At 41.7% G+C, this 126,094-nt stretch overlaps 1 protein-coding gene and 1 long non-coding RNA gene across 4 annotated transcripts; one reads left to right on the top strand and one right to left on the bottom strand.

The window, feature by feature from the left end:
- Nucleotides 1-2,147: 2,147 nt before the first annotated feature.
- LOC148684802 (uncharacterized) lies at nucleotides 2,148-24,952 on the bottom strand. 2 transcript variants are annotated; one of them, XR_015951425.1, is made up of 3 exons: nucleotides 24,863-24,952; nucleotides 3,431-3,561; nucleotides 2,148-2,804 (listed from the first exon to the last, which is right to left on the bottom strand). It is a non-coding gene; the product is annotated as an uncharacterized LOC148684802 (long non-coding RNA). The 2 variants fall into 2 exon arrangements; XR_015951424.1 differs by having other exon boundaries at nucleotides 24,805-24,913.
- MBP (myelin basic protein) lies at nucleotides 23,603-121,043 on the top strand. 2 transcript variants are annotated; one of them, XM_035124387.3, is made up of 9 exons: nucleotides 23,608-24,291; nucleotides 50,144-50,216; nucleotides 67,960-68,053; nucleotides 93,956-94,383; nucleotides 108,168-108,275; nucleotides 111,364-111,399; nucleotides 113,287-113,316; nucleotides 115,686-115,808; nucleotides 119,301-121,043. In XM_035124387.3, exons 2-9 carry the CDS (start codon nucleotides 50,169-50,171, stop codon nucleotides 119,355-119,357), a joined length of 924 nt encoding a protein of 307 aa, XP_034980278.1. In that variant the 5' UTR covers nucleotides 23,608-24,291; nucleotides 50,144-50,168; the 3' UTR covers nucleotides 119,358-121,043. The 2 variants fall into 2 exon arrangements, with proteins under 2 accessions (XP_034980279.1, XP_034980278.1); XM_035124388.3 differs by lacking the exon at nucleotides 113,287-113,316 and having other exon boundaries at nucleotides 23,603-24,291.
- The last annotated feature ends 5,051 nt before the right edge of the window (nucleotides 121,044-126,094 follow it).

Below are 126,094 nucleotides of genomic sequence, written 5' to 3' on the forward strand. Positions count from 1 at the left end.
TGCAGGAGAAGACCAATCCAGGAAGAAGTTAACCAGTCTATTAGGCTGGTAGAATCGTACAGTGCAACAACTGATTGGCCTGCAGGAAAAGACCAATCAGGCTCCAGGAGGGAAGCAGAATCAGCCAATCAGATGGGACTCACTGTGTAAATAATGTATATAAAAGCCTGAGGTTTGGGGGACATTCCATTCACTGTTTTACAAGCTGCAATAAAGAGCATGAAGTCACTACAGGACTCCGAGTATATTTCCGTTTCCCTCGGCGTATTGTCTCCCCAGTTGTGTGATATTGGGGGGGAAAGTGGTGTGACACAATTGCATTAGCATTTCTGCCTCCCCACTCTCCTTCATTGCGTGCCTCTTGTTAGAGCAGAGAGAGGAGCTGATGCAATGCTATCATGCCATATTCTTTTTAACTATACATTACTGGAGGAGAAATGAGCTTGCAATGCTCATGCATTTTTCAAGCATATGACCCCAGTGGGAACAGAGCTAATTGCAGAAGCTTTTTGTTCGCTCCTGGACAAGGCTAGCTCGTGGCAAAGGACAAGTTAATGTTCCCTCCCTGTTCCATGCGGAGAAGCCAACTAGAATGGCAGTTGAAGCTTACTTTGGCACTGGGATGGCATCTCCACTGCACCTGGGGCAGCAAGTCAGATTAGTGAGAAGAGGGCAAGTGACAATGTAGGGGAATGGCTAGGAAGCACAAGAGAATCAACCAAGGGTTGTTATTGCTGCACCCCACCCCAGCATCTCCTGCCTGTGATAATGAGTTGAAACTGCTTCTGTAGCTGGTGCTGTCAGATTTGATAGACAGAGCCTGTGCCTTCTAATCAAGGAGCTCTACAAATAACAGAGTATGAGCTCAGTTCCCATACTGGCAGTGGGGTATTTTTTCATTCTCCTTTGGCAAGTCTATTAGGTGGATAGAGTAGCTGCAGTCACAATATTTCTGAATTAAAATTGAAGGCAGCCCAGTCGTTTGGTAAACAGCTCTCTTTTTCTTCTGTGTTGAATTATTGCAACATTGATCTTTTAAATAATCATCACCAAACTAGATGTTACTGGAGCAGCTCCTGATTGTTGTTCCATCCATACTAATATAAACACACACACACTTCCTGCCTCTTTCAAAAACATTTTTGCAAACATTTCTGTTGAACAGTCATTTTGTCACCATTCATCGTGGGCGGGTGCTTTTCCTCTCTCAACAGTTTGACAGAAATGTTTGCACAACCCCAGATTGTTGCATGCACCCACCTCTTCTTTCTTCGCTTGAGAAAAAAGTGAGGACCCAAATGCTTTGCCTTTGCAAAGCAGAGGAGGCTAATAGGTAGCTGGAAGAGCTTGGGGCAGACCTGGCCTCCTTTCGCAAAGTTTCTCATTTTTAGGAATGGCAGTAGCTCAGCAGTAGAGCATCTGACTTGTATGCAAAAGGCCAAGGTTCAGTTGCCAGTGCCTCCAGGTAGAGCTGTGAAAAGCTCCTGGCTGAAACCTGGGGAGTCAGAATAGACAACATTGAACTAGGTGGAGCAATGGTCTGACTTGGTAAAAGGCACCTTCCTACATTCCACTTGCAAAGGGAAAAGATGACTAGCAGATGGAGAGCTATTGGCTGGGGAAGTGAGCAAATCCTACTTTGAGCCAGCTTAAATGGATCAGTGTCCAGCTCAAAAAGAGGTTCCACTTTTCCAAGTTGGGAGAGTTTGTATTTTTGACAACCCCGCCACTGGATTTCATTGACATCTCTTGTTCACGACCTTGGCCCAGTATACCTGAAGGTGTGTCTCCACCCTGATCATTCAGCCTGGACACTGAGGTCCGCCTCTGAGGGCCTTCTAGTGGTTCCCTCACTGCAAGAAGTGAAGTTACAGAGGGCCTTCTGGGTGGTGGTCCTGTGGTCCCTGTGGAATGTCCTCCTATCAGATGTCAAGGAAATAAACAACTATCTGACTTTTAGAAGACATCTGAAGGCAACCCTATATTGGGAAATTTTTAATGTCTAATGTTTTACAATTTTTAATGTGCTGTAAGCCACCCAGAGCCAGATGGGCAGGGAATAATAATAATGATAACAACAACAACATATTTCCTAAAATGTTTGGTACTTCTTGATTCTATCTTTAAAAACCTCAACAACCTCAAAGTGGGTTACAAAAAGAATAAAACAAATTATGAGAAACAAAAAACTGCATGTTACGGATGTTTTCATCGTTGCTGTTATTTTATTTTATTTTTATTTTTTATCATAATCTTTATTGGTTTTCACTTATAAACATACTTTAGTACAATTTCTCTTTATATTTTACATTTTACTTTGCTCCTAAGAGCTGACTTCCTTCCTCTTTCTTCTGTCTTCTTTATATCTTTTCCTTTTTCTGCACATTGTCTTCCTTCGTTCATTATTGTTTAACTCTTTTCATATGTTATTAATTTGACATCAAATATCTATAATATAACCATCTTTTGTACCATCGAATTTATGTTATCCGATATATATATGTTCTTTTGTCACTGTCAATTATGGTATGTAATAAACACTTTGTTGTTGTTCTTTATAACATTAACATTTTTAACTCTAGCTATGAGGTTTAATTCATACTGCTGATTTTATTACTTTCGACACAATTTATCTATATAGTCTGAAAACTTTTCCAATTCTTTTCAAAAAGTTTCATTGCCCTGCTGCCTGATTTTTACTGTTAACTTAGCTATTTCCATATATCCTATCATTTTGTGTCACCACTCCTCCACCGTTGGGATTTGCTTCTGTTTCCATGTCTGGGCTAACATAATTCTCGCACCTGTTGTGGCATAAAGAAATAATTTTTGGTCATTTTTCACAATGTCTCCTCCCACCAACCCCAACAACAATGACAACAACAACAACAACAACAACAATTTCATAAAATGTTTGGTACTTATTGATTCTATTTTTAAAAACCTCAACAGCCTCAAAGTGGGTTACAAAAATAATAAAACAAATTATGAGAAACAAAACTGCATGTTACGGATCTTTTCATCGTTGCTGTTTTTTATTTTAATGGCTGTATATTTATTGTGTGAACTGCTTTGAGACTGATAAGTTATAAATGAAAACTGTCATATACTTTGTAAATGAATGGATGTGTGTCTAATTTTTAAGTCAAAGTGGGACGTACAGGGGATGGGGCATAATTCCCCTGTCCCTTCTCAACATGCCTTCTGGGCTTTGTCCCTTCAGGCATTTTTCTCCCAATCTAGCTCTAATATTGGAAGTGAGAGGAAATTGGGGGGGGGTGAGGTGGAGGTAACTGCCTGAAACAAAGGATATGGGGCAACAAGGTGTGGATGAGGAGAGCTCATCTCTCCTTGCCCATCTCTCCCTCTCCCTCTCCCTCCCTCCCTCTCTCTCTCTCTCTCTCTCTTAAACTGGCAATCAAACCCTCACCTTCTTCCTTATGGGAATTTCCAGACTGCTGCTAGCTTTAGGTGAGGTTCATTTGCATAGCTGCAAATTTAGCTTGTGCAATTATAGTTGGTGGACAGGTCTTCTGGGGCAAACTTGCATCGCCAAAAGATCTGTGTGTGATAAGGAAAGTAATGGAGAAACTCAATGGAAAATGTGGAGTAACACTTGCTTTGCTGCAACATCATTTAAGGACTTGCCCACATTTTGCAGTTGAGATGAGGTCCCATTTTAGGCTTTTGCATAGACCATTAGAAAACAGCCTGTATGACTTGCCTTTGTCAAACGGCAGGCATCTTACACCACTCTGAAGTCTTTCATTCTCTGAGGCATTTTTTTAATTTATTATTTCCTGTCAATTGGAGGAGAGCACAGCTATCGATTTTGCTATTGTGGCTGTTTCAAAAGACAAAATATATAGAGGTAAATGGTTTAGCTTCTATTTAAATTCAGCGCTGGCTAGTTTTCTGAGAATCAGAATGACAGTACCTTCAAACGCTGTGCAAAGCTTCACGCATACCGGAAATTAATTTGCTATCAGATTAATGGCTTTGACCAAAAGGTTAAGCCTTCCTACAGCTTAGCAAAAGCAATTTTGAAGTGAGTTGTGGCAACTTCCAGATGAATTCCAGATGGACAAGACAACAAAACCTTAACAGTTTAGCAGTCAGCAACCCCTGTGCAAAGCCTGAATACAGAAGTAAGAGAAGAGGTGAGAATAAAGACGGGGCCCTATCGTGAGACAGAATGAGGTCACCACCTGGAATAGCTGATTTGGGGGTGTCATGAAAAGACAGCATATTTCTCCGCTAGTCAATTGTTGTCATTGTATTCTTGTCACCAGAGGGTGGAAGAGGCATATAATATATGGTACCCGGTACTGTAGTTGTAAAGCAGGGGTCGGCAAGGTTTACCTCGCCTGGGCCAGTTCACTCCCGTGGAGATCACTCCGTGGACTGGATCGCGTCTGCGCAGATGCGATTTTTGGCGTCTACGTAGACATTATTTTTGGCATCTGCGTGAAAGCAAGTCCCCACGCCTGGTTTAGCTAGTGCGCGGGGACTCACTGAGCAGGCGGCTTGGTTTGGGGGCAGTTCGGAGGCCATTTAAACAACCCCCATGGGCCGCAGGTTGCCGACCCCTGTTGTAAAGTAAGTGCAGTTACAGTTAATGTCACTAGTTGGTGCTAGTGATAACAGAGCCACATAAGGTGCACCAAACCAAGGCACTGGGTCTTTGATACTCAGAAATCTCCCGGTGTGCGCATCCTCCCCCTTACACAGCACTCACAACAGAGCATTACAAGGCATGTGTGGGGATTTTTTAATTTTTTATTTGCCTCATAGTCAGAATAATTTGGCTGGTCTTGGGTACTTTGTCCATTGATGGGGAAAGGCATCATTTGCTGCCTCGGGCAGCATAGATGAAGATATTGAGACAGCCTTCAGTTGTTTTATGTCAGGGGAAAACCTGCTCACATATTGGGGGAAATAGTATTGCATGAGCTGGCCAGCTTTCACGTGGCTTAACCCCTTCATCTGAGCCATTTCCCCCATGAAATTCGCCCCCACCTCACCCCCGCAAGCTGCTATTTTATCCTGCAACAGAAAGTTTAGGAGCTTCACAGTGCCACAGAGTCTCTCTCTCTCTCTCTCTCTCTCTCTCTCTCTCCAGTTTTTAAAGGTAAAGGTAAAGGGACCCCTGACCATTAGGTCCAGTCGTGACCGACTCTGGGGTTGCGCGCTCATCTTGCATTATTGGCCGAGGGAGCCGGCGTATAGCTTCCAGGTCATGTGGCCAGCATGACAAAGCCGCTTCTGGCAAACCAGAGCAGCACATGGAAATGCCGTTTACCTTCCTGCTGTAGCGGTTCCTATTTATCTACTTGCATTTTGACGTGCTTTTGAACTGCTAGGTTGGCAGGAGCTGGGACCAAGCAACGGGAGCTCACCCCGTCACAGGGATTCAAACCGCCGACCTTCTGATCAGCAAGCCCTAGGCTCAGTGGTTTAACCACAGCGCCACCTGGGTCCCTCCTCTCCAGTTTTTACAAACTTTAAAAATGCTGCTTCTCTCCCTCATCTAATTTATTTGTTAGGAACACTGCTGTGGATAGTAACCGACCTTGCAAAACAGTTACTTCAGGGAGTAATGAGGGGGGGGGGAATGCACAATGATTAATAAAAACAATTTTTAAAAGTTCACATTAGAACATCCTTATGATGCTCTTCAACTTTTTAAAATGAAATCTGCACTAACGGTTCCCTGTTCTATAATAATGCAGAGCTTCTTTAGTTGGAACGAATACATTATCCCACAGAGTCACCAGAGGGCATCAATTATTTGTGCAAACTGCATTATTGAGACAGAAGTGCTTGTTGTGCCTGTGTTTATATACTAAAACAATCTTCTACTGGATGAAGTTCCAGTAAGTCAGAAAGTAATCTGGAAGTGCACCCAGCATAATTATATTAATAATAATAGCAATTAATTAATAAATAAACAGATAATTGAGCGATAATTCCATAGGCTTCTGAAGAGCTATCTTCAAATACACATATACTTTCAAAAAAATACTTCACTGCATTGTTTTCTGATTCAGTTTGGTGCCATGCAGAAGTTCTGCACAACAGCTACCCTCACCCCCAACCACCATGGGAAATGACCTAGAATTGTGAAAGTTGTAGTCTGATGATATCTGGAGAACACTAGGGTGATCTAATGTCACCCACAGGTTATGAGTAAGAGCGACCCAGTGACATTTCTTGAAAACTCTTGATTTTACAGCTCTTCTACACCAATCTCCCTGCCCCTGGAAAACAACAACAACTAGGTTTCCTTTAAGAAATGGCATCAGGGTTTGATGAATGTACACCATTGTTAGTTTTCTAATTAAGAAACCAATCCATCCACCACCCCAGGAAGTTTCTAATAAACTGTGTTTCCCTATAACTCAGTTTGAAATCCATTACACAGAGACCTTCTTGCCTTATTAGATGCCTCTTGTTATCTTGTTTATTTTATATGGGGCTAATTTTATTCACTGTTTGCTTGGTCTGTTTGCTGCCAAAGAGGTAATGCAGACCGGGGTGAGGGTTGGGGGTTATGTGCTGGCGATATTTTGCTCTTGAATTATTGAAGTGTCCTTAAATAATTTAATAAACCTCAGCAGGTTATTATTCTGTTGATTGACAGGGCTCACTTTGCCTCTAAGGACCTCTGTAGCCCTGGAGGGCCAGGCGAACCACTCAAGACACGGCTAAAGAGATGAAGCATGCAGGAGGAGAAAGGGATGCATTGATATGGTGATCTCTGCTACAGAAATGCAGCCCGGTGTGACCTTTCTAGCTGCATGACCATTTACAGGGAAATAATAATATTACTTTGCCCATCTGGCCCCAGCCCAACCTCTGGGCAGCTTCCAGCACATATAAACACATAATAATTCTAATTGTCCCACAAGCTTACCCATAAGATCTAAGTGGTGTGATTTTGAGTGTGCTTTTGGAAGATGCAAAGTAGAGGATCGGCCCTGCTGACTTCTTCCAGTTCCAACCATGCTAAAAGTTTGGACATGCAAAAAAAAACAATGGTGGAAACAGAAGCCTTGTAAGAATGGGATGGAGAGTTGAGTATCTGGGACTGGCCTTCTTACGTACTGCAGGGAACAGGTCACTAGTCAGTCAAGGCCTAAGGAGATACTTCAAAGGGAAAGTAATAGGATGACGTGGACCTAAATATCAACATCATCAAATATCAATATGGTTAAATCCTGCTGCCTGTGCTAATTTTGGACTGAGCAGGATTTTACCCTCTGTTCACCAGCTGATAAGTGCAGGGGGACAGGATCCTGCTACTTTAGTGTTAACAGATGAGCAGTGTGCCTGTGTTAAATCCCTGTGGGGAACTGGCAGGCCCAGTCAACACAGAATTCAACCTTGCTTTCCACCCATCAGCTGACATCACCTGCCCATCTGAGTGATACCAGCTGATTGACAGGTGGGTGTGGTTTTGATAAAATGGCCCTATGGGCCAAAATGGACCCCATTGGCAGGCCAAAAGTGATTGAGGGGCAGAGGTTCCCCACCCCTGCTTTAAAACATAGACATTTTATTGATTGCACGTATTAATAATCACTCCATGTGCAAGGCACTCAAGGTTCCTATATTATACAGTGCTAATTTCTGCTTTCTGGCCAAATGAGGATTCACAAATAGGCAACATAAATTGTGAGATGGAATTTCAAACCAATAATCTACACTGCCCTCTGAGAACTTTTCTTAAAATTGCATCTTGATGCAAATACAACTGAAGAATATATACAAAAATTAATCATCCTCCAGCTTTGAGGCATAAAAAAAACACTATGTGCTAACTTTTGGATAGATAGCCTTATCATGCTGCCCTGTAAATTTATTACAGAATAAACTGAAAATGGTATATTCATGATTAACTACACATCACCTCTGTATAGGCTTTGCAAAACATACCCATACAGATGATAAAATGCTAGCAGTAAAACGTAGATAGCTTATCAAGGATCTAGAGGTTCTTTAGCTGAAGGCACTAGTAAAATATAAAATATGATCTGTTGTTCCCATCATCCTAAATAAAAACATATCTTTATTCATGCATTCATTCAGTTGCTATCTCACCTTTCATTGGCATAAAATATATCCAACCAATTAAAAGGAAACAGAAGTATTTCACAATGTAGAATAGAAACACAACTAAAATTCTTAAAAATAATCATGCAGTTCTACCATTGTTTTATCCATTTAATGTTGACCTCACAACACCAGAGCTCTCTCCCCACCTACCCAGCTGCATTCTCAAAGGCCTGTGCACAGATGTGAGGCTTTAGATGGCGTTGGAAAGTAAGCAATGTAAGTACTGTAAGCAAAGTAATCCAGGTATTCCTTGAAATGGGGAGCCTCCTTGGCACAGTTTTGGTCCAATCGTGTTCAACAACAGCAGCAGTAACAAGTAAATGCCTCTTCCCTGCATTGCGCAGGCTGCTCAGGTGTACAGCCTTCATGCTGGAACATCAGAAGTGGTGGTCTTAATGTAGTACCATGCCCGGCCTCTTGGTGGCACCAATGTAATACCACAGTATGAGAAACAAAATGTTCTCATATGACCAAAGCACTGTTTTATCAGAATTGAACACAGTAATATCCTCATACTTGTTATTCATATATGGGAGACCCAGTCTTTTACTATCTATTTACATTTTCTAGTCAGGCATTTGGCCCGATCATTTTCAGGGAGGCTGGCACAAAACACATTGAAGATAAAAGTTTCATGTGCATGAAATGCTATGTTTGTATGCATTGAAAACTTATGCGGAAGTTTGCGTTAGAAATGAGGTTTCTCTCTAGCTAATGTGGCAACATGACGCACCCAAAAAACCAAAGCAATGATTACTCTCATGCAAGGAGAACTCAGGGTCTAAGTTAGTCCTTGGAGACAGCAGCTGTAGAAGCTCAGCTCAGCGATCCTGAACAATCAAGATCAGGCATCCCCAAACTTTGGCCCTCCAGATGTTTTGGACTACAATTCCAATCCCCCTACCACTGGTCCTGCTAGCTAGGGATCATGGGAGTTGTAGGCCAAAACATCTGGAGGGCCGCAGTTTGGGGTTGCCTGATCAAGATGCTCACATAGGATCTCATTCCCTGGGAACAGAGATAGAGAAAATCATTCAGAAAATCTCAGAACAGTAGATGCAGAAATATACAGTACAATGCAGAAATATGCAGCTGTCCCATACAGGGATCAAACCTGCAAGCCTGGCATTGTCAGCACCACACTCTAACCAACTGAGCTATCCAGGGTTACTGAACTATACTAAGTACTAAAAGAAGATGGGACCACATTGCTTAATAAAGCTACATTTGTTGCTTGCCTTTTCTAAGAGCAATGTGTTACAATTAAGCATTGCAAAATACAAAGTAACTGTTTTAAGACTGTTTCCAGTAAAGCTTTGAAACACTTTCTTGCAGTGAAATGCATTCATTTCTACTCTGCGCAAGGTCCAGATCAGGGATTCTGCTTGTAGCGACTCTCCCTCCCTGCGAGAAGTGAGGTTACAGGGAATGAGGCAGAGGGCCTTATCAGTAGTGGCGCCTGCCCTGTGGAATGCCCTCCTATCAGATGTCAAAAAAATAAATAACTACCTGACTTTTAGAAGATATCTGAAGGCAACCCTGTCTAGGGAAGTTTTTAATGTTTGATGTTTCATTGTGTTTTTAATATTCTGTTGGGAGCCGCCCAAAGTGGCTGGGGAAACCCAGCCAGATGGATGGGGTATCAAATAAGAATAAGAATAATTACAGGTTGAGGGGAGGTGGGACATGCCTATTGAATGCAGAGGACACACACCAAGCCCCTTATACACATTTAGCTCTTCTGTGATCAGGCTGAATGCCTGAATTGTGAATCCTGTGTTCTGTGGCCTGTATTTCTGAAATCTTTAGCCTTCACTAAAAGTCAAGGAAAAAGCTGCCCTCTTTCCGGTACTTTCCAGCTACATGTTAGCAGTGATGCAACTGAAAAGAGTGGTGAGCTTTGTGTACAAATTTGTCCAGTTTGCAATCCTCGGCTGCTGTACGATGAATTGAGCCACTTTTGCCAGGATGCCCAGCGTTTAGCAGAGAAGACACCCAACCCCAGCTGATCTGCAGGCATCTATGTTGAAGATCTTTATCTGCTTACCCCTGACAAAACTCTCATTGATTCCTGTGGCGCTATGTGAAATATAAACTCAGCCGTTTTGTAGGTACATGCACAGAGGCTCTTTAAAGCTAATAGCTCTTTACTCTTGCTGTCACTTTTCTTGACTGCTGTGTTATTTACAAGCTCACACCACCCTTCTCTCTAAGAAGTTTCTTTGCTATGTAGATCAAACAAGATTGGGGCACTCACACTTTCAGGGGCTCAGAGGAATTTTGAAAATGTGTTTTCAACACCATGACAGAATATGCGCAGCCACAAAATGTGTTACTGCAACAAAACACTCATTTCCCTAAAGGCAAATGGATACCTTTACAAGTAAAAAAGTTACTTTAGAGACTGAGAACAAGGCTTCAATCCTAGGCACACAGAGCCTAGGGCCTGCCGATCAGAAGGTCGGCAGTTCAAATCCCCGCCACGGGGTGAGCTCCCGTTGTTCAGTCCCAGCTCCTGCCCACCTAGCAGTTTGAAAGCACATCAAAGTGCAAGTAGATAAATAGGTACCACTCTGGCGGGAAGGTAAATGGTGTTTCCATGCGCTGCTCTGGTTCGCCTTATGGAGCTCTCATTATGACCTACCAATCAGCAAAGCCTTATCGGATGTTACTGTTTTCTTTATTTCCATCCTTGTCAGAGGGCAACCATTTCAGAACTTCCAAAATGGATTTCCCTACACTGCAGAGAGAAGTGAGCAGGTGGGGGGCAGGGGGAAGGAAAACTCAGTGGAATTTACTTTTGAGTTTACTTCTGATTTACTTCATAGGCTTGCTCTGAATATCCTTTCCAACTCTTCCCCCAGCCCCATGCACACTTACAGACTTCATATTTTGAAGAGAAAAAAACCACCTTGACCACCCTGGTTTCCCATCCTCCTATCATTCCCTTCCTTCCCCCCACCCCCACCCCACCCCTGCCTGCTCACTTCTCTCTGCAGTGTAGGGAAATCCATTTTGGAAATTCTGAAATGGTTGCCCTCTGACAAGGATGGGAATAAAGAAAACAGAAACATCCGATAAGGCTTTGCTGATTGGTAGGTCACAATGAGAGCTCCATGAGCCCTGGGGACCCTCAGGTCTCATGGTGCCTGCAGGCTGACTGCCCTTTATTGTTTGTTGAAAGTTTTTCTTTGTGATTGTTCTCTCCTGACCAAACCTAAAACCCATCCTCTTGTTCTTGGGTCTCAGGGGAAGGGGAAGGATTGAATTTTCCACAGGAGCCAATATGATAAGTCAAAAGAGGCCATGTTCACACAACAACATTGTAAGCCAGAAGAGCATTCTCAGAATACAACAAAGCTTTTAAGTACCAAGCCCATTCTGCATCAAACCTCAGGGAATTTTCTTCGCACTGCAATTTAGAATGAACTTCTCTTTATGATGTGTCTCTTGACAGAAAAATAGCAATGAAGATTTAGGCTAATAAAGACATTTTTGTTTAAGAAGCCTCCCCCCCCCAAGTATAACCCAGGCATTTTATGGAATATTAACTGTACAGACAATTGGTCCATTTAGCTCAGTATTGTCTGCACTGACTGACAACAGTTCTCTGTGGGGGCCTCTCCCAGACATGTCTGGGGATTCTGGTATCTGACTACAGGCAAGGATTCTTCAGGAGCAAATATCTCCTTGGGATTAAAACTCCCCTCTCAGGGATACTGAGGTATTGATAGGAGTCGGCAGCAATTGTGATTTGTGTTATGTATTCAGAGTGTTATGTAATCAGTGGTCTGTTTTTGCCTGAGCTCGAGCCAGGACTAAGGATTCTGAGCTCCTGTGTTCTGATTCGATACATGATATCCAATCACAGAACATTTCAGTATTTGGGCCTCTGCATTGACCCTTAAACTCTGAGTCATGATTGGCAGCTTGGAAGTTTATACAGCCAATCACATTGGGAGTGGGAGTGGCCCAGGCCTTCAGAAACGTATATAAGCAGTTGCTTTGCCGCTGTTATTCAGTTATGTAGTTCAATAAATGTTCTTGCTGTTATCACTATGTCTTGGCTTGAGGGAACCCACCTACACTTCAGTTTGGTTCCAGCAGCTCCAACTCAAAACCCCAGTGCTGCGATCAAAGAGTTGCTGATATAATGTCTATGTATTAGCATGATCCCTTGCCTGCTATTGAATCACCTGCTCTGATCTTGTCTCTCACCTGTCCCTTTTTGGGATCTCTTCTAGCTTGGAGCCTGGCCTGGGACTGCTCTGACTTTCCCCTAAGCCTTTGCGGTGGACTCTTAACTACAGACTGGCCCATGTTCTGGTTGCTACTTCATTGATGTTGCTGCGGGCAAGTCTCCTGTTTACTGAAGAGCCCAGCGAAAACAGGACACTTAGCCATAGTACCCAAAACCTTCTGCATCCAAAGCAGATGTTCTACCACTGAGCTAAATTGCTTCCCCAAGGGCAAAGAGAGTTTGTTTCTTTGTGTTTTTTCTTGATGCCATGCTTCGGAAGCGTCTGTGTGATGGTTTATAGATCTGCAAAATAAACTAATGGGAGGTATGAGAATGGGGAGGGACCTGTCCATCTCTTCTGAGTAGAGGAAAGAAAGAGAAGGACACACACACACCCCCGCAAAAAGGACATATTTCTCAATGTTTTTTATATGAAAGGTGCATTTGATAACTCTTTTATGTGCTTAAAGTCTCCTGGGTGCCAAGCAATTGTAATTTCCTTTCGTGCAAAGCTGCTACCATCCTGTGATTTTATTTGAAAGGAGAGAAAAAAATGAAGAGCAGAAGAAGATGATCGGGAAGACTCCTATCAAGCCCAGAAGGCAGGAGCTGTCCAGTGATGGAGGCATATTATGGTGTATATTAGCTGTAACAGCTTTCTGTGTGGCTTCCACTGAGCCAGAGTTCTCTCTGGGCAATCAAGTTATGTCACCCTTCACCTTTCTTGTCCCTTCTGCAGTTGGCCAGAATGCAATACTGGCTATTGTATTTCCAATAAAAAATAATTCTAAAGAGAAATCATCTCAAAGGTTGAGGATATGGAACCTTCTTTAAAAGGGGAGGGGAAATCACAATGTGTGCAGTGATGAAGCAGGAAATTTTGTACCACATTAGCCTTTCTATGGTTTTTAATGCAAACATGTGATCAATGTAGAATATGAAATGCTAGAATGACATTATGGTTGCTCTGGGCTTCCATTTTAAAGTTCCACCCCTGCTGCATATACATTTTATAAAGAAAATTCAGTTTAAAAATCATTGCTTCCTGGTGGTTAGTTGTTTGTATGGAGTCTGGAGTGCAGTCTATTCACAGTGATTAAGATTTTTTTTCCTTTTTTTTACTATTGCTATTTAATTATTAAGACTCTGTAGATGTTCCTTGTAAAATTGACACCAAGATGGATGAATATAAACAAACCCAGCCACATTTTTATTTGGCATGGCTCCTTTGCCTTTAGCACTATGATTGAGACATGCAAAATTCAGCAGACAAAAGGCAGCACTGAATTTATTTTGTCTGTCACGCAGCAGCTGCATAAAATAAATTATTTTCCATCTAGAATATAAAAGTCACCTTTCAAGAGTTGTTGGAGGTGCATATAAAATGTTATATGTTTCACAATTTAAAGCTAACATACGTATTGTTTAATCTCTTCTGCAAAAAAACTAAAAATACTGCATACGGGGGGGATAAAATTAAAATAATAATGAAAACATTTGTGGTAGAGTTACAAAAAGAAAGGGATGCAAATAAACTGCTAGAGAGAGAACAAAAAAAAAGAAAGATAAGAGATCAAAGGGCTGGGGGTGAATTCATTGGCAGAAAATCTATTAAAAATTGAGCAGCAGCTTGAAGCAATAAAAACTCAGAAACCACAAGAAAAAGAAAGCAAAATCACAGGAGCAACATACTCTAATTAAAGAACTGAAAACTAAGAATGGAAAAATGGAGGCTGGTGTGGAGAAGAGCAGAGACACTCTACAGAAATTAGGAAATTGGTTGGAAAAAGCTGACCCATAATCACAGATTGTCTAGGTTCAAACATTTTAACTGTGATTAAGTAAAAATGGAAGCAAAAGATGCACTGGAGCAGCAGCCCAGGAACTCTTTTCATGAGATTCTAAACCATAGCTTGATGCCGCATCTCAAGACAGCCATGGAGGGGTTTATGCAGGGGAAGGCATGAAAGGGAGCACCAATATGCCAAGGAAAAAACTGCACTTCTAACAAACCATACATCAAAAAGGTATACAGTATATTTAAGGCACCACATCAGTCTGCCAAGCAAATTGTTGTGATATAAGTGTACTAGCCACTGAGTCAGAATGGCTATTTTTTGTTATTTTCATTTTCCAGCTTTGGGACATTCAGACTAACTTTAGCTATATATCGTATTTCGTTTTGAGCAACTGTGTTTTGAAGTGTCATACAATAATGGATGCACACAACAGCCCAATAATTCCAGATGATTTGTGCTGCTGGATGGCAAGCATTTTGTATAGATGTACTCTGACTGGCTGTCACTCACCTCCTTCCCTGTCTCTTCTACACATTCTTTACTGGCGCAGAAAGGCAGGTGTGCTCAAGTAGTTAAGAGTGTTATCAAATCAAATACCTTTATTGGCATCACCATACTGTATAAAACATTTCAGGTCACTGGGATAATTAAAAGGACAAGGGAGAAGCTGTTGAGGGTCATAAGGTCACACTGTGATTGTGTGTAGATTTTCACCCTTTCTGTTCCCCAAAAGGATGGTTCATTGGGAACCCTTTCGGGTAAAATTGTGGTTAAAAAGGAAGCTACTAAAGCAGTGATATCTTTGTCCCGATCTGCCAGGAGAAACCTCATTTGGCTTCTTTTCGGAGTTATACGCCAGAGGTCCAACATTTCGCTCAGCATCAGTTGGCGAGGTCTACTGTGCAGAGAGCAATCTAAGAGAATGTGGTCCATTGAATTAGGTACTCCTTGGTTGCAGGCACACAAACGGGCTTGATATGGAATATGTGAGAATCTACCTTTGGTCACTGCAGAGGGGAAGGCATTTAATCTTGTGAGCATAAAGGCTCTTCAATGGGAAGGGAGTAGTAGATCCTTTAGAAGATATTTCTCTCATCCCTCACAACAGAATGTTACTGTCTAGATATTATATCTGTCTCTCTTTCACCACTATTCACAGTGATGTTGCATAGGAATGCAACTTCCTCTACTTCCCTCACCACATGTAGAAGGGAATGTCTGAACCAGAGGACACCACATTTATGTGAATGCAGGTGATTTCTTTACCCTGGATAATGAATGGCATCAACTATCCTGACCTGAACCATTTGAAACCAGCTACAGAAAAATTCTGGCAACTTCACAAAACTACTAACTGAATAAACTTGTAGCACCACACAAAATCTGATTGGCTGGTATAGCTACATGGGTAGACCAAGTGATACTAAGCCAACCTAGAAAAGGAACTGATAGGAAAAACAAGATAAATTTAATGAAAAATTGGTTCTCAGGAGGGTGGAATTACATAGAAAAAGTTTAACAAGTTCAAGAGGATGACTTCAGAATTGAAAGAACCCCTTCTGAACCTTGGGTTAGATGAGTAACAATTTCCAGTGTGCGTTGTTGTTATAGTAGAGTTTGAGAGTAAATTATCAACCCACATATAATGACTTGAAGCTATTTTATTTTGCCTTTTGTTTTTCTTACACTGTTTTCTCATAGGATGAAAGCAAATCGCACACTGTCCATACCTAGCTTTTACTTAAATGACATCTTATTTTAAGGAACTTGATGAGCAGGTACTGACTTTCCATGGCTTCCTCAAGTGTTTTGGTGTCTGTCAGGGCTGAACCCTGTGATCAGTGGCAGTGCCATGAATCGTTGCAGATATTCATCCTGAAGGTCAAAGCAGGGTGTTAGCAGCCCGAGATAAGCAGTTGTGCTTTAGTCTCTGCCTCTGTTTTCTAGAACTGTATTTAGACTGTATTGTGCTTTAACAGGTAAGCACAAGCTCACACTCAGTGACCCGGATCTGCAATTTTAGTGGATCCGGGAGCATTTGTGCATTGCAAACATGAGCCCTGCAGAATGCAGGTTTGGAAAGAGGTAGACTGGGTGAGTCTGGCCAAAACACAACTAGGGCAATCAGCTTTGACAGTGCCAACCACTTAACACCACTTAACATGAGAGGAATCAGAATCCTAGGCCCCTTCCCATCTTGGGATTCCTGCTCTGCTTCTCTCTACCATGGCCACATAACCCGGAAAGCTGTCTGTGTACAAATGCCGGCTTCCTCGGCCTGAAAGTGAGGTGAGCACCGCAACCCCATAGTCATCTCTGACTGGACTTAACCATCCAGGGGTCCTTTACCTTACCTTCTATCTACCAGTACAAATCCATCTAACAATAACCTTTTCCAGCCCACGTTATCAGCTTCTCCTCAAGAATATCATGGGGTACCTTGTCAAAAGTCTTACCGACACCAAGATACACTATATCCACAGCATTCCCCTTACAGGAATGTACTTAAAGGAAAGCATAGTCAATGACAACTTTCGAGAATTGTGAGCACCCAGGGAGGCTGTAGAGTGCAGAGCACTGGAGAGATTTGAAGGATGAAAGGAAGGACATTCACAACCCTCTTCATTGAAAGTAAGGTAAGCACAACAAAAACCTGTGTGAATTTCACTGGCATTTCTCCTCTACTTTGCTAATTTTTGAATCCAATTTCTTGTTCTTGTTAGTTGATGGAGAATGGTTGGGGAGGAATTGCAGGAGAAATTTTCATCACAGCTATTCCACAGGGAGCAGTGATTGCCAGATCCACTTGAGTAATGCAATTGTCTGTTTCGAATAGCTCACATCACGTTCCACCCAAACATTATTTCTGAATTGTTATGTAAATGTAATAACATCAAGCAATTTATCTGTCATATCACAATCCTCACTGACCCAGTCCCTTTCCACTCCCTTCTTCCTGTTGAATGCTGGGAGAGATTGCTAAGGCCATATATTGTTCTGATGATAAATACTGTATGACATACCCCGATGCAGGAAATGAGTGGACTAATATTGAAATTAGAATGAAAAGGAGCAGGAGAGAGAAAAGGTGGTTGGGACTAATGATGGAGATTGCCAACAGGATCTCACAGCAATCAGGTTCCAGATTGTCAAAGGTACGGTATGTAAACAGTTCTCAGAACAAAGATAAACTACCGTATGTTAGGACTTCTCCACATATGGGAAACTGACAGTATCTGCCATCTTGTTGATATATAAAGTACAATTTACATATTGATTACCTCCCAGCTGCTTTCTCTCCCTGAACCAACAGCCCCACCTGGCAAACCAACATCTCTTTTTTCAATTCTAATGAAGGGTTGCTGTTTAGCTGAAGGAACTAAATTCTTGCTTATTTTTGGCTCCTTATCTCAATCTCTCCTTCTGTCTCAGGGCATCCTGGTGGCGGGGGGGGGGGTGTCCAGGAGCTAAGGAGAGGGGGGTGAGGACAAACCCAGCCTCAAAATGGACTACCTTCGACTCGCAACACCCGCAGGATCCACTTGTGGCAGAAGGGGACTTGTGGGGGGAGGGAGGGAAGGTGGACAGAATTTTTTTTATGTCTTGTCTTTTTGTGTTATCATATAAAACTAATAAAAATTATTTTTAAAAAATTATTGCTTATTTTTATTTAGTTGTTTATTCAAAAGAGAAGAACCATCTGTGTTAGATTTTACACAGGTTTTATTTGAAGCATGTATAACTTGGCTTTCGTATATAGTTCAAGGTGGCTTACAAGAATATTAGAAACAACCAGTCTTGTAAAGTACAACAAAGACGTAAGCCAATGGGTCTTACTCCTGCATAAACACATGTACGATTGCTCTGTTAAGCCCCTATGGGGCACCCATCAGCTGCACAGGTGTGACTTGGTGTAGGCAGTTTTCTATCACCCTATGTTCCCATCAGACCCAGCAGTATTGGCCAATGAGAGATATAGTTCAGCAGCATCTGGAGGCGCCAGGGTTCCCCACCCTGCTGTATACATTTTTTCCCCTTATAGGGGCAAGAATGAGGTTTTGGCTAGGGGAACATATCAGAGTATACAGAACATAGGGCTGATATCAGAGTATACAAGTATGAGCAGAACACAAGCTTGCAAAATGTTTGATCAGTGTAAAGAAAGGCCTGCCAGTTTAGTCGTAAAACTCCACATACATAAAGTCTCGGTGACTTGTAGTCATTTATCAGGGTAGGCAAACTGTTTGTTTACATGCTTTGGTATTTTGCTGTAAACAGCAGGACCATGAAATGTAGTTAAGCTAAGGAGGCTGCTTTTCTGGCTTTCTTTACGTGACCTTCAAATGACATTACAGTGGTACCTTAATTCTCAAACGCCAAAAACCCAGAAGTCAGTGTTCCAGTTTCCAAATGTTTTTCGGAAGCCGAACATCCGATGGGGCTGTTGGCTATTGTTTCTGGGGCACCTGCGTCTTGGTTTTCAAACATTTTGGAAGTCAAACAGACTTCTGGAACGGATAAAGTTTGTCGCTTTTGTTTTTGCTACTTATTTTGCATTTTTGTTTTTGAGGCTTTTTTGGTTAATTTGTTTTTGTGACTGTGTGGAACCCAGTTCAGCTACTGATTGATTGATTGATTGTGTGACTGCGGAAATGGATAAAAGTTCCCCATTCAAACAATGACTATCATGAGTGCAGGTAAGAAAAAAAATAATTTTAATTTTTATCATCTATATACTGTCTTATTTATTTTATAGTATAGTGCATTGATTATTGCTTTCATTTTATGGATCAACGGTCTCGTTAGATAGTAAAATTCATGTTACATTTCGATATTAGGGTTGTTTTTAAAAGTCTGGACAGATTAATTGTTTTGCCTTACTTTCTATGGGAAAGCGCATCTTGGTTCTGGAATGGACTTCTGGAACGGATTAAGTTTGAGAACCAAGGTACCACTGTAAATGAAAACATATGGAAAGCCCAGCTGAATCGCCCCAATGGTCCATCAAGTTCATCAGCCTGTTCTCACAGTCCCCAATCAGATGCCCAGTAGAAGCTTGCAAGCAGAAACTTTCTCAGGCTGAGAAAGTTCCCTCACCCGTGACTAATTGGTTTATAGCACAAAAATTAAGCTCTTTCCATTCAGAATCATTCATGCTCATCCTCAACATACCGCTTTCAATCTAGATTGATTCTGGATCCTGCCACCCACATGCATATCATGACTTGATATGCATTTGAAAACCCTCCCCTTGGTTAGGTTATCCACGCCTTTTTTTTCCTTTTTCTTTTTTTCCTTGCACATGATCCAGGTGAATGAAGGATATGATTGTGATTTTGGTATGCGCCCACCATGCATCATTGGGCAGGTGTGGATTCATGCGATTGCCTACATGTATTTTCAAGTGGGTGTAGTAATGCCGGATCAATCTGCAGTGAGCTTTTGTTTTTGGAATGAAATCATATTCTCAATAAGTGCTTTTCAGCGGTAATAAATCTAAATTGTGGGTGGACTATGTAGGGGGGAAACATGCACTCTCCATTGTTTCTAGAATAAAATTTGTGTACACAGCCTGTCAGATATCACCCTTGGTCTTTAAGGATTTCCCCCCTTTTTTTAACAGTAACACACACACACACACACACACACACACACACACACAAACCACATTTTTGCTGGCAGTGAGCGATGTAGTCAGGATCACAGGATCCAGGAATGAAGATTTCAATCTCAAAAACAGAGCTTACATCTCTATTTTAGATTTTCAATACTTGGTAGGAAAACAACAAAGAGCAAAAGGCTTTTTGAAATGTTTGGTGCTTTCATCTTCCAAATCTCAACACCTTCTTTCAAGAGTGGAAGCTTTGGGGACTTTTTTTTGCTCCTCTCCTTTTTTCTGGAAAACATCAATGGGAGCATAAAAAGAAGTCTGTGATCACAAAGAAATCACATCCCAATGTTTTCACCTCAGTTTACTTCCACATAATATGTTTGTGATCCAACTACAATTACTACAAGTCTCACAGGAAAAGGTGCAATACTTTTTTTTAACTCCAAGTTCTTGGTCTGAACAAATGCAATACTTCTGTCCATATATTTTGCCATTGCTGATGCAGTTACCATTCCTGGAAAACTCTTTAGCTGAGTTTGCTCCAATAAATTAACATTAGGGAGATTATATTGTTCAACCTGATCAAACATATCTGCTTTTAAGAAGGAGTTGGCACCCTGGAAATAAATTGAGCCAGCGGCATTCTGAAAAGAATTCACAACCCCATCAAAATCCTACAATTCCTTGGAGAAGCCATTCAGTTAACTGTTGCTGTGATATATTAATGGAAAGCTGAACTGAAAGGAGGGTGAAGAATTATGATACAGTACTTTTCTGAGTTTCCCCCCACAACAAACAAAACTTCTGTTTCTCTAGATTCTTTCTAAGCCCAGGAAATAAAATCCTTCTTTTTATTATAGTGTTGAAAGATCCTCCCCCAAATTTTAATTATCTTTCCCTAAAGGGATAAAAAAATCCAATATATATTAGGTACCTTAGGGTACCCCAGTTTGTAGTCATTTCTAAGACTGGGTATATTTGTAGGGATCATTTGTTTGAAGGCATTTCATTGTTTGAATGAAACTAAGGCTGCATTTGGGTGTTGCTCTCTCCATGAGCAGGTGCTCCTGTGCTTTCTTCCGGGTTTCACTCCTGCACTGACATGCACACCTGGCTCCAACTCCAGGTTGTATTTTTGCCCCGGCCTTGTGCTTCAAGCAGCCTTAAACCCTTTAATCAGATGCCCAGCATATTTGCTCATTAAAACATTTGTTCAGTGTGAGTTGTGGTGAGCCTGAAGCATTGGTCTAGGACGGTGAAGGAAGGGATTGCCACAAGGGTTAGCCAATGAGCATCCTGCACAGTTAGGCGTGGGAGGTGGGAGAGAGGTGGCTTCCTGATTATTACAATGACTCTTCAACTTCGCACAACTGGTCCATTGCTCAAGCCTAAGTCCTTGCATTGACTGGACAGTTACTTAGCATGCCATTGGATGCAAGCCAATATACAAAAATACAGCAGAGACTACTAGTCCTATCCACCAAATGCAAAAGCATGCATTTACAGCTAGCAGTAGCCCTCTCAATTTTGCTGCTGTTGATTGATTAAGGTGGAGAGGAAGCAAACAAGTTGTGCATCCCAAAGTCAAGCCGCGTCACTCAACCTAGAATCATATGAACTGGATGATCATAGAGTTGGTCCCTTCCAACTCAAGGATTTCTATGATCCTCACCTGCCTAGTAGGGGCATCATCCCAACCAATGACTCATTGCCAGTTCACCCATGAACTCCCTGGTTTAGTCAACCTCATCCACCCCACCACTGATTTTAGACAATCATTCATGGAAATACCATCCCTTGATCTAGCTAAAATAAGGAATAGAGCCTGATGCCATCACCATTCACCCTCTCAAAATAGGCAATATGCAGACATGAGTGGTTTATCTCCACTGTAGGTTTATTAACACCTTTACTGTGCAGTTTTGCTTTGTTTTGAAAGTGCAAAAGCAAAAGGAGAAGGGGAAATATTCCTGTGTGTTCAGTCCTTTGGATCAAGATACATACTAGTGAAGAACAGGGCACAGATGGCGTTTTTGAGTCATTAAAATAGCAACATGCAGTTTTGCAAGCAACAGGAAGGATGCAGAGGAAATGGCACTGGTGTGTGTGTGTGCCAGATGCATTGAGCACAGATAGCTTCTGAGCCTCCTCCTTTGAAGAATTGCTAAAACCAGCACAGCAGACATTCTGCAATATACAGTGTTTGAGTATTAGGAATAAATTCTGCATTCTGTATGTGTATGGATGAAATTGGGGTGTGTGTGTGGGAAGAGCACTGGAATAGGGAGCTTGGGGATATTGTAGAATCCATGGGTTGTGGTCAATAAAATTATACTCTTGAGAAGACCCAATAAAAGTAATAGATGTAAGTTAGTCATGTCCATCAATCTCAATAGGTCTACTTTGATTAGTTCGCTACAACCTAATGTGTCTTTTGGAGCAGGATTGGCCACACATTTGGTTGGAGTCTTTTAAGTCAGGGGTGTGGAACCTTTGGCCATCCAGACACTGGAGGACTACAACCTCCTCCACTCCTGCCTGCAGACTGGGGCTGATGTGAACTGGATTCCATCAACCTCTAGAGCAGTGTTTCCCAACCAGTGTGCCTCCAGATGTTTTGGGACTACAACTCCCATCATTGCTGACCACTGGTCTTGCTAGCTAGGGATGATGGGAGTTGTAGTCCCAAAACATCTGGAGGCACACTGGTTGGGAAACACTGCTCTAGAGGACCACAAATTGCCCACCCCTGATTTAGGTGGACTCAGACCAGGAAGAAAGCCCAAGGAGATCATGGATGGTTTGTCAGGGTCATTTCGAGTCATTCAAGGGAAGGCAAAACGGTTCAGCAGTAGTAGTTCTGACTCCAGTTCTGCTATACTTTCTGGATACAACAATTTCTGTTCCTCTGGTATCTTGCCAACCTTTTTTGCAGACCTTAACTGAACTGATTCACAAACTACAGGCTCAAACCCACTATCCTGAGATTAAGAGTCTCACACTCTACCCACTGAGCAGGTCTTAAGTGAGGCTAGGTGAGCAATCAAGCAAAAACAACTCTCTGTTTCTCAGTCCTTGCTACAGAGAGAAGAGACACCCACTGCCTCCTCTCGTTTCCCCCTCCATGTAGCACTATGGGAAGGGCTGGATTCCTTGGCTGAAATCTCAACCAAAATACAATCCAGGAGAAGCAGTTCAGCAGCAGAGATGTGCTTTGCATGTTAGTTTGATCCCCAGTGTCTCCAGGTAAGACTGGGAGAAAGCCTTGCCCAACATACTGGAGAGCAACTGTAGAGGGAGAGGGGCTGCTCCTTTCATGACCCACCCTTCTCGCCTTGCAGAGAGAGAGAGAGAGAGGGAGAGAGAGAGCTGCTCACAACATAGAATTGTCGAGTTGGAAGGGACCCCAAGGGTCCAACCCCATGCAATCCCCCATGGGTCCAATCCTCTATACCACGGTGCCCAGAAAGTAACTTGAAGTAGGACAAGGCACTCCCTTGCTTCGCCCAACTTTTAGGCTCCAAACCCGGAAGCGGCAGAACTCAGAGCAGGAGGCACCATGGGGTGGGGTTGCAGGGACTTCCTGGGGGGGGGGTCCCTCAACCCCCCCAATCCTTTCCAGCCCCTGCTGCAGCGCAGGGGGAGGATTCAGCTTTGTTCCTTCCGTTCACCCGCTGCTTTCCCTTCCAAATAAACGTGCCAGTGTAACGTGTAGCTCGACTCCAAAGGGGGCGGGCAGGGGGAGTGCCCAACCTTTCCTCTGCCCCCGGGAAGTCCCGATCCAGCGCAGAGGGTGCCTTCTCCTCCTCCCTCCCCCGCGCCCCTCCCCGCCGTGTTGACATTCGCGCGCCTCACTCCGTCCTTCCTGGTTCGGGAGGCAGGCGCAAGAGCCCCACCCCTCGGCGCTCGCCAGCTCCGCGCGCGTCCTTGCCTGGGCGAAGGTGCTTCTTGGACGGGAGTCTGCGGCGATCAAAGACCCCGGCGGCTGGCAGAAGGAGGAGGAGGAGGTGGAGTGGGAGGCTGACCCCGAACTCGTGGGAGGAGGAGAGAGAGAGAGAGAGAAGGCGGTTGGGCAACTACCCCAAGCTGGCGCACGCGGGCGCCCCTTTGGAACTGCCCACCTGAGCGCACAGGACAGAAGCGGCGATTTGATTCGCGCCAGGCCACGTTTGCTGCGGAGGGAGGAGGAGAGCGGCGCCTTCCAGCCTCGTCTCGCTTCGTGACAGCGCCGACCGAGCTCGGGAGGGAGCAGATCCGAGGGGGATCTCCCCCACCCAGCCACCCCCTCGCCGCCCGCCCTCCTCCTGTCGTGGCAGCTGACGAGCCGACTCGCCCTGACCTGCGGGGTCCCCCACGCCGCCTTCCCTCTTCCCCTCCGCCACTCCAAGTGGCCTTCCTCGCGTGGGTAGAGGAAGGGGGTCTCCTCCGTGTCTCCGCCCGCCCGATCCCCCTCTCCGGGGGGGTGGATGCTGCAGACCCCTGGGAGCCTGCGAGGCCAGAACGAGCGACAGAGGACACCTGGGGTGCGTTATTGGGGCGCGAGCTGCGCCTTCTTTTGTACTCTTTTATGCATTTGTTTGTGTCGCTGTGTGTGTGTGGGTTTGTGTGTGTGTGTGTGTGTGTGAGAGAGAGAGAGAGAGAGAGAGAGAGAGAGAGAGAGAAAAGGGTGGCGCGGCTGCTGCTTGACGATAGCCACAATCTGTCTCACGTCTGTCTGGCGGCGCTGCGCCCAAGACGCGGCGCGGATCAGCCCTATCGTGTAGTATTTGTTTGTGTGTCTCTGTGTTGTGTTCGCCGGGGGCTGTAGGGGAATTGCTGGCTGGATCCCAGGCAAGGGAGAAGGCGGACTTGTTGTCCCTATCGCTGTTCTGGCCTGAGGCTGATAAATAAATAAATAAATTCAGGTTACCACCAGCCTTAAGGGGCGCAAGCTGGTGACACACGCCCAGCCCTTCCCTAATCTTTCTCTCCACTAAGGTAGTCGACTAAAGCTTCCACAGCGGTAGCCGCCAGAGTCGGGGAGGGGGGGGACGTACCGTATTGTGCGCGCCCTTTGTGCCACATCTGGCGTTATGGCATGCATTTCCCGCTCACCTGAGAAGGAGGGACGAGGCCTCCCGCAACGGGCCTGGACTGTGGCTGATGAAATGGGAGAGTAAACCTGCATGTATTGCTCCACGCTGCCTTGCGATGTTGCATAAGTGGGCGGGTTGTAAATATTTTTATGAATAACAAAATTAATAAATAGTGTAACATGCCGGGGCATGAGCTGGAGAGGAAGTGTTGCAGGAAGGCAATAACCGGTTTGCAGCACAGAAGTGTAGTTTTTCTCAGTCTAGAATCCTCAACACGCTGCTTTCAATCTAGATCCCTTCTAGACTTGATACACGTTTGAAACTTATTACCAAACTTAAAACCATGGAGAGACCTGGTCTGAATACAGACATTGGATTCTTATCTCATTATATATGATAAAGCTATTTTTAGCCATCTCACACCTTGCTTTTTCCTGTAAGACCAATTGCAGTTGTTAACAGTCATCAACAGGTTGACCACACCTATCAGCCAATCACCCATTCCCACCACCCTTCTGAGTAATGCCCCTCTCCACCCTCTCACTATATATGTGGATCTGGTGACTTCTGTTTCAGCATATCTGAAGACGTGTGCATGCACATGAAAGCTCATACCAATGACAAACTTAGTTGGTCTCTAAGGTGCTACTGGAAGGATTTTTTTTTTTATTTTGTTTCGTACATAGAAAAAGGCAAGGACTCTGGCTCAATTGATCCTAGAACAAAATGTTGTGTGTACACAGCCTAATATTGCAGAGGGAATATATATGAATGGTTGCAAGAGAAAGTGGGGTGAGCTGGGAGGCCCTCATCTCTTGTTGTTGCTGGTTATGCTGCTTTGAGAGTTTTGTATACTTAAGTGAGATGAAAATTGTCTAGCCAGCCTATGTGGTACTCTTCCCGATACAATATAATAATTGTCGGAGAATAACAATTAGAAGAGATTGTGTTGCTTCAGGGACTACTCATAGGATAATGAACATGAAACTGTTGCCCTGAGGAGGTTCAGAGGAACTCGGAGTGTGCATACTCCTCAGTCAAGCTAAGTTGGTCCAATAGGAGAAGATAATCAACTGTGACATATAATCAAATGACAGAGGAGGGAGTTCACCTCTTTTGGCAGTGGACCTTCTGGTTTATAAACTTGTTTGGAGTCTGTCCTGGTCATTGACTGAATGCAGGGCCGGCTCTAGGTAGAGTCCCAGTGGCGCGGGGCACTAGGGCGCCGGGCCGGTAGGCAGGGCGCTGCGCGGCAAAGCCGTGCGGAAGCCATGCTGTGCCCTGCGAGGGCGCCGGAGCGATCTCCGTCCCTCAGTGCCAGGGCACGCGACCTGCTCGAGACTGCCCTGACTGAATGGGAGACCATCTGGGAATCCTGTTCTAGACTGCCTGGAATTCCAGGATGGAAGACGCCAAACAGAGGTCTGCTGGATCAGACTAGAGGCCTGCCTAAGCCAGCATTGTGTTTCCCACAGTCACCTGCACAGGTGCGAAGCCCACAAGCAGGAGATAAACAATAGGCATCTCCTGCTGCTGTTTCAGGACAATTTGTGGTATTCAGAGGTATGTTGCCTCAGATCCTTAAGGTACTATACAGTATATAGCCATCACGACTGGTAGCAACGGGTAGGCTAAGCCCTGCATGAATTTGTTAATCCCTTTTAAAAACAGCCCAAATTTGTGGCCTATACCACTTCTTGAGGTACCAAACTGCATAGTTCAATTATGTGCTGTGTAAGTCCTTTTTTCCTGGCCTGAATCTTTTATAGCAAAGTACTTTTATCTCTCTTGAATCTTCCACATCCAAGCTTCATTGGATGACATTGAGTTCAGGTTACTATGAGAGTTATTCCACTGCTGCTGATCATTTCTACAACTTTTCCAGATCTACAGTATCTTTACTGAGATGTGGTGACCAAAACTGTACAACATATTCAGAGTGGTAGTTTCATACTGATATGAAAGCTTTGTGATATTGGTAGTTTTATTTCTGATCACTTTTCTAATGATACCTAACATAGGTAGGTGAACATTATTTCACAGTTGCCACACACTAGATCAACGTTTTAATTGAGCTTTCTGCTGTGATCCTGATATCTTTTCCCTGGTTCAGACACAATCAGTGTGCATGTAAGGTTGGGACTGTAGACCCCCCCCCCCAAGTGAATTACTTTACACTTGCTTATATTAAACCACATTTGCCATTTTATTTCCCTTTCAACCAGTCTGGAGAGATTCCTTTGGAGATCCTCACAATCCGTTTTTTGTTTCTCCCCACCCTGAATAATTAGGTGGTATCAGCTTTGCTAGCTCACAATTCACTCATAACTCTGGGTTTCATAAATATTCCAGATCTTATCAATGTAGCAAATCAATGAACATCTGACTTCAAATCTGAACCCTTCCACCTCCAAAACACACACACACACACACACACACACACACACACACACACTTTTAAGATAGTTGCAGTTGGAGCTGTGAGGTGATGGCTATGAGCTGCCCCTGAAGGACTTGCCGTATCTTGGATACTTGGTGTTGAAATATCCTTGCAGGTTATTCATTTGAACTTTTCAGAATATTCTTATCTCACACTTGAACTTGGTAACAATGCTATGATTGTTGCATGTCCTTGTTGATCGTAGTTGTTAGAGAACACATCAGCCATGGAAGCTTATTTTTGACACCGTGCTCCATACAGACTAGCTCATGTCTATGCAAAACATTTCATAACTTATTTGCTTGGCCTTTCCCCCCTGACAATTGTGTGCTTGGAGGATATTCTCTAAAAGGTGCACAAACTGTCATTTTATACTAAACATAGTACTGCAATCTATCTGATATGGTAATTATAAGTTAAGTTGAAAAGAATGAGGCAATATTAAACAGTTGTTAGCCTATTCATAATTTGAATGACTTCTATATCATTTTTACCCCTCTTGCACATACATATACAGAGAGATCATGTTAGCAATTGAAAATGACTTTATTCCAAGGTTGGAAACAGCTCCACTTTAAAACAAGTGCATTTCAGTTGTTTAATAGTTTCTGGGGTGGAGGGGATTGCTTTTTATAAGCTGCTTCAAGCACAGGGAGTGACAGGATTTTGAGAGCATCTCATATTGGTCTGTTGTTGCAACCAGTGGCGAAGCTGCATGCCACGCTACCTGGGGTGGAGAGCAGCCGGGGGCATGACGCATGGCTTGGCGGCGTGGCACGCCACCCACGAGGGCTTGATGGGGGCGTGGTGCGCCGTCTGTGGGGGTGTGGTGCCTGGTGCCCATGCGGGATAAGCGGTGCATGTCCAGGGGGGCTGCCGCAATGGCACCCTACTGGAAAAGTGGTGCCGGGGGGCGATCCCCTCCTTCCACACTCCTGTTCCTCTGCCAGTGGTTGCAACAATGTAGTTTGAAAAGGTTTCAAAAACCAAAACACATATTTAAAAACATGAAAGTGCTCCAGTCACTTTGGTGTACACTAAAGGTATGTGTTGTTGTTGTTGTTGTTGTTGTTGTTGTTGTTTGTTGTTTTAAAAATACCTTATTTGCTACCTGGAAGACTTAACACAGTACCCTTATATTTCTGAAATTGAAATGCTGGTTCAAACTGCTGGTTGCTTGCTTGAAAATATTGCTTGCTATTTTACAAAAAAGATCCTTTAAAGCAGGCACCCCCAAACTGCGGCCCTCCAGATGTTTTGGCCTGCAACTCCCATGATCCCTAGCTAACAGGGCCAGTGGTCGGGGAAGATGGGAATTGTAGTCCAAAACATCTGGAGGGCCGAAGTTTGGGGATGCCTGCTTTAAAGCATCATTACCTCTGTATGATAGATTAAAGAAGACCTCACACACAATTAAAGGTCAGACCTCAGCATACGTTTGAAATTCATTATGGCCAGGCTGATGATTCCAGGTTATAAATAACTCTCGTTTCACCAAGGACACTATTCAGAAGAGAAAACTTGATTGCTTTTCAAAATCATAATGTAAGCAGACCCAAAGCTGTGACAGCCTTATCTAATTTGGTGCCACCCAGCTGTTTTAGATTACAGCTTCCATCATCTCTGACCATTGTCCTGGGAGGGCCAGTCTGGAAGTTGAGAAAGGCTGGGGGGGGGGGTTTGAATAATCACACAGCTGAATAATCTGTACAGAGAATGCTAACATTGAATAATTGTAACCTTGAAGGGTTGAGACATGCTTTGTATGTAGAAGTTCCCAACTTCAATCCCTAGCATCTCCAGGTAAGGGTGGAAAACATCTCTCTGCCTGAAACCTTGGACATTTGTTGCCAGTCCATTTAAACCATATGAAGGCAACCAGTGTTAGAAACTCGGATATATAAGCCAGGGGTCAGCAAACTTTTTCAGCAGGGGGTCGATCCACTGTCCCTCAGACCTTGTGGGGGGCCGGACTATATTTTGGAAAAAATATGAACGAATTCCTATGCCCCACAAATAACCCAGAGATGCATTTTAAATAAAAGGACACATTCTACTCATGTAAATAATAAATAAATAAATTTTTATTTATACCCTGCCCTCCCCAGTCAAAACTGGGCTCAGGGCGGCTAACACCAATAAAATTACAATAAAACATAAAAAGCAATTAATTAAAATACAGATTAAAATACAATATTAAAATTTAAAATGCAGCCTCATTTTAAGTAAAAACATGCTGATTCCCAGACCGTCCGTGGGCCAGACGGAAAAGATGATTGAGCTGCATCTGGCCCCCGGGTCTTAGTTTGGGGACCCCTGATATCAGCTAATCACCAAATGCCACCTTAAACCAAGGTTACAATCACCACAATGGAATGTCTAGAGCAGGCATCCCCAAACTGCGGCCCTCCAGATGTTTTGGCCTACAACTCCCATGATCCCTAGTTAAGAGGACCAGTGATCAGGGATGATGGGAATTGTAGTCCAAAACATCTGGAGGGCTGAAGTTTGGGGATGCCTTTTTTTTGCAATGGGTTTATTATTATTATTGATATTCATTTCATTTCCATGCCACTTTATATTTTAAAGAAAAAACCCTCAAAGTGGTTTGCAACACATTTAAACATAAAAAAAGAATACAAGATAAAACAAATGCAAGCTTAAAAGAAAATATTTCAGATCCTTCTCCAAGTGACATTTTGCTTTCCCCATATTTATTTACCTACTTAATTTATATAGCTGCTCCATAGCAGAAATACTCTAAGAAGCCAGTGTCGGACTAGGACCTGGGAGATCAGGGTTCAAATCCCCACTCAGTCATGAAACTCACTGGGTGGCCTTGGGCCAGTCACACCCTCTTAACCTACCTCACAGGGTTGTTGTAGGGATTAACTGAGGAGAAGGGTGAAAAAGGTGGGATATAAGTAAACTCTTTTGCTTACCTGCTTAAGAAAGGTGGAGAAGCCAGCCAGATGGAGATGTTGATCACCAACCTGGCATCCAGAGATCTCAAGGTCTTCACAATTGGACCAATGGCAGTGACAAGATGCGCCTGGCGCCTGGCTAATTTCCACCGCCAATTCCGCTGCCATCAGGGCTGCTGGATTTTGTGGTACAGTTGTGATGGGTGCCATCCTGCCCATGTAATCATGTTCCTCCTCCAGCACACCACACAGCTGCTTGGTGCACTAGGGGATTGTGGTTGTAAGGGGGAGAATAGCGCACAGGGAGGCATAACCTCCAGCTGCTGCATGTGGCCTTCGGGGACAAAAAGGTAACTTCTCCCTGAATTGTAGATATAATACTCAGCTACCTAGACCAACGGTCTCACTTTATATAATGCAGCTTCCTTCCTGGTTTAAACATGCAGCATTCTTTTGTGTGGTTTGTGGTGATGTGGCTTGACATTAGAAGCAGATTTCATGAGGATTCAATTTCAAGCACTCTCCATGCTATTTGGTGTTCATTTAAATCAGGTCTCAGGAATAACGTCTTCTAAAGTACTTCAGGCTGAAGTCTCTGGGGGCCCAGCTGCACACTTTGTTCCTGCTCTCAGCTAGAGTGCAGGGAACTTTTGCTGAAATTACAATTTTGGCTGAGGTGAAGCCCATATTCTCCCCTTTGCTTCACAATTTAAAATTCCAGATGGTATATCTAGCAGTGGAAGAGAAATCCTCAAGTGGCTACAGGGAATCAGCTAGAAGAATAGCGGGACCTGCATCCCCCCCTTACAAAGTCAGGGGAGTTCATAAGTGTGTATCATTGGCCCACTTGATACTGTATCTGGCAGGAAGCCTTGGAGAAGTGCTGTGACTCACAGAACATAATGGACTCATAAAGCATACTTGCCTCGACTGTAGGATGCCATACCCTACAACATTCCTCATGAAAATAGTGACATTCCATTCTAAAAGCATGTTGGCTGTCATTGCAGGGGTCACTTAGAAGGTGACTGCTCAAGTCCGAATAGAAAGCTAAAATGGCTTCAGGGTGGTGAATCATGATGATTGGCAGCAGTGCATGGTTTTGTTCCTGGAGTCATAGTTTCTATGTTCTCAGTTTTAAAAAGAACATTTCTGCTGGCTGTCTTTAAAAGCACTTGGGTGACACTTAGCTAAGTGGTGGAGACATCCCAGAAGTAAATGAGCAGCTATAAGCTGCTTAATCACTGCTTTCTATATTACTCTCCTTGAGGGCCCCCTTTCCTTGCACATTACCAATGTGATATGGCTGCCCCATTACACCCCAAATTATTCTAAGTGTTCCAGAAAAAATCGTCTGAAAACTAGGAGCTGTCTCGGCATTCTCAGAAACAGCCTCAACCAGGTCTAGAGAACATACGTTAAAAACACACACACAAAAGAAACCACCACCCCACAAAAAGCCAAACCCCATAGCGTGAACCCTGCCCGAGTATAATCCCTTATCTAAGATACTTCAAGCTATTATGGGACCAAGCAGCCCCATTCTCCCCATTTCCTATTGTTTTTCATCTGCCACTTCCAACATTCCATAGATCCTAGAAGTCACTTGTGTGCCTTTTTAACATTCTGTTTCCTTTTTAATTTACAAGCTAATATACTTTAGCTATACCTGGGGAATCTCACAGATCTGAAGAAACCACTACCTTGTTTTTGGAGGTTCCATTCCCTTCTAAACTGATATACAGCAGATCATCCAAATTCAACATGGTGATTAGACCATGAGCGGGCACGGTATTTTACAGAGTAGCACAACCCAAAGCCAAGCTTCTGACCCAAATAGCTTTCTGCCTAAACTTAGACCAGATGTGTGGGGTACGGGTGGAAACAGCACAGGTAGAGATGAAAAGGAGAATGGATGAGAGAAAGTTGGATAAGGAGGAATAATTGTGAGCAAATGCTGTTATACCAAGGTGTGCATGTATGAATGTGGATGCTTTGTTTTCGTTCAGAAGAAGGGGCATGTTTGGTCATCTCAAGGACAATAACAGGAGTTAAATTTTAGGCATATTTGCAAAAAGAAAGAGGTGGGTAGCATGATGTGAATGCTTGGCTAGAAAAGGCAACTTATTCATACTTTTACAGCTGTTGTTTTTCCTATGATGACTTAACTGTACTCATTGTGGCCCAGTTACCAGGAGTCAAGTCAGCTTCCCACATTTCTATCCCTTTGCTTTTTCTCTCAGGCTGGAGCTAACACCAAAATGTAGATGCAAGCAGTTGATCAGTGCCTTTCCGGGGGGGGGGGGGATGCTTTAGCAACACTGGCACATACAGCCGTACCTTGGATTCACACTTCTTCAGATACCGTACCTTGGTATCTGAAGAAGTGTGCATGCACACGAAAGCTCATACCAAAATAAAAACTTAGTTGGTCTTTAAGGTGCTACTGAAGGAATTTTTTTATTTTACTTCGATCCAGACCAACACGGCTACCTACCTGTAACCAGAACCTTGGATTCTGAATGCCTTGCGACTCGAACATTTTGGCTCCCAAACCCCACAAACCCGGAAGTGAGTGTTTCAGTTTGCAAACATTCTTTGGAACTCAAATGTCCAATGCAGCTTCTGCGGCTTCCGCTTGAGTGCAGGAAGCTCCTGCAGCCATTCGGAAGCCGTGTCTTGGTTGTCGAACATTTTCAAAAGTTGAACGGACTTCCGGAATGAATTCCATTCGACAGCCAATGTACGACTGTATTTGTTTAATAAAACGATAAGGTGACAAAAGGTAATTCCAGAGATGTGGGGACAAGATGTCCTTGAAAGGATTTAAGTGTCGGGGATAAGTGAAACCCCAAGAATTTGGGAGAGGGCTTCCGGGATATCACGTCACCTTGGTTCCTTGGTTCCATGATGTCACCTGGCTCATTTTTCAGTTACACTGTTCTGATAGTTTCATTTAAAGTTGCAGGGACCACATTTGTATCCCTCCCCTTGTTCTCAGTGCTGCTGAGAGTGACTGACAGCACTGCTACTTTGTCTGGTTTGGCAGCTTAAAGAGTGTCACCATTTGCTCTGTATGTGTGCATTCATATAATAACTGTATTTACAAAGGAAAGGCACTGAGATATACAAATGGTGTGTGTGTGTAGCACATGAACCTTTCAGGTTAAAAGATAAGGATGTGCCCCGCCCAAGTGTTTATGCTCCATGATTTGATCACTCCATTAATCATGTGGGCGCAGAACACTTGAATGCCTGAGTACAAGTACATGCATATGTCACAGCTTGCAATATAATTGCCTGGAGGTATGTTCCTGCATGCTTTATTCCTGTGATCACTTGTTGACTTGCATTGGTCCCCTGTCTTGCTTGGGATAGGGGGAAATAGTTCATTGTCCATACAGTCATAATTTTTTGAGAAACGTTTCAGACAAAGCCTGGCAAAATGTATTATTTCATATCCTGTGATACTATGGTGAACAGAGTGTGCTTTTAAGCATACCATTCCAGAACTATGCTGCCTTAATTTGTTTGCAGTCTTGTAATAAGCACAATATTATAGATTAAGGTTTATACAAAAATCAGTAAGGTTAAAGCTTTAGTAAAATGTGCGTGACTTTTGAGTTTGGGCACATCCTTTCTTTGTGCTTGTTTTTATTAACTTGTTTAGAATTGAGTAGGGGGAATGAATGAGGAAATGTATTGGTGCACTAAAATGGTATATTTGAGGTTTGAAGGAGTCCCAATGATGGCGATTATAAGGGTTTTCCAATTGTGCTCTCCATGCATACATTGGATTGCACACACTAATTAATCCAGAACAAGTTTGGGATGGGGGTGAGGGAAGATGGTATATGCCACTTAGCAGTATGTTAAATTCCACCCACTATTCCCCACAGAATATTTTCTTTCAGAGAAAATGTACTCCATAGTTTATTTTGCTTTGGTTTCTTTGATTTAGTATGCAAATGAATTTGTGAACTCTTAAGATGCAGGGTTTTGTCAAGTCTTGCACATGATATGGTGAAAGAGAATAAATTCTGCTATACAGGTGTTGGCTATTGAAGTGCTAATCTTCAAGTTCTTCTCAGTGGTAAGCTTCTTTCTTTGTGGGATAATATCCCGGGCCTTATTTCTTCAGAAGAAAACAATGCCTCAAGAGGAATTTAGAACCTGCTGGAGATGGTTAGTGAACGAGATGTTACATCTTAGTTCTTAATCTTTCTTTCTTTCTATACAAAGTAGTTGCTATTAGCTTGTCAAGAAGCCTGTTAATCCACCTTTGGGAATCCTGGCTAAGTGAATGGAGATAATGTCATGCTTTTATCCCATATTGATTTTTTGACATGAGAATGCAGCAAGGAAACTATCCTTGTGTCAGTCAGGACACGAGCCAACCTGTAACCTTGATTTCATGGTACAAAACACTTTTCTTGTGGAAGCAATAGTTTTTCAAACTCCTGGCTGAGTTAGAATTTTAGCATATGCCTTCTATTAATAGGACCTTTTTATTTATTAAATTTCTATACCACCCTTCAGCCAAAGATCACAGAGCAATTTATAATACAAAAACACAAAAATAACAGTTTTAAAAGGCTGTAGATGGGCAGCTATGCAAACAGAATGGCCCCTTGTGTAAAATACCAGGTCACATCACTTTGTAGGCAGTCTGTGGTGCACAGCGAGAAGGGAAAGGATTCAAGGGTTGGAAGGAGTAGCTAGAAAGATGCACCTGAAGATTCCAGGGTGGTTAGCAGTATAAAAATACTAAATATTTATAACTATAGTATAGAGATTTAACTTTACAGCATGCATACATCCACCCATCCTCTAAACCCCTTTCCAGGATACTTATGCTGAGCAGCCAAATTCCCTCCCTCCTCCATTTTGTCCCTCTCAACCAACACCTCAAGATTTCATACTGCCTGTGAGCGCATGGGTGCTTGTTTGAATTTTTAATCTTAAAAAGTTTACACCTGCTTTAACCTCTATTTTTGGATACCTAGGAAGACACCTGATTATGCAGAAAACACACCTTTCTTTTGTGTGGCCTTCTTTTGGTTCCTGACAGGTAGACACTCCAACATCCAGGTTTGCTGTGAGAGGGAATGATGTAGAAATGTCTTACTGTGAAGCTTTTCTAAGAGACACAGAGCGGCAGATTATTGCAACTTTTATTCATCCACCTAATGGTGAGATTCACGAGGAAGCATGGCAGGGGTGCTCTAAAGCTCACAGATCTTCCTCTGGGCAACATGTACATATCACACGTTTAAGCAGAAGTTGTGAAAGAAGACATGGAAGTCATTCACACCTTCCCCTTTCCGTTTATGATACTCCGTCTCTTGTGGATAATGCATTCTGAAGGAAAATCTGCACCATCTCAAATGCTCAAAGAGGGTTTCTTTCATCCTGTTGTGGAAAAGGTCTTTCGCTGATTATACTTCAAGTGACAACTTCAAGATTCAAGTGACAACATAATTGACCATTCCTAGCAATACGTTTCCATGACAAATCAGTCAGTAGCTTCAAGTGACAGCAAACAAAACAAGCGTATAGAACAAAGACAGATAAAAAAAGGAAGACAGGGCATCTCCCATCCTAGAAGAAGAAAACTACTCAGGCCAACTGCTTTAGAAGATGTATTGACTGTCAGGCCTCAAACAGCTTTCTAGTTCTAAAAGGGAGAAACAACTCTTGGGATAATATTGAGGTTCATAAAAGATTAATCTGTTACCTCTCTCTGCATGTGCTTCCAAAGAAATGCAGTTAAAAACAAATAAGGAGCCGAGAGTTCAAAGCTGTATTTCAGTATAATAATGCAAAAGTGTAATATTGTTGTTTAGTCGTATAGTCGTGTCCGACTCTTCGTGACCCCATGGACCAGAGCACGCCAGGCACTCCTGTCTTCCACTACCTCCCGCAGTTTGGTCAAACTCATGTTGGTAGCTTCGAGAACACTGTCCAACCATCTCGTCCTCTGTCGTCCCCTTCTCCTTTTGCCCTCAATCTTTCCCAACATCAGGGTCTTTTCCAGGGAATCTTCTCTTTTCATGAGGTGGCCAAAGTATTAGAGCCTCAGCTTCACGACCTGTCCTTCCAGTGAGCACTCAGGGCTGATTTCCTTCAGAATGGATAGGTTTGATCTTCTTGCAGTCCATGGGACTCTCAAGAGTCGCCTCCAGCACCATAATCCTCTAAACCTAATAGAGACGTAATATTACTTGTTGCAAATTGTCTTCAAGCCTTTTGTCACTTCATAGATTGCGGTAAATTATGATTATTGCAAATTTGCTCTAGAAGCACTCTATACGATGCCTAGCAACTTCCACTGTGTGCGTGTTTTATAACAAGGTAGAAAAGGATGTGATGCCCCAGTTTCTCAGTAAGTAGTCTGTTCTGCAGGCAGTATAAATTGTGACCAAGACTTAAAAAAAAAAAGCAGCTGAAATGCTGCTCTCTCCTGACATTCATTACAATTATTATTTGGGTCAGGTTCCCCCCTTCTTCGATCTCTTTGTTCTGCAGAGATGGGTTTCAGTGAAAAGGTCAGGCTATATTTAATAAAGATGACATGGAACAGTAGCAGGCGTAGTACAGATGTGAGGCTATTGGCAGAATGTACAATAGGCTCCAGTAGTTTTGCGATGTGTTTTGCTCAACATAAAGATTGCATCTACTAGCTCTGTCTTTCCACAGCACCCGGTTCTTTTTTCTCTTGTCATTTTACATTGATCCATTTTCTGAGATACCTTGTGCCGCACCATGCATGATATTTGCTAATGTTTCAGGGTAACATGGGTTTCTTTATTTCCACAATTCTGCCATGTTGGAGTTTCAAAGGATTTGCAATGTTCCCAAAAGGCCTGGTTTGTCTTGGGCAGGGGCTGGGGCAGCAGCGTAGCTAGCTGCTTGGGCAAGCGGGGCAGTGCAAATGCCCTGCACCCAGGGGTGAGGCAAGCCAGGGCAGAGCACACTGCGCGGAGCCTCCACGGAGTCCGCAAGCCCCACGTTGCCATTTCAGGCAGCGTGGAGCCTGCAGGTGCCCGAGCCACTGCATCACTTCAGTGATGAAACCCGGGTTGCCCTGCACCCACCATATCCCCCATCCTATGCCACCAGTCAAGGGGCCGCATTGCATTGAGAGCAACCTTTGGGGGGGCCATATGTCAGGGATGGGCAGTGCCAGAGGCAAAAGTACTGGGGCAGTGGTTGTGACTCTTACTTTTCTATAGTAGCTGTATTCCAGACATGCATAAGTCAAAGCACACAGACAAGCAAGGGGTGTTCTCCCAGTTCGAGGACAGATCCCAGACAAGCAAAGGCACTAGAAGGTGTAGAACAGGGCTTCCGTGCATGTTGGCAGTGTGATGTAAGATGCCCCAAATCAGGTGGAAGGCTGTGACCCCTCCCAACACCAGCATCAACTCTTGGAAAACTAGATAAATCATGATGTGGGGAGAAGTCACAATTTGGTTCTTCCAGGATGGTTCAGGTTTTTTAGGTTTCATAGCAACATGGGCAGGAGAAACTTTGCTGTGGCTCCATGGAGGATGAGACTTTCCATGGCTGCTTGTCGTGATATCTCTGCTTACCTTCACTGCTGTAGGCAATATGCCTCTGAACAGCTGTTACTGGGATTCACAAGTGGGGAGAATGGCACTGAACTTGCATAGACATCTGGTTGGGAACAGGATGCTTGACTAGTTGGGCCCTTGGCTTGACCCAGCAGGATTGTCTCATGTTCTTGCGATCTGGTAGGGTGCTTCTTATGTTCCCTAGCCTAAGGGAATGTCATTAGAAGCAAAAATTTCAGTGAGAATTCACTGTTTGTTTCTGTCCTTTGATGCGGAGTCCCATTTGGGTTGTTGGTGTTTGTTCTATAGTGTCTGACACAATACTTTCTAGGATGCATTTGACTTTTGCAAACGTATGTTCCTTTAGATCTCCTTTAGACCCTCCTTTTCTTGTCAGGCTGGCAGTTTTTACCATTTGGCAGCACAATCCTATACATGTATATCCATCCGATCGTAAATCCAGCTCAATAGGGCTTACGCCCAGGTGAGTGGGAACAGAGTTGCAGTATTCGTTTATATACTTGAGCTCAAAGCATGGGGCAAAGGCACATGGTGGCCTAAGCTGGCCTTTATGTGGTCAGTGTCTTGAGGGAAGATGTGGAAATTCCACATATGCTACCTTGTGCCCAAGGTAATGAAATAAATTCATGAGACTAATTTCAGTTTGTGATTGTGGTGTACTTGAGCTTCCTCCTCATAAGACTGAATTACAGTGTAGGTGTTTAATTTAGTCTTTCCATTATAGGCTGGGTTTTGAAATCCATAAATGTGGTGAATGCAGTTTATCATCCTATCAACACTGCGAAGAGAACATGATTTGAATAGTACATGAGGTTTTCTTTTCTCCAAGGTGTCACCAGTGCAAAGTTCCTCTCTGAGATAGGATAGAGTAGTTTGTAAATGTCTGTTGTGTTACTACATACTGTGTGTGTTCTCTCTCTCTCTCTCTCTCTCTCTCTCTCTCTCTCTCTCTCTCTCTCTCTCTGTGTGTGTGTGTGTGTGTGTGTGTGTGTGTGTTTTCAGAGATATATTTTTCAGTGATGAAGTTGGGAGTTATGTTCTTTGGCTTTGACACACACATACACAAGGATAGGGAACCTGCGGCCTTTCAGATATTGTTATATTCCTTCTGCCATCAGTTCCAACCAGCATTTCCAATAATCAGGGAAAATGGGACTTGTAGTCCAACAATATCTGAGGTGGCCAAAGTTTCCCCATCTCTGATTTATGAAATGTTAATCATGTGTGTAGATAAAGGCCATATCAAGGTACAAAGTCTAAGCAGCATTTATCTTTTAATTTGAAAACAGAGCAGAGCACGGGTGTATTTGATATACCTGCACCGTCTGAGAGGTGTTAATAAAGTGACTTGTTTAAATTCCAAGCTGATAATTATGTTCTGCCTACTTAAAATGCTTCCTAAAAGAATCAGACGAAAATAATGTATTCATTTCCTGCTCAAGATGAGTAGTGAATCCCAGCGGATCCAAAGGGGCTGTATGATATTAATTGCTAAAAATATCTAATTGTTTGGGATCTTCAAGTAGGTATGCACAAATTTGGAGCAGAAAAATTGTAAGGCTTGGTTCCTTAGTATCCTGACCCTGATCAGTGGCCTGAGCAGGCTACAGTTCTGTGCTCACTCACCTGAGTTCAAATCCCGCAGGCTTCAGAATGTAAGAGGAGCTTTGCTGGATCTGTCGAAAAGCCCATCTAGTCCAATATCCTTTCCTCACATAGCCAACCAGATGCCTATGGGATTTGCTTCTGTCCTGAGTAAACAAGCTGAGGATTGCCATGATGGTCAACAAAACTGAGAAAATGGTATAGTAAAGTCTCCGGCCTTGAATAATGCCTTCATCATTTAAAGTGATGGTGGTGTGTTGGGGGAACTTCATATCCCCCAAATGCTTGAGGCACACTCCTGGGATATGTTGAACATGGACTTCCTTCATGGAAGAAAGAACTGGCAACTCAGGCCCTCTGATAATCCATTTTACCAGTGCCTGACCCCCCCCCCACCTTAACCTAGAATAAAGGCACTCCCCCTGAAGAGACGGCAGAAAGTTGAAGAAACACTGGGCTTCAGGGCAAACCACCACACCTTTAAGAAATCACCTTCTTAAGAGGATAGCAATCTTCATAGTTTTTGTCCTGCTATGTCACACTCAGTATTGCCTCAAAAGTCACTGGAAGATGTTTGTTTCTTGGGAGCTGTCCACAGTTCTGCAGGCCCTTTGTGTTTTTATTCCCTGTCTTTGTCACCTTTCTTTCTTTCTTTCTTTCTTTCTTTCTTTCTTTCTTTCTTTCTTTCTTTCTTTCTTTCTTTCTTTCTGGAAAGCCGCTGCTAGCTTTTACTAAAGACTCTCTTGGGCTAGATAATTTTGTTCTTTTCAGGCCCCATCTGTATGATACATTTAAAGCAGTATCATACCGTTCCATACATTCATGGCTTCCTTCTCAGAACTACTATTCCCAGAGTTCACTGGGAAAAGGGATTGACTGTTAAAACACTCTGAGCAGTTTTGGGCAGGGAAATAGAGGTCTTCTAATAACTCTCATTACCATTAACAGCTCCCAGGATTCGTTGGGGGAAGCGACAACTGTTTAAAGTAGTATGATACTACTTTAAATGTATAGTGAAGATGGGGCCTGAGTTTCTGTGTGGCTTCAGCTGATTCTTGAAGGAATGGTCTATTTCCCCCATGGGAATTATCCAGCCCAAACTACATTCTACACCATTTTATCCCGGAACAGAGACATGTAGAAATATAAGCATCTCATGCTTCAAAATAAATCACGCCCCGGTCAAGTTATCTGCAAACAATGGGGTTTTATTTTTTTTATTTTTTGCCTGCAGCAAACTGGGCTTGGCTCACTTGCTTGAGCCAGCTGCAGCTTTTTGCTCAGTAAACTTGTTTTGCGGTGTACTTGTGGCACATTGTTGTGAGCTTTGTGTAGGTTGCTTGAGGAAGCGTGATAGGATTGCCTCTTGCTCACGTTCCTCTCTTACGATTCTATGGCTTAGATTTCAGTAAGGGAAAAAGAAGATATTTCTAGGAAAGAAGGAAGTACTTCTTCACGTAGTTCACAGGTCAACTATGGAAGCTGTTCCCACAAGAGCTAGTGGTGGCCAGTGACTTGGGTGGCTTTAAAAGAGGATTGGACTAATTCATGGAGAAGAGGGCTATCAAAGCTATCAAAGCCTACAAGCCACAATGGGTGCGTTCTAACTACACTGTTGGAGGCAATATGGCTCTGAATATCATGTCCTGCTTCCATGCTTCCCATAGGCACCCGGTTGACCACTGTGGAAACAGGATGCTGGACTAGATGAGACATTGGCTTGCTCCAGCAGGCCTTGTAATTGGTCAATTGATTGCAACGTGCTTACACCTCTTTTTTCAGGATCTTATGGACGTTCCTTTTGTCCTCTCGACAGCCCTGTGAGGTGGGTTATGCTGAGGGAAAAGTGACTGAGAAACCCGTTTTTAATTTTAAAAATTGTATTCACAAAACCGAGCCCAACTCACCCTGAAAAAATAAAAAATCCGCTTCTGAGGAGACGGCCCTTAATCCCACTCACTGTTCCTGAAATAGTCAGGACGAAAGCTGCCCCAGCCTTCGTAAATTACAGAAAGCGGCAAATGGACAGCAGGAGAGGCTGTGGCAGGAAATTGCAGGATCCAGATGGAGAACAATGTGGACTAGTTGTGCCAGCTGGCATGCACGGAGTGATCCTCAAGAGCCGTGGCTTAACGTCAGCCTTGACATGTTGTGCTTAAAGAAGCAAACCAGAATAAATAATCTTCACATGGATGCTTTTTGTATTCTAGTTACCAGATTGCATAAGGTCACACACTCTGCTGAGCACATGTTTTTGTGTCAACACATGCCGTTTGGGTCAGGTGCAAATCTGCTGTCCTCGGGTACAGCAGTATTAGGCATCTCAGAGGCATGTTCCTCAGAATCATGGGGATAATAATGACCTATTTTCTTCAGCTCGATTGCTTGCTTAATTTGTTTTACTCATTTGCAGACTCCCTGCTGCCGAGAATCAAATATTTATCATTTGGTGCCCAGGAGCTGTTTTTAAGAAAATAAGCTTGGGTATAGGCCAATGGACTGTTTTGAATTATTATTATTTTAAATGTCATTTTAATGTTACTTTTTCTCTCTGCTGTTGCCAGTTCAGAGTAATATCCTGGTCCAAAATGTTTATGACGCCCTATCTGCCTTTATTGTTTGAACATAAACCTTTGCAACTAGTACCACAATTTGCAATATTTCCCAGTGTAAATTAGTAAATTTGTTGGAATAAATATTTCCCTCCCCTCAAGTAAATTTGAAATTAAATAACAGAATTACAACAGTCATGCTGAGTTAGCATTTCAGCTCACTCAGAATCCCAGTAATCGTAACTATTCCCATGCATGCTTTCTTGAGAGTCAGGGCAAAACTTCACATTATTCTAAACGCAACCCCCAAAATAGTTCCCCTTCCATAATGGAAAACCCTGTTTCTTGATGCTACAGTACAGAACTATTCTGTGAAGGCAAACTGATTTTCAAAGGAAAAACTCAAATGTAAAATGAGCCCTAATGCATGTCTGAAGGAGCTGTCTAGACTCCAACCAACTATTTTTTAAAGCAAAAATATAAACTTGCAAAGAAGATTGTGCAAAAGAAACATTACAACGACATTTTCTGTCTACAGCTATCTCTGATACCTGGATCCCTGCTGTTCTTGTGAAACTATTTAATAGAGATAACGTCTTAAAATTATGTACTCTTTCCAAATTATGTGCCCTTTCTCACTTTTCTAAAAATAACTGTGTACAGAACAGTTTGCGGAGCAGTTTTGTTCAAAATGAGGATGTGGCAATAGTTTTGTGGAATATTTCCCATTCCTGTTTCAAAATCAGTGTTCATACAAATGTGCCACTGGAAGAAATGCATCCATTTTATTGTTCATAATATTCCCTGTCACTACAAACCTAACAATAAATCAAGATGACACACACACACACTGAAAGGAAAGGATCTGAAGGCTATTTAATTGATTTTGGTTGCCCAGTCTTATAGCTGCTTCCTGAATCAGGAGATTGATTGATGGTTTATAACAGCAGTAACAGCAGCTGCAAAAGTGATCTTGCACTGGCCAGTTCTAGATTAAAAAACAATCCAATCCCTTACTCTTTATGTGTCTTTGCATTGCAGTTCCTTGCAGGTGTAAAAGCTCTGCTGTTCTACATGGATCTTCTCTGCCAACCATATGTGCATAAACTGCTGTTTCACCATAAACTTTAATATACTTAACCCATCATCTGCATGCTTCTCAAAGCACATATGGAGCTGGGGCTATAATGGTTACTTAATAATTTGGAGACTGCATCCTTCCATCAGTTCAGATGCAACCTGTGTGCCAAGCCCCGACACCTGTTGCCACTGACTGTCCTTCAAAACAGAACTCTTTCCCCATTCTCACATGTCTTTTATCAGGGATGTTATAGCAGCAGATTTCCTGCAATGGATTGGGGTTCAGCTCGATAACTATTGAAGCCCCTTCCAGCTGTAGCCTTCTGTCTTTCAGCAGCATTTGAGGCCTCTTTATTTGGACAGGATCTCTAGAGCCACAACTAAATCCATTAAGTGTCAGCGGGCTTTATATATTAGACACCTATTTTATCTTTGTCATTTGATCATTACCAGACTTCAGTCCTTTTGACAGCACTGGCTAAAAATCCGCAGCTACACAACAACAACAAAATAAGTTTTCAGCTTTGCTTAATTAATACAGGAGTCTCTTCACACTTTTCCTCAGAGGCTTAATATATTCATAGATTAAATGCACATTTGAGAAAGATCTGCATTTTGTATTTCAGAGGCTTCCATCAAAACACATGATTTTAGCATCAGGCAGATGGAATGAAGTGGTTTGTCTGAATCACACTGTGAAAAAGGAAGTGCACCAAGGAGGTGTGACTTTGCATAGACACCAAGCAATTAAATGTTTTCATGCAATGCGGCAAACAGGAACTCGTGTGGTTAGTTCTACCGACACTTCTTCTTCTTCTTTTGTAAAAGCCAATTAAAAAATACCATTCCGTGTAATTATTATTCCATGGGAAATATCATACACTGCCATGTAATAGCAGTATGAGAAAACAACTTAAAAAAAACATTTTAATTGCCTACCAGCTCATAGATGAGTAACTAACAAAGATAGACTTGGCTAATTGATGAATGGACAGTGTTTATAACAAGTAATTAAAGACTGGATATTTTCCAAGAAAAAAATTCAATAATGAAAGCGCATCTTTGCATTCCCAAATATGGGGATGGTTCTAGGCCAGATATGGTTCTAGGCTGGAATTGCATTGTACCGTGCTAAGCCTATACTTGTCTGCTGAGACTTTTAGTTCCATTGAATCCAGTGAGACTTACTTCCAGCTAAGGGCGCGTAGAATTGCGGCCTCAGTCATAAAGAGCAAACTAAGCACTTAGGAAGAGCTCTTCTGTATCAAACACACACAGGGCTGTCTTAAGCATATGTGGCACTGGGGTGCAAAGATTCCCCCCCCCCCGTTGCCCTGTCCCAGGCGCACAGGAGGGCAGAGCCTGCCGGCCGCCTCAACATCTCGCTGGCTCGGTCGCCCCCAAACTCGCAGCGCAGAGCCACCCGCAGCAGAAGAGCCCTCCACAGTGCTCCGACCAATGGGCAGGCTCTTCCCCAGAGAGAGCCCTGAGAGCCCGGGTGCCCCACACCCCTAGCTCCTATGGGTAAGACGGCCCTGCACATACAAAAAACATTTGTTTATTTTTTACTGAATTTGTTTTATTGGATTTTATTGAATTAGTCATTTTATCATGCCTAGGGCAACCCAAAGCAACTTGCACCAAGCAGATTAAAAACAGCAATAACCTCACATAGAAACATTTAACCCAAGAGGAAATGCATTAAAAATGCCCCACCCACATATAATCTCTGAATCTGAATGTAACATATAGCCATCATTACTAGCAGCCATCAATGGTCTTATCATCCACATTTGTTTTTCTAACAACCATTTAAGATTAGGTGGCCGTGGCCACACCCTATGGCAGCAAATTCTGTTAACTACGCACTACACGAAGAAGGACTTCCTTTTGTACATCAAAAATCTCAATGAATTTCAAGTTTCATAGATCTTCTGAACAACAAAAATAATTGGATACAGTGAGAAAAGAATGCCCATTCAGTTCTTCAGATTAAACATTAGTATTGTGAAGGATGGCTTCAGAAATACTTCTTTGAATTAGTGCCGTGTTAAATTTGCAAGTACAGTAGTACCTCGGGTTACGAACACGATCCGTTCCGGGTCGCAGTTCGTAACCCGGAAAGGTCGCAAACCGAGTGCCATTTCTGCGCATGTGCAAAGCGCGGTTTTCGTGATTTCCGCGCTTCTGCGCATGCGAGGAATGCGCACGTGCCGAAAACACTTCCAGGTTTGCGGAGTTCGTAACCCGAACTGTTCGCAACCCGAGCGATTCATAAACCGAGGTACAACTGTACTTGGCAACAGTTAGGCCCAAATTGGCTTACTGCAGTGTAGTCTCAGTGGGATTTTACATCTGGTATAAACGCTCCAGAGCCTGCTTTGTGAAGCGTATTGCTCCAGTTTTGGGTAATCTGTGCTGGATTCCATTTCATTTCTGGATGGCCTATAAATCACTAAGGTTTCCTCTGCCTTTGCAGTGCAACTTACTTAAATCTCTCCATTAAAATATCTTTTCTGAAGGTTTCTGTATCATAATGTTCTTCTGTTTACAGTGGGTAGGCATCACTCTACTAATTAGTGTTTTGTTTTATAGTACAGTATCCTTTAATTTTGTAAATTTAGTGCTATTTATTAAATAATTGTGTTTATACCTGGGCTTTCCTTCGAAGTGGCATACATGGGGTTGTCCTGTCAATCCTTGCAATAATTCTGCAATATAAGAATAGACTGGAGGGACCTATCAAAGTCTATTCCATTTGCTTCATGGCTGAATGGGGCTTTGAAATCAAATCTTCCTTGTTGAAATCTAGCTCTCTTACAAACTCTGACTCCCAAATCCCAAGAGCTAAAGGGTGACAATTTATGTAGCAATCCTATGGATGTTTACTTAGAGGATAAGTTCCACTGAGTTCAGTTGGGCTTCTTCCCAGGTAAGCAGAGTACATTACAGTCTTACATCATGTTGCATCCACTTCAGGTTACGTGTTTTCGTGTTGCATCCCACAGCAACTCAGAAGTACCGGAACAGGTTACTTCCGGGTTTCGCCGCTCGCTTGCTTCAGTTCCGTTTTATGGATGGGCCTCCGGAACAGATCCCATCCGTCACACGCGGTTCCACTGTATTTGCTTCATAACAACCCTGGGTGCAGCCATCACTTTTTATCAAGCCAGTATGGTAGCTTAGACTGAAGGACGGTGACTTTCCAGTTAGCACATGCTAAAGGAAAGAATGGTCATGCTGTAATAGGAATATATAACTTTCTCAGTTTTGCTCTGTAATTTGTTCTGTAGATATTTTCAAAACTGTCTGGGAAACATGAGAGATGCTTCTCTAAAAGTATTGTGCAATCATATGAATTATTTGTGGTTTGGAAAGTGTTAGTAAAGACATCCATTTGAGGTGATGGCTGGAACATCTCAAAGTGTGTGGAGAACAAACCTGGTTATATTGGTTAGATTAACAATAACTAAAAACCTTAAATGCTAATGATATATGTTCACTAATTCAGTGCTGCATGCTCATGCTGCAATAAAATAGTAAGTACATTCCATTTCATTTGTTCTTAATTGATTTCAGCATGGGCCTGCTTCGAAGGGCACACTGGAATAATTTGAGTTTTAGAGCTTTATAAAACTCTTTTCTCTGGTTGACAGATGTATATTTATCACATGGTTGCTACAACACCAAGTGGTGCCTTGCATGTTCATGTGTGAATGGGCATTCAAGATCAAAAACCATTGATCAAACTTTCATATCGACTCATGTCACCTCAAAAGCAGTCCTCTTCAATGGAGTCATCTCACAGTGAGCTATGAGGCCTCAAAAGTGACAAATTCATCTGATGTGAGGAGCATGCAGCTGTTTGAACCAACCTTTAGAGTTGTCATCTGCAACAGAGTAACTCAGCTACTCCTTAGGAATATGAAATATATTGCATACGTAAACTAATGTTGCTTGCTGTTATCTATGTGGTGGGTGCATTGTTGTTGTTTTTCCCCATGAATGTTATATTAGATGACACATACTCCTTTCCCCCTTCCCTTATGGTATTATGTACAGTGGTACCTTGGCTCTCCAACTTAATCCGTTCCGGAAGTCTGTTCCAAAACCAAAGTGCACTTTCCCATAGAAAGTAATGCAAAGTGCATTAACCCATTCCAGACTTTTTAAAAACAACCCCTAAAACAGCCATTTAACATGAATTTCACTATCTAACGAGACCATTGAAAATGAAAATGAAAGCAATAAACAATGTACGCCATACCTCGGTTTAAGTATGCTTCAGTTTGAGTACTTTCAGTTTAAGTACTCCATGGACTCATTTGGAACGGATTAATCCACTTTCCATTACTTTCAATGGGAAAGTTCGCTTCGGGTTAAGTATGCTTCAGGTTAAGTACAGGCTTCTGGAACCAATTACAGTACTGCAGTCACACAGTCAATCAATCAGTAGCTGAACTGGGTTCCACACAGTCACAAAAAAAAAAAGAGCTGCAAAAACAAAAACGCAAAGTAAATAGCAAAAACAGACAGACCTCAGTGTAACACTCAAAACGGAAGTGTGGCACTCAAGTTGGAAGCATAAGATTCAAAATGGAGCATGTTCAACTTCCAATAAAAGTCCGCAAACCAGAACACTTACTTCCACATTTGCAGTGTTTGGGTTCCAAGTTGTTTGAGTACCAAGGTGTTTGAGAACCAAGGTACCACTGTATCTCTCTCTCTCTCTCTCGCACACACACACACACACACACACACAAGCACATACACATATGACGACATAATAATTTTAATAAATACTTTGGGGGAAAGATGTTTCTTTCATGCTAGCTTCATGGTAGGGTCTGCCACCACCATTCCTTTGGCTACGGCTGTCTTGTGCAATGAATTGAGCACGTCCAGGCTGGTCAAACTGGTTTCAAACAGGCCAAACGGGAACATACTTCAGAAATATTTTTCTCGTCTCTTCTGTTTATACCTGTGTACAGCAACACTTCATTCTTCTTCTGTAAACTGTCGGGGAAAACAGGCATATGTTGTTGTTGTTGTTTAGTCGATTAGTCATGTCCAACTCTTTGTGACCGCATGGACCAGAGCACGCCAGCATATGTACAGCAGGGCAAATGAGTGACACCACTAAAAAAATCATTTCCTTTGGCGTCGCACCAGGCCCCCTCAATTATTTGGAGAAGTGAGCGCCTCTGCAGTTAATGTCATAAAGTGGAATACATTATTAGGAAGAGCCAGTCACAATGGCATACCAATGTTCAGAAATGATGAGTGTTTGCAGTCCTATAGCATCTAAAGTGCACTAAGCCAGCTACCTCTGATTTACATGATCTCAGTAACCATTAATACAGAGGCAGTATTAAGGAAGGCCAATATAATTATTCTCATATAAATCAATATGGGTTTATATTATTTTTAATTGCATTTGCATCCAAGGAGCTCATGGTAGTTCTCCCCTTCCTCATTTAATCCCTACAGCAACCCTATGAGGTGGGTTAGGCTGAGAGGCAATGACTGGCCCATGGTCACCCAGTAAGATTCATGACTGAGTGGGGAATTGGACCCTGGTCTCCCAGGTCCTGGTCCTGACACCACACTGGCTAAGGTAGTTTACCTTGTTGAAGGCCAACTAGTTACCTGAGATGTGAACCAAGGTCTTCCAGGCTCACACAGTTAACCACTAAACTGTAGCAAAACCTAAATGTTGTGGCTCATTAATATAACTTACCCATAAATTGGTGGTGGTGGAGAAATCTCTTCTAGAAGTTGGCAAACAGTATGAAAAAAGGATCAATAAAGAACAGTTAACTCCCACTCTTATAGCATACAGAAGTGCTATTAAAAGATCACTAATCTGAAAGAAGTTGGCAGTACAAGAATCACGTCAATTTTATTCGTGATTTCAGTGGATTCTCCCACTGAAAGAACAAACATTGGGCTCTGCTTGCATTGTGTCCACAGCCTGTTTTGTTCTCCCTGTCTTTCCAAGTCTGTCCTTTCTGTCCCTGCTTTCCTCTCACTCCCTCTGAAAGACATGCCAACTGACTTTCTTCTCTGGATTCTCTCTGGTTTATGTTACACTTCAGAGAATCAGCATTCTTTTTTAGTCACTGTGGGGAGCAAAGCCTTTAAAAATCTTACTGGAAGTAGTTAAATGTCAGCAGAGCCTGCACAATTCTTCTGCACAGCCAACTTGCTTTCTAGGTATTGATGTTTTAATAGTGCTTCTGTATACTATAAAGAATGGGAGTTAACTGCTGTTGATTGATCTTCATTTCTTCTTGTCTGCCAACTCCCAGAAGTGGTTTGTGGCTTATTACTGGGGTAAATTTTATTAATCAACCACACTAGCATTTAGCAGGCAGATTTTGAGGATGAATTGGATTTGGAGAATTCACAAATGCTTCCGGGTAATTTGGAGCTTGATAGCATGCACAGACTTAATATTTGATGTAAAACAATTCACTCCTACAGCTGATTAGGAGCCATAGCTGCCAAGTTATCCCTTTTTTAAAGGGATTTTCCCTTATGCTGAATAGGCTTCCTCGCGAGAAAAGGGAAAACTTGGCAGCTATGTTAGGAGCAGGCTTCTGAGTGAGTCAGTGTGCCAACAGCGTAAAACAGTCAAAAACTTTCTATGCATTGGGCTAAACCTGCCACACAGTGAACCTTGTAGTCCGGATATTGCCCCTACCATGTCTGATCTTTGGTCATGCTGGTTGAGGCTGATGGGAGTATGATTCCAACAACATTCTGCAGAATCACAGGTTGCATCATCAAAAAATGGAGGACATGGATATCCACAAAATTGGCATAAACAAATTGTGGGCCCCACACAGGAATAGATACAGGGTTGCAGCCCCTCTGGTCAGTAGTGCAGAAGTAGTCAATGTGGGTGTTCTGCATATGTTGTTGGACTACAACTCCCATCATCTCTGATGTTTGGCAATGATGGGAATTGGAGTTCAGCAACATCTGGAGGGCACCACATTGGGTACCCCTTCCTTAGTGTACATAGAGTTAAAGAGACTATAGTTGACTGGCTGATTTTGGAATAACTTAACTTTTTTTAACTGTTTTTGTTTGTAGTGCTGGAAGAAATTTGAGGAGCACCATGGGGAACCATGTTGGAAAACGGGAACAGAGTACCGAGAAGGCAAAGGTAAGAGAGAGTCTGATTTCAAGCATAGAGCTAACTGGATTAATAATAATAATAATAATAATAATAATAATAATAATAATACCCCGCCTATCTGGCTGGGTTTCCCCAGCCACTCTGGGTGGCTTCCAACAGAATATTAAAATACAATAATATACAGTGGTACCTCGGTTTACAAACACAATTGGTTCCGGAGGTCTGTACTTAACCTGAAGCGTACTTAACCTGAAGCGAACTTTCCCATTGAAAGTAATGGAAAGTGGATTAATCCATTCCAGATGGTCCGTGGAGTACTTAAACTGAAGCGTACTTAACCTGAAGCGAACTTTCCCATTGAAAGTAATGGAAAGTGGATTAATCTGTTCCAGAGGGGTTTGCGGAGTACTCAACCTGAAGCGTACTTAACCCGAGGTATTAATGTAATTGGTTCCGGAAGTCCGTCCTTAACCTGAAGCGTGCTTAACCTGAAGTGAATTTTCCCATTGAAAGTAATGGAAAGTGGATTAATCCGTTCCAGACAGGTCCGCAGAGTACTTAAACTGAAAATACTCAAACCGAGGCATACTTAAACCGAGGTATGACTGTATTGAACATTAAAAGCATCCCTAAATAGGGCTGCCTTCAGATGTCTTCTAAAATTCTGGTAGTTCTTTTTCTCTTTGACATCTGATGGGAGGGCGTTCCACAGGGTGGGTGTTATTTGTTATTTCAATTTGTTATTTCAATTACAAATCGAAATTATTTAGAGATAATATCATTACATTTTCCAGAAGTTTTTATTGCTACTCAAGTTCGTGGTTGATGAAAATTTTGGTAGGTACAATTTTGTCCCCATCATTTCAGGGCAGCAAAAGGATTTGGCTGTGTCTCATATAACAGCTATAAACTCAGAGTGTTCTTTGGATCAGCGTTTAGGAACGTTGCTCGATATAAAGTATGTTTTTGTTTTTTAATTTGACCTCTAAGCTGCATGATTTTATTTCTCATATATAAGAAGATCTCCCCACAGGGTTCATCACTGAGGATTCAAAACTGAGTTTTAAATTTTTGTTGTTTTGCTCTTTTCCCAATACTGTAGAAGCCAACATAGACACACAGAGCCCTCAAAGCACATATATTCTTTTGGGAAACTTGGAAGAGTCTCCTATTTATCCCTGCTAAGGAAAACAGCAAAAGGCATGGAGGGAGGAATTCATGGCATATTTGATTTGGAGCTTTACAAAAGTCCTTGGATAATTTTGCTGCTGAAGAAGGGGAGGTTCTGTGTGGTGATTAGATGCTGCTGGCTGTACCATTGATATTTAGGTTTGCAAATCAAGTGATTCAGATGTGCTGGTTTCGTTTTAACTGTTTCATTTCTCTCTTGCCATTTCCCTTGAAAGATGAGCCGGTGTTTGCTAGTGTTTCAACATATCCTAAAACACATTTTAACCAGCATGTATTGGTTTTTGTGTTTTTTCAGAGTCAGTTTTCAGAACCAAGTAATACTTTATTGGGAAGGAAATACCCAGAGCAGAGTGCTGAACATGTAGATGGAACACAGAATTAATTCCTTCTAACATATAATGTGATTTCATTCAGTTAACTTTACTGTTCTGTCAACCTTTTCCTGGCTGTGCTCTTGAAGCATACCTTCTACAGTATGCTTTTTTACTATGTTTTTATATGTACTGTAAGCTGCTGTAACCTTTAAGGTGTTTTTTATTGTGCATTCTATTTACAGTGCAAAGAGTCTGGAAAACATGTCTGCTTAGTCTGAGTCAGAACCTCGCAATGGCTTCTTTCTGTTTCGTGCCCAACATAACAGCTTGGGAACCCCAAAGCACCTTCCTCTCGTCCTACGGGGTGCTGTGCGCCTCAATTCAGGCGTCGGGGGAAGGGCCGTCCTTCTGACTGCTCTCCCGTCCTTTCCTCCCCAGCTGCCTCCCTCTCTACTTGGTGTTGAGGCTCTTTGACGCTGCTAGGGCCTTGTCCCTCCCTCTCTGCTTCCTGACTCATGTAATCTGATCCACTACTGGACTTACTGCTCTGAGAGGAACTCGACCTGATGAGGGGGGGCTGTTCCCTATAAACCCTCCCTCTTACATCCGTCCAGAGTGGTTGGGGGAATCCAGCCAGATAGGTGGGGTGGTAATAATAATAATATTAATAATAATAATAATAATAATAATAATAATAATAATAATAATAATAATAATAATACTTTGACATAGGATTTCTCCTTCTTTTTAGCTGCATGTGGTAGTCAGGACAACTTTCCAGTGAGATTTCACAAACAGCAACACCTGTCTGTCTTTTGCTCTGTGTTTTGAGTTGCTATCTGTTGTCTTTGGTGCAATCACATTGTCACATCACTCGAAAGGGTTCTGGCAGGTTCTTAGCAATAAGTCCTGGACATCCACCTTCAGCCACCATATGTGAGAAAGAAGTAAAATCTGCAAAGTAAAAGCTGCAAAGGGCGGCGGCAGGGGAGTTGGTTATGAAATTGTTGCAGCTGTATGATTTGAAATACTCATATTATTGCTTGGGGAGATGGTTTAGTGAAGTTAAGGTGCGCTGGGGTGTCTTCAGCCCAAAGACCCTTAAACTCATTGCATATGGCCTGCAGCATTTTCCAGCTCTCTGGACACTGTGGGCCCACTCCTGCTCTATGGACCACCCCTCTGGGAAATGCTTCCTCTTCTATTTTGTGTGTGTGTGAGAGAGGGTGGGGAGGGATGGGATGGCACAGAAAGAGAAAGAGAAATGGAATTTCACAACCATGCAGCCTCAGCCAACTGTCAGTTGTGCACCCTCCCCTTCGACTTTACCTGTGGGTCAACAGCTCTTCGCAGGAAAATAATACCCTTATATACTTTTATACTTATGAGGAACGGCTTAGGGAACTGAGTATGTTTAGCCTGGAGAAGAGAAGGTTAAGGGGTGATATGATAGCCATGTTCAAATATATAAAAGGATATCATATAGAGGAGGGAGAAAGGTTGTTTTCTGCTGCTCCAGAGAAGCGGACTTAGAGCAATGGATTCAAACTACAAGAAAGAAGATTCCACCTAAACATTAGGAAGAACTTCCTGACAGTAAGAGCTGTTCGGCAGTGGAATTTGCTGCCAAGGAGTGTGGTGGAGTCTCCTTCTTTGGAGGTCTTTAAGCAGAGGCTTGACGGCCATATGTCAGGAATGCTTTGATGGTGTTTCCTGCTTGGCAGGAGGTTGGACTGGATGATTCTATGACTCTATGATTCTATGATTCTGTACAGTACTGCATAGGCATTATATAGTCAGTGCGGATGTTTTGAATAAAACCTATGTGCTGAACACCTTCCCTCAATTAGCCCTCTCTGCCAATGAAAGAAGCAATGGACAAACTGAACTGTAGCTTCCTTTAAAATAATCCAGCTGCATTTATGATTCCCTTCTTGTTTCATCTACCTGCTTCTTTTCAGCCTTTCTTTACATGAACTCTTGGAACAACTTGGAAAGTCTATTAAAACCATGAAGAGCAGGGGTACAATTACCTTAAAGAGGGGGAATATTGACAAATAGCTTCCCCCCCCCTTTCTCTTTGCAAAGCGCTCTTCAAATTGTCTTGTTTCTGAAGTACAAATGTTTAAGATACAGTGTGTTTTTGCTGTTGGTGACTTCTTATCAGGCAGCATTCGATCATTGTAGCCTACTTAAAATAATTAAGGCAGGAGCTGAAAGAGATGTTTTTGCAAGACAGGAAGTGGCAATGTTCTTGTGGCTTTGGTCTTCAGGGTGGAAGAGGTAATGGGGAGAGCGGAAGCTTTGTTTTCCCACATTCAGCAGACTTCAGTTTGTATCCAGGCTGATTGTAAATTTTAAAAACGGCATGAACTGCCCTGCAGAAACCAAAGCATGGCTTATTGATAACCTTCTTTTTCTTCAAATTATATTCCTCTCCCCCCCCCCCATTTCTGTCTGAAGGTAATTACCCCCACTATATGCTTTTAAGCTTGTGCATAAAAGATCGGGAGTTAGGGGTGGGCTGGGAAGTGAGCAAGTTTTCTGGTGATACTGAGTTGTTCAGGGTCATTAAAACAAACAAACAAAAGGATTGTGAAGAACTCCAAAAGGACCATTCACTGAGTGGATGAGCGGTAAAATGGCAAATGTGATTCAATGTGAAATAAAATGGCTGATATCCCAATGCCATGACACAAATTTATGGTGTAACTGCATGTTTATTTATTTCTTAATCCCGTGAACCACCCTGAGACCTGTGGGTACAGGGCAGTATAAAATTTTTAATAATAATGATGAGGATGATGTGTACGTTTCTGGTTTTCCCACATTAAAAAAAAAGGATATTATGGAGTTGGGAAAGGTTCAAAAAAAGGTCAGCCAAACTGATCAAGGGGATGGAGCAACTCCCTTATGAGGAAAAGTTGTGTTATTTGGCACTTTTTAGATTAACGAAAAGTAAGAAGGGACATTATAGAAGTTTATAAAATGATGCCTGGCACGGAGAAAGTGGATAGAGACAAGTTTCTCTCCCTCTCTCTTAAGACTAGAACTTACGGACTTCCAAAGAAGGTGAATATTGTAGTTACTTGAAAGGACTTCTTCAAGCAGGACATAGCTAAACGATGGAATGTGCTCACAAAGGAGACGGTGGTGGCCACCAACCTGGATGGCCTCAAAAGAAGATTAGACAAATTCATAGAGATAAAGGCTACCAGTGGCTACTAGCCATGATGCCTATGTTCCACCACGATGCCTCTGAATGCCAGTTGCTTGGAAAGGCAGATGGGCAGGGCGCTGTTTTCCTTAGGTCCTAGCTTGAAGGTTTCCCATAGGCACCTGGTTTTCCACTGTGAGAACAGGATGCTGGACAAGATGGGCCATTGGTGTGATCCAGCAGGACCTTCCTATGCCCCCATGTTTGTAAAGAAATAAATAAAATAAAAAATCTCCATTGATTCTGTTGCTGTGCCATAGCAGGGGAAATTATGGTTGGCTTATGAGCCACAATTCACATATGATTCTCTTGAACGAGAATTTCACTTATGAACATATTCATGCCCTCCCCAGAGAAACAGCCACATGCTTAAGACCAAGGAAGTCTAGAAGAAGAGTTGGCATCAGCAGAAGGAGAAATGTAATTGTCCCCCCTCCCCAAGATTATCAAGCCTGGATAGGAGAGGGAGGAAAGGAGCAACAGCACTGATGAAAATAGGAGGAAAGCGAGAAGCAAGGGCTGTGGGGAGGAGTGAAGATGTGTTCAGCTTTTCATCCTTTTAAGTCTGTGGCCTTTTAGGCTGAAGAACGTTAGCCATTCAGCTGGGCCTCGGTGGGTCTGCAATTTCATACGACCCATTTCTAATGGCAATATTTCTTAGACCAGGAGAGTCTGTGTCTGCTTCTAATGCATCTATCCATTCCTGCAGAGACACCAGTTTTATACAATAGCATTTCTGCTTGTTTTATAGCAGAAAGTCATTCATCAAAGGAAGATTAAAGTACCTCTTGGGAGGAACATATCTGGAAAAACCACTTCCCTGGAGAGCCTTAGTTACATGGAGGTACTCCACGCATTATTTTGATGATAAATAGACCTGACAAAAGATCCCTAAAGGATCTGCTCACAGATTTCTGGGTTGATATAACAATTTCAACTGGAAGCAGAATTCAGCTCATTAGTTATTAAGACTGACGTCCTGTGATCATATTCCAGTAACACATGCAGAATCAGGATCTAGAAAGAACTGGAGAAAAGATCAAAGAGAAGAGCAATAGAAAATAGCGGCGTCCAAAGCAAGGAGAGGGAGTCTGGGGCCTTCCAGGTGCTGTTGAATTTCAACAGCCTGAGCCAACATGAACAATGGTCAGAGATGATGGGGGGCACTAGGGCTATTCCTACTTTGTAGAGTCCTCATTCCAATTCTAATCTGACAATAGAGACCTGCTGACCTGCATGGGAATCCAGCCCTGACATCATGTGCTTGCTTGCTGGTGTCCATGTGTGATGGAAATGAAAAGTTGCTCCTCAGTCACCCAGCTGCTACATGTCAGGCTGCAAGATATAGGCTGGGAGCCAAGGGCACCAGCTTTTCATTTCTACCTGGCCTTCAGGAGAAAACAGGCTTAGCTGTGAGGTGTGATTGGGAAATATTCCACTTTTAAGTTTGCTTAATTGCCGTGAAACAGATTTTCTAGAAGTTCTTCTCATTCTTACTGTGTAATAGACAAGCTGCTAAGTATTAAAAAGATCACTGACACTTTTATGTGTTTTCTTTGCCATCCCATTGCCCAGAAGATCTAATGAGCCAAATCTGATGGATGATATTTGAGGAGGTAGAAAAGAAGTCTGTTGGGAAACTGCAAGCCAGGATTCCTGAGTAATGAAGCATAATACGGCTGAGTTTTCCACTGGCTTTGAAAGAATGTTCAAACTGAAAAGTAGACTATGTATTATAAAGGTCTTTTTTTGCAGGTGGGCAAATTCCCTGTTCTGCTCTCCTCTTCACATATGTGCACATCTATGTATTTATTTTTATTTTTGCTGTGGGCATGCTATCCAGATAGCCTTCTCTGCTGCATCTACTTTTTTTTAATTGAGCTGGAGTGACCAGAACTCCTGAGACTTTCTGATCAGAAACAGAGTATGCTCATGAGCTTCCCATATACTTTTGGGCTGTCCATAGCTGGAAGCAGAGTCACATCTGGAAAGTGAATCTTAGGTGCCTCATGGAATAGAAGGGCATCGGTAGGTGTAATTAGCCTAAGACAATTGCTATTTTGATAAGCCATGTCCGTCCACATTCTCTCATTTGATAAACATTGTCTCTCACCAGTAGCAGAAATGTGATACAGATCCACTCTATCTGAAAATAAAGTTCTGGTTACAGGTAGGTAGCCGTTTTGGTCTGGGTCGAAGTAAAATAAAAAAAATTCCTTCAGTAGCACCTTAGTTGGTCTTTAAGGTGCTACTGAAGGAATTTTTTGAAAATAAAGTAATCAGGATAAAATATAAGTCTCTCTCTCTCTCTCTCTCTCTCTCTGTGTGTGTGTGTGTGTGTGTGTGTGTGTGTGTGTGTGTGTGTGTGAGAGAGAGAGAGAGAGAGAGAGAGAGAGAGAGAGAGAGAGAGAGAGAGAATCACTTTTCATATATGTTCTTTTGCATGTTTTTTGTGTTTCTGCCCCACAATAAATTGTGTAGGATATCCTCGGTTATAATGTTCCATATATTATTGCAAATTTACAACAATCCAAAAGTAACACCACTTCATTTTCAGCAAATTTCTTCCTGCTTTTTCCAGTTACTTAAATCAGAGCTCTTATTAATTGTAGCAATTGATCAGCTCTCTTCTTTCTTTCTTTTTTTTAAAAAAAAACAGCAACTGATGATCAAAATGCAAGTTTTTGCTAGCTAATCCCAAAGGGGTTATAAGTCTAGCCAGATACATTTCCACAGTATGTTTCCAAGTGATTTCCTTTGCTCAGTTAGAGATGGTGTCCTTATTTCCATAATTCTTTCCACTGTTACGGTTTCACCTCTTTAGATTCCCCTCTTTGCCTGCCTTGTTAGAAAGAGAACTTAATCTTGATGGAGCAGTTGCGTTTACTGTGCTGTCATCCGCCATTTTACTTCAAGACAGCTTACTCCATAGGTTCTGTCACCAAATAATGCTCAGCTGAAAAAAGATTGAAATGTTCCTTATCCGTAGGGTATGTTCTGGAAATTAACTTGGGCTTCTTTCTGGTATTGCTTTTCTCATGTCAGTACATGTGCTTGTTACTGCTATCTGGAATTCATTGTTTTCAAATATAATTTGAGTTTACTAGAAATAGCACATTAATATTCTGGAATGCTATAACGGCCTTACAAACGTAGCCCCCCGTGATGGATGGATTATTTGTATGTCTATTGCATTATGAGAGAAAGAGTAACTAGAACTACAGGCTGGTTTTGGCATGTCTCGTTGCAGTTAAAATTGATACCTTCCCTTAACCACAAGATGTCATTAAACATCCCCTTTCATTTCCCAGGATAGTTTCTGGAGTTGCATTTGACCAAATGAGACGTGTGAGATAAGTTTCTTTAAAGTTTCAACCTGTAGTCTAGCTGTACAAGAGAACTTTTTTTAAAAAAAGCAACAACTGTATAGATATGACACACCATGTTTGGGTGAAAAATAATGGATTGTTTCTAGCAGAACAGGACTTTCTATTTGTAGATGAATCAGCTGTCACCTGGGAGTGAAAGGCAACAAGCCACTCCCTGCTATGGTATTTGGGTGAATCATTTCCTTGCAATTTCCACATCTTCACTTGAAACCATAGATATTTATCTGAAGCTGTTCCTGAAATTTCATGTGATATGAAGCTCTCTTCTTGCTAGACTTTCTGAGGTCAGCCAAATATTGCGCAAATGCCACTGTTGTTGTAAATAAATAAAACAAAATACTAAAATGCAACAGTTAATGTTTTTGATTTAGTATTTAGCTAGCCACATCTACCTGGTTTTAGTTTTTTTCTTAAATCTAAGGGAAATCTATATAAATCATCAGCATTGAAGGATTCCTGCTTGTGCAACACCGCTTTCCCCTCTCTCCTCTCCCCTTTCCCCATGTCCCCCTGGGTCTGTTCTGGGGCTTCCCCCCTACCCTCCAGAGCAGATTTGTGGCAAACTTGTAGGGGCACTAGCAGGAATCTTTGCATTGATGCAAAACTTACTTAGTCCAGTATTGGATACAAGCTCATAAGCTTCTGTAATGTAACACACTTGCTGATCAGTTACTTTGATTTGATTAGAGGATTTTAAGGAAGATATTTACATAGTAAAGCAAGAATGAAGAAAATGTAGCCATTCAGATGATGCTGGATTCTCATCAGTCCTGGCGACCATGACCAATGGCCAGGAATTATGCTATTTAATATCTGTTGGAAGCCATTGGGAGTAATCATTTGGAGATTTGGGGGTGTGGTGTCACCACACAGTATGCTGATAACATGTGGTTTTAATTCTCCATTACACCAGCAGAGGCTCTGCCTGTACTCAACTGGGGCCTGGATGCAATGGTGGTCTGGATAAGGGCCATTAAACTGAAATTGAAGAAGACAGACTGAGCGATAAGTGGTTCTGCATGGATTTACACTCCCTGTGCAAGAACAGCTGTATAGTTTAGAGGTGTTACTAGAGTCATCATTGTCTCTAGAAACAATGTTGTAAGGAGCACCTGTTACAAACTCCAGTTGGTAGACCAACTGTGCTTTTTCCTGGCCTGGCATAACTTGGCCACTGTGACTGACACATAGGTAATCTAATAGTTGGATTAATTTAATGAACTCCATTCGGGATTTCTCTTGAGATTGAACCAGAAACTAGTGGCCGGGGAGCGGGGACCTGGTTCTGCATATCTGCCACCTGTGTGGAGGTTCCTGCACTGGTAGCTTCTGGTCCCGTTCAAGGTCTTGTTGTTAACATATAAACCCATAAGAAATTTCCAGACCTGCTGCAAAGATCATCAGGGTAATTTTTATTAGAGGCATTACAACCTGCAGATTATTGTATAGCGGTGACCTGGAAAGGGGCATTTTCGACTGTTGTGCCTATTTTTGGGGATATCTTTCTCCTTGCTGATAGGAGGTGATATGGTGGGGGTGGAGGCAGGCGAATTGCTTCTGCTTACTGGGAGGGAGGGGGGAAAGGTGGTGGTGAGGTCAGCAAGGTGCAAACGCACCTAGCAGAGCCAATCTGTTCCCCTGCTAAAGCTTCTGCACTGTGCTGCCCTCCTTGCCACCTCACCTCTCTAAACCTTGGTAAGTAACAGCAACTCACCTGCTGGGAGGTCAGAAAAGCGCCTCCGCCCCACCTTGCCATCCACTATTGCCCCCTGCTGTACAGGAAGCGCCATCTGTTTACACATCATCTAAAGACTTATATTTTTGCTTGGGCTTTCCCCAGTTATTTGTGTTGAAGCTGTGTATTTTCTGAAGCTGTTTTTGGTGTCACGGGTTTTACGTTGGTGGTTTTATATTGTATATTTTATAATAATGTTGTGCACTGCTTGGAGATTTAAATGATCAGTAGTTTTGAAATAATGTTAAATAAGATAATGGGTAGTGTCGTTCAGCAACAGCTGGTGAGCCACAGGTTCCCCGTCCCTGCTGCAAAGGGAAATTATGTTCATGTTGAGCAAACATTTCACTTCAGGGTGCATGCTGCTGGCGCAATAGAAAAATCATTTTTTTAATGTTAGGAAATCTTTCATCCATTATATAGTAATTGCTGTAATTTTGAAAAAAGTATATTAGAAATTTCATTGATATGCTAACATCTTCGTACTTGGAATAAGAAAGGTAGAGACACCAATTGCTTTTCTCTCTGTTAGCATGGCAAAGAAGGGAAGCCTTGTTGTTTCCTTTTTTTACTCTGAGATAACTGTGGAAAATAATGAGCTTCTGACAGGGATGGCTTTGACCTGCAGATAAAAACTTAGTCCAGAATTGAGGAAAAGGGTTTGCTTTAGAGTACCAACATTCATGTGGTGGCGAGGGAGAAGGATGATGAATCGCAGCATAGAAATGAGTTAACAGCCTAAAAAGAATTATATAGTGGTTTCAATAAATAAATGTCCCCAGCATTGTGAAATAATTTCCTTTAGGATATAATTGTAGATTAATTTGACAGAATTATCCCCTTTTTACCTGCCGGGTCACTCAAGGCGTGGTGATTACTAACATCCAGGCCTCAAATCTGACACTCCCTTATGAGAGTGCCTTGAAGTTGACCCTTGTGCCCATGAAGCACCATAGCTCACCTGCGGCAGGTGAGACGGAGCAGGTGGGCAGTCCAGTGAAGAAAGGCAAACACCTTCCTACTATGGAAGTTTTTCATTGAACCAGGAGCCATCCCCTAGAATTAGTCCAGCTTTGTCCCACAGTACATTCACTGAAGACCTTTGCTGGTTCCCCTAATCCACCCGTCCCCTTAAAGAAACTTAGCAGGCCTTGGGCTGATTAACACCCGATGGCCCTTTAAATGTATTGTGGGGGGTTATTGGTTTGTTGTTAATTTTACTATGTATTTTGTGGTTTGTATATTGTAATTTTATGTTGTGAACATCCCTGAGATCTGCAGAGTTTGTATAATTTAATAAATAGGAGCAATAATAATTTCCTATGGACAATCAAAAGCATTTTACACCATTAGCCAACTACTGAAAAACAAGTGTGTGTGTGGGCGCACGCCTCTCAGTGTCTCCAGTTGCCAGCCTACCTTTCCTGCTTCCTAATTACTATTATTAATTGTGTTTATTTGCTCTCTTATGGTCCAGATACCACATCAGCACTCTGTTGCATTAACTGTAGTGTACTTGTAGTAGATGGCTTTAGGAGATCACATTATAAATCTATCCAGCTCCTATTTCTCCCCAGGTACTTTTAGCACAGAGCTTTTGCAGTGTCCGAGATATAATGTCCATTACACATCACTTCCAGGTAGTTTATATCCCGCAGGCTTCTATGAGGCTGCCTGCATTGTTCCTCAGTGAGTTCTAAAAGAACATTGTTATTGCAATATTCACATTTGTGGCCTAGACTCCTTTGAGAGCCCAACAAAGGCATACTCAGCCTAATGTCAGTTGCCACTGTCATGTTAATAGTACATTCAGCACATTTCCAGAAAGTTTAGCTTGACTGAAAGACTGGAGTATGGACAGAAGAAGACACCTCCCCAGCAATCTCAATCATTTTCAGACATTTCACTGCCATGCATAGCTGTGGTTAAGTGAAGGAGGGGACCTCAAGGCCTCAAGATCATAGCCTGTTAGTCAAGTTGATGAACAGGTGACTACTAAATATTACTGGGCACATTAAAGCACAGGGATGTGCATCCTTTCCTGTCGTGATTTACGACAAGGGGAAAATTTTGAGAGAGTCAAAAATTTAAGTTTGTTCCTACTTTTATTCATTCTGGTTTTATATAGTTTTATTCCAATTTGTTTAATCCCATTTTATTTTAATGGCTGTTAAATATACAGTGGTACCTCGGTTTACAAACACAATTGGTTCCAGAAGTCTGTACTTAACCTGAAGTGTACTTAACCTGAAGCGAACTTTCCCATTGAAAGTAATGGAAAGTGGATTAATCCATTCCAGACAGTCCGTGGAGTACTTAAACTGAAGCGTACTTAACCTGAAGCGAACTTTCCCATTGAAAGCAATGGAAAGTGGATTAATCTGTTCCAGACGGGTCCGCGGAGTGCTCAACCTGAAGCGTACTTAACCCGAGGTATGAGTGTAATTGGTTCCGGAAGTCCATATTTAACCTGAAGCGTACTTAACCTGAAGCGAACTTTCCCATTGAAAGTAATGGAAAGTCGATTAATCCGTTCCAGACAGGTCCGCAGAGTACTTAAACTGAAAATACTCAAACCGAGGTGTACTTAAACTGAGGTATGACTGTACAGACACATTTCTAAAGGAGAATGTTGTGATCTCCCTGCAGAATTCAGAATTTCAGGTTTATGCAGTTGCACATAATTCTATTTTGGTGTGAGTTAATTTCTACTGGTGTTACCTGGTTCTGATTTCATATGGATACAAACTTTCCATCGTTGAATTCTTGTGATTGCCAGATTACCAGATGCAAACAAATCTCAATCTATTGTATCACAATAGTACAATATCTGCAATCTCACCTGAATACGGAATTTATCAGTGAAGCTAAACAAATTGAAGAAGATGGGAATGTTACATGCCGCGTTCAAAACTCCCATTGTTCTAGGCACTTTTTGCGACAGGGAATTTCAAAAGGGGGGGGCAGTTTCTGAGCTCTGGGTGCAGTACTGCACCTAAGATTTCATATTAAAATTGCAGAGTGGAAGGAAAGGAGGAGGTTTTTCTGCCTCCCCACTTCCAGCTACTCTTTGAAGACTGGAGAAGAGACCTTCTTAAGAATATTAGGGGTGTGGGCAGGGGAAGGACTAGATCAGGCATCCCCAAACTTTGGACCTCCAGATGTTTTGGACTACAATTCCCATCATCCCTGACCACTGGTCCTGTTAGCTAGGGATCATGGGAGTTGTAGGCCAAAACGTCTGGAGGGCTGCAGTTTGGGGATGCCTGGACTAGATCATGTGAAAAATGAACATAATGTTTTAGCTGCAGTTATTCATTTTCAACTTTGTATTCTTGTTATTAAAAAGTGTGCTTAGACATTCCATTGTTGCACCCATAACCCAGGTTTAAGGTGTCATTTAGCTCCTGACTTTCATATCTCAGTTTCTAACACTGGTTACATGGCTGGTTCGTTTATTAGCATTGTTTAATTTCAAATCATTAATGCTCCCATGTCATCCCAGAAACACTCTTCAATACCATTTGTGAACACAACACAGAGGAGGGTTATTGTTGTTTTTTCATTTTCTGCTGCTAACATTTTAGGATTATAGGTTTTATTGCTCTGCACTCTGCAATAAACTCAGAGCAGATGTTTAGATCTTGCAGCATTTCAAACATTCTTGCTTCTGGAATGTACAGGTTTATAACTTCAGGGCTATGATAGGTAAGGCATAAAAATCAGTGCCTGAAATAAATTACGTCTTTTATTCTGGAAAGTGGCTTTTATTTATGACATTCCTGTATTCTCGGCTATCTCTGCCTGATTGCTTAATGGCTGTACTAATGTCAAGTCAGAAGTGTGTAAACAGTGTAATGAAAGAATTTGTCTCTTTCACTTCTCTTGGAAGCATCAGAGCAGCCTATTTGTTCTTTCTCAGTCTCTCACCTAAATCATGGCCTTGGCCTGTTAAGTCTCAGACACCTTGCGCCTTCAACTTGCCTGAACTCTGGGTTCCATCCTGACTTACTCATTTCAAAGCCTATGGGCTGTGTATCACAGGCAGAATGATTGAAACATTCAATCCAGTACCAGCTGGTAGTATCCCTCCACTCAGCCCTGCTTGGATCCAGCTGGCACAGCAAAGAGGCTTTTCTTCACCACCTGCCCCGGACAGTGTGAATGGCAGGGCTGTATATGTTGCAGTGGCTAAGATGCTCCATTAACCCTGGAGAGTGTAGGTTATCCTGGCCTTGATGGTCTGACTCTGTAGAAGGCAGCTTCCTGTAACCTGCTGGTGGCCAGGGGCTTCGATTGCCTCCTGAGTTTGGATCCAACCCTCAATTCTACGTTAAAGCCCGGGAGGTTGGCCGCACTGCTCTTACAGCTATTTCCTATGTTTGGGAAATGAGGTGGAGCCATTGAAAATCCTCGCGAACTCTTGTGCTACAAAATCAGAGATAACCATGAGGACAAGTGTTCTAAGATGACTTACTTAGAGCTATATAAATGGCAAGCAAGCACATGGAGAAAGCACAAAGACTGGGGTGTGGTTCTGTTTTGACAGGAGAATCATTGAATCGTAGAGTTGGAAGGAACCCCGAGGATCATGTAGTCCAACCTCCTACAATGCAGGAATATGCATTTATGCAACCATCCCATACAGGGATTGAACCTGCAACCTTGGCATTATCAGCACCACACTCCAACCAGCTGACCTATAGAAGAACAGTTGGGGACCCCTCCCCACCTGATCTTATTCACTTTGTGCAGCTTGTGGCTCCATGTTAAGTCTTGCAAATCCCCTTTGCCACCTTAAATTTGCATTGCTCTCTCCCTCTTCACTATTTTCCTCATTTAATTTCTTGTTCATCTCCTGGCATCTTTTTGTACATTTTGTTCATTTCCCTTCTCTTTGAAATAGTTATTTATTGTATGTTCCCTTCCCTCTCCTCTACGCTCACATACCTTGCACTCCCCCAAATCTACTCTGGGAGGTTTGTTGGGGTGCACAGTCTGAGGAGAGGGAAGGGAAGTTTTGCTTTGTGAGCAGGTGTTCTGCGCACAAAATGGCTTCCTTGAATATAACACCTTGTAAGTGATAAGAGAAATCTAGCCTTCTCAGAAGGTGTTATTATGTAATGTTAGAAAGCTTTTTTATATAAAGAGAGGGGAAGAGCAATAATTTATTTATTTTTGGCATTCAAAATTAATCTCCCCCATTCTGCTTTGATAACAAATCATTCCAAAATGTTCCACTTCGCAGGCATCTTTGTCTATCATTATTATTATTGTTATTATTATTGTTATTATTATTATTATTAAATTTGTATACCACCCGATACCTGTAGATCTCAGGGCAGTTCACAACATAGAATTACAATATAAAAAAGACAAAAATACATAAGAAAAAACAAAAAAACAAAGACAACCCAATAACCCCACCACCACCACACATTTAAAAGGGCATCAGATGTAAATTAGCCCAAGGCCTGAATTTAATAAGATCAAAATCCTGCAGATACTGAAGCAAGCACAAGAGAGCACTAGAACATTTGAGAAGCACTGTGGAAGACGACAAGATCTTGTCAGAGATTTCCCATAGCACAAGAATGCACAATGCACCACTGAGACAGAAATAACTCAATGAAGCTTTGGATCATTCGGAGAACAATGGCATATATTCTGGGTATATGTGGAAGAGACTTGACACGCCAACGTAAATAAGGCTGCCACAAAACAGCCACTTCCAGTAATTTTTAAGCTGTCATTTGTCTTTTAAAGCAAATGAGTGTGATACACAACCTAATTCTGTAAAAGAGACTATGTTCACACAAACACCAACTTTAACAAATCCATAACACCTTAGAACATGTGTGTTCTTGTTACGGACCCACCCACAGTGACCCACCCACAGGGAGCAAGGCCTTACCCAAGAAAGATGACCAAACTGGACAAGGCAGCGTTCTGGGATTTAAAAATTGGCCACAACTTTCTTTGGCCAACTGCGGTCCTGAGGTCAGGTGCAGTTGGCTTTTGTCAGCTGAGGTGGACCGGACAGTAGCCTGTTTCATTTCACCTGTTCTCCACCCTTGAAGTAAGCAATACCTACTTAGTTCATGCAGCAACAAAGCATAGACATAGGCATTGAAGCTGCAATCCAATGCACATTAATCTGGGTGTAAGTTCTGTTCAACTCAACGAGCTTACTTCTGAGAAGACATTGACAGGAGTGCACTCTGCATCGTCTTTGGTTGTGGATAGGCTCCCGTTTTCATCTGTATTAGAATAAAAGTTTTCATTTGTATTAGAATAAAAGCAATTAATATAAACCTCATAAATATAATATTTGGGTAATTAAAACACACACCCAAACAGGTCATGATTCTCTCCAGCCAGCTGAAAGACTCTAAAGGGAAGAGGCTCTCTCCACTCTTTTCATTAAATTGTGAGCAACGGATTGCAGGACATCTTAAGACACTGGGAAAGAAAAAAATAGACAGCTGGATCCGAGTTAGGTTTTTACATCCTACTCTGTAGTAGAAAATTCTCACAACATCTGGTACCCACTAGCAAACAACATTCTGGTTTTGAGATATAAAGCCCTACAATACTTAGGACCTAAATACTCCATGGCTCTCCTTTTCCCATCTATACTTGCTCAGACGTTATTATCTGGAAGGGGCGCCCTCTGAACTGTGCTTCAGCCGCCAGGCCACTTGCCTCCGTATGGTTTGTGAAGATTTTGTATGCTGAATAAGAGCATCAAAACCTGGAGGGGGAATCCCTGTGTAATCATGTCCCATGAATTCTGTTCATTCTGTATCCAGTACATCTAAGCAGCCTAGCAGGGCGTCATTCAGCTTGGTGGGCCATAGGAACATAGGGAGCTGCCTCATGCCAAGTCAGACCACTAGCTCAGTCTCATCTGCAGCGGCTGTCCAGGGTTTCAGATGCTGTGGATTAACCTGAGACCTACAGGCAAAGCTGATGCTCTACCGGTGAGCTGCGGGCATTCCCAAAGTCAAAATTGGTGGGTTAGACTGCAGGCATGGCAAGGCCAAGTCAGAATTTCAATTGGTTCTTACAGTTTCATGGCCAATGTGCTGCTTCCTGTTCTATGCGGGCTCCTGATGTCCTCCAATGCTCCTGGATAGCTCAGTTGGTTGAAGCGTGGTGCTGATAACGCCAAGGTTGCAGGTGCCACCCCCATTTGGGACAGCTACATATTCCTGCATTGTAGAGGGCAGGACTAGATGATCCTCATGGTCCCTATGATTCTTTGCTTCCAAAACCACAGTGTAAGGCCAAGCTTTTTTGAAACAAATTCAGGTACCTTCAAAGAACCTAGCCCAGTCCTTTCAGCAGCTGATTGATTGCAGCTCATTGCCAAATGCCAGTCCATGAGCACCTCTTGATTAACGCCAATGTTCCAAATTATGGAGGAACCAAGCACAAATCATGGCTCGTCCATGGCATGGACACACTCCCAGGTCGCACCTGTTCTGCCTTTCAGGTTGGCAGACACAGGGTTAAGCGGAACAGCAGTATGAAGTACACTCCCCAGACCCTGCTGGGCAACATTGTCAGAGGGCAGTGAGCAGCGACCACCATTGACTCATGACGAAAGCTGGAAACTGGCACCAGTAAATGTCTTTCTGTCGGTTTCATAAAATCGGGGCTTAAAATTGAGCCAGGAGTCAGCCGCTGGACATGTTTTTAGGCTCCCCAGCACATGTGAAGAATTGATATAAACAGGGTCTATGCACATGTACAGATTCTGTTTTGTCACTCCTAGGATTAGAGGTCAGACTTCAAAGCAGCCTGAGCCTGGCTCCTGGTGTATTTCTCTGTAGATATTAAGAGCTGCCTATTTGCTGATGAACAATCATTTCTTACAGCTGCTCCTTTGCTGACTCTTGTAATGTACTTTTTTTTTCAGATCCCCGAAGGAAAAGTGGAGGAAGCTGAAAACAAAGCGAGCCCCAAAGCAGACCGGCTCACCCAGCAACCCTCTGAGGACAGCGAAGTTTTTGGTATGTGACCTAAGTATTAGAGCCATCGTTCTCAAACCCTTTTCCCTACTTAAGAATAGCTGAGAGTTTGGGTGTACCGCTTAAGGCCCCACCCACCTCTTTTAGCAACTGTAGTGTGTTGCACTAGATTGCTTCTTTTATTTCTGGTATTTCGTATTGTAGAAGGTAGCACTAGATGCCATTTTAAAAGAAGCAAAGTTTCTGTGAAGTTGGCAGGTGTAATGTATGTCATCATTTGATCATCAGCACACTGGCTAGGGATGAGGCAAGTGATGCCTTTGCAAAGGAAGAAATGAAAGGGACAGAAGGGGGAGACATAGTTCTAAATGTTCAACACGATAATTGCGATTTACAATCCATTCTTATGCATGCTTACTCAGGTGGATTACAATATCCCTCGCTTAACTGTTAGCCCTACTGGAAGGTTTCACAGCTTGATTTTTAGTATTTACATCTTCGTAATATCTTATGTTGTGTCAGAAAAAGTTTGCGTAGATGACAAGAGCAATTAAATTAGAAGAGGTTGAGATAGCATTTGGAGCAAGGGATGTGCATTTGTTCTGGCCATGTTAGGAGCAACACTAGGAAACGGAACTTCCAAGGAATTATCCAGTGGTTTATAATAATGTACTGTGAAATAAAACATATGGACTGTTGCATAAGCACTGGAGAGAAGTGGAGGGAACAACTGCAATGCATGGGAGTTATGCTCAATGGTAAAGAAAGCTGGGAATAGGAAGTTATGATGCACTTTAACAGCACATTCTTATATTACAACAGTGGCTACTGTTAAACATAATTCATCAGCCCTGTTTAGGGAAGCTTTTAATGTTTGATGGATTTCTGTATTTTAGTGTTTTGTTGGAAGCCGCCCAGAGTGGCAGGGTATAAATAATATATTATTATTATTATTATTATTATTATTATTATTATTATTATTATCAGTTTAAAAGCTCTGTGGGTATGTCATTAAAAAAATAGGTTGGCGCTTGCTTCTAGAATAATAAGGAAAAACAAAAGTTATACCAAACAAGTGCAACAACTGCTGGGGGGGGGGGAAGAGAAAGGGAATGAATATGTAGGAGGAGAAAGCGAAATACTGGAATCGTTAATAGCGCTTGATAACTTACTGCTTATATTTTGCTTCTTAAGAGGTAGGTTTTTTGCAGGGAACAGTGAGTTGCACTGAACTAACCTTTATTCAGAGTAAAGCAATCAGAATTAATGGCCATGACTAACTTAGGTCCATTTATTTCAGTGGGTCAGCTGAGTAAAAGTTAGTTGAATGCAGCCCTGTAACTTATTCTCATAATGAAAACAACCTTTACAATAACGGCTCAGAATAAAATATATAAAAAAATGCAATAGATATGGCAGTGGCAATTATAGCTTATATCTGGGCTGCTTTTTGATGCGGTTCATTTATATAACACATTCGTTGCCATTCTCCAGCAGCGGTAAGCAAGATAAGGAAAGCAAGCGCAAATGGAAGCAAATGGACACATAGCAACTTACCTGATTAATTATTTCATTGGCCGAGGCTGTTTAGCTGCCATGCAGTGGATGAAGGCTGTGAGGTTATTGCAGTTCACAGTGAACTGCTGGGCAGCTCCGTCCATCAGCTGTAAGCGCAATTGTTCCTTGAGAACAAGCCTTTGCATTAATGCCAAATGGTGACAAACCAACACAAAGCTCATTCTCGTTAAGAGAGTGCCGAGAGGTTGTTGCAAGGTGGTGTCATGATCATCACAGCACAATCCTCCCCTGTTTTTATTCATTTTAAGGTGAGGATTTTACTAGTGCTATTATGGACTGGCCAACTCCCAATGCTTAATGATCATCATACAGAATCTAGGCAACGCTACTTGACAGGCTCTAATCCTATAAAGAAATATTAATTTCTATAGCATTTGTACAAAATGACATTTAAGTAATTCTGCCAGTCAAATGCAAGTGTGATCAAAAGTAGTATCTGTTTAGTGAAGTTAATGGATTCCTGTCAAATGCATATAAAGAGCTTTTTTCTGACCACATTGTAAGTGTTCTGAAAAGGAAGTGAAAATAATTTCTGACAGCAATGTGCTAGGTAGGGAGAGAGAGAGAGAGACGATCGGAGTCTAATCATTTGTTAAAGGCAGCTGGGGGGACTATTATTATTATTATTCATTTCCTTTCTATACCACTCTGTATTTTTAAGATTAAAAATCTCTAAGTGGTTTACAACATATATTAAAATATCGGATGAAGCAACCCAGAGTGAAACATTACAGAAGAAAGCCAAAGATACATTCAAAGCAATGTAATTAACTAAATTATTAACTAAAGTATTTAGTTTATATTTAGTATAAACTAAATATTATGTTAAAGGCTTCAAAATAAAATCCTACTAAGGTACAGAATGCACATTTAACACAGCAGAGTTAATAAAAAAAATGATCTTAACATTTCTAAAGGAAGTCAAATATAAAATGCACATTTAAAGCAGCACAATTAGCAAAAAAGTAAAATACCCCCAAGCTACGCAATCAATATTTTTTAATATAAAATTTATGAATGTTTTTCAAATAAAATACTGACCCTTTTAAGTGTTCTGAAAGGGGGAAACGATCTTAAAAACCTGGAAAAATCAAGACGGGATGAGGAAATGGGGCGAACTGAGGAGGTGTTGGAGGCAGTATAAAATGAGATTGGGGCAGAATGCAGCCCCCCCCCATGCTCTAAAATATATCACAAAAACAATATACAATCTCAGTTTTACAGGAACCCCAACCTATCTGGCCTTAAATTCCTTCCACCCTTCTCTCCAGCTTTCTTGCACATGCACAACATGTCATCTTTTTTGTAGAGTTCCTTCCAAGTTTAGCCAACTCCACCCAAGCTTTATTTTGATCAAATTAATTCCAACTTGTAAGCATCCGTTCAAGGCATTTATTTCTTAAAGTAAAGGCCATGAACTGTATGTACCAGCCATCACTTTATTCTTGTTAGCTGCAAGCATAAACATGATACTTTGCATAGATTCAGAGCAATGGCATCTCTCACGTCAGGCCAGAATTTAACCATCCCAGTTAGGCCTCTATTATTATTATTATTATTATTATTATTATTATTATTATTATTACTCTTACTCTTACTCTTACTATTGCTGCTGCTGCTGCTGCAATATTGCCTGCCCTTCAGCCTAAGGTCCCAGGGCAGGTTACAGCTATTAAAACACAAAATTAATATAAAAAAACAATATTACGCAATATCAAAAACAGTTGAAAACAATATTACAAAAATAAGGTGGGTTCTTAAACCACATATCTCAAGGGTCAAAAGGGAGGGTAAGGAGGTGAAGCTATGTTGGCACCACCACTCCTGTGCTTGTGAGAACAGGTTTATAGTATTACATTTTATGATCTGATTATTTAGTTCTTAAAAAAACGCAAATAAAAATAATGAGTTTCTAACAAAAGAGCAGATTTGGGGTGCATGCATTCCCCCCCCCCCCCGAGGTGCAGACTGTACTTTTATTTTACTTCAATGCATTATACAGGGGGCTACCTTCGAAGGCAGTTTGGAAACTGTAGCTAGTGCAGAATTCAGCAGCCAGATTGTTAAATGGAAGTAGGAAATCTGAGCATATAACCCCAATAGCTGACTGCATTGATTGTTGATTAGTTTCCTGGCTCAATTCAAAATGCTAGTCTTGGCCTATAAAGCCTTCTATGACTCAGGACCCCAATACCTCAAGGAAGGGACTCCCTCTCCCCGCATGAACCTGCCTGCACCCTGCATCAATCATCGGGGGCCCTTATTTGTGTGGCTCATCCGAGGGAGCTTCTGTGAACGGCAACACAGAAATGGGCCTTTTCGGTGGTGGCTCCCAATTGCGGAATGATCTCTTTGGAGAGATGTGCCTGGTTACATCTTTATCAGCTTTAAGGTGCTAATCCTGTTCATCCAGGCATTTGGCTTTTAAGTGGAGTCATGTGATATGATGATACCCTAGCTTGTATTGGTGTTCATCTTTTAGCAGGATGAGGCACGATTTATCCTTTTTTTCTGCTGGTGCAAGAGGGGCACATTTAGTCATTCAAGTTCTTTTATCGTTATGTTGTATTTTACATTTCTCTGTTATGTATGTTTTTTATAGTTGTAAGCCGCTTTCAGACATTTTTGTAGTAAGCAATGAATGAATGCTATAAAATAGTAGAAATAATAATCAGTGTTTTTGTGTGTGTGGTGGTACTCACTGCTACAGAGCCAGTATCACCTTTTTTTCTTCTCCCCATGGCACCCATTGTGTGCTTACGCTCACTTTATTAGTAACAGCTGGGTACCTCAGAGATCACCTGAACGTTTATATTATCCCACTGAAATCATCTGCCGCAGCGTCATTTGTCGTTCCCTGAATTGGTGAGGCTAATTTGACAATGACAAGAAAATGAGCCTTTGGTGTCACCAGCCCAGTTTTATGGTATAATACTCTGCTAAGAGAGAGTAGGCACCTTCTGTGACAATTTTTATGTTAGTTGCTTTCCTCACAAATGTGGCCCTGAGTGACTTATAGAAATGTAAGTATATCTACTAAAACTGATTATAACAAACACAACCAATGAAAGCCTAAAAACACAGATAGGGGGGAAAAACAGGTGATATAGGCCCCACCCCACTAAAAGAGACCATTAATGTAAAGCTTATTAAGGATTTTTTTTAATCTAGTTTAAGAGAACCTGCTTTTGTTTTGTTTTATAGGCACGTGGAGTGTCTCTTTAAGGACTGACAAGGAGGTTCACAGCAGAAATTAGTGTCTGGCATTTGGGGGTGAGGGTTTTTGGTTTTTTTTAATGAAATTGAAACAGGGAAAAGAGAAGTGAAAAGAACTAGTATTTTCCATCTCCATACAGTGATACTCGTGCAGAAACATCCTGGTGGCGACAAGACGGCAGTTCCTTGTGGGTATCGCAGCGGATCCTTGATAATGCTCTCCTTTATTTCAGCAGCATTCAGAGGACGATCGCTCTCTAGTGCCTTCCCTATGCTCCTCTCGTCGCTTTTTATGGCTCCAGTGAAACGCCTGATTTATCAGGGTATTCTGAATGCACAGCTCAGCGGGGACTTTATAAAGACCCTCTATTGTAGCAGCTCTTAAGAACCGGTCCCCTCCCAAACCGGTTCAGTCTCTGCTACTAGCACACCGAGACACTTGGTGCTTTTCTGTGGGCTTGAGCCTCATTCTTCCACTGCACATTACAGCAATGGCAGCCTGTGCAAAAAGAAGCCATTTGAAGTACAGCTTACTTTTTAAGATTGCAAATCAAGGAAAGGGCAACTCATTCGCCAGCAAGTGTGAATTAAGAAATGTAGCGTGACTTGCAGCCCCTCGACTACTTCACGAATCAGGGCGATTCACAGGATAAAATTGCAGCATAAAAACACGGCATACGGAATCAAAATGAAAACAGCCCAATAAATCCCCCCCAAACACATTTTAAAAGGGCATCGGGTGTCAATCAGCCAAAGGCCTGGTTAAAGAGGAACATTTTTGCCTGGTTTAAAGGTGTATAATGAAGGCACCAGGTGAACCTCCCTGGGGAGAGCATTCCACAAATGCGGAGCCACTGCAGAAAAGGCCCGTTCTTGTATAATAACTGTTCTTATTTCTGAATAAGATTCAGAAACCTCTTAGAATGGGGGCAGCTTACCGAACATAGGAGGATGTAAAGGCAAGCTTGCTCCATCAGTTGAATAATCAGTCTTTGTAACCTCCAGAACCCTGTGACATTGTCCTTCCATGGGCAAAACATTTAGGAGAAGATGAGCTATAGCTTAGTGCTAGAGCAAATACTTGGCATTATGATCCCTGCTTTCTTTTGGCAGAGCTTGGAAAGACTTCTGCTTGAAACCCTGGAACACCACTGCAAGTCATTGTCAGCAGTAGGTGGATCGATGGTTTGACTTGGTCTCAGGCAGCTTCCTGTGTTCCTGCGCAAATGTGTGGGGAGCAGGATCTCTACCTGCACAGGAAGCATTGCATGCCATGTAAGACTGGCCATAGCCACTCAGGCTTACCAGTAAGGATGCACAAATCTATCTACTTTGACTTCTCTCTCATTTTTCTAGTTTTAAGAAGTAGCAGATTGGGATTAAGAAAAAAAGTTTCCATGAAAATTCACCAGGCACATTTCACCTGGTATACAAATTTCTGCATGCAATTTTGCCTAGTGCCTGCATTGTTCACAAGCAATCCCTAACATAAAGAATTGTTGTGTGTACTTTTCACAATTAGCATGCCCTTTCTTCTAAAAAAAATGTGGAGAACAGCATTGCAAAGTTCAAAGAAGTGCAAAGTTCAAAGGATTCTCATTTTTTGAAACAAATATGAGAGCCAAAGATCATGTGATTCATCTCTCCCCCCCCCCCCGGGAATCAGTGGCATTACTTAGTCCTATGGGGTGTTACAAACAAAAATCATCTCTATGTACATGCCGAGGTGGACCTGGCACCCAGGCTCTGGACTGCCTCTGTGAACAATATCTTAACCAGCTATAAAAGTAAACTAAATACTGCTATGTCCTAAGCTGCTAAAAGAGGCAGCTCAGTAAATGGTCAGTATGGTAAAATTGCACGAGACTCTCTTACTAGCAATTATAGCAATGAAAACAATTACTATAAAAGAAACATGCTGTTTCTGTACAAATGTTCCTTAAGCAATTGAAGGCCAAAGCCTAGCAGTTTTATCTCTGTGTCTTTTTAAATCCCTTTCTGAGCAAAGGCTTTTTGATTGACAGGCTCATATCCAAGCGCTCCGGGCAGTTTGAGATTCATAATATTTTTGCATTGCTTGAATGATTTTAAAGCAATTATTTTTTTATGAGAGGGCAATAGGTGGCTTGAAGTTGGAACAACAAAAGAGTCTGCCTTTAGGGTAAAAGCATACTTATGAGATACTAGGGCAAAGATAGACATGATGGCAGAATACCCATGGTTTTGTCCAGTGCTTGTAATTCCAGACCATGGCTGAAAGCATCCACTGCCTCATTGAGATGAAACCATAGTTTTTCATTGGAGTTTTGCTTTTGTTCCTTCCTTCTATCCCCTCTGTGCTGGATACATTTCAGTGTATCTAATTTGTTGACTGCATGTGCATAGAGTTGAATCAGGGTCATTTTTCTTCTGTTATTAATGCAGTTATATTTCTGATACTTTTTGTGTGTGCACAATCTGTTCATGAAATTCAGAACTTTGAGAAGTGCTGGTGACCACCAGCTTAAACAGTATTAACAGGGAGGGGAGACATTCATGGTGGACAGGTCAGTTAATGCCCATTTGTCATGATTGCTAAATGGGTGCCCCATTTACAGAAGCATGTCCTGGATCTTTTGGTATTCCTAGAGCAGTGTGGACTCTCGGTGTGCTCCATGCGCTCCCGCAGTGCAGGAAGTAATGGCAGGGAGTCCAAGAAGTAACACAGAGTTCGCTTTGTATTTTTGGTGATGTGGCTGGAGAGGCGCTGCTATTGATCTGCGACAACATCCTTTTTCCCACTTTCTTTGCCTTCTAGGCAAGCTCCATTCAATGAAGTAACACAGCACTATCTTAATTAATTCAATTTGTATGCTGCATGTATTCTGGCATTCCTCTTGATCTGATTCAGTACCAGGCAGTCATATTCTCATGAAAAATGCTTTATTGGAAACGACATTGGAGGCAGTGCAGGATGTTAATCAAACCAACACTCATTTCTGACAAGAAAAAAAGAAACGGATAGGTGCATAATCCTCTTTATTCATTTTTGGCTGTATAGTTTTTGTGCCTTGTCTTGCTGCCATGTAAAAAAATGGGAGGGGGGAAAACACCCTCTTAGCATAATAATAGTATATGCATTATGGGATGTGATAAGCAGCATTTTTCAATTTAGGTGACCTTTGCTTCCAAAGAATATGAGAAGTGAGGTGTTCTACATCTTTCAGCGCATTTGAACATTATGAAATTAAATTACATTATATACAGCGATAAAATGAACAGTTCCTTTTGCCCTGGAACCCAAGTGCATATAAGAGGCATCCACAATCATTTGCCTGTATAGTGTTATGTGGTCCTTTCAAATACGCATCAGCGGCAATAATGCAGAATGTGAAATTTCTCCACAGCCTTCAGCTTGCAATTTCAGATGGAGAAAGAGACAAACCGATCTTTCATGTCAGTTAGCTGTCTTAGCTCTTGGTCGAAATCATGAATTCGGTTTCTTGGCTTCTAGCAGATAGCTTCAAAGACCTTCACTGTTTCAGAATCCTCCACAACAGCCAAAACCTTTTGCCAAGTGTGCAAAAAGCAAACCATAGTGTGAGTTGCACGACAAAATAAGTGCATTGGAAGAAGCAGGCCGGTTGCACCTTTGCAGCTCATTTCACTGTGTCATAGTTGTAGTGACACAGAATATCCCTTTGACCCAGCTAACCCTCTAACAGTGAACTCAGCCCTATTTGGAAATGAACAGTGAACTCAGCCCTATTTGGAACTCAATTGTCAGCCTTCAGCTAAAGAGTGGCTCACACCTACTGTACGTGAACAGCCCTTGATTGAATTCTCGCTACTTAATGACTTCACAGCTGAAAATGTGCTTTGGCTCCATTGAATAGCATTATGTTTGAAGCCATGTGCAAGATCAGCTTGCGATATTTCATCTATAATTACTCAGCCATCCATGCAAGTCACAAAAGAGATGAAACCAGCACTTGGGATACTACCACCTTCTATCTCACCCTTCTTTAAAGCTTCAGAAATTCAGGATCTATATAATGTACTTTTCCGTGTATAAGACTAGGTTTTTTCCATTAAAAATGATGCTTAAAAGTGGGGGTCATCATATACATGGGTGGACGTTGGATTGGTTCCCGCCATGGCTGTCAGCAGCTATTGTGCATGTTATTGGTTGCTACGTCAATGGGTGTTGTTGATTGGCCGACGCTGTGGCAATTGGGCGGGCGGTTTGCAGCTTCTGCCGCTAAGGCAGACAAGAGGCTGATTTTGCGGCACGTGCTCAACAATTCTGGGCAATCCTTCCCCCCCCCCCAAAAAAGCTCTACAACTTTGTGCCATCTTCCCCCGTTTTCTTAAATTTGAGTCCCCAAAAATAAGGGGCGTCTTATACATGGAGGTGTGTTATATATGGAAAAGTATGGCATGTTCTTCGGTAGCTTTCTCCTGCCAGAATCTCAGGAATATTGGATAAATCATGAGTCAGCACACATTAAATTTACCAATCCATATACGCTCATTGGGGCAAGGTATTTGTGCATGTACCTTGCACTAAGTAGTATAGACAACCGTATATCTGATTTCTACCATCTCCCCCACTCCTTTTTTGCATAGAGAATTATTGCATCGATGGAGAGAGTGTGTGTAGAGATTAACTGATTTGTTGCAGTGTGAGCTTTCATCAACAAGAGTTCCCTTCTTCAGATGCATGAAGTGTTATCCTCAACTAACAGCAAAGATACTTGGAGCAGTTTGAAGATGAAAAATATATATGTTGCACATAAGATTCCATGAATTTGAGTCCACTTCATCAGATGTATTAAGTGGAACTGAGAATAACACTTCGTACATCTGGAGAAGTGGGTTCCAGTCAATGAATGTTCATGCCATAATAAATGTGTTAGTCTTTAAGTAAGGTGCTACAAGGCTCTTACGACCAGACCAAGGAATGAAGAGGAGAGACCTGAGTGGTCTTATGCCCCATCTCCTTTCTGGGCCCCACAACTCCTGTCAAGGAAGTCTCAATAACATTCAAAACCCAGGCTAAGGCTTTCACAGCCCAGAGCAACTGCCCTTTGGAAATGTCCAAGCTGCTGGGTACAAACTCCGGGCTGGGCAATCTGAAGATGATGTTTCATTTTGTTTGCAGAAAAGTGTGGTTCTTCCTTTGGGCAGCCCATTATGTTGTTGTTAATAGGTCGCAGCAGTGAGCTTTGGTATCACGAGTCCAGATTAGTAATTAGATAGAAAATGGCAAATTACCCTGCTCTCCTACGCCACCTGCTCGGTATTATATTCTCACTTCCTATATATTGGCAGCTGTGATGGCAGACAGCTCCATTTCAGGCTGGATTTGCCCCAAGGGTTGGCACAGGTTGATAGGTTTTATATAAATGCCTGGTAACGGCTTGGATTGACAGTAAAAACATTTCCTATTAATTCTTCCTAGCTTCTTCTGGTTTGGGCAGTGCTTAGAAGCTAGAAGCTATCATTTGTCTGTTGGAAATAAATCAGTGTCCTCTTAAGAATACAAATGATACACCAGCGTCATGAATGCAAAATTGTTATTTTTACTATTGGCACTTCTTTGTTTTTTAAAAAGTGAAGTGCCAATATTGATAAATGTGCCATGGGTGCCAGCACAAACTGGATGCCATGGGCAGCAAAAAAAAGAGGTGACAGTACCATCGTATCAGTGAGTACTGTAAAAACAACAACAGCAACCCATTATTTCTTGTTGTCTTCAGGTTACTGTAGTATCTGACTGTCCTTTGTTTGAATGTGTGAATTATATGTGCAAAGGCAGGCTTTGGTAGGTAGAGCGGATGAGACCAAGAGTGGTGCAGTGCTCAATAATGTAGTTTCTGCACATGCTTTAGAGGGGAGAGAAGGGCAGAAACCTCCGCTGCCCTGTAGGATATCTTAGGGAGAAGAAAAGGCTGAGGAGTAAACCCAACACAAATGTGGAGTGGAGTCCCTAAGACAGTTGGGTGGCACCTTTTGCACCTCCTCCTGGCAACTCCTGCAGCCAAGCTGGTGCCAAACGTATTGCTGTGCTTTCCTTTGAACCACAACAGGAAAGCTGAGAGCTGGATCTTGTCATCTGGGCAGCCCAGGACCTTCCATACACCCTGCCCAGGCTTGTGCCCTGGTGTGGTCATTTCAGTGCTGCTAAGGCAGCAGTTTGATGTCGCCCCCATAGGGACTTCATTGTATCTCAAGGCAGATGGATGCTAACAACATATAGCAGGGAGGAGGAACCTGTCACCCACCTGATGCCATTGGGCTGCAGCTTCCATCACCCTTGACCATTGTTCCATGAGCAGGGGCTGATGGGAGTTGGAGTAAAAAGAACACACCTGGAGGGCTATAGGATCCCCATCTCTGTCCTATACAGCAGTGCCTTGTACCTCAGCTGTGTGCAAACCAAGCAGTCAGTGTGGTTGGCTTTGAAAATGTTGGCCACTGATGGAAACAAGGGAATGGGATCATGCAATCATTAATCCACTTTTTCTTCTATTACAAAAAGAAGAAGAAGACATTTGTGAAATATCTGGAAGGTTATGCAGTATTTTCGTTGTGTGAAAAGTCTTTTGAGCAATTTCTTGCATTTTGTGTGGCATTCGGGGGTCAGAGCTGGCTTGAGGAACTTCTGTTTCATGCCTTTTCTGCCCTCTTTGGCCTCCTTTGCCAGGAGGCCATCCAGAGCTCAGACCAAAAGAGTCAGTAAGCACCTGCTGTCCAATCTCCTAATCTCCCTCGCAAACAAACTTTCAGGTGTTAATGATCACTAGTACCCCCCCCAAAAATGGGCTGTAAATACTTAGAACTCCAACATTTTATGGCTAGAGGAACCACAGAATGGAAGACGCAGTACCGCAGTCACAGAACATTGTATTGGTGTAGATGGGGGAAAGTATAATCACTGCCGAAAAAACAGTGACATCTGACTGGTGCTGTGGGAAATCTGCTACAATTTCACTTAAAAAAAAAAAAAGGAACGAACTGAAACTATAGCACTGTTAAAAGGTATCTGGAAGGACTTCAAGACAACAGAAATGGTAGCTAGATAATACAGGAAATGGGTTTGATCCACTTTTTGTTGAGTACTTTATTCCAGGAGATGTTGATGTTGATAACAATTTGTTAGATTTTTACCCCACATCTTCTTCCAAGGGAGCCGAGGGTGGAGAGGGGAAGCCCTGGATGGTAGATATTAATTATGTATCTGTGATTGAGTGTGGAGGGCATGGAAGAGACTTTGTTGATACGTAATTCATTAAACGTTTGATCCTCTGTACAGAATTAATGTCAGCTCACACCTTCAGCATTCTGTGATATATATGTTACAGTGAATGCCAGTAAAGAGGATGGAAATCGTTTTATAAGATACAACCATAAATGAAGCTAACATTGTTTTTGACCAAAGATGCAGAAGTTTACATTAGCCATTCCAAACCCATTTGCTACTAAAATTGAAATGATGTGCTACCACATCAAAAATGGTTGAGTCTGATGACACTTAACACCAGCAAATAATATTGCTGACATTTTGTAGCTTGCCTTTCTTCCAGGAGCCATAACCTCAGTTTCACAGCACTTTTCTGTAGTTGAAATGTTGTCTAGTGGGGAGTGTGTTCTTTTCCAAAATTACAGGTCTATTTGAGTTTATCGCCTTTAGCTAGCATACCTTTTATTATTACAAATTATGTAAAATTGCCACAAGCAATATTCCAGAGACTTGCAGATCCCATAAGTTAAAGTCTATGGTCTACAGACATGATGCATTGTTTTTACTTGGCCACTTTCTTTGAATTTAATTCAAAGTAGCTTTCGTTTAACACATTAAATCAGTGAGATTTTTTTTTTAAAAAAAAAAAATTATATTACCACAGCAGTAAAACAAATGTTTATTCCGTAACCGCAGGAACTCAACACCAAGCAAAACAGTGCAAAACAAACACCATAAAGGAAATCAAGGACACTGCATTAGTTGCTCCTAAAGGCCTTTCTGGAAAGCCAAGTTTTAACTTAGCGTCTGAAGACCAAAACTGGTGGGATTTTGACAGCCTTCTTGGAGAGGGCATGTCATGATGCTGGTGCCACAGGTGATAAGACTGTGCTGCTAATAGACACTCGGCAAACTTCAGATGAGCTTACAGCCCTGCAGTCTGACTGTTACAGGGGATGGAGAGGGCAACCACAGCAGTTCTCTTGGTATCTTGTATTCTTCGCCATCCCTCAGAAGAACCATCAGCTACTTACCATTCCCAAGTGGTCCAGGTTGGTTCTGAGTCACTTGGAATTATATGAGTGGAAGAAAAACTCACCAGGACTCAGTAGAGTCCAGAAAGTGTTTTCCAAGCCCTGGAACATTGGGATCTGCCTCTTTATTACCATTCCTATAGCTTTGTTCTTGGAAAACCCACATCTTTCTTTCTGTGTGCCTTTTTTGTACGATGCTATACTGAAGAATAATATACATATTTGAAAAGCTAACTACTTTTTCTTTTTTTTTGCAAAAAGGTTTTGTGTTGGGTTTTTTAATAGCTGTAACTCCCACTAACTGGTACAAAGCTTGGTACTGTGCAAGCAGTTTCTCACTCCAGAATGCTCTGACTGAAAAGCTGATATTGTGTTAAGCTCCATCGATCACTGCTGCTTTTCTATACCGTGAGCCACCATTGTTCTTGGTGCTGCATTGAGTCACATCTAGGGCAAAGAATGCACTTGCATGGGGAGGGGATGGAGAGAAGAGAAATTGGGGGGAAATAACTTTCAAACTAAAGATAATTCTATTAGTAGTAGCAGCAGCAGCAGTATACTGCCCTTCATCCAGAGATCTCAGGGCAGTTCACAGCATACAATTACAATATACAAAATGCCTATTAAAAATAAGGATAAAAACAAACCAGAAATCCCACAACACATTTAAAAGGGCATTGGGTGTCCATCAGCCAAAGGCCTGGTTGAAGATGAACCTTTTCACCTGACACCTAAAGGTGTATATCATCATTGGGATCATTGCATTTTCTAAACGGAGAGGACTGTTAGTAGTTTAATCCCTTTTTAAATACAGGTAGGTAGTCGAAACAAAATTTTAAAAAATCATTCCAGTAGCACCATAGAGACCAACTAAGTTTGTCATTGGTATGAGCTTTCGTGTGCATGCACACTTCTTCAGATACACTGAAACAGAAGTCACCAGACCCTTATATATAGTGAGAGGGTGGGGAGGGGCATCACTCAGAAGGGTGATGGGCTGAAGGGTGGTAAACCTGTTGATGACTGTTTTCGACTGCAATTGTGAGATAGCTGACAGGTGTGGTAAACCTGTTAACAGGTTTACCACACCTATCAGCCAATCACCCATTCCCACCACCCTTCTGAGTAATACCCTTCCCCACCCTCTGACTATACATAAGGGTCTGGTGACTTCTGTTTCAGTGTATCTGAAGAAGTGTGCATGCACACAAAAGCTCATACCAAGGACAAACCCTTTTTAAATGTTAACTTTTCTGGCAAAAGCAAACTGTGCCCCCCCCCCGCTTGTATGGGCCTACTTGATTATGCAGTGTGCAAACAAAGGCATTTTGAAAAACTCGCAGAGGCTCAGTGCAAATCTTCTTGCTCTTCCCCCTACACAATAGTCAATAGGACCCAGAAGGGACTATGCACTATGGTGCTGTGCTCCTCACAGTCCTGCCTAAAGGGGTATTTGGGGACATGCTGGAGTGCATAATAAGATCTCTGCAAGGGCCTTCCAGAGCAGATTTCATCCCAGTCAGTTTGATCCTTAGCACAAACTAATTTTACTCAGGCTAGAAGTCACAGTTAAGGAAATTTGCCATAATGCATGTAACAAGCTTGCTGTTAGAAACAAAAAAAGCCTCTTTCTTCTGATGTGACATAACGCAGAACACATATTTGCATGCCCTTGTTGAAGAGGAACATTTTCCTTTGAACTCTAGTTTTCTAAATTTCCCCACCACTATCAATCCTCCAGCTATAGATACTATTGGATGCGCTTTGGAGTAAATGATGTGTTTGTGGGTTTGGCCCAACACACTTGACCGGTTTCCCATATGAACTGAGCATGTGCCCAGAAATATACTCCAGAATCTTCTTTGTTTCGTAGCGGTTCCATGGAAGATTTTCAGGGTGCATTAAGCAGAAAGCACAAAGTCTGAAAACTGCTCTAGTCACTGCAATAATATAGAAAATGAGGTGAAATGTGTTTCATGAAAAATGTCTTTAAAATGAAGTTTTACATAACTGCATTTTGAATCATGGATTATCTATGATTTGTGCATTTGATTATGTAATTTGGTTTCTAGCTTATCCTTTCCTAATGATTTGGGGCATATCTAATAAGACTAGAATCATCCCACTGCTGTGAAATCCTGGTTGCATGACAGGCTGAACATTTTTTAAATGCACACTTTTCCAGAAACTGTTCATGCTCAAATTGGATGAACCTCTGGGGAAAGAGTGTTCAACAGTTGTGGGCAATCACTAAAAAAAACCAGCCTCTCTCTCTGTTTTGCAGAGTTCCATAAATTATACATAATCTGCAAAAGTTCCCTTTTCCATATTTTTGGGGACCACAGAACTCAAAGCAATGGAAATGATTATCACTGTGTGGTTTACTGAATTGTGAGGTGTTTTGTTAAATGCTTCCTCATATTTAGCCTAATGGAGGCAGTCCCTCATTTGACTTTGCTGTTGCCAGTAGCTTTCAGAAAAGGTATGGTCACACGCCACCCAATCTCTGAGCAGTGTGAGATTCTAGGGGTACCAGCATCAGGGCCGGCCCTACAGCAAGGCTGGGTGGCGCAGGGTGCCAGGGCACCGGGCCGTCAGGGAGGCACCGGGCTGCAGCGCCCGCCAGACAGCCGTGCTGGGAAACGGGGCGGGGGGGGGGGCGCCGGAGGGATCTTCGCGCCAGGGCGCCAAATATGCTTAAGACGGCCCTGACCAGCATCTGTGTTTCTTTTGGGGCACAGTGGATACTGTGGTGTCTTTATGATATATGGCTTATTTTCACATACAGTATCTCGGGTTAAGAACTTAATTAGTTCTGGAGGTCCGTTCTTAACCTGAAACTGTTCTTAACCTGAGGTACCACTTTAGCTAATGGGGTCTCCCACTGCCAACGTGCCACCGGAGCACAATTTTTGTTCTCATCCTGAAGCAAATTTCTTAACCCGAGGTACTATTTCTGGGTTAGTGGAGTCTGTAACCTGAAGCGTCTGTAACCCGAGGTACCACTGTATATGCAACCTCAACCTATGATGGAGGGGTTCACAGCATTACTCCCCAGGAGGTTTCTGTTCCTTTCTGGACTGCAGCCCTGCAGCCTAACAGCAAAAAGCCATTTATCTCTGACCTGTAACTTCCTCCTGTCAGCTTTCATCACATTGTTCCTCCCAAGTTTTCATGGACTTTGCTTTTTCTAACACCAGCCAAAGCCCCACTCCTTCGAGGTGCTCATGGGTCATTATCCCCGGGCCATTACCTCAAAGGAAAACAGTCTGACTCCATTACTTTTTACACTTGTCTTATACTTGTTGATTCCACAGGATTAGGGATGTGTGGCACACAGTTTAGCACACAAAGTCTGACATAATGAGCCTTCTCACATGATAATTTCAGAGAACTAACAGTCTCTAACGCACATCTTAAGACAAATAGGTCTGACATCCCATTTTAACATACTCGTTCTAATTAAATCCCAACATATACCAAACACAGGCATTTAGCACCCTTTTACAGTATGTTAAAGTGAAAGGCTTTTAAACTTTTCACTTGTATTCCTTTAGAACCTATTTTCTGAAATAGTGGCACAATTGACATGTCAAATTCTTGGGCTGATAAGTCATAGTTCATTGACCCACAAATGAACCATGTTCCTGCTTCTCTGCCTTCTCACTCAATTATTTATCTTTTCCCTTAACACACTTCGATTCAGCGCTTCTGTAGGGATGCGGGTGGCGCTGTGGTCTAAACCACTAAGCCTCTTGGGCTTGCCAATCAGAAGGTCGGCAGTTCAAATCCCTGTGACGGGGTGAGCTCCCATTGCTCTATCCCAGCTCCTGCCAACCTAGCAGTTCGAAAGCATGCCAGTGCAAGTAGATAAATAGGTACTGCTGCGGCGGGAAGGTAAACAGCATTTCCATGCGCTCTGGTTTTCGTCACGGTGTTCTGTTGTGCCAGAAGCAGTTTAGTCATGTTGGCCACATGACCCGCAAAGCTGTCTTTGGACAAATGCTGGCTCCCTTGGCCTGATAGTGAGATGAGTGCCTCAACCCCATAGTTGACTTTGACTGGACTTAACCGTCCAGGGGTCCTTTACCTTTACTTTACCTTTTCAGTGCTTCTGTCCAGGATCAGATCCTGGTTTCATAACCTAGTTTGCAAGCAGTAATTAAACTGCAGTTTTCTGGTCAGATAGGAAACTACTGTATGATTTAATCTGCTGGGACAGCAGTACCAAAGCTAGGCATGTTTCCAAATCAGCCCCACTCTAAAATGTTGGATCTGTCAGTCTTTGCTCCTGCTATACTTCTGGATCAGAGGATAGTATCACTTGCTATTTCCTCACATATTTGAAGCATAGAAGGAGAGTGGGAAGAGGGACCTAACAATGTAATGGCCAAAACTTTAATGGCTGCTTTGATCTTGTTGGTAACAACTCCCAGAGTATGAAGACAAATGAATATACAGCTAAGGTTAAACAAGAAAGAAATGTGACACTTTTGATGACAAGAATGGATTTTTTACAGGGAAATGTTTTTCCATTTCAAAATTAATTAACTGCACCAAACAACTCTCTTATCCACAGCTTTTTTTTTTTGCACACAGTGGCTGTTTCAATTTAATATTGAAGAATGGGGGTTTCTTTTAGAGAGCAACAAAACACTTTGAAATAGAATGGAATAAAACAGCCCTTAAACTCGAAAACTCCGTCGACGTCACCAATATGATCACAACGGCGATTGGTATTACAATTTTGCCTTTTCTGGAAACCATTCAAAGACAATATATTTGTCTTTTGACAATATATTATGTTATATAAAATGCTAAAGTTGCCACAATAAAACATGCTTGAAAGCTGCAGTTATAAAAATCCCTAAGAACAGGAGGTAATTAAATGTTAAAAGATCCCAGCCGATCTACAGGGAGAAAGTACTTTTGGAGGCAGGGCCAAAAAAGTTCCTATCTCTTTTTTACTACAAATGCTTTGGGACTTGGATCAGAGAAAAGATGCACAAAACAATGTGTTAGCCACTCCAGAGCTATGGTTTTCACAGATAAAAACCATAAAACCCATCAAATAAAGTGAACAAAGGTTTGTTTGTTTACTTACATCTAAATAATGTATTTAGGTTAGGTATCAACAACTGATCTATTGAATCACAGCTGGAATGTGCCTGCAATAGTAAAACAGCATGGATGCTCTTGCCTATGTTGGGCAAGGTACTCAGTATTTGAATTGGTGGTGGCCAAACAAGAGGAAGTAAAAGAAGTAAATCCATTGTTGGCTTCACATGTCCACAGGAATGGGGAACCTGTGGCCCACCAGCTGTTTTTGGACTACTGCTCCCATCATCCCTGATCATTGGTCAGGGTGGCTTAAAGTGGTGAGAGATACATATGGGAGAACAGCATATGAAAAAATAAAGGTTAGGCCACTTAGAGCCCTGGAAGCCAGGATCCGCACTTGAGATCAACACATGGGAAGTTGTTGTTGTTGTTGTTGTTGTTGTTGTTGTTGTTGTTGTTGTTGTTGTGCCCATCTGACTGAGTTGCCCAAACCACTCTGGGCAGCCCAAACCACTCCCTAAACATGTCTTCTAAAAGTCTAATAGACTTGCCACTTGCCATCACTTCAATTAGCATTGAAAATAGCATGGCATTTGAGATCTGTTGCTAAGATAAGTCTTTTCTTTTCTTCTTTTCTTTAAGCTTTCTACAGGAAAATTGCGTGCCCACTGCATATCTCAAGCACATAATTTCTCTATAAGCTTGCAAAAAGCATAAGCAGCGAGTTCATTATTATACAGTGGACATCCATCTTAAAGGGGTTGATTTACTCTCTGCAAGCCACTTTTGCTCCACATAAGGCTGCCAACCCAAAGTTATCATAGGTGTTCATTAATAGATCGATGGCATGGAAAACAGCTACGCATTCCTTTCCTGAAGCAACTCTTAACAGTCTGTAGAATGAATGCTTACATATCTTCATTTCAACAATTCACTTTCAGTAAAATAGGAGGCAAACTTCCACCGGGGGGGGGGGAGGACCCAGGAGGAGGGGGAATATTACATTTTCATCATGCCACATTTTGTACTCTCTGTTGTGTGAGATGCTTATAGCTAAACAAAAACTATGTTCTAGACACACAAAGGATGGTTTCTGCTTGAAATGTGTGGGTGCCTTGACAGAATTTATTTGTTGAGAAAGCTTTGGGGGTTTTGTTTTATTTCTTGGGTCTCTGTGGGGTTGTCTGGATGTATGCCACATGCTTTTCATAGATTCCAAATTTCTGCCATAGCAAATCCCACTGGCTGCGAACCACAGGCTTTTGTTTCCTGCTCCTTCTCCCCCATGACCCTCAGTAATCTGAATCTGTGCCAGACGTACTTAGAAAACAAGGAGGATGTGCTGCAAACTAGGCCCACACTACCAAATTCCACTTGAGAGCCATTGTTCTACTTCAACTTGACAAATCAGCTCGTGCCCCAGTGTGTGAAAATGCATAGCGGTCTGAAAGTTACTTCAATTTTTATGATCAACTACTTAAAAATATATATAATATTTTAAATGTAAAATAAATAGGTGTTAAGTTCACAGACTACATTCCAGAAAAGGTGTGTATCATTTAATTACATATTTATGTTTATTTAGTAAAGGCGCTTATGTATTTATTTTTCAGTTTATAGTCCACCCTTCCTCACAAAGAAGCCCAGGGTGGCAAATCCGGACTCTCATTTTTCCAAACTAGTGATGGAGGAGCAAATTCCTTTGTTTGGGTTCCAACTTTGGAAAATCAGTTGGTTTACGAAGCACAATTCCATTTCAAGCCACATCTGACCCAACTCATCTCCAACTGCGAGACCTCATCTTTCCCCCAGAACTTCCCCCCAAGAGCTTATGCATCCTCACTCAACCAACTACTACCTGCCTCCCTCCAGACCCCTTCCTCACCACTCATCCACTTACCTGTTCTATGTGGGATGGGGAAAGGAGGTGGGGGTTCTCTCTGGCCTGCCCCTTCCTGGTACCAGGCACAGAAGCTCTAAATAGGAGCTTCCAAAGTGTTCCTGCCATCTAGCTTTAGCCATAGCAGCATGCCATGAGTCTGATGGAAAGTGGGACCTTTCTCCATGCCACTGCCGGAAAACCAGGAAAGGCAATTAAGTGGGTGGGTGGGTGGGTGTTTGGAAGCTGGTTGGGTGAAAAGTAGGGAGTGACTGACTTCTCCATCACAGATTAAAAATTGAGATTGAGGAAATTGGAGATGATGTTTGAGGTAAGCTTCATGAGCCACCAATTTCTGAGCTAAGAGTTTTGGCAACTTCATCAATATTGTGCTCTGTATCATAGCTGCCAAGTTTTCCCTTTTCTCGCGAGGAAGCCTATTCAGCATAAGGGAAAATCCCTTTAAAAAGGGATAACTTGGCAGCTATGCTCTGTATAGCTAATGCAAACAGACACTGACTTCACTTACTTCACAGCCATACAAAGGTTGGGTACAGATTCAACCTTGCATTTTCCCATCTGTTGCATCTTCAGCCTGTCTCCATGTGAATTTTTAGGTTTTATTGTCATGGAAAGCAGCTCTTACACAACATTTTTTCCCCACTTGCACCATTTGGTTCTACACCACTTTTAGAACACTCTGGCAAGAGACACTTCACAGGATATTTCAGCATATCTTCAGGTTTCATGTAGGAAAATTTTGTTCTGCATAACCAAAGATACTTTGCATTGTACATAGAAGCCCCTGAGATTCTATGACATTCTGCAAGTATTCTCAATGACTTTGAAGTGTTTTGTTTTTTTGGCTTTTAGTACCCATTGAATAGAATCATACTTCATCTTTGAGCCACAGAGAACAATGTGTACTGATCTAAAATTCCAACACTGCAAATCCTACAGGTTTCACAGATAAAATTGCATTAACCATTTCTTCAGAGGAATTCATTCAAAGCATGATAAAATTATGTTGAACTTTTGCACTGAAGTGTATTTAACTCAGGAGATTGGAAGAGCCTTAATAACAGAAGGAAAGTAAGAGATAACAGTTAGGAGCAGCTACTCACGGTGTACCTACGAATCAAACTGTGTGTAATTTACTTGAATAGGGGATATGAACAGAATGGTTTTCTTATTCTGAAATAATGAGTCTGACAAAGCTCACTCAGATGCAATGATCAGGAATACTTCAAAGACCAAGAATTGAAGACAAAAGCCGTGGCTCATTGCATTTTAATATCTGACAAATTTAATACATATGGTTTCAGTTCTGAAATTATTCTAGCAATGTTGGATGGAACAGAAAAAACCTTAAACTACATTTAGAGCATGGTGCATCAATCGTATTTGTGAGGGTTTTTTAATTATCAAGCATGGCATTAGGATGTCCCAAAATTATGCCCCATGCCCCTTCCAACAGAATAATAGGCACATGAATAAATCTATGGTATCTAATGTATGGACAAATGAGCAGAAAATGCTCATATGTATTTGCATGGGTTAGTACACACACACACACACACACACACACACACACACACACTACCTTACCCAAAGGTACCCTTGACTGTTAGGTCCAGTCGCAGACGACTCTGGGGTTGCGGCGCTCATCTCGCTCTATAGGCGGAGGGAGCCGGCGTTTGTCCACAGACAGCTTCCGGGTCATGTGGCCAGCATGACTAAGCCACTTCGGGTGAACCAGAGCAGCACACGGAAACACCGTTTACTTTCCCGCCGGAGCAGTACCTATTTATCTACTTGCACTTTGACATGCTTTCAAACTGCGAGGTTAGCAGGAGCTGGAATCGAACAACAGGAGCTCACCCTGTCGTGGGGATTCAAACCACCGACCTTCTGATCAGCAAGCCCTAGGATCAGTGGTTTAGACCACAGCGCCACCCGTGTCCCAGTCATATGTTGTTGTTGTTTAGTCGTTTAGTTGTGTCCGACTCTTCGTGACCCCATGGAATGGACCAGAGCACGGACCAATCATATAGCCAGGAGTAATTGTTAAATAATTCTAGTATTCTGCATACCAGCAACCTATGACCTAAAAGGAAGCTGTGTATAGGGACTGCACTTAATTATTAAGACATTTGCTTTTAAGCATGATGCTGCCACATTAAATGTTTTTTGGGGTGCCCAGAATCTTACCTAGACTGGAACCAAGTTTGTCCCCATGCTACTACATTATTGTGGTGGCCATTATGGTGGCCAAGTATTGGCAGGCCTGAGGCCTTGTGTTGCCAACCTCTCGTCAATCAGGCCGGTCAAAATCTATTCCTTTTTAGTTTATCATTTTATCTCTGTTACTCTGCAAGTGCAGGTAAGTACACCTATAGTTGTGCTGTACCTTTTAAAATGGTGACCCTCCACTGTAGGGAACAGGAGAACAAAAGCTCTCAATGCATACTTTCCTTACTAAAGAAAGGCATAAGATGTTCTAGCTAGTATTGGGAGAAGCTCCTTTTGTGGCACAAACGCTTTCCTTTGTTGGCCAGAAATAAATGCATTCACTGACACAAAGCACAACTGTTATAAAAATATTAGCATGCAGATGCTCTGGTGTTTTGTTAATGCATTTAATTAAAAACAATAGCTTCATTGTTCTGTCCATTCCCCCCACCACCCTGGAATGAATGTGTATTATGGCATAGAATCTTGCCAGTGTTGATGAATAAAATTCCTTATATTGTGTTGGTTGCTCACAGGGTCTTTATGCAGGAATTAATATCTGATTTAATTCCAATCTCAAAAAGTCTTGGGATAGCAACATTTTCACAGAATGGCAAGGGGTCGACATCTTTACATCTCCACAGTCAGCGACAAAGTTGCTAAAGTCCAGGCAAGCAACAGAAATGTTGCTACTAAACACAGCCCTTTTCCTAAGTACATTCATTGGTTTCTTTGGAAACTGTTATCACTGTCACTGAGGCCAAGCAGGTATGACTGAGCTCAGACCCTGCTGATGGTCCAAGCAAGGGGGGGAGGACATGCTTTCAAATGCAAAAGTACTCAAATTCCTCCCTCCCTTAAAGAAAAGAAAAAGTTGATTGCAAATTTTTTAAAAGCTGCAGTTTCAGGAAAATGAACAGTGTGTGCATATGTGTCAATGGCAACAAAATATGAACGCAAGGGTTGCGACAGGGATTACCAGAAGTGATGAGATGCTGTGGGAATCTCTGGCAGTCTGCTAGCAGTAAGGCATAATCCCCAGCAGAAAACGTGACAAGAGAGATCAGAGAGCTGTTCTGTTTGCTTCATCCAGCCCAGCTTTCCTCTCAGTTCCTGCACCTTCTGCCTGTTCCTTCTGCATCAGCTTTAAAACACTGCCTGCCACAGTGGCTCTCTATCTCTGCTCTAGTTCCTCCAGAGCACATGGCCCAGCCTTGGAACATTCTTCCTGTCACCTGTCACCAACAGTAGCAATGTTCTGAGACTGGCAGAGGACCTTGAAATTCTCTATACTTTGGGTTCATAAGAAAAAAACCTGGCTGGATCCAAACCAAGACCTGTCTAGTGTGGCATTCAACCAGATGCCTAGGGGAAGCTTTCTTTCTTTCTTTTTTTCCAATAAATTTTTATTGTTTTCTCAGATTTCTTTACATCAACAAATACAATTTAGATTTATACAGCAAATAGCTCTGTCAAGCTTTGACTTCCCTCCTCCCTTAAGCAGGTAATTTATTTCACTTTACTCGCGCATTTTACAATTTTCCAATATTAGATACTAACTCAATGGCAAATATTATATCAATGCTAAATCAATATTGCAGGGTCTAATTTATACCCCCCAAGTGTCTTTAAATTCTTATAGTTCTCCTTTGCATAATCCATAAATTTACTCCGTTCTTCTCTGAATTTCGTGTCCTCCTGATCTCAGATTCTGCATGTCAGTTTGGCCAACTCTAAATATTCCAACATCTTCACTCGCCATTCCGCAATTGAAGGTAGTTCCTGTGATTTCCATCTCTGTGCTATTAATACTCTCACCTGTGGCATACATGAACAATCTTTGGTCTGCTTTTTTAATTTCATTTCCCATCAGCCCTAATAGAAAGGCCTCGGGGGGGGGGGTTGGGAACGTATACCTAAATAATTTTTTAACTCATTATAAACTGATTCCCCCCCCAAAAAAATCACTTTGTCACATGACCACATGTGGTAGAAATCACCCTCTGATACCCTACATTTCCAGCATCCTTTGTCCTTCTTTCTATACATTCTCGCCAATTTTACCGGCATCATATACCAACAGATATATTCCCCTAGATGCCTAGGGGAAGCTTTCAAGCAGGACATGAGCACAACAGCCCTCTCCCACTGCTGTCCTCTGATCCTGGATCCTCTGGTTGTAGTAGGGATCGATGGATTTATTGAATCCCCTTTCAAAACGGTCCAAATTGGTGGCCATCACTGCATCTTATGGGAGCATAAACCATGCATGGCGGGAAGGAGTGTAGTGTACCGTTTGTCATGAATCACCCACCATTCATTTTCATTGGATGACCCTGGGTTCTAGCATTGTGGAATTTCCCTTTTTTCCTTAAACAAAAGCCCCAAACTTTTTAAGTTGCTCCAACCTCCTCATTGTTACGCTTGCTCTTTTCTGAGTGGTGATGTGATTGCTTGTGCAAAACAGGTGTCAATTCCAGATAGGTCATATGGGGACAGAGTACCACTTTTTTTGTACATGTGTGAACAGTCGTTTCCCTCCCGCAAAATCTGTGGTTCTCCTGAGCCTGCTGATAATAGGCTCTCTCCTATGTGTGAATAACGTTGTGTTGGCTACGTAGGTCTGGCACTTGGAAAATTGAGAATCATTGTTAGCATTTCCAATGATGGTGGTGAAACTCTTTTTCCTCTGAGTAAACAGTTGTGCCAGAGTAGATTTGCTAATAAGACTCACACCCAAATGAAATCTGTCCATGCAATTATTTCTCATCATTGCACCTGGCATCAGCAGAAACAGTAAGTTAGGTTGGATAGTGAAGATACGTATTTGCTTATTTAAAATGTTACTTAATGTCCTTCATCAGAAGACTCTAGGGCCTGCACAAATGTTTGAATAACTAGATATAAATGCAGTTTTAAAGCAACAGGTAAGTATAATAAATGACAAAAAGCAAAAATAAAAATAAAAATAACCTCACCTCACCTGGAAAAAAACCTGCAACCTAAAATGCCAGGGCAAATTGCAGACTTGCAGTGTCAGTACCAGTGAGGGTATTCCAAGGTCAGGGTGCCACCACAGAAAAGACCCTGTGTGAACACTTAGCATATCTCTACTAAAGAGGGTACTTGAAGCAGGATCTCTCCAGAGGACCTTAAGACCTGGGCAGCCTGGTATGCAAAGAAGGGGGTCCTTCAGGTATTTGGATCCTAAGCCATCTGGGACTTTAAAGCACCAGCACCATAAATAGGACTCAGAAATGACTAGTCAGCCAGTGTAGATTAGTTTTGCAGGGTTATCATGGTCCAGAACCTAACAGAGCTGTTTAGAGGATACATTTACACTTAAGCTTGTGCAGCCTAAACGTTAGATTATCAGTCATTACAAATTTGTTCTGATACTCTCCTGCAAAAACAGGCAAAGCAAAAGGGTGCTCTATGTTGTTAACAGCTAAAGAAATTTGCCTTTCTTCCAAATACAGGTTTCAATAAATAAAATAGGCATGCACCAGCCTGACAACTCTTCTTTCCCGCTATATTAATTCTGATAAAAATTAATATATCTGTCCTGGAGCTGGTAGAAGGCAGTTCTGTTGCAACTGCACATAATCTATGGACTTTGTGTGAAGCAGCAAACCCAAGGCAAGGGGAAGAAAGCTGCATTGTTCCGTCTCTCTGTTTTTCACAGGCCTGCATTCATATCTCATCCTTGTTGTTTGCAGGAGAGGCAGATGTGAACCAGAACAATGGGACCTCCTCTAAGAGCACAGCGGTGACAGACTCCAAGGGCGCAGCAGACCCAAAGAATGCCTGGAAGGATGCCAACCCAGCTGACACGACTGGTCGCCCCCATTTGGTCCGCCTCTTTTCCCGAGATGCCCCAGGGAGAGAAGACAACACCTTCAAAGACCGGCCCTCTGAATCAGATGAGCTACAGACCATTCAGGAGGACAGTGCAGCAGCTTCTGAGAACTCGGATTTGATGGCTTCACAGAAACGCTCCTCTTTCCGGCATGGATCCAAACTTGCAACTGCAAGTACAATAGACCATGCTAGACATGGATCCCCCAGAAGATACAGGGAACCGGGTCTACTTGACTCACTGGGCAGATTCTTTGGAGGTGACAAACATTATCCCCGGAGGGGCAAGGTGAGCTCAGAGGAAAGGAGAACAGAATAGCTGCAATGAAGTCAAGAATTGTAAAAGGATGGGTGGGAGGAAACTCAAGAGAACGCAATAACCTCCATAGAGCAACAGTTGACTTAGCCTTCAGAATTGTGTTTATCCATTTCTAATGTGATAATTGGCTGTTAAGACAATTTTAGAAATAATGCATTAGAGAATGTTACTACAAACAGTCCCCTTTTAAATTGACCTGAACTTCTAATTACCCCTAATCCTCTTCTAACATAATGCTGGGATTATTTTATATCAGGATGTGATGCTCTGAGGCTCCCTTGGGGAGATTTGTTTTTAATTGGTTGTAAGTAGTACCTATGATGGGGAAAGGCTTGGTGTTCTTTTGAATTTTTTCCTCCCCGTCAGTGATATTTATCTTGCAATCTTTCTCAAAATCTGACTGGAAAGGAGTCACAGAAAGACAATTGTTTACAGTAACTCTGTGATAGCTTTATGGACACTGACTTTAGTTTAACGTCTGTTGGCTTCATGTCTGTTTATGACTCTTGGTGGCATTTGTAACCCCAGGCTGTGTCGTGAGACTAACACGAAGCTTTGTGAAACCAGGGGACAGCTCGCCAACCCTAATGCCTTTTGTTTCTTTTCTGATGAGAGAAACAAAACAGAACGCGGGAATTGTGACAAGATCAGACCACATCTGTATTAACTTGTGCTTTTTCATGGATGGATGGTTGAAGGTTCGCAGTGCAAATCTGTGCATGTCTAGGCAAATGTGTATAGAAGTGCTGCCTTAATAAAGGAAAATACTTTTCAGCTAGTTTGGGGGATGTCAGTAGCAAAAGCACTGCCAATGCACACATAGAATTGTGTACTGTTCAACAGATGGGAATTGGAATGAAGCAGGAGAATGGTACACACATTTGAAGCGGGGAAACCAGTTCCTTCACTGCTGGTTAATGTATCAATGCGGTGTTTGCTAAACCATTTGGCTACTGGCTGTTATATTTTGTATTTTTATAGGTAACATTTTTGATCCGGCAAATACTTTTGAAGAGTTAAAAACTTCTCTGGGTGTAAGGGACAGAGGGTCAGTGGTAGAGCTTTGCATTTAGAAGGTCTCTGCTTCAATCCTCAGCACCTCCAAGGTATGGCTAGGAAAGACCTCTGCAGAGCTGTATGTAGACAGAGCTGTATGTAGTCCTGGGCAAGTCACTTGACATAAAGTTGGCAGCAATTGTAAAAATAGCCAAGCAAGTATAGTTGGTTTCAGTTCAGTTTAGATCAATTTCTAAGGGAGTTTGCATCATAACAGTATTGCCCTTACTGACCTACTAGCTCAAATCTGGCTCAAAATGAAATTGAAATGTTGTGATGTCACAGAACTGACAGGTATAGCATGAAGACACTATTTCTCATAGATTAGGAGATCACTAGGGGATGAACCCACACCTACAATAAGCAGTCACTACATATTCTGAAATGTAAGTGATTCAAAAGTATTCAATTCAAGCATTTGGTGATAAGTGATTTACATCTGGTTCAGATTGTGGGTATTTCTGTATTTAGCTATCATTGTGAAATCTATTTGTCTGTTAGGAGTAGAGTTGCGTATAGATAGACACTCTCATGTGAAAAATCATCTTTTGTATTGTTGATCCTAGCACACTGCTGTAGATTTTCACTGCCACAATTGGTGCATTTAAATCTGCATAACTCATAGTCCAGTGCCTACGTAACAAAAATAAAAGGTTATGAATTATTCCAAATACTATTTAGCTGCAACAGAACAACTGCTTTTAAAATGTTGACTTGCATATATCTTGGCCAGTCCATGAAGAACTGGCTGTGCCATTGTGTGACAACATTGTGCTCTCAGAAATAATAATGCTGGTAATGAACAATATCTCCTGGGAATTCATTCCAGGAGACTTTCAATGCTGGAAGTTAACTCAGCAAGTGCCACAAATATTTGTTAATACTAGCTGTGCATGTGTGTTTTTAAGGAAAGCATAAAGTTATTAGTGTAATTCAATTGTCTTGAATAGTATGGGTTTCAGATAAGAATTGTTACTTCATTATTATGTCAAAGTTGCTGGAAATGTAGGTATATGTTTTTCCTCCCTGTATTTAAAAACATAACAATTGCTAATTATTGTGTGTAATAGTAAAACAAACACTGATGCACTTTGAAAGTGTCCAGAGAAGGGTTTTTTTTAAAAAAAAAAAAAGCTGAAGCAGACACAGAAACTAAACCCTGCAAATATTTTTCATCACGCACTCAAACAGTATCTTTGCCGAAGACAGGAATTATCATCAACTGAATGTAGCTGCTGATAATCCTGCTTTTGAGTGTGCACCAAGTCAAAATGGTAAACATGCGACAGTGTAGGGTCATGAGATGATGGAAGAGGTCTTTTTCCAGACATAGAGAATATACTCCCTACGGTAAGGATTCCCAAAGCGCCAACTAATTATGTAACAGGAGCTGGGGTGATGGTAAGGGCGTTGTTCCAGCCTCCTTTCCCCTTCCTGCAGTGCTGGTTCGTATATCTGATCTGCCCACACTCGTGTCGGAATGCAGCAAACACAAACATCTTTTTGTCCAGAAAAAGCACTGACATTCAGGCAGAGAGCATGGTGAATTCCTTGTGGAGGCATATTCTTTTCTTATTAACATCCATGGGTGAAGAATACATGCGTGAATAACGCTCCCCTTTGTTTAAAGAGAGGAGGAGGAAGGGAAAATAGAAGAATGCCTGTCTTGTTTTCGCCTCCCCTGCCTCCCCTCTCAAAAGACAGGTTCTCCATTGCTCTGGTATTTGTGGTACATCAGGAAAGGGTGGGAGAAAAATAAAATGTACCAATATGAATGTATGGATATATTGTCCCTCCTATGTGGCAGAAAACATGCCACCTGTGTTCCCATGGTTAGTACCTATGCGCCATCTATCTATCTACTGTATCTGTATGTGCAGGTTGGTGGATTCATGTGCAATGCACACATACATATGCAGACATGAATCGTGAACAGAGCTTTATAAAATTATTCTCATTTAAAATTAGGCAAAACTTGACACTTGACTTAACTTCAAGTGAGTCTCTCCGGTGGTACTTCTCTTGGTACATGCCAAGTAGTTGCAGCATTAAAAACAAACTCGCAGTCACGGCCCTGTTGTATAACCCAATTAGTACAGCCTTTTATGAGGTAGCAAATAACTACTGGACAAATTGTGGGCTTCTTAAGGGATGTTTTCCCGCACAGTTATATGTAAGGTAATTAAAAGCCTGTCTGTTTTCAAACATAACAATCTGTACTCTGAAATATTACAGTTTTCAGAATTGCAAAACCCAATATATATTAGGAAAAAATCCATTAGATCTAGTGCCAAAGTAGATTTACCAGCCAGTTAAGTGAGTATTTTCCAGGTTTAGGGTCGCAATTAGTACACATTGTGGTAGAACATGCTTAAATACCTACTCAACAGATGCATCAGGCAGTTATGCCTAAATTGTATCTAGTTTGTTCCGATTCCATCATCAGACTGAGAATTTTTTTAAAAAATTGTAATTACATCTTCAAGCTATTGCATATTATTTCCGTCTATAGCGCCTATTCTTCCCTCCATGGTTCCTACTTTCTCATGTTTCCTTACCAAGTATTAACTAGCCATAAATAATTCTTTGATCAGTTTTAACCCTTGATCTAACACAGGGCATGGTCCTAAACATTTCCACTGGTCTAGCCGAGGTAGAGATTGCCAGTGTGATGCTTCTGCAACACTGAATCCAGGGAGCCTGATTTGGGGTTGTTGCATTGGCGCAGCTGTCAATCTGGCTGTCAATACAGCCCTCTGAAGGGCATATTATAAGCTACTGCATAAAACCTTGAAATCAAGCTGTAGATAACATTCACCACGGTATAAAGCAATGACTTGCGCATACACTTCCTTGGAAAGAATCTCCACTGAAGTTTAAGGCAACCCTCAATGGTAGAGAGATACAAGGCATCAGACACAAGAAAAATGGGGCAATAATAAGGTCTACAGAACCGGGAGTGATTCAATTTTAAAAAAAAGCACAACAAACCACCACACAAGCACTGGTCTGCAGAAACCCTGCTCAAGATGCAGATTCATTTGTATTTATTTTGCATCAATTTTCTGAAAGGAGTACTTTCAGCACCTTCTATGAACATAGCACCATCTAGGTCAGGATTAGTCAAGGAGATGCCTTCAAAATTTGTTGGACTCCAACTCCCATCAGTTAGCTAGTGGTCAGGGGTCATAGGAGTTGGAGTTCGACAACATTTAGAGGGTACCACATTAGCTACCCCTGATATAAGCAATATATTCACAATGGCTTTATAGAGCCAGGATTCACTGATATGCCAGTGTCTAAACAGATAAATATATTTCATCTTCTTTCCCCTGCTGCTCAAAAGCAACCACTAGTAAAGTTAACACCTGAAAAGGGGGGACTTTTTGTTTTTTTGTTTTGTTTTGCTTCTAATGCTGCCTCCCAGCATATAAAACCAAGAGATGGGTCTCGAGCTTCTGAGACCAGTTGAAATAGTTGATCATTAAAGAAAATGGTGAAATAGTGTAAAGTGTCTGCTTGGTATAAAATTGAGCATGATTCCAAACAGCAAAAAAAAGTATGTTTATTTAAAGAATCATAGGTTTCTCCTAATTTGAATGAAAACATGTCTGAATGTTAAAGGCATTAATTTATTTCATCTTTCTAAGCTGAAATATGCAGGTGCCTTATGTTCAAGAACAGGACCCCACTATGGCAAGCCACTATTAAACTAGAAAGTCTCTAATAAACCATAGTTTCCCAGTTCTGATGAAATGGTGACAATCTATTTGGAACAATCTATTTGGACAATTTTGGAACAATCTAAAATCTTAAATCATGGTTTAATTAAGAGATTTCCTGGATTTATCATGACTTGCATGGTGATGCAAAGGGGTTCTGTGCGTGAGTAAAAGGCTCAAGTTCATGCATATCTCAGCTTGATAAACTGAGATGTGATAGAACCAGACCATGCTCTTAATCTGTATGAAATGTTTTGCATATGAAACCTATGGGGAAAATTAGCCACATCAATAATAACTTGCATTTTTCACAGTAAATCAAGAGTATTTCAATGTGTCTATCTAGTAGTCTGAAGGAAACTATGTATTGTGATTTTTTTTTCCTTTTTACAAGTCTGTGTTGTGTCTAGGAAAATCATGTCATACCTACTGTTTTGTACAACTGTTGTATAAATTGTAGCATTGTAAAATATATAATTGATGGTACTAGCTTCCTAGAGTCTGTAACACGACATGATTTTGTTTCAATATTTGACCTTTGTCTACGCTTGAACATTGGTAATGCATTTATTAAATAGCTTTCATACTGTTAAGTGGTGCACTAATTATTTAAGTTTAAACACTAACATCTGAACCTAACCATCTTTACACACTGTATTGTGACTTGAATAGTTTATCAAAGTGCTTGAAGGATACAGGGATTTAAAGCTGAAGTGAAATAAAATATGGGATATAATCAGTCAGAAGACAGCACATGCACCCCATTTGAATGGCAATGCCTATCAACTTGGGGGGGGGCTCAAATATTTTATTGGGGAGGCCAAAGGGAGCTCAGCCACTGGGAGTTGGCTCCTAATCTCTCTAGCAAGAACAATCAGCCCCATCCCTTGGAAGAGGTAGAAAGCAAGAAAGGATATCAGAAGGAGAGAGAGAGAGAAAGAGAGAGAGAGAGAGAGAGAGAGAGAGAAGGGGGCGACAGAAAAGAGAGTAAAGGAGAGGTCCCACTCACTTTTGTCTCTGGTCTGGCTCACTGCTAGCTTATACTCAACACATATCCAGGGGAATGCCCTTGATAGAAAAAATGCACACCCCTGCTCTACGCTGAAGTGAACTCTAACCAAATTTTAGTGTCTTTAATTTCATTGGGAGAATTAAGGATGTGTGCAATTTTCCCACTGAGTGGACCATGGATCCGCACATAAGAAGAAGCATAGGCAAGAGGATTCTCTCTTTAGTCTGCCGCTGCCAAAATGTTCTCTGGGAAGCTTTTCTTTGTCTTTGTGCAAGAGAAATAATAAGCTCCCAATAAGCAAGGAGTATTTTTCACAAAGATTCCTTTTTTGAGTTGCCATTTGGGCATTCAAATATTGATTTGGGCATTCAAATATTGAATAGCATTCAAATGAAGGAAGGAAGAAGATGTAGAACTCACCCCAGGGAAATATTAAGTATATGCGCCAAATGGACAGACTGCGCAGAGCAGGATTTTTTACCACTAGGTGATACAATTCTGCTATCTCTCTAATAAGGAGAGTTGTTGCTCTGTTGGTTAAAAAAGGAAGAAGACAAAGATACAGAAGGTCATGTTTTCATTAAGCCATACTGTTAATTAAGCTATGATGTAAATCAGGCTTCACTTTGTTGTACACAAACACATTTTCAGTCAGCTCTCTCGGTTTCTTTGCAACATGCTAAATAAGCGACTAATCGATGTACAATACTACAGACATTTCTCCAGCCCAAAGTGGGGTGAAGAAAAACACCGAAAGAAATGTTTTTACTTCCACATTTGGATCACGGTAACAGAGGCTGTGTCGATATACTGTATCTGCTAGTTAGAGGGAACATTTTGGCTTAGAAAGTAGCACTAATGGTATGGCTGCTGTTAATTATTAAACTCTATGATGGCGTGCTTTTCGTCTGCTCTGCCCTGAATGCTAATTCCCTGATACCTAAACTGAAGGTCAACATCTGAGTAAATTACCTGGAAGATGGTCAGAATTAAGCTTGGCTGTCTAAAACACAGGTTGCTTTTTCAGATGAATAGGGCCTTGTTCTAGCAATGCATATAATATTTGTGCAAACAGAGTGGCTTAGAAGGATGAATTTTAAAACTTTCCAGCAAATGAGCTGGAAAGCAGGCCTTACTTTTTTTTAACCACACATTTTAGGCAGAACTTGAAAATAAGTATAAAACATCAATGTATGTTTTTAAATGTTTTCTGTTGCTGCAAGAGGTGGTGACAGTCAATGGCTTGCTGTACCTGTGACTTGCCTCATTTAGATAAAACATTGATGTGGAATGGGCATATTATGTGGCAGCCAAATCCTGCTTGGCTGACCACTCAAAGGCCCTGTAAATTGTCATTGGTCCATGGAGAGATGTGCTGCTAATGTAGCTGTTTCCCACATTGTGAAGTCTTTCCACATGCATGGCATCATGGCTGGAAGGTTGAACTTGGACCTAGGAGAGCAGGGTTCAAATCCCCACTCAGCCATGAAGCTCAATGGGTGACCTTGGGCCAGTCACCATCTCTTAGCTTAAGCTACCTCACGAGTAGCTGTGAGAATGACATAGGGGAGGTGAGAACCATGGATACCACACTGAGATCCTTGGAAGATAAAGGTGGTATATAAATTTAATAAATAAAATTCCTTACTGAACTGGACTCATAAAAAACAACTTAGAAGGATAGTTTTCAGAACCTTTCACTTAGTGTATTTTCTTCATGCTGTGTAACAGAAGTACCTGGAAATTTTAAAATCCCAATTCCTATTGTCCTCCTCATCCCCCCCCCAAAAAAAGCTTACTGCATTTATGTATGGTATGTTAATCACAATTGAACACCATTAATAATAGATATGGAAATGGACTAGAAAAGGAAAACACATTGAAATGGCTTCTTCTGCAAGATGTACATTTGCTTAGGTATGTGATCTTGGGGCTTGCTGAACTACTTCGACAAGTGACTCTAACTGAAGTATTTGGGGTTTCTGCTTCCTGTATACCACATTAACAGCATTCTGAAGGACCAAAAGCTGTTGTGAAAGTGCTTCTGCTAGGAGTCCCACATATGCACATTTGTCATTCAACTTCTCATGGGTGTTGCTGTCTGCCTGAATATGTAGTGTGTGTGTGTGTGTGTGTGTGTGTGTGTGTGTGTGTGTGTGTAGGCTACCTGACACCACCCCTAAATAACTACAGTGGTACCTCAGTTTACAAACACAATTGGTTCCAGAAGTCTGTACTTAACCTGAAGCGTACTTAACCTGAAGCGAACTTTCCCATTGAAAGTAATGGAAAGTTGATTAATCCATTCCAGACAGGTCTGCGGAGTACTTAAACTGATAATACTCAAACCGAGGCGTACTTAAACCGAGGTATGACTGTATTGTGAAGCCCCTACCAAACTTTTTCTTACAGTACTCAAACAAGTGGGAAAGTACAATTTTCCCATTTTGCAAGAAATAAAAAACTTCCCTCTTGCCTAGATCATTCTAAATTAGTACTATTTATATAGTTTATAAATGGTGTTTCACAGAGTCAATGGGCTGGATTCCCCCTGCATGCAAGGCCATGTATTTAGCATTATGATATGAATCTAACCTTGTGATTAGTCCCATCAAGGAACCCCTAGGCAAAAAAGAGATCCTGTCCAATTGGCATTGCAATTATTGTTGCAACTACCTGTACTGAATCTAAAGACTTTTCCAGTTAGTATGCACATCCAATTCATGCCATCCATCTGCAGTTCCCCACATGAGATGACTGTATGTTTATGTATGTCAGTCTCAACTGAACACTGTTAATAATAGATATGGAAATCACCTGCAAAAATGTGTTGAAATTTCCCTTTCTGTTAGATGTACATTTATTGTAACTAGGAAACGCCACCTGCTGGTTCAAAATCCCTCAACAATGCCTTAAAATGAAAGAAGCAAACGCAAATTGTTTCTGTTTCCCATGTTAATTGCCTTTCAGATGCCTATATTAAGTTAAGGGCAGAGGAAGATTTTACATATGTAGGGTTTGATACCCACGTAAATGTATAGTATAGAATCGCTATATCATGTTTATATAGCAATTGCCACTGACCAACAGACAAAAAGGTCATAACCCATAACCGATTTCATGTAGTCAAAATTATTGTTCTAGAACAGTGATTTGAAAATACAAAGCAGCAATGAAACAATATACTCATATTGTTTTTGATTTGTTGGTGTGTGGTTTTTTTTTACACAGAGCTATTTTTTGCAAGCTTCCTGAAATTGTAGCTTCTCCTATCAGGATGTTACTGATTGTCCTCATTTTTACTATCAGTAGACTTTATTATTATTACTAACAATTATAACATCATCATCATCAACAACAACAACAACAACTCTGAACTGTGGAGATTAACAGTAGCGAAGGAAGTGCGATATGAGACAGGACACATTTGGAAGGAAAAGGTGCACCCACTGAAATCCCATCCTCTATACAACCATTACAAGGTTTCCCCATGATCTGTAGGCCTTCCATGTGATGAAAAATATAGTGTTAGATTGTAGCTCCTTCTGAGTTGTAGCAGGAGTGGTAAATGTTGGTATGTATGTGCCAGGGAACAGAATCAAGCCATTGAAATGAAGGCGAGGCATGTTGTGCCTTGAAATATTGTCCAACTACGTTTGTAACTAGTCTACCTGACAGAGAAGTTCTGTTTCACATTGGCAGTGGAGAAAATACTGCAGGTGTCTGACGTCAGAAGCCACTCCACAGGATAGCAGCAGCCTGTTGCTGCATTTCGAGCTCATGCATCAGTTCCCAGAGGAAACTGAGAGGTAGGCCTCTGGCACTGCCAGACGGATGGGGTGAAAGTAAAAAAGGAAAGGATAAAACAATGTGGTATGACACTTATTTCTTCCCCTGGCTGGTAGTTCCTTCACTGACATTTTATAAGAGCTCTCGAGTGTGGAGTCACCCCACCACTCAATTCCTCTTAAATATTAGCTTTCATTCACCTGTGCCTGCCTGGTTGCCTTGGTAATTCTTGTTGCTTAGTAACAAGAACTAAGGCAGGGGATTGCCCTATTGTCTCTCATATCTTTCTAAAGAAATTGTTTTATACTGGATTTTTTATTTTAAAAAAACTTTTTTGTATCATTAAAAATACAGGGTGGTATTCAATTCTAGACTTACTCAGAGGAGACTCATTAAAGTTAATAAGCACGACTGACTTAGGTTCATTACTTTCAACATGTCTGCTCTGAGGTCTTAGTTGACTACAACTACAGGCACACCTTCCACTTGTCATTGGCTTGTGATATTGTAAACATGGCGCATCATGGACACTGTGTGAAAGGATCCTCGAGTCGATGACCCTTCAGTCTGATTGCAAGGCTCTTCTTCCATTCCTAAGCATGCAGCTAGTTGCCTACTGGGTTTGTTTTGATGTCTGAACCTGATCATAAAACCCATTCTGTTTAAAACTTTATGCTAAAAGCTATGATGATAGTAAGGGTGATTCAGATTCGGTGTGGTGGCTTAGGAAAAACAACTTCCATACTTAACAGGTACTTTAGTCTCTCAACCCACAAGATGAGTGCCATTGAGAACAGAGCATCACTGGCAGGAAATTTCTGTGCTTAATGTGGCTCAGGCAGGAGAGGTGGGCGAAGAGTGGCTGGATGGCATCTTCAGTTAACTAAAAGACAGGATTGAAACAAACCTGTAATTTTCAGATAACACAGCCACATGTGTATAGTTCGTGCAAAATAAAAAGTGTTGGTATAAAAACAATCAGTGGTTATATTTCGGTCCTTTGTGATTTGTGTTATTCTGTAAAAATGTGACTTTGAAACAGAATGTACTGTAAGAATGAGAATGCAAGTGCCAACTGGGGAAAGCAAAGTGGGGGAATGGGCAGAATTCACATGACAGCCAATGACTCTCTTATTCTAGTATGTAAATGCATATATACAACATGGATTTAGAGCAAACCTAATAGAGCAAGTTGAAAAAAAGGGTATGAGCAGTGGCCATGTGGTTAGTTTAAAGAGGGCAGTCTTCTATTTGAATGGATGTCCAGTCCCTATTCAGTTTAAAGATAAAGAACACAAAGAAGGAAAAGAAAGTGCCTTGAAGGTTCCCTCAACAGCACCTGGTCAGCAGAGTGACCAGGCAGACTTATCAGGTTCTTCCTCACTGAGGTGAGAAATACTGTACGGCATGGCATTTGAAAATAAAGTGTGTGTTTCTGTTTCAGTACAATCCTTAGGAGGAACAACATTATAGGGGGAGGGAAATGGGGGGAAGGCTGGGATATTCATTTATTTGGCAAGTCCTTTATCAATTTCAGTCTAACATACAAGCTGCGGGTTTTTCTGCACATAGCTCAAACAAAAAGACAAACAATACTGGAGCATGCATGCTTTTTTGGAATCTTGGGGATATTTTTTAAGCTATCCAGGTGTTTCAGCTGCAGAAATATAAAGGAAATGCCATGACAACATTAAAAAAAGCAAAAGAAGCCCAAATTCACCAATTTCCAGTTCCCACATTAATACACACAATGGGCTTTTCAAAGGCCAACTCATCTCAAAAGAATTTGAAGTTAACCCTTTCAGATTATGCTGATATATATCCAGCAACTCTCTCTTGGCACATACCAGGTTGAATATATATATGAATGAATCTGGTATATACTTCTGGGACTTCAGGTTAAGACAGGAAAAGATGTGGAAATTTAACTGATTTCAATGAAATATTAAGTTGTGCTCCTTTTGGCTTTGTGACCCATCCCAAAGCTCCACAGAGAGCAAATTACCAAGCTAAACAGATACAGAAAAATACAAATGTCATGTGGGATCTCAGACTACTCTGTGAACAGTCTTTTAGTGTGCATCCTTGTGAAATATATGTGCTCCTCCTGACTTGCAAGTGAGGTCCATAATGGCAAGGAATTTGTTAGAAATGAGCAACAGAAGTGAGAATGAAATATTCAGATACTATACTGTACACACCATCTGATTTAGACTACCATGCTACTGTAAGAAGGTAAGTGCACGCACATTTTGCTATTAGCAGACATAGTCCATAACATTGATATTCCAGAATGTATACCTTTTCATATATAAAATGTAGTGCTTATTGAACCTTATTTTACCTAGTATCTCAGGGCTGCATCTCACGGTACTTTTGAAAGACATGAGAGCACTATCAGGACTTCCGTGGGTGTAGGACGATGGGAGCTTTCAAGTTACACAGAATTCACCATGAGGAATGGAAAGGTAGCTAATTCTAAGATATTTAGAGGGCAGAATTGGTTACAAATGCAAGGAATGCAATCCAAAAAGTGCTAAGATCACTTTGACACCACCCCTAACTCAACAGCATTAGTTGTTCTTTTTGCATTACAAGGTCTTGATGACACCTGAGATTTGTGGCTCTAGAAAGATGCATCTGTTTTCTTGCTGAACATTTTTCATGCATCTTGCTTTTTTAAAAAAGTGCTTCCTTGATAAGCCCCTTCAACAAGATTTGTAACCCATATTCTGTTTATATAAATATATATTTATGTTTATATAAAATTATAATTATGATTTTTTTTAAAAAAACCCATTCAGCATGACTTGGTTAACATCACCTTTAATTTCATATTTTATTTGCTTTGTGTGTTTTTTTAAAAAATAAGAACATTAATACCTAAAGAAGATTTCTGTGTAAGTTGAAAGCTTCCACCCAGATCTGTAGCACTGTAGCTATTCGTTTTTTCTTCTGTTGCTCCAACACTGCTACTAATAGCTGCAATCTTAAATGCGCTGATTAGTAAACGTCATCAAATTTAATGGTACTTGCTTCTAATGGTTAGGATTGTGCTGTAAGACTCTAGGTGGATGCAGATGACCATTTACCACATACTGGCAACTTGTCATTAAAATATGCAAGGAACTTCTATTATAGCATCTGGTCATATTCGAAGGTGAGTTTTTAAAACTGGACTTAGCACATGCACAGCTGAACACTGCTGACCTGCTAGTCATATGGAGGGATGCACCCTGCATTAAGTTTACATGAGTCACCACTTGCTAAGTGGTTTTCTGAATCTGTGCTTAGTTCAGAGGGGGGGAATAGCCTAATGATCACACACAAACATTTCCGGTTCAAAAGCACATGAATTACCGACCAGCTAGGAATTGCAATAACCAAGGACCTCTGTGCAACATCTCCTTTTTATTCAAACACATGCCAAGAGCCCAGCACCATAATTTCATTACAGGCCACATGAGGTGTACATGCAGAAAGTTCCAGTTCTCCATGTGTACATGCAGAAAGCGCCACCACTAGGACTTTCATCCAAAGGGATCTTAAGTAGTAAGTTCTGGAGATCATCCGCCCAAAACCCTGAAAGGCCACTGCCGGTCAGAGCAATGTAGACAGACCTGCACTAGATGGAAAAGCTTTGTGACTTAGCTTCACGTGCTGATATGAATTAATAGCCGTTACTTCCCATGCACGGCTTTTAAAGAGCTGGGAAGTCAAAGCAAGAGTGAAAATGACAGGATAAATGCTTTCTCACAAGGGACTCAATGATCTCTGTAAATGTATTGTATTTCATTAGACACTACTATCATGAAGTGTTCCACTGCTGTGGAATTAAAGAGTAACCATAACCACATGGTATTTTCTTACCTTGGAAAAGAGAGTAGATAAACTCATGGAGGGTAAGGCCTGGATAACTAAATGGATATTGAAGCACAGTTGCTTCCATAGTTCCTGCTTCCATGTCCTTCTTCAGGGTTCCCTGGAAGTATTCTGCTGGACCCTGTCGGGAGAGTGCCTTTTCTCATGTTCTTCTGTACCTAATGTGTGTTTCCATCTCCATCATCTCTCCTTTGAGTTTTAAGAATCTTAATGTTTGATCATTCCCCAATGGGCGCTCCAATTCCTTTCAGATTGCTTGCTGGTCTACAAGCATAACCTGTCCTTTGTTTCAGGATTATCATCACGCTGCCAGAATTGGCCATGTAAGTTCCCTGCCTCACCCAAGATCTCATGGCCGGTATGTGGATGAGAACCCAGTAGTCCACTTCTTCAGGAACATTGTAAGTTCCCATTTCACTTTGGTAATTCTTTCACCAAACAAAACTGCTTACTTTCCTTTTTAAAACATACACACCAGCTAGCTAGTGCCCCGAAGATAATTTCTCTGCTAAAAGGGAGTGCAGACAAAATTATATCTTGTGTGCCAGGCAAGGGGATGGACACTGGAAGTCATTCTCCTGATCCACAGCTCTGTGTCCATTTCTATGGGCTCACACATTTCTTTCTCCTGGAGCCTGTCAGTATTTTGCTGCCTGAGGCACAGGACAAGGTGGTGGTTCCCCTCTCCCAATTCTACAAACAGAAGTCAGTCAGATTGGAAACTGAATCAACACCAGCAACAGGACAGGACAACATCACTGTAGCATCTGGTGGCAGCAGGCTAGCTTGAAGGACACAGGGCAAGCCATGTGACAGCTCTCCTCCTCTGGCACTTTGCCACCACAGCCCAGCATATGTCACTTGAGGCAACTGACTCAGCCTACCTAATGGTAGAGCCAGCCTTGCCTGCCATGCTCTACAGACTCAAGGGAATGTGTGGCAGTAGCACCTTCTCCTGAACTGAAGATGGACAGCTGGTCCTTTTTGAAGGGGAGAGACCATTTATGAGAATTGGCTGTTCCTGCAGCAAATCACTGTGTTGGAGCAAGTCACATGCCCAAACAAACTAACTGTGTGCAGATAGGCAAAAGACAGTCTTCTAGGCAGAAGAGGGTTTTCCTCAATTTTGACACTGGAATTTTTCCATTCTAACATGGAAATCTCTGGGGAAAATCCAATAATCCAGGCTTGCTCCCTTCTTTCAAATAGAAACGAAAATGGATAGAAATATTCTATGTCAGTGCTGATACCAATGAGACAAATGTTACTGACATGAATATTTATAGAAATTACCTCAAACTTGAGCTGTGGCTCACTTCCTGTGGAGCCTTCAGAGCCATGGAACTGGGACACAAATCCTGTGTAAACCACTGAGCTATAACAAATATATGGATTCTTACCAGAGACTAATAAGCATTGAGGAGCAGGAAGTCCCTTCATGTCTAGAACATTTTCATCTTGTAGAAATTTGCAAATCCCTCAGCATAGCTACCAAGTTATCCCTTTTTTAAAGGGATTTTCCCTTATGCTGAATAGGCTTCCTCGCGAGAAAAGGGAAAACTTGGCAGCTATGTCCCTCAGACTCACTCTTATAAGCCTAGCCCAGCAGCTACATAAGCAGAAGGCTTATCTGAAAGTTTTCTTTTAATAATAAGCTAATTCCCATCCTGAGCCTCTGAAAAAAGGGGATAGAAACATACATTGCATATTTGATATACATTGCATATTTGATTGTATGCAAACATACATTGCATATTTGATTTAGGCTTCAATCCTAACCCCACTTACCTGGGAGCAAGCCACATTGAATACAATAGGACTTACTTCTGAGTAGGATGGCAGGATCTGTCAGTTTTGGTTCGCTCTCATTTTTCAAATCTTAAATTCGGTTCTCTAAGTTTCTGTAGCAATCTGCAAACTAAAATCATCATGAAACTTCACCAGCATTCTAGTGCCAATTTCTCCTAATAAGCACAGTTTTTGTGTGCAGTTTTGACTAATGTACACATTTTTGCAAGAAATTTTCCCTAACTCAATGCATTATAAATGCATTTGTATACACACTTTCCCTTATTATATGCATCTTTGTAAATATTGGTTGGTTAGAGAACGACATTGCAAAGTTCTGGTAAGTGCAAACTTCATAGGATGGCTATGTTTGTCGTATTGTTTTGTAAAGTGTGAATTTGATGGATTTGCCTTTAAATGCAAACTGTACAGTCTGTGTACACAATAGCTGAGCAGCACAACTAACAAGTGTACACAGAAATTTGTTCAATGTAACATGTGAACAAACCTCTTCTTTTTAACAACCACATTTTGTGCATACAGGAAGCCCAACATAGGAGCGCCTCCTCATATGTAGGGACCTCATGCCATCTCAACACCAACACAACCATTGAGCACGTACACAGGCTTGCATATTGGTGACTCTATGCAGACAGCAATGCTCAACACGTGACTCCTTTTTAAAGAGAGAGAGAGAGAGAGAGAGAGAGAGAGAGACCTTGCTTTGGAACAGAGCTGAAGGTGTGGCACGGCTTAAGATCATGCTACACACAAGTATCAAATGCATAAAGTGTATTGAAAGTTTCTCATGCGGCTTGTTACACTTCACATTACTGAGAGACAGAAAAATGTAGGGCTGTTGCTTTCTCTGAGTAGCTACACAGCTCACAAAATATCCAGTTCCTTCTTAAGAATCTAATAAATATGGGTGCAAAGCTGAAGCCCACCATGAATGCGTTGGTTGGAACAGAATGAGAATAACAGCAACTAGCTTTGCAATGTTGCTGGAATTAAGAAGGAGGCTTGTAATTAAAGTGGCAGATCAAGAGTGTTGTCTAATGCAGTGTTTCTCAACCAGTGTGCCTCCAGATGTTTGGGGACTACAACTCCCATCATTCCTGACCACTGGTCTTGCTAGCTAGGGATGATGGGAGTTGTAGTCCCAAAACATCTGGAGGCACACTGGTTGAGAAACACTGGTCTAATGATGCAACTGGTCCTCTTTCGCATTGCTCATTTACATTCTGAGGAATCTTAACAGGGTTTGTGGGTTTGAAGAACAAGAGTCAAATCTTATCAAACAAAACAGGAGTCTTTCTCAAATCTCTTCACATAACGAGCAGCCAAGAAGCATTTTGAGCACAGCATCAAGCAGACAAGGTGCTAAGAGTGAACTCAACCATTTTGCTGGCAAAAACAGCAAAACCTATGCACCAGGTGGCATCAGCAGGCTTGAGGAATTGCACTATTATTATTATTTAAAAAAATAGGAATTAAAAAAATGAGGCAGGAACAGCCCAATGAAGAGTGAGCATGTTCAGAGTTCATAGAATGCTTGCTGGCTATTGGTGGTGGGGCGGGGGGAGGAGGGAATGGAAAGTGGACAAGACGTGGCATATCTTGAAGCAGACCTGAAAACTCGATTGTATAGCATTTTGTTGTAGACCCTACTTTTCCTCTTACTTTTGTGTTGTTTTTCAGGTGTCACCCAGGTCAACTCCTCCCCTGCATGCAAAGGTACGTGTGAACATGTGACATTGATTCACATTATGGGCCATCAGCTTGTGGCAAGCCAAAGACTAAGAGTCATGTCTCCTGACAGAGTATGACTTACCATATTTTTCTGTGTATAAGACAATGCTTATGCTAAAAAAAAATTAGGCAAAAATTGGGTGTCGTCTTATACACTGGTAGTGAATGCAGAAGGGGGACGTGCGATTAATGACAGCAGCAAGCAGGAGATTGGCAGCGGTGATTGGGCAGGTGATTGGTGGCTGCGGCAAGGTCTGCTGGCAATTGGCTGTGGCAATTGGGCAGGTGATTGGCAGCTGCGGCATGTGGGCGGGTGGGCTGTTGGTGGCAGTAAGCGGAACACACAATTGGCGGCTCCGGCGAGTTGTGGCTATGGCAAGCGATTGGCAGTGGGGGGCAGGCAGGTGAGCGATTGGCAGAAGTGACCTCCCCCACCCTCACCCCCCAAAGCTAAACAACTTAATTTCTTAATTTTGGGTTAAAAAAAATAGGGGCCATCTTATACATGGGGGCATCTTATACACAGAAAAATATGGTATATAGAATGATTTCTCACAGAACGCTGCTATGTAATGTAAACAGCACATAATGCATGTATGTTGCTGCCTTAAAGGAGCCATGCATCTAATTAGGAACACAGTGATCTGCCTTACACTGAGTCAGACCATTGTGCACCTGCATTGGCTACGCTAACTGGCAGCGGCTTGCCAGCATTTCAGTCACGGTATCTCCCAGACTCACCTGGAGATGCTGGGATGGAGCTAGGGACTATCTGCATGCTGAGCAGATGCTTTATTCCTGAGCTCTGTGATGATCCTTCCATGCTGGTTCAGTGGACTCTCGGTTCCCCACTGGGGCTTACTCTGGCCTCAGACAAAAAAACATGAAACTGCTTATAACATAGATATGTTTTTTTTCCTTCATTCATGGCTGGGACAAGGATTGCAGGCCCCACTCTTTTCAAAGCCATCTTTGTTCCAATGCCACCTCCTCTTAGGATTGTCATCATCAACACTCATACGCTTTAGTGGTTCTCCCATCTTTCATTGTGACCCCAGGCTGGTGCTGTATCTCCAATGCCACTTTCCTTTCTCCCAAGTATCTACCCTTCTCTTAAGGTTGACTGCACAGTACATCTAAGCAGTCTCTAATCTGAGCTGCAAGAAGACTTTGGTGCCTCTTCCCAACCCTTTACTTCCCCACTTGCCATCGTAGCTTATTTCCCAGCCTTCGAAGGAATGCTGAGCACATTTGAACACATGTGCCCCTTGGAAAAGGATCGCTGGAAATGTAGGACAAGGGTTCTAACTAGGTTACGTTACACACACTGGGGACAAAGGCAAATCCTCCAGATTGTTCCCAGCACCGGATAAGGCAATTTGAATGGGCAATTGTCAGTTATGCCTTATTTTAAGGGACATTGCTAAATCTGAAATGATCCGAACATCCTAATCAATTCCTCTTATTCCAGCACATTATGCCAGACTGAATCAGATGACTGGTGCATCTAGAGCAGCATTGTTAGATCTTGACTGGCAAGCTGGTCTTGAAGCAGCTCTCAGCCAAAGGCCTTTCCAAATGCTGCCACCAGAACTATCCAAGACTGAACTTGTAGGAGCATGGATGAACAGCATGGACTTTACAATGGAGGGTCACTTGAATCTAAAATGTTCCACACAACCACTTGGGTTTTAAACTTCTTTAAACACTCGATTGCAAACCACAACCCAAGTATAGTTTGATCCTCATTCATTTTGATCCTCGTTAATAGAGAAACCCTCCTTCACTGATTATACTTCTCTTGTGCACCTTCAGTGTCTTTTTGCTCCATGGTGGTCACCATGTCACTGTTTCTGTTTCTTGTATGCGCAGGGAAGATCATCCTTTTCCAGATTTAGCTGGGTAGGTGATGAATATGCTTTCATGTGCAGCCATTTTGCTTCTCCCAAAAAACGCAAATAGCATCTGTTTTGTTTTCTTCTGTTTTGCCTTCCTAGCTCCTGCAAAATCTTCACATTCATGTTTTTGACTGTGGCTTGTTTGCTTTGCTCCTCCTGGCTCCCAAGCAGTTCCTTTATGCCAGGCATCCCCAACCTGTGGCCCTCCAGATGTTTTGGCCTACAACTCCCATGATCCCTAGCTAACAGAACCAGTGGTCAGGGATGATGGGAATTGTAGTCCAATACATCTGGAGGGCTGAAGGTTGGGGATGACTGCTTTATGCCCATGGTTTTGTTGCTTGCTTTTATCCAGAAGCCTGTCAAGCTTACAATACAATTTAAATTCTTTTTGCCTGAGCACAGAGCCAAACTGCACTGCATGGCAAACCTCTTCCCTTTAAGGCAATTTAAAGGTTCTACTGATCTTTGTGTGTCTGTGGAGTGCCAGTGGGGAGGTAAAAATAAAAGATAGCTTGAAATAATGAATTGGAAACAACTCCATTTTTGTTTGGGATCATGAATACAGTCAAGAACAGATGCAGGGTATAAATTTTGCACCCCATTATTTGATGGGAGTTACAATATCATATATTGACACTTGTAGAATCCTAGAGTTGGAAGGGACCCAAGGGCCATCTAGTCCAACCGCCTGCAATGCAGGAATCTCAGCTAAAGCTTCCATGACAGATGGCCATCCAACTTCTGTTTAAAAATCTCCAAGGAAGGAGAGTCCACCACCTCTCGTGGGAGTCTGTTCCAGTTCCCCAGCAGTTGTATTTTCAAAAAGAAAATGATGAGGAAGACATGATAACATTCGTTCTACACTGTAGACAAATTTATATTCATTACCCCTATGCAAAACACAACTAGAATAGGTTAACTATTAGACTGAGGAGTGAGAATGCTTTGTATGTTAAGAGTGTGCAGTGTTTGTGTGTTAAGGGTGTGTGATTGCATGCTGGAATGCAACCTCCAACAGTTTCCAAAAAAGGTTATGCCGTCCTTGGGCTGAACTGTACCAGGCCTGAATACAAAATAACGTGGCCAAATACCGAAGAGCTTATTGTACTAAAAAGTCTGTTGTCCTGAAAAGCTAATGTCCTTTAGCAGGAAGACCTCTTCATATAGTTCTCTCCCCCACCCATCTGTTGTAAACTCATTTTGTTCCTTTAGACACCTGAGTTCAGAACAAAAGGTGTTACTCTTAGAATTAATTAGAAGTCACAATTATCAAACGCTAGAACTAGTCACATTTTTGCTTTAAAATTACAAAATTATGTTATGCCAGGTTGCTTAGAAATGTTTCCATCATCCACTGGACATTTTGCTAGGCCAAAAAAGGTCATTACCAGCTGCTGTAAAGTTTTAGTGAAATGTTTGAATGGCCTAAGCTCTTATTAGGAGGTGGCAGGAAAGGCCTGGCAACCTCAGGAAGTGGCCAAGCGTGTGGAGGCACTGTGTTAGTATTTTATCCTTTAAACTGGTTGCTGTGTACAAGACTAATTAGAACAGTTTTCCATTTTCAAAAAAGATATGACAGACTTGACTTGCATTGCAGTGTGTTTGTTGAGACACCTTTCCCAACTTTGAAAGGGATGTGTTGCATACCAATCCTGGCAGGGCAAGGCTTTTAAATTAAAGTACTGCTTTGTAGTTGCTGAGCAGAATGCTAGTTGAAAATTCCTCCTTGAACTACCAGTTTTCATCAGACAGTTGTGCAATTGCTTTAACAACCTTTCCTCATTTTTAACAATGCTTTTCAAAAAAAAAGGACATCGGTGATGTGTAAGTACTTATTTCACAATATACGGTACCCATTAATGTTCGGGGTGGGGACTTTTTAAAGGGGCTAAATGCATGAAAGACGAAACACATTTATTTTCATAGTACCTCCTTCCACATTTACTTGATGGCAGCTGTTATCACTTGACAGCCTGGCTGTGTTAAGCAGTTTACATCAGTTACCACATTATTAGTCATTAGGGATTATTATCACCTCAGGCAATTCCCAAATAATGTGCGCCAAAGAATGCAGCAAGATTCATTTAAATGGTAGCCAACGTGTAAAAGGTATCGGATTTGCCTTTAGCTTTCCTGTATACATATTTTACTCTCTTCTAAATATCTATTTCATTGCTACCAATTGAGGTATTTTCTTTCATCATTGGTTATTTCGGGGAGAGCCCTATCCTACCTGTCTCTTATCCTTTCATGCACTTGTCTAATGTAATAGCCTTCTGCTCCCAGTCTACCTAAGCTATTGTAATATATATCAATGACAAAACAAAGTACTGTATTTGCAATTTCCTCTTTTTTTTTTCTTTTTGGCAGGGTGGTGAAACTCACAGGCCTGGATATGGAAGTGGAAGATTCTATGACCATAAATATGCTCACAAGGGACACAAGGGATACCACTATGATGGCCAGGGCACACTGTCTAGACTCTTTAGACTGGTAAAGTAAAATATAATATATATACATATATATTTTTTAAAAAAGTAGGTGCAAACTGTGAGGGGAAGTGAAAAACTAGGAACAGCTGGTTATTGCATTCATTGGATATATAGTTTTACCATAGATTTATCATAGCAACTGTCCTGGAAATCAGCAACACTGCTTGTGAAAAAGAAGAATGGTAGGTTTGGAAGACCATCCAGTAGGTGGACTTCTGATAATAAACTCCAGCATTCCCTTTGCTGAGGCAAAGCTCTCAACTGTAACTTATACACGTCAGTTATAACCCAGATGATGAGGCCTCCCAAGCCTAGAGCCAAGTGAGCAAATAGAAACACCTGGTTAAGCTTTATGTTTCAGCTGAGGAGGCGTACGGAAGGGTGCCACATTATATCTGCCTTTCTTCTGCAAGAAATAGGGCATTGAGTACGTCTGCACCTAGGTTGTGGAACGCCTTGCTTGTAAATATTAAGCAACCACCACCAGTACTTTGTTTCAAATGCCTCCTGTTACAGTTTACATTCAATACTTCTTCCCAGGGAATTCTGTGAGGGGGATAGTGGTCTCCTGACAACTCTCAACTACAGTTCCCAGGATTCTTTGGGAGAAGCCATGACAGTTTAAAGCTATAGTGCAGATGGGGCCTAAATTAGCTGAAATCACATTATGGCTAACTTGTTCCATTGGTTTCACCAATTCAGCCACGTTCCCCTAATTTATAATAGATCCCGCCCAATGGAATTGCTAGTCATATAAATTTTATTGGCATTAATAGTCATAAAGATGAAGCACTCTAGCTAAACTGGATAAACTTCAGAGTTATTCACATGAAAGAGAAAGTATATGATTCAATGTGTGAGAGGTTAACTGCTCCGTTATGCTAACAGTTGGCATCAAAATAGGCCCACAGAACTATTTGTGGAAGAGTCTTACCTCTAGTCTAGACTTTCCTGGTTGTGTGCTGCTAGGCTTGGCACCTCTATAACTGGTATAACTAGAGAGAGTAGTAGTCCCTGACACTGTAGTCTGGTGCATCTTGATCCAGTTCATCTAGTGTGATGCTTCATGTTGCAGTGCGAAAGCTTTTCAAGGTTCATTAGCACACAAGACAGTTGGATTTTCACCTGAAACATTTTCCCTATCAGGACAGAACAGGTTGCTTTCCTGTAAACGTCGTTCTCTGGTTGAGGCTCTGTGTGACAACAGAGACCCTGTGGAGAATTTATATTGCATGATAGTGAAGCAAATAGACAAAAAGAGGAAGGAAGAACATCATGTTTTATACCTCTAAATGTAAACAGAAATTATTCTAAGGTTACAAGAAATAAGGGGGAAATGTGTTTGTTGCAAGGAAAGTCATTTAATATGCATTGAGTTGAAGTGAACCAGCAGTTACAGTAACAAGTTAATGGCTTTTTAAAAAAATTGACCAACACATCTGGCTATTTTGTGCATCTGTATTTGTTTTGAATGAGATAATTGTCATGGCCAATTTGGGTGGGTGGGGTGGGTGGGGTGGGGGGAATGAATACCTACTTAGCATTTCCAGAAATTCAATATTTCAATTTCAGACGTGTCATGTGGAAGTATGTTCCATCAAAATAAACCAGCCCCACGTTAAAGTGTGTTGGTAGAAATGCCCATCCCTATTCCTATTTATTACCATCCACTGTCTTATGCCCTTTTCTCTGTTTCTAGAATTAGCTATTATTGGTGAAATTTTCTTTTCATGCAATTTCTGTGTTCTGTGCAGATATATACAGTATTTATAAATGCCAACTTTTAATTTGTAAGCCATTGGACTTGACAATAAGGTTTATAAGCCATTAAAGTTGAACATGAGATTAGACCTTCATTCTCTCCTAATACGGTAGATGTTATGATTTCACCCCAAGTTTCCATAAGCAGGAATTTCCCCTCATTATAACCATCTGCAAAAATGGAAGTTTGTCATCCAATATGTAATAATTTGCTATAAAATGGTCCTCATTATTTATATGTTATCCAATATTTCTTTAGAGTGTGGCTCCTTAAAACAGATCTAATTAAAGGCAGGTTTCTGTGGGAAGTAATGGATTTAAAATGTCTGCAATAAAAGAAAAATAAGTGCTTAATAGAGCATAATTAATTGTCAATTAAATATAATTACAATGCTCTAACTATTTTGATTGATGAAACTAAGCCATGATGCGGCTCAGTAGCAGTTGCAATTACAAACGATCAGGGAAATATTGCTGGCTTTATCGTCAAAAAGTAATAATAGAACTACCATTAGAAAGCACTAAAAACCATCTAGTAAAATCCTACGAGGAACGACAAAATATGTTGGGGAAACGGTGAGAGGAGGTCTGGCAGGAGACCTGGGGTACTCTGAAGAAAGCATCCTAATTACTAGAGATTCTGAAGTCCAACAACCTGATGCCTGGAGGATCCTAAAGAGGTTCATGGAGGTTATAACTATCCCACTATAAATCCCTGGTCTTCTGTCTTGTGTTTGCTGATTTAGTAGAACCTTCAGAAAAATGAAAGTGGGGTTCTTTGGATCTGCTAACCTTGAATATCCCAGATCAAAACAAAATGAATGGCATAGTCAAATTTGCTTTGCAGGCTTACTTAGCAATGTAGTTGTGCAGCTCATTGGTGCTGCCCAAGAGCCTGATATGGGTGGGGGAGCTTTTTTTTTTCCTGGCACGAGAATGATGACAAGGATGGAGCCAGGCGGTTCTCTCTGGGGAGAGCATGCCATAAGCTGGAAGGACAGAGCTCAATGAGACTGCCAGCCCAATGCTTTGTTTACTTTCAGTGGCCTTGGTTTCTCTGACCTATCTAGCAACACTGATAACCAATTCTTTAGAAATAATTAATATTTAGTGACTAGAGCCCATTGATCGAGGAATTTGTTACAGAACATACCCTGTTTCTCCGAAAATAAGACATGCCCATAAAATAAGCCGTAGCAGGATTTCTAAGCATCTGCAATATAAGCCATTCCCCGAAAATAAGACATAGTGATAGGCGCAGTTCTGGAGGGCACCAAGGAAAAGGCGAGGGTGGACGTGTAATTAAAAATAAGACATCCCCTGAAAATAAGCCATAGTGTGTCTTCTTGAGGAAAAATAAATATAAGACAGTGTCTTATTTTTGGGGAAACACGGTAGTATCAAGTTTTGTTACCTGAAATTTAATTTGAATGAACTCATCATACTTTAAAATTTGATTGTAAAAATAGAATTCCCTAAAGGCAAACCACATTTGAAATTGCAACACTTTTAAAGATCAAAGTAGTAAAGAAACCTGGAACAAAATCAAATAAGCATATGTAGCCTCCATTTCAGCAACTATGCATGAGAGATTTCCCTGCGGTTCGTGGAACCAATCTGTACTAATTTGTGCCAGAGTCTGGATGGAATTGCATTTAGCACTCTTATACTGTAGATCTGAGCAGTAGATTCTTTTTAATCCAATTCTTTCTTGTTGCTTTTCTTTCCAAAGGGAGGATCCGGTTCCCGACCTGGCTCCCGGTCTGGCTCTCCCATTGCTAGGCGCTGAAGCTCTCAGATGTTACCAAAGGGCTACACTCTCTGCTTTATAACATAGATGCCTTGAAGGTTTAATAACAAACTGCAGAATTCCCTAGATAGAAACACAATCTATTTGTTAATGTCACTGAGTTGTGCATGCAGTAGAAGTACACAAAAATTTATTGGCAAACGCTGACCAAGAACGAATGCAAAACAAACCAAACTCCCAAATTTTCAAAGTAGCTTTTACTTGCTGTCAGCAGCATTACTTTAGGGAAAGTAACAGTCCCCCCATATTATTCATTCATCTTCAAGGTGTTTCCAAAGAATATAGGGCTTTAATTTTTTAAGCACATACAACATTAAGTCCCTTTCAGATTTCTTTTCCACTAAACTTTACGTAACGACATACTACACAATTGTCTACATTAACCCTGCCATTAACGGACTTTTGAGATCTCTGCTGTAAACAAACAAAATAATAATAATAAAAATGTGCAGAAGTTGTAAGGACTGTTTATCCATTTTTTAAATTATTATTTGGTTTTGGTTTATTATGATTTCATTTTTTCAGTACCCCTTTCTCTCTCAGTTTGTATTTGATTTTTTTTTTCTAACTGGATTAGGCAGTCACGGAAAGGTATCTTCAACTGGGAGTTCAAGGTATGTTGCAAAGTGGGAGAAGGCAGTTGTTACTGTTTCAATGAGATTGAGCTATGGCCATAAGGAATGATGCACTTTCTAGTGCATGACCAATTGCTCGTCACACCCAACACATTAGAAATTAAGAGTGGCTGGGAGAGAGAAAAGAGGATCTCAAACTTGAATTAGACTAGTTACAATAGAAAATGAGGGATCATTCCAACAAAGGAAAACATACAAGTTGGCCATGTGGATGTCCCTGCAGCTCTACACAGGCACTTGCTGCAACTAAGTTCATTTGCAGCTACAATAAAAAAGAGTCTAATTTCTAAATAACAGAAAGCCCTTTGGTGAGGCAGTTTCAGATAGTATCTGCACATCTAAAGTTAGCATTCCTAGCTGTCGTGTTAGTGCAGCAGAGTTAAACATGCAGTGCAACAGAGCAAACTACACTGCTAGATTGTAGGTATTAAAACTAACGAGCTAGAAATAGGTGCTAATTGTTGACACGTATACTAAGGAATGAACATGTGGAAATGGGTCTACCCATCTACGTGAAGAAAAATGCTCTTCTGAATTGCACTGTTTTATAATATTCAACTTATTCTGTCTCTAAATGACCTTCCTGTACTCATGCAATGTTTTATTTGAGCTTATATGTTGTAGACACTGTATTAAAGACTAAGTTGGCACCTGCCTTTAGCTAATGAACATCAGGAGTTAATGACGTTACTGCCAACTGATATATAGTGGATGTTGTTCTTGTTGTTAGTGAGAGGTCACCCTAATCTACCGTAGGTTTCAAGCAACATTCTTAATATGCAGCAATGAAGAAACACACAGAGACAAACGAAACAGAATACCGAAATTGTTAAGCACACGCAAACACATTACATCTTCTTTCAAAATGTTGTTGGCTATGTGTCTTTTTCTATGTGTAGCCTCATCCAGTTGTGTATTCCACAACATAATAGTGAGTTTCACTTAAGTGTATTGTTCTTAAATGTGTATGAATACAACTCCTGAAAACAAAACACCAATATTGAAATAAAGTACTCAACTTTTAATGAAATTTGGAGGATTTAATTTTTTAAGTGTTTAGGACTTTAAGGTCAATCACACAAGCCAATAAACTAGACAGATGTACTGCTTCAAAGCCACACACAAGCATACACTATGTCTGATTGTGATGCTTAATCTTTTAGAACATTCTGCCAAGTGTTTGAAGGGAAATGAAAGATCCACATTTCCCCAAATGATTTTCTTCCTGTCTTTGCTTCCTGTGGTTTTTTATTTTAAATTTTTTTTGCATCTCTTCGAAAGAGAAATTTCAATCCTGCACACAATTCTTTCAAAGTTAATATATTTTAAATGCAAAGCTATAGAGTCAAGTAATATGTTTAGGACTTGATTGTACATTCCGTTAAGTCAAAGCCATCAAATGAAATATGGTAAACAACGTTTGTCAGTATATGTTGGTATAAGCCACTTGTATCGTCATTTCCTTCCAGAGACTGGGGCTTTAAACAACATGCTCAAACGCAGGCAAAAAGTCCTGCCTCCCTCTGAAAAGTCCAGGACTACAATTCAAAAAAATATCAAGAGGAAAGCACTAATCAGTTCTTGCCTTCTATTCACAACAGCTCCTGAAGCCCACTTGGTCTGCAACATGGCCTAGTTCTCACTTATGTGATAAAAACCTGTGTGAATTATAACACTGCACAGTGCAGGTGGATGCTTACATACTGTAACTGAATGCTATTCCACATGAAAAAACACAATTCACATGGGGAAAAAGAAGTTAGGGAGAATTGCTCTTCTCTTGCCTTCTCGCTGACATGCTCATTCTTCATGTGGAAGGGAGGTTGTTGTTTTTGTATACACTATTCACTTAAACGAGCCCCACAAGCTACCAAGAGACTTTTTTCTTTATTTATATCCCACCTTTTCCCCCCAAGGAGCTCAAGGTGGTAACAAGGTTCTCCCCAACCTATTTTTCATCCAACCATCCACTGAGGTATAATAGGCTGAGCGACTGAGTGATTGGCCCAAGGTCACCCAGTGAACACTTCACGACTGAGTGGGGATTTGAACACTGCTCTCCAGCATTCTTACCAATACGCCGCACAACACTCATAAAATGTATGCCTGAGTGAAAACTAGTTGACCAACACATTGGTTTTCACTTGCTTACTTGGCCTCCGATTGGTTTAATCTGATTTTTCTTTTCACAGGTTAATTGTGTACACTCTGGGTCATCTCAACACTTTCTGCTTCCCGCAAACTTTCTGTCACACATTCACACAATGGAATCGAGCACAGGGCTGGAGCATGAACCTAGGCCCCTGAACCATACTTAGAGAGTACATCTGTGCAGAAACTAATACAATGTGAGGTGCTTAATGCCTCTCAGAAAGTCCTCTCACTGGGCAACAACTTTGAACCCTATCAAGCTGAAATCCATATGGACCAATTAGTATAGGTGCTGTAATCTAAGGACCTTGACACATATACTTCCCATATTATTCTTCATGTCTGCTCACAGTAGTACATTATACTATTTGTAGACACTGTTTTTCTTAAAGGGTATTTAATTCTACAAGCACACATCTTTCCTACGGACTATAAGTGTCGTCCTTCTCATGGTATGAATTCAATTACCGATAAAAGGCATTCAAGTGTGGAAACATGATAACAGTGCACAAAGATATCAAGAATAACATCCTTTCTTTCACTGAAATGGTACAAAATGAGATAAATAGTGGCTAAGATCTTTGGGAGAGGAATTGGGCATATTGGAGTTAGTGTATAGCCACCAAAAGCAGACCTTTAATGGGTGTAAAAGATATCAACCAGATATCACTATGTGGTACTGCTGCTCTGGAAGTTGGCAGAGTTAACTCTGGAGCTGAATAAAGATTTACTGTGAAATTTGTCGAATTCTGCAGCAAAAGAATATAACAGACCTGTGGGACCAGGGCCAAGGTCTATCATCTTGTTCTCACAGATTCTTCTTCAAAATTAACAAAAAAAAACCTCTCTCTCTCTTTTTTTTGGGGGGGGGGTTCAATATTATTTAAAGTCCCAGAGCCCTGAAAAGTAACTAAAATAAAACTTACAGAGTTCACTTGAGCATTAAATTTGTTTCTGAGATGTTCAAAACTACGAGAAGTGTAAATCTATGCTGTTCACTGAAGAATGCTTAGGAGGTAGCCTCACTATTTTATTCTTAGGTGGAAGAAAAGCATTGGTGGCCCAAACTCAAACAATTAAACACCAATAAAGCAAAATAATGTATTATAACAAAACCTGAAACGAAACCAGGATCTGGCGTTGTCCTGAACTCAGGTCCGAATCTGTGTCACCGAGCATCATACACCAGTCCTTCTAACCCACTGAAAATTATCTATGAGTATCTGGTATGCAGGCTGAGACCCTACCTGCCTGCAGACTGTCTCGCCAGAGTGGTGCATGCTCTGGTTATCTCCCGCTTGGACTACTGCAATGCACTCTACGTGGGGCTACCTTTGAAGGTGACCCGGAAACTACAACTAATCCAGAATGCGGCAGCTAGACTGGTGACTGGGAGCGGCCGCCGAGACCACATAACACCGGTCTTGAAAGATCTACATTGGCTCCCAGTACGTTTCCAAGCACAGTTCAAAGTGTTGGTGCTGACCTTTAAAGCCCTAAACCGCCTCGGCCCAGTATACCTGAAGAAGCATCTCCACCCCCATCGTTCTGCCCGGACAGAGGTCCAGTACCGAGGGACTTCTGGCGGTTCCCTCATTGCGAGAAGCCAAGTTGCAGGGAACCAGGCAGAGGGCCTTCTCGGTGGTGGCACCTGCCCTGTGGAACGCCCTCCCATCAGATGTCAAAGAAAAAAACAGCTACCAGATTTTTAGAAGACATCTGAAGGCAGCCCTGTCTAGGGAGGCTTTTAATGTTTAATAGATTATTTTATTTCATTTTTCTGTTGGAAGCCACCCAGAGTGGCTGGGGAAACCCAGCCAGTTGGGCAGGGTATAAATAATATATTATTATTATTATTATTATTATTATTATTATTATTATTATTATACCTTTTCTCAAGTGGATGGAAAAATTCTACATTCACGAAATAAGTTATTTTTGTTGTTACATCTCACACTTACTCCTACAAGGGTGGCTGGCTGGCTAACATAATAATAATAATAATAATAATAATAATAATAATAATAATAATAATAATAATAGAATTTAAATATTTTTAAATAATCTTGTAACAATTGAAACATGGGGGAAAATTAAAAAACTTCAATTGTTAAATGCCAATGGAATCATGTACCCAATGCCTGGCAAAATAAAGGCATTCTTCATTTATGCCGTAATGTTAATGTACATGGGGAACAACCAGATTTCACTGAGGTTCCACATATGAGGGGGCTGCCACCGAGAAGGCCCAGCCCTGTCCCTCAGCCCCACATGCCATGTCCTCCGACTGCACCAAAAAAGCTTTTTAGTTGTCAAGAAACCTTCCCGAATGGTGCAAGATGTGGCACAGGAGATTGCAAATTAAGGTTGCCCTTTGTATGAGCGGGAAGGTACTTCCTCTCATGCAAGAAGCCTTTTATATCTCAGGCATCACTGTCCAAATCCAGATAAGGGAAAAGATTTTGTGACCCCCCCTTTTTTTGAAGAGAATTATGAGGAAGCGGTTTTATAACTTTAAGAGCAAAAGGGGCCACTAGGACACCTCTCTTATTTCTGCCTTGACATTTTTAGAGCTTTGTGGGGGTGGAGGCGAAATATTAAAGTACTTAATAAGACTGACAGAAAAACTCCGCAAGTAAACCTCCACAGAGGCTTTAAAATCTGTTTACTGGGGGGTGGGGTGGGGGAGAATACAAAGAATCTTCAGGGTGGAATATAAAGTTTCTTTACTGACTTAACAGGAGTTTTCCCAGCAGTCTACATTTTCAGAGAAGAGCTTTAGCAGATGAAGTACCATTAGAAGTTTAGGAGCAGATGCTATCCTCTCAAGAGGAAACATGCAGAGGTTACTCAGAGATGAAGGAGAAGGAGGTTAGCTGAAAAACACGCATACTCATAGCTGTAAAACGTTCTTTACTGTTTATTGAGCTCAACAGTATGTGAAGAAGCAATTTCAACTGCTCTCTTGGTAGTAACAAAGTTTGGGGCTCAAGTGTGCTTCAAATCATATAGCTGAGGAAGGAGCACTGTCGTTTTTCAGCATACTATCCTTATAAAGATTGGCAATCCTAGTCATCATAAAACCCAGGGGATTTGTCTTAATCAGGATGGAGTTTGGCATTGAGATCTTCCTGGAAAGAGGTGTAATCTGAAAGCTCCCAAATGAATAAGTTAAATAGCACCAATGTGGTTGTCCCTGTAGTTGTAAACATTAGTTCTGTCTGCCCAAAACATGCTTTCTGCAAAATGCAAGATTACTGCAGATTTCTTTCTTTCCTTCCTTCCCCATTTTAATGAGCCATTCAACAAATAGCAAGCTATTCTGCACACGACTGGAAGTTTCCTAATGGGAGTCTATTTCCTAAAAGAAAAATGGTAGATGAAGCAGTAGAAGCCAGAAAGTGGGGACAGCTCTTTCCACCATTCTCTGAGAGTCTCTCTCCCATTATGTGTGCACCTTTTCGAACTCGTAGGTCTCTCGTCACATACTGCTTTTGTAAGTATGTGTTTTGTTTTGTTTTAAATATTATTTAAACATTTTCATGGATAGCAAAGGCACACTCTGTTTTCAGTTCATCAAGTCTTTTCTACAGGTCAGTTTTGAAATGGTTTTTATAATCCTAACATTTCAAACTGAAAGGCTCCTTTAGAATGAAGTGTATGTAGCAGTCCGTACTCAATGCCTATTGCTTAATTTCTCAGTCTCCTCAAATCAGTTTCCCTTGCACTGCCACAAGCTCCAACAGTCACCATTGAGCCTGTACCATCCCAAGGACTTTGTGCACATTGAACAGGCAACTCTGCAAAACATGTGCATAATAACTTGGCTGTGAGCCCATGGGCCCTGACTGACTTCTGCTACAAATATAGAGTAGTTGTTTTCAACAGCCCACTGAAGAGGGACCTAAACTGATGAATTAATGTAGAGAA

The sequence above is a fragment of the Zootoca vivipara genome, chromosome 8 (genome assembly GCF_965207765.1).
Source record: "Zootoca vivipara chromosome 8, rZooViv2.hap1.1, whole genome shotgun sequence".
Lineage (NCBI taxonomy): Eukaryota > Metazoa > Chordata > Lepidosauria > Squamata > Lacertidae > Zootoca > Zootoca vivipara.

Excerpts from the sequence above, each read along its gene's own strand:
- MBP (XM_035124387.3), top strand. The coding sequence starts at position 50,169 with ATGGGGAACCATGTTGGAAAACGGGAACAGAGTACCGAGAAGGCAAAG. Across the intron at positions 68,054-93,955 it reads TGAGGACAGCGAAGTTTTTG|GAGAGGCAGATGTGAACCAG; the intron begins GTATGTGACCTA and ends TGTTGTTTGCAG. Across the intron at positions 111,400-113,286 it reads CTCCTCCCCTGCATGCAAAG|GGAAGATCATCCTTTTCCAG; the intron begins GTACGTGTGAAC and ends TTGTATGCGCAG.